The sequence below is a fragment of the Sorex fumeus genome, unplaced genomic scaffold (assembly GCF_029834395.1).
Source record: "Sorex fumeus unplaced genomic scaffold, SorFum_2.1 ptg000115l, whole genome shotgun sequence".
Taxonomy (NCBI): Eukaryota; Metazoa; Chordata; class Mammalia; order Eulipotyphla; family Soricidae; genus Sorex; species Sorex fumeus.
In genome coordinates this window covers 4,811,034-4,955,212 of record NW_026606172.1, presented here as the reverse complement: position 1 = coordinate 4,955,212, position 144,179 = coordinate 4,811,034, and the positions used below count along the sequence as shown (strand labels likewise).

General features: G+C 38.3%; 1 protein-coding gene across 1 annotated transcript; it reads left to right on the top strand.

Annotated features, from left to right (window-relative positions):
* The first annotated feature begins 53,685 nt into the window (after positions 1-53,685).
* Positions 53,686-140,728, top strand: HTR1F (5-hydroxytryptamine receptor 1F). The gene is made up of 2 exons (XM_056135459.1): positions 53,686-53,723; positions 137,986-140,728. The coding sequence occupies exon 2, from the start codon at positions 138,031-138,033 to the stop codon at positions 139,129-139,131; it is 1,101 nt and encodes a 366-aa protein (XP_055991434.1). The 5' UTR covers positions 53,686-53,723; positions 137,986-138,030; the 3' UTR covers positions 139,132-140,728.
* Positions 140,729-144,179: the final 3,451 nt, after the last annotated feature.

The following is a 144,179-nucleotide window of genomic DNA, read 5'->3' as shown; positions in this document are numbered from 1 at the left end:
TGTTACTCTATTTTTTAAACTTCTGCATGATCATTCTATCAAGCTTTATTTCAAACTTAAATTGCATTATAAATCGAACAACCTATAACTTAATCAAGACTGTATAAACATTCTTGAGCATAGCAGATGAACTAATTATTTTAAGTGAAAGTAATGTGTTATGTTTTTCCTAACTGATTTATAAAACTAAAAACATTATTTCCAATGAGTAAATTAACCCTTTGCTAATATTTAGTATTTACCTATAGTTCAATATTTTATTCATGCCTAAGATACTATAGTGTAAGTCACCTATGCTTTTCATGCACATATTGATTGTATTTCCTTTAAAGCATTAATTTGGATTTTCAAGATTCACATATTTTATTGGAAATCACTGTAAAGAATTCTAGGAACATATAAAGTTACATTTATGTGATCTTTTTGTATTTTTTACAGTCCTTCTAAATACATAACCTGTTTTATTTCCTCATGAACTTAATAAATAGGAATTAGTAGTGTGATGGGTACTTTATTTTGATGAGATGTTAGGAACAATTTTTATGGCCAGTGATCCTATTGTGTGTTTGCTGTTCTTAATCCCACAGTGCATAAAATTAAGTATGATGTTAACTTATTTTGTATTTAAAAGCTAGTTTGACATCTCACACCAATAGACACAGTATTCTGTAATTACCTAATCCCCAAATATTCATGAATTCCTTTCAGATATTGGTAATGCTAGTCCTGCTTCCATTCACAATGAAAAAAATACTACCCGTAAGAAGCAGATGACACCACTGTCCAAATGTGCTATAATTAAATTTATTTCCAGTTCTAATTGATTCTCTAATCAAATGTTTATTATAAAAGGTATCAAAATTGTGATTTTGTATGCATTTGTTAATGAAGCTAAAGGAATCTTTGCCTCTCAAAACTGTCTGTCCACTGTCCTCCCATTGTTCATCAATTTCCTCGAGAGGACCCAGTAATGTCTCCATTTTGAGACTTGTAAATACGTCACGTGTAGCGGGTAGCTTGCCAGGCTTTGCCACGCGGGTGAAATACTCTCGGTAGCTTGCCAGGCTCTCTGAGAGGGGTGGAGGAATCGAACTCGGCTCAGCCAGGCTGCCTGCGCGCAAGGCAAACACCCTGCCACTGTGCTATCGCTCTAACCCCCGCCTCTCAAAAAAAATTTTAAGATCTTCCTTCTTTTGACTTCTAAACTTGATGGTTTACTTTTGAAAGTGATTGGTTGCTGGTTGGTGAAATAGAATAGCCAACATTTATCTCTGTGCATAAGAGATAGGGTGTTACATGATGGTAAAATTTTCAAGAGAATAGAACAAAAATTATTTGTGTCATTCCTTTTGGTTTTTGATGAGGTACTGAAAGAAAAGAGGACATTAAATTACACCCTGATTCCTTCATTCACTCTCATAAGAGTAAAAGCAGGAGGGTGAGTGCATTGCATGCTGCTGACCCAGCTTGACTTGACTTGCCAGCCCAAGTCCTGGCACCCCATATGGTCCCCTGAGTCTTACCAGGAGTGATGACTGAGTAAAGAGCCATGAGTGAGTCCTGAGCATCACTGGGTGTGGCCTTAAAAATTAAAAAAAAAGAATCCATAGAAAGGCACATCATAATTTATGTTAATGTGACCATTAGTTCGTCATGTTGACACATAAATAACTTTTAATATTTTAATCACTGTCACTGTCACTGTTCTCCCATTGTTCATCGATTTGCTCGAGCGGGCCCAGCAATGTCTCCATTGTGGCAATTGTTACTGTGTTTGTCATATCGAATACGTCACAGGTAGGTTGCCAGGCTTTGCCATGAGGGCGAGATACTCTCGGTAGCTTGCCAGGCTCTCTGAGAGGGGCAGAGGAATCGAACTCGGGTCGCCCATGTTGGCTGTTTGCAAAGCAAATGCCCTACCCTCTGTGCTACAGCTCCAGCCCAATATTTTAATAACTTTTATAATATTAGTTATGGTACAAAGTTAGAAGGATCTGTTTAATAAATAAACTGTTTTTTGCCAAAGGGCCAAATAGATAGAAATGTTATGATTTGTAAAAAGATATTTTAAAATTTATATTAATTTATAATTCTCTGTGATATTTAGAGATTTCAGAGATCCCCAATCTCCTTTCTCTCCATTTCACCATAGTGCTCAGAGAGCCCTGGCAATTCCCAGCCTTCTAGGCCAGAATATTGAATACTAGGGATTAAGAATATGGTGCTACTTGGGCCTTGCATTATTGGGGACCACAAGGTTGCCAGGGATTAAATCTGTCCTCAGCCCTCCTGAATATTCTTTTATAGAGTTTTTCATTTATTTTCTCAGATCAACAATTCCTCAATATGATAAATTAACCATTTCTAAATTATAATGGATGACTAGTTCATAGAGAATAGGAATATGAATATTCAAATTCTAGGCCTTTTGCCTATATACAGTCTCCTCTGAAATGTGGGTTCCTTCTTAGGAACTGTAGGTGGTAGAACATTCACCTAGTTTCCCTCCAGCCATCTTTCCTTCTTTATCTACACTTGGGTGATCTCAATAATCCCCAGCCTAATAAACGTAATAACCTCTTTCTTGAGTCCTCCATGATCTCTAGATTTATTTGCCAAATGGCACTACAGTATCTTCCTTTGCTATGTATAACCATCTCCAAATGAATGTCTACTCAATCAGTATCTCTGTACTCCCTTTAGAGATCTCCCCAGATGTTCCCAGTTTTTCTTTTAACACTGTTAAATCTTTGGTTATTCAGAGAGTTAAAAAAAGGGTAATCATTCTCAATCCTTATTTTTGCCTCCCATTTCTTTTAATCCATTAGCGAGTCCTACTGGTTTGACTCTACTAAATCCCTTACCAAGCTGTACAAAGTGCTACATTAATGGATCTCTAGCAACTGTCTATGTAAAACATTCCATTCTGGGGGGTGGGGGGCAGAGCGCTAGTACAGCAAGTAGGGCATTTGTCTTGCCTATGGTTGACCTCGGTTTAATTCTTGGCACACCATATGCTTCCAAAGTCCTGCCAGAAAGTGATCCCCAATTTCAGAGACAAAAATAAGATCAGAGTACCTGCAGGTATGGCCAAAAAACCCAAATAAATAAAAATTTAAAAAATTTTAATTTCATTTTGTTATGCTTCATAACACATAACCTTCCTGAAACATATTTATTAATTTTAAATCTCCTCAAATAGGGATACACTTTTTATAAGTTTTATTTTTAAGTATTCAAATGCTGCCTTCTTAATATATACCCTCAGTAATACTGAGTAATGAATGAATTAAGAGCCATAGCATGAATCTCTGGGTAGAAGTAGGCCTAGAGTTGGTAGGAATCAGATTGATAGCTTCATACATCTATTAACATGCTGGATTAGGGCACATGGGCAGGCATGCTTTCATAAGCACATTCTTTACTTGTCAAAGACTTTCTTGACATTGTTTTTAAATATAGAAACAAAAAGAGTCATACTGACTCAAATAGATAATTCTTACTGTCTTTAATTTAAGGTATTTCAGTAAGGATAAAAGCTCTAAGGACAAAAGACAAGGTTTTCTGGTTTTGTTTTATACTGGTCCATCTCTAATCATTCTTCCCTACCTGTACTTTCGAATATCATTGGAACATATTTTATCTTTATTTCATAGTCAAAATGCTGTGCAGATTTTATATAATGATTATGAATGTAAAATCATTTCAAATTGTGTAATAACCAAAGCACATAAAACTATTCTCAATTTGTTTTTAACTTTTAAAAATGTCTTGTTTTTCTCTAAAACTTTTTTATGTTTTTTTTTTTTTGCCTTTTGGGTCACACCCAGCAATGCTCAGGGGTTACTCCTGCTTTGCACTCGGGAATTACTCCTGGCAGTGCTTGGGGGACCATATGGGATGCCGGGGATGGAACTCAGGTCAGCCGCATGCAAGGCAAACGACCTACCCGCTGTGCTATTGCTCCGGCCCTCTAAAACTTTTTTAGACAACAACCATAGTTGTTAAGTTTTCAGTATGATTTACATATATTTCATCAAAGATTGCTCAACTTTAGATCTTAAAATTGTACTTTGATATATTTAAATGGTTCTAAATTATAAACCTCCAAATTGTCCTGACCTAACTGATAATGTATTTTATAGTCCACTATAAGTTTTCTTTGCCTGGGCTTGCCTTAAATTATTACCAGGAGTTTATGAAATATGCTGCTATAAATCCTTAGTTTCTTTCCCCTGAAGGCATTTGAATAATAGCTACAGTATGCTTATTGTTTTTAGTTCCATCATTATCTAATAAGAGAGCCTAATATAAGGAGATCCAAGTCCCTTATTTGTTTGACAATGGTATATTCTTTTTTGACAATGGTATATTCTTTTATCCAGTCTCTTAAGCCAAAATAGTTATTTTTTAATACCTGACTCTCCTACATTTTATATATTCATTGGGTCATCATATTCTCTCAGTTCTACTTAAAAATACCTCTGCCGTCTACTCCTCCTTTATCAATACTGTGATCTTTTGAAAACTGATCCCATTGTAGCTTCACAGAGATACATTCACCTGGTTTCCAATTGCATTATCCTTTCTCCGTAAATCCCAAGAGATCTCAGAATAGTGTGCCAAAGCATCTCAAGAAATGTAGTATTGGATGATAGTCACAGTCACCTTGCTACTGAGCGTGCTCATACAGAGATGTTGCTTGAGTCAGGAGATTCTTTCTACACTAAGAGTTGCGATGCCATATGGGCAGGGATACAGATCTTGTCTCTGCTTTGTCACTGACATCAACTTGAGCAAGTTTATATCCTGGAAAGTTAACATATTTAATTTTGAGTTAATAACTTTAATAATTCACACTTCATAGGGTTGTTGTGAAAACTAAGCAAGAGCATATGAATTTTAAAAAAAAAGATATCTCTGGAGAAGTGTTGGTTTGGATACTTACCAAACTCTTGTTCTTTTTCTTGCATCCTCCTACCACTTGAAGGTACTTGCGTTTACCCAGAAAGCACTCTCAGAAACCCTGTGTGTTTTCTTTGTCTCTAGCAATAATATATTATGTAACCAAGACTTATTTATCAGGATAAAGGAATGTGAAAGATATTTTTTTTGTCTCGGGAAACCTGTTTCTTTCTGTGTTTCTACAGATTGTCCTTCTAGAGAGGCTGTTTCCTTTCATGCTGTTTTTTGCTCTAACAGTCACCAGTGTTTACCCATAGGTTATAAACAGCAACAATGCAGACTTAACCCCTCTACTCTTGCATACTTCTACAAACGCAGCTCTAGTTCTTTTTAGCTGCTTACATCTTTGTAAATTTTATGGTCCTTCCCTTTATTCCCTACAGAGCTAATTATCTCTAATTAGAACACCTTTCCCACCCGTATGTCTAATATATGTTTAATATTCTCAAATAACACTCATACAAAGCTTTACCAACCATTGCCTCATCTCATGAAGTCAGTTTTTCCAGCTTAGTTTTCCTGCTGCCTTTCAATATGTTTCTGTGCGTGCACATATTGTCATATTGACTGTATCTGCCCACTGTTTGTCTTAACTTCTATCACATAAACTCCTGGAATGGATAACAGTGTAACAGCACCTAGAATGTGCATATAGGTCCATAAAGTTCTTACTCTCATTATCTCTGATGCCCTGGGTAATTTAAAATGTTTCATTTTCCTAGATTTTCTTTACTAACTGTGCTTCCATTTGTATTCCATATGATAAACAAATGTGACTTTTATGGAAATGCTTGTTTTATGATTCTGAACAACAGATTTAGAACCTTGACAAAGACTTTAGTACGTATGCTTCTTTCATTTATGTTAACGTATTCTGCAGTTGAGATTTCAAAATGAATAAATTTTAAAGCTGTGTTGTTTTTGTTTTTGTTTTTCAAAAAAATACAGTGAATCCTTAGAGAAATTTATATTGTAACCACTTTATTTTTTAAAAAGTATGGGGCTGCAGCGATAGCAAAGTGGATAGGGCTTTTGCCTTGCACACGGCTGACCGGGATTCGATTCCCAGCATCCCATATGGTCCCCCGAGCACCGCCAGGAGTAATTCTTCAGTGAAGAGCCAGAAGTAACCCTTGTGCATCGGTGGATGTGACCCAAAAATTTTTAAAAAGTATTTAAAAAGCAGTGAATCATAATTTTAACAACTTTAAAATTAGTACATATATTCTTCCCAGATTCTTCCGAATTGATAACAAAAACCATGACCCTATGATGATATTCCTGAGAGAAACTCCTTATTGTAAAAGAATAGAAAGGCAAAGGAATCAGTGGTTTCTAGAAATAGTATCGCTCTTTTTTTTTATTTTGGCTTTTGGGGTCACGTCCGGCAGTGCTCAGGGGTTACTCCTGGTTCTGCACTCAGGAATTACTCCTGGTTCTGCACTCAGGAATTACTCCTGGCGGTGCTCATGGGGGTATCAAACCCTGGTCACTTGCCTACAAGACAAATGTCCTACCCACTGTACTATCGCTCCAGCCCCAATAATATTGCTAAAAATAGCCAAATGAGTCCAAAAGTGGCTCGTCATATTCAGATTGTTTATCTATCTCTCCTGCATAATAAACTACAATGTTGCCTTCCCCAGACTCTTTACCACTGAGATAACATCAAAGGGCATGTAAGCATCTAGCCAGTAAGTCCAATTCGTACTAGAAGGTTTAAAATTTTTTATAATTCTATCTGGAAATGTGGAGGATAATTGTATTGTCCATCCCACATTTTTTATGTGCTCACATTGTTTGTTTTATGTTGTGATCTTCTTATAAATTCCATTCTATTTTTTAAGAAAGTTCTTCAATAATCCTATATCTTTATTCCTCTGTACTCCTAAGACTGTGTAGGAAAATTTCCAAAAGCCACTTTGGAAAATAACTGACAAAGTGAGAGAGTTTATACATTTCACAGAACATGAACCAAGAGTGTCATTCAAGTTTGATTTGTAAAGTATTAAAAATATTACTCTCAGGCCTGGGAAAAGATAAGAATATTTTTAATCTCTTTTTATTATGTTAAAGGAAATGTTTTAATGAATTCAATTTAAGTATAAATATGACTCCTAATTATCATAACAAAAGAGAATGAAAAATTGAAATCTACAGGTAATCTAAAATTTTATTTAAAAGGTCATATTAAGCTTTTATTCCCAGCATGCTTCTTAACTTTATTTAGAGCCTATAATTAACTTGTATGCATTTAATAATTTTATTTGACACCCTCACTATAATGAAGGAACTTATCAGTCATCAAATGAAATAGTAAATAGAATAAGATCAAAAGCAGAAACCAAGGGACCTAAATCAGCCATAAAATTCATATCAAATCCTTCCAATTTTTAAACAAGGCATATATATATATATATGCTGAAAGACTGTCATATCAGAATCATACATAGGGCCTTGCACATGTAAGGCAGTACACTGCCCACAAATAAAGCACGTTTTTTACTTCTAGATTTTTCAAGAGCTTTTAATTGGCAAAAGGCTATCTGAGATATGGCTCCATATTGAAAAAGGAAATGATTTTTAACTTATTATGCAAAGTCAACATGAAAAACAAGAGAGAGAAGACAAAATTGGTCCTGATCCTTTTTTATTTCTGCCTCTTACATTGAAAAAGCTCATCCTGGGGGCTGGATCGATAGCACAGCGGGTAGGGCATTTGTCTTGCACCTGGCTGACCTGGGTTCGATTCCCAGCATCTCATATGGTCCCCTGAGCACTGCCAGGGATAATTCCTGAATGCAGACCAGGAGTAACTTCTGTGCATCACTGGGTGTGACCCCCCCCCAAAAAAGACAAAAAACAAAAAGAAAAAGCTCATCCCCCAATCAGCCAATATAATATAAACACAATAGCAACTACAACAAGCTTCCTTCATAGAACACTCTTACTTTACAATCTTTGTAATTAAAACATCAGGAAATGCTTTGAGTTACTTAATAATAATAATCACTAACTCCTAAAAAGTTTTTAATTTATATTATTCAAATCTAAGTGAGTTTCTTTATCTATATGATCATGCAGAATCTGAAATCTGGCATAAAAACTCCCAAAAGAGTATGCTGAATAAGTCTAAAGAAATGGTCACTTTCTTTAATAAGCTAGAACTCAAATCCTCCAAAGCTGGCACAGAAAGAAATGAGAATGCATATAGACTGCTATCCCTGGCAGTCCCATCCTGGGTTCTCTTATCTTTCGGGATTTCATGGTTGCATCTCTGTGCTCACACTGACTTGAGTGGAGCTGAGATGTGCTACATCAAGGCCTATCTGCTTACTTTCAATAAACCAAGCATGTAATTTCTACTGCTTGTTGTTTCTAATAAACCAGTCATTCATGCAAGGCAAAGTATTATTCTCATGGCATCATAGAGGGTCCTCTCTTTAAAAGAGAATTGCTTATTTAAATTGTTTGTAAAAGTGGTGAGGGCTTTGCTATTTAATCGAAGGTGTATGCAATGATTTTTTTTAATTAGGACACAATAAAAAAATTGATTTGGGGGCTGGAGCAATAGCACAGCAGGTAGGGAATTTGCCTTGCACGTGGTCGACCTTGGTTTGATTCCCAGCATCCCATATGGTTCCCCGAGCACTGCCAGGAGTAATTTCTGAGTGCAGAGCCAGGAGTAACCGCTGAACATCGCCAGTGTGACCAAAAAAATTTTTTTTTAAAAAGTTTGATTTATACATTTTGTGGGAAAAGGGGAATGACACTTTTATCAAAGAGAAACATTTTTATAGTCTAGAGGTCTTTTCATTTTAAAAGAAAAATTCTATCATGCCATAAATTCAAGTTTCCACAGCTCTGGCTGCTGTCCACTTCAGTTGAACCCAGGTGCTTTACCCTTTGTTTCCTTTATTTTTCTGATCATTTTCATTCACTCACTTCAGGAAGCGATCTTGACTCTTAGAGTGTTGAATAAACTTTATTTGAACATTAATTCCCTTAGCAAGACTCTTGCCCTTGTTTGTTTATGACTATGCTTACAGCATGCTAGGTAGTAAACTCTTCATGTTTTGTCCTGTTTTGCTGATTACTGTTGCCATTACCACTTTGACTTCATTAAGCATCTTAACATGGTGTCTTTAGAGTCATTCTCTGGGAGTTTACAGACCTGGTTCCTATTGGTAGACCATTCTGTGTTATTGCTTTCACTCATGAGTTTGGTAGGCATCTGCAAGGCTTCCCCATTGTTTGCTGTACTCCTTCTGTGCTGAGGGTGGATTTTTGAAGTTAGCTCTACTGGAGTCTCCGAGGAATTAGACTGGGTGTTACCTTTTTCTTTCCCTTCTCCAAGGGACAAGAGCTATAAGTATGTGTGATATGGCATGCAATGAGTAGAGCTTTCATATATGACTGCACGCTATAGAGTAAAAACAGTGTCAGTTATAGCACAATCTGGAAGGTTGAATGAGGAACCAGGTGCTCAGAGATACGAAGATGAGATGGAAGAGGTCGGGTATGGAGGCTCTGAAAGTGGATTTTTCATAACCGCAATAACTTTTGAAAACTTAAATGTGCTTAGTTGTCAAATTATCTCATGATTTCACAATTGGTATTTTTTAATAATTTTTATTACAGGCCAGAAATGTAGCTCAAGTTTTATAGAACATGCTTTGCATGAGTAAGGTCCTAGATTCAATCTTATTCACCATTATGACCCTAACTACCAGCACCACAGGGTGTTGTACACACCAAATAATAAAACAGTCACAAAAATATATATACACAACAATAACCGAAACTTCATTATTAAATAATTATTATTAAAATAAAATTATGGTGTTTGATGTTTATATGTGACATGTTTAAAATTCCTATTAAGAGTTATAAGAACAGATGGGCCAGAGTGATAGTACAATGGATAGGATATTTGTCTTGCATGCAGCCAACTCAGGTTCAATCTCCATCACCCCATATGGTAGTAGAGCTTCACAAAAGAGCCAGTAATAAACCCTGAGCACTGCTGGATGTGACCCAAAAACAAAAATAGAGTTCCAGGAACAGGAGCTGGAGTGATAGTACAGTGGGTTAGATGCTTGCCTAGCAAGCACAACATAGGTTCAATCCCCAGTACCCCATATGGCCCTGAAGTCTCACATAAGAGCCAGGAGTACATGCTGAGCACAGCTGAGTGTGGCCCCTAAACAAAATAAAACAAAAATGTTCCAGAAACATAAAAGCCTTTTTCAAAGGAAGACTAGAGATTATATTGACAAGATTCTGTTTATCTTGCTATTTTGTTCTCAAACTGGCGTACTAGGATTAAGTATCTTAAAATCACCATTTCCTTATCTGAAGGCTCTTCTTCAGATGTTACTGTTCGAATCAAAAACACCTTTTGTTCAGTTGTCAGAGAATAGCCACGTCTGAGAAAATTTTGCATCTTAAATTAGAAAATTTAAACTGAAAAGGTTAGCATTCAGTTTGTCTTCATTGTTCTTTATTCTGACCTTAAACTGCTTGGAAAATTACCATTGTTTCCACTGATGAACTTTGCTTCCTCTCAGACTTTTTAAATAATAGATATAGTGCAGTCTTTTGCCTTCTAAAGCGTCTAGAATGTTCCCAACTCGAATTAGGCAGGAGGGGCGGAGAGGGAGGATTAGAGGGGGGAGTCAGAGGAGGGAGCCTTAACTGTTTTCCATAAAGGCCATTTGTCAAGCTTCTCTTTGAGCCTGCTATATCAAAATAATCTAATTTATTTGCAAAAAAGCAAAAACACAACTTATTTCTTGGCCTCATTCCTGATGTATTAGATCAGAATCTCTGAGCTGGAAAACAATATTTCAATAATTGATTTAATCAGAGAATCCTGAACCCTAAGCACTTTTTTAAAAAGTCATATATGTACATATATATATGACTTTTACAAAAAAAAAATTCTGTTATCTGAGCAAAGTACTTACCTGCATTTTTTTTCACTTTTTATTGGACATGGCTTTTTATTAAAGAAAGCAAATATTCAGTAGTGTTAACTAGTAATGGGAATTGACTTTTCACTAATTGCACAGACCTTGACATTAATAGGTTTTATTTTATTTTTTTAATTTATCATAATGTAGAAAAAAGCCACAACTGTTGATTCTATTCTGGAATTAAAATTAATTAGATAACAAAATTCTAATATTAAAATCAATACCACCGTAGCACTCTCCTCCTGTTGTTCATCAATTTGCTCGAGCGGGCACCAGTAACATCTTACAACAAATTGTGAGACTTGTTGTTACTGTTTTTGGCATACCGAATACATCACGGGTAGCTTGCCAGGCTTTGCCATGCGGATGAGATACTCTTGGTAGCTTTCTGAGCTCTCCAAGAAGGGCAAAGGAATCAAACTTGGGTCGGCTGTGTGCAAGGCAAATGCCCTACCCGCTGTGCTATCACTCCAGCCCAAAATCAATAAGTATTAAAAAAAAATCAATTTGTGTGAAAATTATTATATCTAATTGGAGGGATTTTAAGTCCCTGTCTAAGAATTGATTAAGCAGTTTGTTGCTTTAGGAGTTGTCATGCGGCCTTGTACGTGGCCTCACAGTCCAGAGATGTCAGGATTTATGGTCTGGGCCAATGAGTCAATTTGGTAATGACTTTGAGGCTTCTGGACCTATGGAAGTTTGGAGAAAGATTACTCACCACAAATCTAAAAAAACAACAGATTTCTTAGCCTTGAGCACTGGGAACCTGAAATTATTTGCAGATTTGCATCTCTGCAGAGAATATTTGTGAAGTGGTAGAATTGGGTCATTGGTTTGGATACAGTGGTGGGATGTGGGTGTGTGGTTGCCAGAGTTGGGGTGGATGGGTATTTGGTCTATTCACATCCCAAGCATGACCCGGAGTTTTTCAGCTGTGAGGACCTATCATTTCATAAGTTTGAGCTTGAGAACATCTCCTGGGAGATTTAGTCAAGAATAAATCAGCAGAGCAGGGCCAGATCATAAGACAACATAGCAGCTGCTGTGTCTCTACTTGCACTAAAAAAAAAAAAAAAAGAATTTACATGTTAAATTCTGGTTAACCTTAACGGTAAATATATATATGGTTTATATATAATGGTTTATATATGTATATATGTGTATATGAATGTTTTAGGTATAGTTTACATATAAGCTATGTAGGTATTTTGTTCATTAAAACGATTGCTACTCAATGACTCTTTTGCAAACCACAACACCCAGAAGGAGAGAGAGAACGAAAGGGAATGCCCTGCCACAGAGGCAGGGTAGGATGGGGGGGATGGGGGGTGGGAGGAATTGTGGGCCCGGTGGTGGTGGAAAATGGGCACTGATGGAGGGATGGGTATTTGATCATTGTATAATTGAAATCCAAGCACAAAAATTTGTAAGTCTACAACTGTACCTCATGGTGTTTTACTAATAAATATTTAAAAAAATAAGTTCTTAGTAGGTTGAAAATCCTAACTGTTGCAAACTATCCAAGAGTCATATTCCTAATTGATTTCAAGACTTGTATTTCTGGAACTGAGGTAATATATTTGGATATAAGGTCTAAGTTGGGATTCCTCTTATCAAGAGATGCTCAGAGGTTACTTCTGACTCTCCACTCAGAAATCACTCCTAGTGGTGTTTGGGGGACCATATGGGATGTTGAGGATAGAACCCAGGTCAGCGACATGCAAGGCAATCCTCCTACCCAGTATACTATTGCTCCAGTCTGCACTGACAGTTTTATGCATAAAAACATACCACGTTTCACACTACATCTTCCTCCCAGTTGAACATTTCCCTCTACCATAGTTGTTGTCCACTCCCTGTCCTATTCTCCTGCCCTCTCCCCCACCCCCCCCCACCCCCACTCCACCAAGTGTCTAATTTCCTACAGAAGATCCATTCTCAAGTTCTTTGTTTCCGTTATCTTTGGGCATTGGTTATTCTACTATTTAGGCTTCAATACATAGAGAAAAACATAGGCAGAACTCTCCATGGCATTGAAGCTAAAGACATCTTCAAGGATGAGAGACCATTGACCAAGCGAAGGTAAATAAATGGGACTATGTTAAATTAAGAAGCTTCTGCACCTCAATGAAAACAGAGACCAGAAAACAAAGATAGCCCACAGACTGAGAGAAATTATTTGCCCACCACTCATCTGAGAATGGGTAAATATCAAAGTTATATAAGGAACTGGTGGAACTTTACAAGAAAAAACATCCCACACAATCAGAAAATAGAGAGATAAGATGAACAGAAATTCCTTCAGAGAAGAAATACAATGGCCAAACAGAATATGAAAAAATGCTCTTCATTACTAAGCATCGGGCAAATGCAAATCGAAACAATGAGATATCACCTCACATAACAGAGACTGGCACATATAAAAAAAAAGCCAGTGTTGGCTTTGATGCAGGGAAAAGGGGACTATCATCTGCTGCTAAGAGGATTGTCAACTAGTCCAGCTTTTCTGGAAAACAATATAGACATTCCTAGAAAAACTAGGAATTAAGCTTCCATTTGACCCGCAATTCCATTTTGTATAATATATCCCAAGTGCCCATAATCAAAATGGAAAAAAGACATTTGTACCCCTATGTTTGTTGCAGCATTCCACAATAGCTAAAATCTAAAAACAACCCAAGTGTTCAAAAATAGACGACTAGATATAGACACTATGGTACAATTCTAAAAACAACCCAAGTGTTCAAAAATAGATGTCTAGATATAGACACTATGGTACATATACACAATGGAATATTACTCAGTCATTAAAAATACAACCATTGAATTTACTGCTACATTGATGAATCTGGGAACTATCATTCTGAGTGAAGTTAGAGGAAGAAAGACTTACAAAGAATTATCTCTCATATGTGGGATATAGATGAAATGATGTTTCAACATTTTCTACGACTGCTTTGTACCACAGTGATAAAGTTGAGTAGTAACAGAAATTCTAAGTTAGGGGCCAGAGTGATAGCACAGGGGAGAGGACATTTGCCTTGCATGCAGCCGGCCTGGGTTCAATTCCCAGCATCCCATATGGCCCCCTGAGCACCGGCAGGTGTAATTCCTGAGTGCAGAGCCAGAAATAACCCCTGAGCATCACTGGGTGTGACCCAGTAAGTAAAAAACTTCAATCTAAGTTGAAAAGAGTGACTGTCAAAGATGAAAATATTTACTGTCAATAGATAGTAAAGGGGGTAAGGCTCTTCTGCCTTGCTTGCAGCAAAGCCCAGTTTGATCCCCAACAACACTTAACTCACCAGAGTACCACTAGGAGTTATCCTTCCTCAGACAGGTAGAATCAGAGACCCAGGACTAAGCCCTGAATAAAACAAGATGTAGTACATCCCCCAAACAAAAAAAAAAAGAAAAGAAAAAGGAGAAAGGGAAAGGAAAGATTACTGTGGGACTATGTAGAAAATTTACTGATTTCCTCATATAGACAGGTTGGTATCATGCCTACAGTGTCATGGAAAGTAAGTAATAGATACAGAATCAAAATCAGATATCTTGCCACAATTTAGGATTGAATTTAAGGGGTTATGCTAAAACAAATAACTAAGAGGAGAAAGGCAAATCTTGGTTGATCTCACTAGTATGAAGCATATAAATATACAATTCAGGGAAACAGATATGCGCAAGGAACACAAACCTCTAGAACAAAACTAGACACAGAACTGAGGACTACTAAGGGAGATTGGGGGGAGTTTAAAAAAAGGGAGACATAAGCCTATGGACTATGGTGAAGGGATATTGTCTTTCAGTTATTGTCATGGAATACTAAAAAGATTTATATTGTATACCAAAAACAAGTATTGAGTCTTATAAACTAATGTTACCTTAATTCAAATTTTTTTAATACAAATATATATTTTTGTAATTCAAGTGTTTTAAGTCCACATTCATTACCTTTTCCCTATACTATTCTGGCTAAAACATTCTTTTTCAATTCTATACTGTGCTCTCTTAATTTTAGTTCTTGGGTTTCTTTTCCGAGGAACAATTCTTCTCCAGTGTCGAAAACGGCATGGTGAGATTCGTGTCTTCTTGTCTCGGTCAGACCAATGATGTCGTACTTGATCATTCGCGCTTGTACCATCAGGTCCTCGATGGATGCATCTGATGCTAGCGTACGTGCATTGAAAGTACAGACGATCATTTTTGTCTTCCTTCGTTGTGGCAGCCTAGGTCGGCCTTGAGATTTTGTCGGCCTCTCCTTTCTCATCCTTCTCAGTGCTGCCATGTCGGTGAAGCCTTCAGGGTCAGGTGAATGAGACCAGTTGTAGTTACTGGTTTTGGCATATCGAATACACAGCGGATAGCTTGCCAGGCTCTTCCGTGCGGGCGGAATACTCTCGGTAGCTTGCCAGTCTTTCCGAGAGGTATAGAGGCTTTTGGGGTGACCTCTAATCACCCTTGTAGGTGTTACCATATTTGAACCCTATCAAATATGGTACGACAATTCCAGAAGACGGGTATTTAGTGTTTTATGATGTGTCGCGCGGCCGCTTGCGGCCGCGCGGGTCCGGAAAGCATCCTGGAGTGTGGCGACGGCTGGGTAGTGGAAGTAGTTGTTCACTCGAGTCATCCTGAATAGGATTGTCAGAACACTAGATGAAGGACAACCATGTGAGCAAGCAGGGTTCCGCAAAGGATTCAGCACCATCGACCATATCCACACGATAACCAAACTCATTGAGGTTTCTCAGGAGTTCAAGATGCCGCTCTGCTTAACATTCATTGATTTAAAGAAGGCCTTTGATTCTGTTGAGACGGAAGCGGTCATTGAAGCCCTAGCCAATCAGGGCATTCAAGCCCAATACATCAGGATCCTCCGTGAGCTGTATTGCGGATTCACTACCAGGATCTCACCATTCTACAAAGAAGTGATCGTTGATGTCAAGAGAGGGGTGCGGCAGGGTGATACCATTTCACCAAAACTCTTCAGTGCCACCCTCGAGAACATCATGCGACGACTGGAATGGGAAGGAATGGGAGTGAAGATAGATGGTCGGCAACTACACCACCTCTGCTTTGCTGATGACATTGTTTTAATAACACCAAACATCAGCCAAGCGGCACAAATGCTGGCCGACTTTGACCGTGAGTGTGGAAAGGTAGGACTACAGCTGAATCTTACGAAGACAATGTTTATGAGAAACAGCCTTGTTCCTGACACCCCATTCGCTCTCAATGGAACGACCATCTCCGAATGCAACAGCTATGTGTACCTAGGTCGAGAGGTCAACATGACAAATGACCTGGCACCCAAGCTGCACAGGAGGAAGAGAGCGGCTTGGAACGCCTTCAAGAACGTCGAAGAAATAGCTAAGAGGACGAAGAACCTCCGGCTCCGGACACATCTCTTTGATTCCACTGTTCTTCCTGCATTAACATATGCCTCAGAGACCTGGGCCCTACGCAAACAAGATGAGAACGCCATTCAGGTCTCCCAAAGAAGAATAGAAAGAGCTATGCTTGGAATATCACGTTTCACTCAAATGAGAGAACGAATCCGGAGTTCTGACATCCGTCGACGATCAAGGATCAGGGATGCTGTCTCATATGCCAAGGTGTCTAAAATCAGATGGGCTGGTCACGTAATGAGATTTAAAGACGACCGTTGGACTAGAGCTGTTACTGATTGGATTCCACGGGATGTCAAGAGACCGCGTGGCCGCCCACCTACCAGATGGTCAGACTTCTTTGTCAAGGTCATGAACGATCGGTTTGAGGCCCTCCATGTTCCCGGAGCGAAGAGATGCCATTGGGCTACACTAGCACGCGACAGGGACAAATGGAGACGTTACTGGCGCCCGCTCGAGCAAATCGACGACTAACGGGAAGTTAAGTGATTAAGTGATTAAGTGGGTTTCTTTTGTTTATCACTCAGGACTGGATTCCATTCTTTACTCAAGATTGGCTAGTACTGGAGTGATAGCACAGCGGGTGGGGCATTTGCCTTGCATGCAGTCGACCTGGGTTTGATTTCTCCGTTCCTCTCGGAGAGCCCAGCAAGCTACCGAGAGTATCCTGCCCACATGGAAGAGCCTGGCAAGCTCCCCGTGGCATATTCAACATGCCAAAAACAGTAACAAGTCTCACAATGGAGATGTCTCTGGTGCCCGCTCAAAAAAATCAATGAACAACAGGAGGACAGTGTTATTCAAGACTGGCTATGTTAGGAGCCAAGTACAGTGAAAAAAATGAAATTTTCAGATATTTACCAGGGACCCTGAGCACCGTCTTATGACACACAGGAACCCTCTGTGCCAGGGTGAGCTGGATTCAGAAATGAGCTAACTAGCCCCAGCCTAAGTGCATTGTAGCTATCATGAGCAGGGATGGCCATATCTACTTCTCCCATGCCAAAACACTTGGGGGGACACATGTCTGCACTGACTCTCCAGGGTGGAGGATTGTAGTGATTAAAGAACTGACAATTTGTTGGAGTGCAAAACTAAGGTACAAGTAGTGAAGGCTTGTACCTTATTGAGCCATAGTTTGGAGTACAAAACTAAGGTACAATGAAATGCTCTCAAGTTTCATTATCCACCAGATTTCAATCACAAACTATAAATTTGAAGACAAAAGTATCAAGAATTCTGAAGACAAAATGAATAAGAACTATATCTCATTAAACCTCAAGGTTAATTGGAATTTAACTAGGGCCTTTTTGATCCTATCCGTATAGTTCACAGATTCATAAAATCAGTCCTGACTTTGCTACATAATAGGATATGATGCCTTCACAAGTTAAAGAATTGGAGTTCCTGTTTAAATTTTATATGTAATTTGGTTAATTATTCACTGTATTACTGTCATTCCATTGTTCATCGACTTGCTCGAGCAGGCTCCAGTAACATCTCCATTCGTCCCAGCCCTGAGATTTTAGCAGCCTCTCCTTACTCATCTTTCCCAACGCTGCTGTATTGGAGATTCTTTCAGAGTCAGTGGAATGAGACCCTTTATTGTTATTGTTTTTGGCATATCAAATATACCATGGGTAGCTTGCCAAGCTCTGCCATGGTTAATGATTATTATCTCACAAATTTGGAAGTCCTACTAACTATACATGCACATCAATTAGCAATGCTCTTGACTAGTTTTTTCCAATTTGTGTACTTCTTTCTAAGATTAGATGAATAAGTCTATTCCTATCATAGGAGATTTAATCCTTCTTTATGCTAAAGTTGAAACCACATTTCTTCCTAACATGAACATGGATGATAACGTTTTTCACATACATTCTCCTACAAAGAGTGCCCACGTAGAGGTAAATTGAGCCATTTGTCAAAGCCATTTTGTGTCTTTGTGAAGGTCTTTCCTTGGACACATGTTAGCTAATCTGTACTGTCTTAGCTACACCTTGCAAAGCAAATGAGAAACATTCTCAAAATGCTTCTAGACCATTGAATTAATTGCAGTGTACCAGTGCAAAAATAGCCTCGATTGATTTTTTTGTAGTCACTCCAACACCTATCCTGTTTTTCCTGATTATTCACCAGGATTCTACCAGGGGAAAAATACATTTATCACCCTTACTAGTAGAAAACAGCACGCATTTTCATGTGACAATGTAGATACTGCCCACTTGGTGAGATGAATTCCTAATTGTTTGAAACTGTTCCACTTCTCTTGGATGTTTCTGTGATTCTCTGAAGCACCATTCACATCTTTGGGGAAAAGGAAACAATCCTATTCTGTTGCTACAAAAAACTAAGATGATAAATAAAGTGAATATATTGATAAAAATACCACTAGCAATATTATCTTACCTATTGATTTTTTTTAATAGGAAGGTCATTTCCTCTTTTGTTTCAGTTTTTTTTTGTGCTAAGAGTCATTCAGTTATGTGCCCTTATAAATGATAATCTGGAAAATTTTATTTATTTTTGATATTGAGCCACACTCAATTCTCATTTAGACAATAATTTTAGCATACCTAAGTAGTTTTTTATACTTATTTTTTTAATGTAGCATTCAACCAATGTTAAATGTAGGTTAAGCCACATAAATCCTTACTACTTTAAGTTAATTAGTTTGCAACTTATATTAAAGTAAAAATAAAGTAAAGGCCCTCCCGTTGATCATCGATTTGCTCGAGCGGGCCCAGTAACATCTCCATTGGAGACTTTGTTGTTACTGTGTCTGGCATATTGAATACTTCACGGGGAGCTTGCCAGCCTCTGCCGTGCGGGCGAGATACTCTCGGTAGCTTGCCGGGCTCTCCGAGAGGGGCGGAGGACTCGAACTCGGGTCGGCCATGTTGGCTGCGTGCAAGGCAAACGCCCTTCCGCTGTGCTATTGCTCCAGGCCTTAAAACAGAAGAAAACTTTTTTTTTTTTGCTTTTTGGGTCACACGGAGCAATACTCAGGGGTTACTCCTGAATCTGTCCTCAGGAATTACTCCTGGTGGTGCTCGGGGGAACATATGAGATACTGGGAATCAAAGCCAGGTCTGCTGCATGCAAGGCAAATGTCCTACCTGCTGTGCTATCGCTTCAACTCCCAAACAGAAAACTTGATGTAGCCTTTTTACAATATAAGACACAAAGGAAATGTTTAGGAGCCAATACATAAAAACTCATAAATTTCCCTTTTACTACTATAATCCTTTTCTCTCCTCTCATTCACACTTCCTACATCATTTGTCTGGTACACTTATTAGAATCAGTCTTTTTATTGTGATTCTTGCTTTCAAATTTTTAATTTGTTACTAAAATATGATATGCAGGGGAGGTAGTTGAACAAAAAAGATCTTTTTAATTTTATGAAAGTCAGAATTCAAGACTTCAAATTTGGATTTAGTTTTTATCTCTAATCACTTCACTTAATCACGTAACTTCCCATTAGTCGTCGATTTGCTCGAGCGGGTGCCAGTAACGTCTCCATTTGTCCCTGTGGCATGCTAGTGTAGCCCAATGGCATCTGTTCGCTCCTGGAACATGAAGGGCCTCAAATGGATCGTTCATGATCTTTTTTTTTTTATAATTTATTTATTTATTGAATCACTGTGGGAAAAGTTAGAGAGCTTTCGGGTTTAGGTCTCAGTCATGTAAATATCAAACACATTTCCCTTTACCAATACTTATTTTTAACCCCGAACCCCAATAGACCCCCACCTCCCACCCCTCCCAATTCTTGTGAGGCAGATGGTAAAGGTAAGGTAAGGTAAAGGCCCTCCCGTTAATCATCGATTTGCTCGAGCGGGCCCAGTAACGTCTCCATTGGAGACTTTGTTGTTACTGTGTCTGGCATATCGAATACTCTCGGTAGCTTGCCGGGCTCTCTGAGAGGGGCGGAGGAATCGAACTCGGGTCGGCCATGTTGGCCGCTTGTAAGGCAAACGCCCTACCCGCTGGCAGATGAGTTCTAGTTAATACTCTATCTACTTTGACTAGATAGATTGTTTCGATAGAAGATGCACAATTATTGTTTAGAGTTTACGACCCACCCCCCACAATCAGACATGCTGAAACAGCGTTGTGAAATGATTTGCTTTCTACAACTTGGTTTAAGAATAAAATGATGTCGCGCGGCCGCTATCGCGGCCGCGCAGTTTTGAATTTCTGCTATTTTACTTATTGACCCTGGAAGAATTTCTATTAAAAGTTAGCTAGTTAAGAGATTGGTTTCTGTGCCCTGGAGTCGTGGCTGTGCCAGAGAGCCGCTCGTGGGGGGCAGCTGGCGACCTCGGTGGGGCGTGGGGGACGGCCCACAAAGCTCCCCTTCCCATGAGGTCCCTGCCGCTCCCGCCAACCCCGGCTCAAACCTGCTGTCCACAAGGCTCCCGTGCGGCCACCATCTTTCTTTCCAGAGAGGAGCGGGCAGGCCGGTCAACACCCTTTCCCCTCTGGGCAGGCTTGGTGGCGCGGTTTAACACATAGTCCATTTGCTTTTCTGCTCCAAGCGGCTGGTTCTCTGTGCTAAGTCCTTGTGCCTCCGGGGCCGTGGCCGATCGTTCATGATCTTGATGAAGAAGTCTGACCACCTGGTAGGTGGGCAGCCACGCGGTCTTTTGACATCCCGTGGAATCCAGTCGGTAACAGCTGTAGTCCAGCAGTCATCTTTAAATCTCATTACGTGACCAGCCCATCTGATTTTCGACACCTTGGCAAATGAGACAGCGTCCATGATCCTTGATTGTCAACGGATGTCAGAACTCCGGATTCTTTCTCTCACTTGAGTGAAACGTGATATTCCAAGCATAGCTCTTTCTATTCTTCTTTGGGAGACCTGAATAGCGTTCTCATCTTGTTTGCGTAGGGCTCAGGTCTCTGAGGCATATGTTAATGCAGGAAGAACAGTGGAATCAAAGAGATGTGCCCGGAGCCGGAGGTTCTTCGTCCTCTTAGCTATTTCTTCGACGTTCTTGAAGGCGTTCCAAGCCGCTCTCTTCCTCCTGCGCAGCTTGGGTACCAGGTCATTTGTCATGTTGACCTCTCGACTAGGTACACATAGCTGTTGCATTCGGAGATGGTCGTTCCGTTGAGAGCGAATGGGGCGTCAGGAACAAGGCTGTTTCTCATAAACATTGTCTTCGTAAGATTCAGCTGTAGTCCTACCTTTCCACACTCACGGTCAAAGTCGGCCAGCATTTGTGCCGCTTGGCTGATGTTTGGTGTTATTAAAACAATGTCATCAGCAAAGCGGAGGTGGTGTAGTTGCCGACCATCTATCTTCACTCCCATTCCTTCCCATTCCAGTCGTTGCATGATGTTCTCGAGGGTGGCACTGAAGAGTTTCGGTGAAATGGTATCACCCTGCCGCACCCCTCTCTTGACATCAACGATCACTTCTTTGTAGAATGGTGAGATCCTGGTAGTGAATCCGCAATACAGCTCACGGAGGATCCTGATGTATTGGGCTTAAATGCCCTGATTGGCTAGGACTTCAATGACCGCTTCCGTCTCAACAGAATCAAAGGCCTTCTTTAAATCAATGAACGTTAAACAGAGCGGCATCTTGAACTCCCGAGAAACCTCAATGAGCTTGGTTATCGTGTGGATATGGTCGATGGTGCTGAATCCTTTGCGGAACCCGGCTTGCTCGCATGGTTGTCCTTCATCTAGTGTTCTGCCAATCCTATTTAGGATGACTCGAGTGAACAACTTGTAGATGACAGACAATAGGCAGATCGGGCGATAGTTGCCAATGTCATGGGTGTCTCCCTTCTTGAACAGTAGTACGGTCCTGCTGGTTTTCCATTGGGACGGAACCTTGCATTCAGACAGGTAGCGAGTGAAGAGCCGAGCCAGTGTATTGATGAGTACTGACGGCAGGTTCTTCAGGTGTTCGGGTCTGACCTTGTCTGGGCCAGGTGCTGTTTATTTCTTTACCGATGAAATGGTGTGTCGGATTTCGGAAGGGAGAACATTGGGAACGACATATCCATCCTGTGGAATTTGGTATGTCGGCAAGTGGACATGGCTATCTAAGAGATTTGAGTAGAAGTCATGGATAATCTTCTCCATTACCATTCTGGAGGATGTGATGGATCCATCAGGATGTCGGAGGGCAGTCATCTTGGTCTTGTAGTTGGCGAAGGACAGGCGGGCATTACGAATACTTTTCCCGACTTCTGCCGCATCTACCAGTACTTCTGCTCTTCTCTCTTTGAAGTCTTCCTTGATCGCATCTCTGCACTGCTTTGCAAGCTCGGACGTTAGCTTGCGGTTGCCTGAGGCATGCACCAAACCACGCTGGCGAATTAGCTCAGATTTTTCGAAGATAGGCGATTTTTTGTGGCTATCTCTCTCTCGGCATTCCTCGTACATTCATGGAGGTGCTGAACCAGTCGATCGTATTCCTCATCAATGTTGTCAACAATGGCATCTTCCCATGTTGCCGCAATAGTACCAAAGAGTTCCCAGTTGGTGGTCATTCTGGGAGTTCTCTTTTTGAACTTTGCAGCCCTTTCTCCCCGCTATGTGAAGTAGAATTTTGCATGAAGGAGGCGGTGGTCTGATCCCGTATTATTATCATATTATCTCTAATATGTGACAGTATATCTTAAAAAATCTATCATAAATTTAAAATTAAATTCATGAGCAAAAGTTTTAAGAGTTTAAAATATCTTGCTTGTTTGAAATAAAAATTATACATTTTATTAGTATTTGATTTTTTAATTTTTATTAGTGAAATGGCGCCAGGGGGCCAGTTGGTGGGTGTGACCCCCGCCTACTGGAATTTGGAGGATCTGGGTGGAGGATGCTCGGCCCAAATCCGAGTAGGCTTGGAGGCTTGGAGACCTCTGCCCCGGAACCCGCGTGACTTTGTCCCTCTGCCAGTACCTTCATGTGTGCGGAGAGTGGTCTCAGCATGGTGGTGGCTGGTCCTGGAGGTCTTTGGCTGCTGGAGCCCTGGTCGGGGCTGGGAGGAAAGCTCAACCCGCTCCCCTCCAAGGGGCCCCGGTAGTGAGGACAGTCAGGCGATTAACAGGATGATTTGTTATTGTGATTAGTGAAACAGAATGAGGTACAGTTATAGACTTACAAATTTTTGTGCTTGAGTTTCAATTATACAATAATCAAGTACCCATCCCTCCACCAGTACCCGTTCTCCACCACCAATGATGCCAGTATCCCTCTCACATCCCCATCCCCCCATCCCACCCCACTTCTGTGGCAGGGCATTCCCTTTTGTCCTCTCTCTCCTTTTGAGTGCTGTGGTTTGCAAAAGAGAAATTGAGTGGCAATCATGTTCGGTCTATAGTCTACTTTTCAGCATGTATTTCATCCTGGGAGGATCCTCCTAACATCCTTTACTCAGTGCTCCCTTCTCAGTCTGAGCTGCCTTTTCCTCTAACATGTGTGGCTGGCCTCCAAGCCATGGAGTGAACCTCCTGGTACTGATCTCGGCTATTCTTGGGTATTAATCTCCTATTTTGTTACTTTATGTTTCCCAGATGAATGCAATCTTTCTATGTCTATCCCTCTCTTTCTGACTCATTTCAATTAGCATGATACTTTTTATATTGTACCACTTGTATGTAAATTTCATGGCTTCCTCTTTTCAAACAGCTATAAACACTCCATTGTGTAGATGTACCAAAATTTCTGTAACCAGTCATCTGTTCTCAGGTACTCGGGTTTTTTCCAGATTTTGGCTATTGTAGTGCAGCAATGAACATAGAAGTGAGGATATCATTTCGACTGTACTTTTTTGCCACTCTGGGTCATATTCCCAGGATTGGTATTGCTGGGTCAACTGGGAGCTCAATTTCTAATTTTTTGAGAATCGTCCGTACTGTTTTTCCAAAAGGGCTGAACCAGTTGGCATTCCCACTAGCAGTGAAGGAGGGTGCCTTTCTCGCAACATCTGCGCCAACACCAGTTGCTTTTGTCATTTTGGATGTGGGCCAGTCTCTGTGGTGTGAGATGATTTCTCATTGTTGTTTTGATCTCCATCTCCCTGATGATTAGAGATGTAGAGCATTTTCTCATATGCCTTTTTGCCATTCAGATTTCTTCTTTGTTTCTGTTCATTTTATCGCCTCATTTTTTGATGTGGTTGAATGTTTTCTTCTTGTGGAGTTGAACCAGTACTTTGTATATCCTTAGCAGCTGTTTTAAATATTTAGCTGTTCCTTCATTAGTTGCATATACATTTAAGAGTATGATTTCTTCCTGTCGTACATATTCCTTGATAAATAGAAAATGGCCTTTGCTGTCCCTTCTAATCTTTTTCGACCTGAAATGTATGCTATCATATACTACTGTAGCCATCCCAGCTTTTTTGAGGTAGCTGTTTACTTGCAGAATTGTTTTCCATCCTTTAACTTTGAGTATGTGTTTGCTCGGATTGTTCAGATCAGGTTTTTCTAGGCAGCAGAATGTTGTGTTCTGTCTCTGAATCTATTTTGCCACTCTGTGTCTCTTAATTGGTGAATTTAGACTGTTGACGCTGAGAGAGATTATTGTTTTGGGGTTTTGTGTCATTTTTCTGTAAGGGTCTGTTGTGCTTGTAGGGTTTGTCTTGTCTTATAGTAGCCCCTTTAGCCCTTCTCTTAGGTTTGGTTTTGAGTCTATGAAGTTCCTGAGCTGCTGTTTATCTAAATAATAGTGTACCGTTCCTTCGAGTTTGAGTGAGAGTTTAACTGGATAGAGTATTCTTGGTGAAGCATTCATTTCAGTGAGTTTTTTCACTATATCCCACCATTGCTTTTGGGCTTGGAGAGTTTTCTCTGATAGTTCTTCTGTGAATCTAAGGTGTGCTCCTTTGTATGTGATTTCCTTCTTTGGCCTTTTTGCTTGCAGTATTGTGTCTCTATTGGCAGCATCCATCATTCTAACTATGATATGTCTTGGGGTGTTTTTGTTAGGTCTCTTTTAGCTGTTACTCTTTGGGCTCCTTGAATCTGAATGGCTGCATTGTCAAGTTCTGGGAACTTTTCAGCAATGATTTGTTTAACTGTGGCTTTTTCATTGGGATTGTTTCCCTGAGCTTCTGGTACTCCAATGATTCTAATGTTGTTCTTCATGGAATCATCTCCTAGGACCTTGATTCACTCTCGAGGTATTTTGAGGTCTCTTTCCATGGTTTGTTGTTGCCTGTTGGCTTGGTGCAGCTGTTCTTCCAGCTCACTGATTCTGTCTTCAGCTGTGACCATTCTACTCTTGAAGGCACAGACTGAGTTTTTTTTATTTCATCTACGGAATCTTTTATTCGTGACTTTTCTGTACATAGCTTTTCAGTTTCTGCTCTCATTTCTTCCCATAATTTATCGGTTATTTCTTTCATGTCCTCCTTTAATTTACTGGATATCTGTCTCACTGTTTTATTGAATTCATTGAACATCTTCATTACTTCATATCTGAATTCTTTCTCAAGAGATGTCCCTTAGGTGAGTAGCACCAACTGAGGCTTCTGGACTCTTTTCATCATCCTCCCCTTGTGGTGGGGATTTGCATTGTTTCATCATGTTGGTGTGGAGGTATGGAGACTGAGATGTTACATGAAATTGCTGGGTATGGTAAACTCCCCAAGGCTCAAAATTAGGCCACGCCCACTTCTACACCGGCCACGCCCACTTCTGATGATGCCACGCCCCCTACAGGTACCTGGTGTGTGTGTGGGGGGGGGAGGAGTGCGTACAACCTGAGGGAGGAAAAAGACTTGGCACAGTGTTGGGGATGAACAGGAACAGGCTCAGGGATGGTGAGCATCCCAGAGTCCTAGATGATGCCTGGGGTGTGTACGCAGAGAAACCCAACTCCCAAGTTGAGCACTGACTGACCTGGGAGAGGAACTGGAAATTATTTTTAGGCATAAAAGTAGTTCCATCAATATATTCGCAAAGAGTAGCAAAGAGTACAGAGATACCATGTACTCATCATCCTATAGAATTAATAGTTATATTCTAATAGCTATAAAACTATATAAAATCGAGAATTAGCTTTAGCAAAATGTGCTTTTATATTTCTATGCCATTTTATCTAATATGTAGTTTTACATAACTATCATCACAAACAATATGCAGAACTACTTCCTCAAAGGTCTCATCAATGTAATATCTACTTCATTACACTCCCAAATCTGGCCTCTTCCTATTCTCCATCTCCATAATTTTATCATTTTGAAAGATAAACAAACAGAATTAATAGTATGTAAATTTTGATTTTTTTCAAAGTTGTAATAATTGGCTTTGTTCACTCAGCATAATACCCTTGAGGTATCTGCAATTTGTTGTGTATATATCAATACTTTGTTCCTTTTCACTGCTATGATTGCTTTTTTGCTGCTTTGTAGATGAAGAATTTTACAGTTGAGTTGTTACAGTATCACTCAATAGTGGTCTCAAAGGAAAAACGATGTAACTTTACACACACTGTATGGAAATAATAGGTGAGAAAATGAAGCATAATTGAAATAACTCTACTTTCTTAAAAATCTAACAATCTATTTGATGGAAAAATTCAGAAAGAATCTAATTTGTGACTAATGTAGAATGCGTGGCTTGCTGCATTCTATAGTCTGAGTATATCTGAAAGCTTTTATTGAAAACCTTACTTCCCTAGATTTACCTTAGTCCCTGAAATGCCCACCATTAATCAATTCTTTCAATCATACCTACAATTATAATTTTCATAACTTTCAATTGTATTCCATATCTGCATAGACATAGAGAAACTAAAATATTGATCCATTATTCAATTAATTTTAATAGCAAATAATAAAGATGAAAGAATTAAGTAATGTGATCTGCGGTAGACTGATGACTAGTCTAAAGAAAATGAATTCTTTTCATACTAATTTGAAGGGATATTTCTATGGAATTTTTGGTTTTGTTTTCCATGAAATAGAACTAAAATATTTCTCATCTTTTGATTATTTCCCAAGAAGTGCTGGGCATACCTCAGCCTAAGTCATAATTTTTTCTTTCTTCTTAAAATAGAAACTGAGGAAGAACTGTTAATCTCTGATCCCCATTTGTTAATAGGATTGTATGTTTTTTTCTTGTAAATTTCTACCAGTGCTTTAAATATCTTGGACATTAACCCTTTATCTGATGAATGGCTGGTAAATAGTTTCTTCCAGTCTGTGGGGTGTCTTTGTATTTTGGTCACCATTTCCTTTGATATACAGAAGCATCTTGATTTAATGCAGTTGTTTAGAGATCTTTACCTCCACTTGCTTAGCCAATAGTGTTATATTATTAAAGTTGCTTCTGTCTTCATTGTCATGGAGAGTTCCATCTATGTTTTCTTCAGTGTGTCTTGTGGATTCAAATCTGATATCAAGATCTTTAAAACATTTTAACCTGACTTTTGTGCATGCAGTAGAAAGAGGTCTGAGTTCACTTTTTTGAATATTCATTGAGCTCAGAGATACAATGGTACAGACTGCCAAGAAAACACAAGAAAGTGTGAGAAAGATTGAATCAAAAGGAAATAAGTGAAATAAAAGACTCAATAGAAGGTCTTGGTACCAAAGTAATGCTGCTGCAGACAAAATCAGTGAGCATCAAGATGAAAGGAATAATACCTCTAGACAACAGTAGAAGATGGGGAAAAGCCTGAAATAAGTGAATCTCAAATGAGGACTTTGGAACAAATTCAAGATGAGCATAAAAATTACCAGGATCCTGGAGGGCCAGGAAGACAAGCCGGATGAAGAAGCAAATAATGTCAAAGACATCATTACTGAGAAGTTTACAGATCTGATGAGTGCATGCATTCACATCCAAGAGGCTCCAAGTGTACCAGCTAAGAGTCCTAAATAAAAAGACAAGACACCTCCTTATCAAAATGACAAAAACCTTAGATAGACATAGAATGTTGAAAACATCAAGATCAATGGAGGAAATAACATACAAAGAAGCATCCCTAAAATTTACATCATTTATCAAATGAGGCCCTCCAGGCCAAAAGACAATAATGGAATATAGTTTTGTTTTCTTTTGTTTTTGTTTTTTGGATAACACCCAGTGTTGTTCAGGGGTTACTCCTGGCTCTGCACTCAGGAATTGCTCCTGGAGGTGCTCAGGGGACCATATGGGATGGTGGGGATAGAACCTGGGTCTCACATGTAAGGTCAATGCCCTACCGCCTATACTATTGCCCAGAATATAATTTTTTTAAATTAAAAAAAAACTCAATGAAGCAAATGCCTCACCAATACCCTACGCAGCCAGACTATTCAGATTTGAAGAAATAATACAGACTTTAAAGGATAAACAACAACTCAGGAGATTCATAGACTTGAAACTAACTGAAAGAAGGACTGCAGGGGCTTCTTTAAGACAAGACAAACCCTGGGACTGGAGCCATAGTACAACAGGTAGGGCACTTGCTTTTCATGCAGCTAACTTAGGTTTAATCCTCAGCATCCCATACTGTCATCCAAGCACTGCCAAGAATGATTCCTGAGTGCGAAGCCGGGAGTAACCCCTGAGCTGTGGCGCACACACACACACACACACACACACACACACACACACACACAAACACACACACACAAGATAAATGCTACTTCTACAGAAAGATGGCACAAAACTCTATGACAATAATTTCATTCAATGTCAGTGGGCATTTGTAAATGCACCAATTAAGAGACACAGAGTGGCATAATGGATTAGAAAATTGAATCCATACTTCTACCACCTACAAGAACATATATAAACACTAAGAGCAAAAATAGACTCAAGGTCAAAGATTGGAAAACAATCACTTAATCACTTAATCACTTAACTTCCTGTTAGTCGTTGATTTGCTCCAGCGGGCGCCAGTAACGTCTCCATTTGTCCCTGTCGCATGCTAGTGTAGCCCAATGGCATCTGTTCGCTCCCGGAACATGAAGGGCCTCAAACCGATCATTCATGATCTTGACGAAGAAGTCTGACCATCTGGTAGGTGAGCGGCCACGCAGTCTCTTGACATCCCGTGGAATCCAATCAGTAACAGCTCTAGTCCAGCGGTCGTCTTTAAATCTCATTACGTGACCAGCCCATCTGATTTTCGACACCTTGGCAAATGAGACAGCGTCCCTGATCCTGTTCAAGGAAACAACTCCCTCATAAAGGCTAAGGATAGACACACTTTTGTCAGAAAACATAGATGTCAGGCTTTAAGAAAGTCATGCTCTTCATCCCCAACAATGTACCAGTCTTCTTCCCCTCCCAGGTTAGTTTATCTGCCAGTATTCTTACCCGGACTTGCCTTTCTCTGTGCAAGCGCCCCAGGCGTCCTCTAAGACCCTGGGACAAAAGCAGCCCTGAGCCTGTACCACTTCCTCTTCATCCCAAAGCTGTGCCTGTCTTCTTCCCCCCCCACCCCACCCCACCCCCGCATTAACCCCCCACCAGGTTCCCTTGGGGTGTGGCCTCTTCACAGGTGGGTGTGGCTTCTGCAAAAGTGGGCATGGTCTAAATCCAGGCTGGTAGCCACTCACGCGACCGCAGGTAGTTTACTCATACCAAGAAATCTACAGTGACATCACAGTTCCCATACCTACACAGCACCATAAAGAAACATCACAAATCCTCACCACGAGGAGAGGACAATGAAAAAAGTCCAGAAGCCTCAGTAGGTGCTACTCACCTAAGGAATCTCTCTTGAGAAAGAATTCAAATATGAAGTCATGAAGATGTTCAATGAACTCAACAAAACAATCAAACAGATCCAGTAATTGAAGGAAGACATGAAACAAACAATGGATTGGAAAATTGAGAAAATCCAGGAAGAAATGAGAGCAGAAACTGGAAAGCTACACACAGAAATGTCAAGAAAAAAAGATTCTGTAGGTGAAATAAAAAACTCAGTCTGTACCCTCAACAGTAGAATGACCACAGCTAAAGACAGAAACAGTAAGCTGGAAGATCAGCTTTACCAAGCCAACAGGCAACAACAAACCATGGAAAGAGACCTCAAAATACCTCGAGAGAGAATCAGAGTCCTAGGAGATGATTCCAAAAAGAACAACATTAGAATCATTGGAGTACCAGAAGCTCAGGGAAACATTCCCAGTGAAAAAGCCACAGTTAAACAAATCATTGCTGAAAAGTTCCCAGAGCTTGACAATGTAGCCATTCAGATTCAAGGAGCCCAAAGGGTGCCAGCTAAAAGAGACCCTAACAAAAACACCCCAAGACATATCATAGTTAGAATGGTGGATGTCACCGATAGAGACACAATACTGCAAGCAGCAAGGTCAAAGAACGAAATCACACACAAAGGAGCACCCCTTAGATTCACAGCAGACCTATCAGAGAAAAACTCTCCAAGCCCAAAGGCAATGGTGGGATATAGTGAAACTCATTGAAATGAATGCTTCACCAAGAATACTCTATCCTGCTAAACTCTCACTCAAACTCAAAGGAACAGTACACTATTATCTAGATAAACAGCAGCTCAGGAACTTCATAGACTCAAAACCAAACCTAAAAGAAGGGCTAAAGGGGCAACCATAACACAAGACAAACCCTACAAGCACAACAGACCCTTACAGAAAAATGACACAAAACCCCATGACAATAATCTCTCTTGACATCAATGAAGAGACACAGAGTGGCAAAATGGATTCAGAGACAGAACACAACATTCTACTGCCTACAAGAAACTCATCTCAACAGTCAGAGCAAACACAGACATAAAGTTAAAGGATGGAAAACAATCCTGCAAGCAAGAAGCTCACTCAACAAAGCTGGGGTGGCCATACTAGTATCTGACAACATAAATTTCAGGTTGAAAAAGATTAGAAGGAACAGCAAAGGCCAATTATTATATATCAAGGGATACATACAACTGGAAGAAATCACACTCTTAAATATATATGCACCTAATGAGGGAATAGCTAAATATTTAAAACAACTGCTAACAGATTTTAAGGAGGACATTGCTAGCAACACAATAATAGCTGGAAACTTCAACATTGCCTTGTCACCTCTGGATAGATAAATAAGAACAAAACTCAGCAAGGAAAATTGGCTTTGAAAGAAGAAATAGAAGAGAAGGGTTTATAGACCTATACAGGGCTTTACACCCCAAAAAGAAAGAATACACATTTCTCTCCAGTGCACACAGAACATTTTCCAAAATAGACCATGTGCTAGGACACAAAACATACCTCAATAGAATTGGGAAGATAGAAATAGTATCAATCATCTTTTCAGACCACGATGCACTGAGAATATAAGTGAATCACACACAGACATGGAGAACCAAATCAAACACCTGGAAATTAAACAACTCAATGTTGAACAACGGTGGGTCAGGAAGGAAGTCAAGGACAAAATCAAAAGATACTTGGAAACAAATGAGAATGAAGACACAAGCTACCAGAACCTACGGGATGCCGGTAAAGATGTGTTAAGGGGAAAATTTATAACTCTACAAGCATTTCTCAGGAAGGAAGAAAGGGTCCACATAAACAACTTGACTTCAAAACTCAAGATCTTTGAAATGGATCAAAAACAAAGAGCCCAAATCAGGCAGAGGGAAAGAAATCAAAAAACTTGGAGCAGAAATCAATGACATGAAAACCAAAAAAAAAAACCAATCTGAAAGATCAATGAAACCAAGAGCTGGTTCTTCAAGTAAACAAGATAGATAAACCACTAGCAACACTCACAAAGAAACAGAGAGAGAGAACCCTAATAAACCTAATCAGAAATGAGAAGGAGGATATCACAACAGAAACTAAAGAAATTCAAAAGATCATCAGAGACTACTTTGAAAGTCTGTATGCCACAAAAGAAGAGAATCTAGAAGAAGTGGATAAATTCCTGGATTACTATAATCTCCCAAAGCTGAATCAAGAAGATATAGAGTACTTGAGTAGAACTATTAACATCAAGGAAATTGAAACTGTAATCAAAAGTCTTCCCAAAAACAAAAGCCCAGGTTCAGATGGATTCACTAGAGAATTTTTCCAAACATTTAAAGAGGACCTATTGCCAGTTCTTCTCAAGCTTTTCCAGGAAGTTGAAGAAACAGATACTCTTCCAAACAGTTCCTATGAAGCCCATATCTCTCTAATATCAAAAGGAAACAAAGACACCACAAGAAAAGAAAACTACAGGCCAATATCCCTGAGTAACACAGATGCAAAGATTCTCAACAAAATATTAGCAAATACAATTCAACAACCCATCAAAAAGATCATACACCATGACCAACTGGGATTTATCCCAGGGATGCAAGGATGGTTTAACATTCGGAAATCAATCAACATAATCCATCATATCAACAAAAGAAAAGATAAAAACCTTATGATCATATCAATAGATGCAGAGAAAGCAATTGAGAAGACCCAGTACCCGATTATGATGAAAACCCTCGCCAAAATGAGGATAGAGGGGACTTTCCTCAACATAGTTAAAGCCATCTACCACAAGCCTACTGAAAGCATCATCCTCAATGGGGAAAAGCTGAGAGCCTTCCCCCTAAGATCAGGGAAGAGACAAGGATGCCCACTCTCTCCACTGCTGTTCAATAAAGTACTGGAAGTACTTGCAATAGCGATTAGGCAAGAAAAAGATATTAAGGGAATCTAGGTAGGAAAGGAAGAAATCAAGCTCTCACTATTCGCAGATGATATGATAGTATACTTAGAGAACCCTAAAACCTCTACCAAGAAACTCCTAGAAACAATAGGCTTGTATAGTAATGTTGCAGGCTATAAAATCAATACCCAAAAGTCCATGGCTTTCCTATATGCAAATAGTAAGAGAGAAGAAAGTGACATGAATAAAAAAAATTCCGTTCACAATTGTGCCCCAGAAAATCAAATACCTAGGAATCAGCTTAACTAAGGAAGTTAAGGACCTGTACAAAAAAAACTACATAACGCTCCTTGAGGAAATGAAAGAGGACTCGAGGGAAATGGAAAGATATCCCGTGCTCCTGGATCGGGAGAATTAACATTGTCAAAATGGCAATACTTTCCAAAGCATTGTACAAATTCAATGCAATCCCTAAAAGGATATCCATGACATTCTTCAAAGAAATGGAGCAAGCACTCCTGGGATTTATATGGAACAATAAGCCCCCACGAATAGCTAAAACAATTCTTGGGGAAAAGAAAATCGGAGGAATCAACCTCCCTAGCTTCAAACTCTACTGCAAAGCAGTAATAATTAAAACAGCATGGTACTGGAACAAAGGCAGAGCTACAGACTAATGCAACAGGGTTGAATATACTGACATCTCCCCCCAAGCATATAATCATCTAATGTTTGATAAGGGGGCATGAAATGTGAAGTGGAGCAAGGAAAGCTTCTTTAACAAATTGTGCTGGCAAAACTGGATGGCTACATGCAAAAAAGTGGGCTCAGATCTCTGCCTAAAGCCATGTACAAAAGTAAGATCAAAATGGATTAAAGATCTCAACATCAGACCAGAATCCATAAGGTACATTGAAGACAAAGTTGGCAAAACCCTCCATGACATTGAAGCTAATGGGGAACAGGCCAAGGCACGAAACCTTTTCCCACCTGGGGTTGCCCAGCGCCAGTAACCTACTGCAGGGACTGGACGCATTTTTGCCAAAAGCCATTGGGTTTTGAGATTTGTTTCTGAGTCTCTGGGAACATGGTTTTTAAGCAGTTTGATCAGGAACCAGAGTGGTCATGCCTCCAAGTATATAACTGAGCCAGAGGTGGTTTGTGGGTGTGTCTCCCACATACCTAACTTTTGGCCATTTACTTTCTTGGTAAACTTTGCCCCAAGTTTTTGGGGTCTGGCCAAAGGCACAGCAGCAATTTTGGGGTATCTGAAAGTCTGAAGGTGCCATCAGGCTGCTGATGCAATCACCTCACAGGTACAGATTGACTTGCTGGTGGCACCATACCCCCTATATGGACATATTTTATTTTATTATTATTGTTATTATTATTTTGCTTTTTGGGTCACACCTGGCGATGCATAGGGGTTATTCCTGGCTCATACACTCAGAAATTACTCCTGGCAGTGCTTGGGGGACCATATGGTATGCTGGGAATCGAACCCCGATCAGCCACGTGCAAGGTAAACGCCCTACCCGCTTTGCTATCACTCCAGCCCCAAGGACATATTTTATTATTATTTTTTTAATTTTCCTTTCACTTAATTCTATAAATATTCAGGTGTTTTATTTCTGTTCCCATATAGGAAAGCTATCAAAATCTACTATGTAATTTATGGGATTTACTTCTTAAAATACGGTGTTCAATTTATTTGATTTTACTTTCATTGGTTAATATTTTCAAAAACCATAAAAATTAACACAAAATCATGGTATACCAGAGTCCTCCCGTTGTTCATTGATTTGCTCGAGTGGGCCCAGTAATGTCTCCATTGTGACGCTTGTTACTGTGTTTGGCATATCAAATACGTCACGGGGAGCTTGCCAGGCTTTGCCATGCGGGCGAGATACTCTCGGTAGCTTGCCGGGCTCTCTGAGAGGGGTGGAGGAATCGAACTCAGGTCGGCCATTTTGACTGGGTGCAAGGCAAAGGCCTTATCCGCTGTGCTATCATTCCAGCCCTGCGCAATGGATAACACTTAGAATAGATAATAAAAATTATTTCCTAATATTGGAACAAGTCTTATTGTGTATCTGATCTGTCACTGTCCTCCTGTTTTTCATCGATTTGCTTGAGAGGGCCCACTAATGTCTCCAGTGTGAGACTTTGTTATTACTGTGTTTGGCATATCGAATACATCACGGGTAGCTTGCCAGGCTCTGCCATGCGGGCGAGATACTCTCGGTAGCGTGCCGGGCTCTCTGAGAGGGGTGGAGGAATCAAACTCAGGTCGGCCATGTTGGCCACTTGTAAGGCAAACGCCCTACCACTGTGCTATCGCTCCAAGCCCCGTGTATCTGAAAATAATGTTATTTTATTATTACTTTCCCCTTCGTTTTCCTGACTAATAATGAGTTTCATTACGTTTTTATGTTTTACTGGTCTTTGGATTTTCTCTAGTGTGAGCAGATGATCTATAGTTTTCCTATTCTGTGCTGTGATTTTCTTGTATTGTTGTATCTCTCAGCTTCAGGAATTTTTAGTTTATTGCATCCTATAATCTACCATTCTCATTAAAATTTCTCTATTATACCATTTCTCCATATTTTGGTTTTTTAGCTTTTGCACTTGTGTTCTTATTTAAGAAGTTTCTCCCATCCTTGATCTATGCAATGTTTACATCTTTTGGGGGGGAGGGGGAAGTGAGCACATCTGGCATAAACACTCAAGACTAAACACTAAGTAAACTCTCAGGGTTACTCTTGGCTCTGCACTCAGGAATTACTCCAAACAGTACTCAGAAATATCATTGACATCAACATTTGTTTTTTCTAGTTATATATTTTTAATTTAGTTTATGCTTTTTTATATGTTAGTGTTCTGATATTTTATTCATTTCTAATAGAAAAGCATGCTATGAAATATTATTCAGAATCATTTGTAATAATAATTATGGTATCACGGTCCTCCCGTTGTTCATCGATTTGCTCCAGTGGGTCCAGTAACGTCTCCATCATGAGACTTGTTACTGCGTTTGGCATATCGGATATGTCACGGGGAGCTTGCCAGGCTCTGCCATGCGGGCGAGATACTCTCAGTAGCTTGCCGGGCTCTCCGACAGGGGCAGAGGAATCGAACTCGAGTTGGCCATGTTGGCTGCGTGCAAGGCAAACACCCTACCACTGTGCTATCGCTCCAGCCCGATTATGGTATAGTCTATCAAATTGGTATATATAGATACATATAGGTATACTTGGTTAATATATAATTTGTATAATAACCTGGTGTCTATATAATTCAAGCATGAATTTACTGATAAAATTTTATGTTAATAATTTCATTTTGGACACACAAAAATATAGTGACGCAAAAATTTGGTATGATTATATCTAATAATTTTAAATTCAGAGAAGTCAGCAATTATTAGTTTCTGTCTTTTCCTTTCTTAGTTTCTGTAAATAACACTCTATCTTGCATCTAAAATAAATTTTATACCCTTTCTTTTGAAAAACAAAAACAAAAAACAAAACAAAAAATAAAAACAGTACTCAAGGGCCATATGAGATACCGGAGATTGAAACTGATCGGCCGCTTGCAAGGCAAACGTCCTACCTACTGTACTATTGCATCTGCCTCTCACTTCTAGAATTGTTATTTTTAGACGCTGAACAGTACCTAAGACAAATCCTTGACTTATATTGCAAAGCACAGAATACCAACTAATGGAAAAGGAGAAGATTTAACAGGTAGATTGTAGGTAACATAAGGATAATGCTGGGTGGTCATGTGGTTGATGGGCTATAGTAATGTTTTACAAGCATAAACTTTAACAGTATTGGAACCTCATTGTCCAAATTAAAAGTAAGTAAATCATAAAATAAAATTGCTATCACTAGCCCATTGGTATTTATTTTAAATATCTTGTGAAGTAGGGCTTTTAACTTAGTTTCATCCTGAAATAATATCCATGTTCATTAAATAAGCTAGATTCCCCCTCGTTGATAGTCCAAATTAATATACATTAGTGCCCCCTTCTTAGTAGTTAGTGTTACGATGATGACTATGGTTCAGATGTACTTGGTTGTGGTGCTTATCAATACTTTTACTTGTATTTGTTGAGGGTCACATTCATTTAGTTGTAGTGTTCACGTACATCCCTATTGAACCGATCTCTGGTTTTGCTGGGATCCTCATATACCAAGGTGGGGCCACACATTGGTGGGAAAGGTACTTGGCACAACTCATATACTTTAATTTCAGTGCGTATGTCCTGAGTATGCCAGACTGACTGTTTCTGACTGTGCCAGAGACTTCTCACTGTTGCAGTGACCTCCCGGGACCACAGACGCCAGAACCTCTGAGATCATATGTGGCACATGTGGTTGCCAAATGGGACCGAGATCCTGGCCTTATATGCTTTCATGGCAAACTCTTAGTTATCCCCAGGGTATATCATTCATTAAAAGTATGCATGCTCTTTAAACAGTTTTAAAATGTTATTCTATATAGATCTCTTTACATTCTTGTATACAATTATATAGTATATTTTATTACGTTATTATTGATGTAAAATTAGTCTCCAAGATTATAAATTTTTTAGGCACAATATCACTACACCAAATTGATTAACCATCAGTATCAGTATCAGTTTCCCTCCACCAGGGTCCTTATTGCTCTATATTTAATGTAAACTATTTGCTAAAGCAGATTTCCTCTTAGCAATCTTTTTTTCATATTCACCTGGCGATTCTTAGACATTTATTATTTTTTAATAAATCTATGCTTATTTTAGGAGTTTGAAACAGCAGGAAACTGAGCCCCACTGTGATTCTAACTGCAGCTTCCTTCCTCAAAAACATTGCATTTTATTGTTCATGACTTTATGTTTTTCAGTAAAGCTTTACAGTTTTTCCATAGTTTGACATGTTAATAACATTTTAATGCCCGCCTTTTTATGCAGAGATGGGGGTGGGAGGAACTCTTGGCAACTCTCAAAACTTACTTTTGGTTCTGCACTCAAGGATCACTCTGAGGGAGACCAGGAGGATCATATGTGGTGCAGGTCCAACGCAGCTCAGCGGAGTGAGTGCATGGCAAGCTTTGCATCCACTGTATTATCTCTCCAACCCCGCCTACCTTTAGCATGCTATTAAAACATAGCATGCTATTGAAACATAGCTGCCAATCATCTTATGGTTTAATTAATTCCCTTTATAACTTTAGTGCCCTTTAAAGTCATTGTTAAAGCACAGACTTAACAATACTGAAAACATGATATGGTAACTGCAGCCACTGAACTTTAAACTTCGAAGTGTGCCTGATAAAGTGGTGGGGTGGTGGAGAGCAGCAAGAGGGGACATAGGAACACTGGTGGAGGGAAGTTGACGCTGGTGGTGGGATTGGAGTTAAAATATTATATGCCTAATTTGTCAACTACTTTTTAAATAATGGTTCTATAACTACATAAAAATTTAAAATAAAATTTTAAAATTAAGTCAGCTTGAATTTCTTTTCATTTATTCTGAATTTTGTCTATTTTCATATTGATCTAATAACTGAGTTTGCTAGAAATAATTTTCTCTTAGATTTAAACTCATATTCCAAAATGTTCCAGCGTGTATTGTTTCCTAATGATTCTTGCATCCCACAAATACTCTACCTTTAGGACTTCTTTTTTGTTCTTTTGTCCTTTTTTTTGCATATATGTTATGAGTTTTGTCTCCTTTTTTGTTATTTAGACTTATAAGAATCAGAGTCAACATCTGTGAGATATAAAAAAAATAGTGTGAGATTAATTTCCAAGTTCAAGTGAAAAAAGTACAGGAGGACTGCTCAGTGACCAGAAATTTGCCACAAGTATGTGGGGGACAAAAGGCAATTAGAATAGAGAAGGGACCAGTATGACAATAATAGAAATAATCACTCTGGACAAGAACTGAGTGTTCAAAATAGGTAAAGGATATACCTTTCAGTATTTGTATTGCAAACCATAAAGCCCAAAAAGAAGGGGGGGAGAGAGAAGGAAAGAGGGAGAGAGAGAGAAAGAGAGAGAGAGAGAGAGAGAGAGAGAGAGAGAGAGAGAGAGAGAGAGAGAGAGAGAAGTGCCTGCCAGAGAGGCAAACAGAGGTTGGGAGGATAGGAGGAATACTGGGGATATTGGTGGTGGCAAATGTACACAGGTGAAGGAATGGGTGTTGGAACATTATATAACTAAGACTCAATCACAAACATCCTTGTAACTGTGTATCTCACTGTGATTCAATATTAAAAAATTATATAAATAAATAATAAAATAAAAATTGTCAGTCAAGATTTATTTTTAATTTCAAAAAACTTTGCTTTAAATTAGTTTAAGTTTTTATCTTTATTAATTCTTATTTTTCAACTGTTTAATGTATTCGATATGCCAAACACAGTAACAACAATTCTCACAATGGAGACGTTACTGGGCCCACTCGAGCAAATCGATGAACAATGGGAGGACAGTGCTACAGTGCTAATAAAAACTAAATATAACATCTATCATATTCATTTCTTGTATTTATTATATAATAATCTTTAATAATTAGGGCAACATGACTATGTCTTTTTTTATTATTTCTCTTACTATCTTGATTTTCTTTTTGGTGTGAATGATTAAACTTTTCATGATTTTCTTTCTTAAAATGTTCATGCCAGTTTTGATTTCCTTTTCATCTAAGAATGATCATAGCAACATTATTTTTTGCAACAACACTAAAGACATTCATAATGACCTATAATAAATAAATAGATAAAAAAATTCTGATACCTCTGTGTCACGGAATACTATTCACCAATGAGATAAACAAAATGTGGGGGTGGGAATTAGATATAGGAGGGTCAGTAAATATATGTGCAGTGTCTGTATGTTCCACCAATTTCGGGTTAATTTGGGGGTTTTTTGCTTGTATTTTTTGTTTATTTGTTCTGGGGCCACACTTGGTGATGCTCAGGGTTAACTCCTTGCTTTCTGCTCAGTGATCACTCCTAGCAGTGCTCAAGGGCCATTTACTGTGCTGGGGATATAACTGGGGTCAGCTACATGCAAGGCAAGTGTAATCTCTACAGCCATCCACTCCAATTTGTTTTGAACCTAAAGTTGTTCTAAAACATATTCTTAAATGAAATACATATAAATAAATAGATTTCTTAATTATTTTGAAGTTTAAAGTACCCAAAGGATTACCCTTGTATAACATAAATTTGATGTTTCTACGGCACACACACACACACACACACACACACGCACACACACACACATAAAAGTTGCTTACAAAAAGTTTCTTCCAATATTACCAAGGAACACAGCTTCTAATCAGTGGTCAACACATATTAAATTAGAAAGGTTAAATTAGAAAAATCATGCAAAATATGAAGCGAACTCCTAAATTTATGTCACTGCAAGTATGTTCAATGAAACAAGTATAATATTACAAAAACAGTGTTGTCTGTGTCCTACCTCTAAAAATTAAATCTACAAGTTATAAAACCATTCTTATAACATTCAGTTGTTATATCCTCACTTGAAATGTTCATCCTCCAAGACTCTTAGAACAGTCTTTGGGGCATTATTAATTAAAATGGCGTGCATCCATTTTCATTGCTTCTGGCATTACCTTCATGGAGTTAGTATGTGTTATTATTTTATTTCTTCATTCAAATCAGTGTTTTATGTTTTTCTTTCTTCTTTTATGTTATGTTTTACCTAGCACTGTTTTGTGAAGCCAAGAAATCATTTTATCATGTTAACTTTTGTTACTTGAAGACCACAACGAGGCAGAAAAAAGTGGGAGAAAATTGTCTCTCAGTTTTCAGAACTACAACTTGTCAAATATTTTTATATTTCACCAGATAAAAATTTTTTAAATAGAGAAAATTCTAGGTGAACCTGTCTGGTTCTAGTAGGAAATTAATACACATAATGCATCACCATAATTTATCATCAATATGTAGACTATAATGAAATAAGTAATATAAAATGTATAAGTTACTGTTTTAAAAATAACCTCTCCCCTTAAAACTAGCCAAACTAGCTCTTCGCCCCTCTCGAAGAGCCCGACAAGCTACCAAGAGTATTTCCGCCTTCACGGTAGCCTGGCAAGCTACCGATGAGGTATTTGATATGCCGAACACAGTAACAAGTCTCACAATGGAGATGTTACTGGGCCCACTGGAGCAAATCGATGAACAATGGGAGGACAGTGGTACAAAACTCTTCCAAAAAAATAAGTGATTTTTGATCCAAAGTAAAGAAACAAAGGAAACATGATTTTGAAGAAAATATTTTAATATCTTTTAACTGTCAATGATCATCACAAAGATGTGTTCTGTAAAATCCTTGAAATTTGTACTTAAAACAAAATATCTTTATTTCCAGACGTCAGAATCATTTAACTCCAATAGATCTAAACTGTTATCAATTTTTCACAATTTATTCCATCATCATTGGAATAGTATTTCTTCGGGTTCTGTCACAAGCAGTTTTATTTTTTTTTCTTGGTATATTTTTGCATTGATTGTGATGAATGTTGTTTATGAGAACTGACTCAGGCCAAGTAAGCAAGACAAGGCAATATAAAGCCACTTTTTCTTCCTGCAGGAGCAGGACTGGAGCAATAGAACAGCAGTAGGGTGTTTGCCTAGCGCCTGGCCAAGCCGGGTTCGATTCCTCCACCCCTCTTGGAGAGCCTGGCAAGCTACCGAGAGTATCTTGCCCACATGGCAAAGCTGTTATGGGGCCTGCTCGAGCAAAATGATGAGCAACGGGAGGACAGTGCTACAGGGAGCAGGGTGGACAAGAGGGACTGAATGGAATAAAAAGTGCAACCTAGTTGGTTAAGATAAGGAACATTTTAAAAATGAGGTGATTATAATTTGCCCATGCACAATGCTTTTACAAGTCTAAGGTGGTCATATTTCACAGAGGGTAGGGTGTTTGCCTTGCATGCATCTAACCCAGGTTTGATTCCTCCATCCCTCTCGGAGAGCCCTACAAGCTGCAGAGAGTATCCCTCCTGCATGGCAGAGCATGGCAAGCTCTCCGTGGCATATTCAATATGCCAAAAATAGTAACAAGTCTCACAATGGAGATGTTACTGGTGCCTGCTTGAGCAAATCGATGAACAACAGGAGGACAGTGCAGTGCAGTGCAGTGCTTGTCAAAATTCCCAAATATGTTTCTCAAGTGTCAGACAGTTTTCTAAATCCCAGATTCTCATACCTAATGGGAACTCCATATCCTGACTTTAATTTATCTCAAAGACATTCCAAACTCAGTTTGTCAAATAGAACCCATACTCATTCTTCTCGCGTATGTCCTAGAACATTGCTAATGAATGGTTTTATGTTCCCTCTTTTTAATGCTGTAATTTTGAAATTATTGTTTGACTCCAAATGCTCCATGTCAACCAAGGATGTGCCAGTCCTAAATATTTTGTAAATCTATTAATTTCCCTTAAATCTTATTTCACCCTTTACTGGTCTACCACTATATATGCCTTGTATTTTATTAATTTGGGGAAAGTTTTGGGCCATACCCAGCAGTTATTAAGGAGCTACACCTGGGTGAACTGCATGTAAGGCAAGCACCTTAACCATTCTGTTCTCCTTTGCTCCCCTGTGACTTTTTCTTTGTCCTGAAAAGCATCAAACTGTCCCTTTCCCAGCCATTTTACTCTTGCAAATAGAGGAGCACTTTAAAATTGAAACCTTTGAGTTCAACAAAAATTTAGTGTATTTCCATGTTTTTCCCATTGTACCTCAGATCTGGGGGCCACTGTGTTCTCTCCTAAACCTCACTCAGAACTACCACATTTGTTCCAAGTAATTTTGTATTTAGCTTATCTGATTTACTCCATTTGGATTTCATTCAGGTTGCTCTTACTTTTTACCTCTGTCCAGATAAATTGATGGTTCAAGACTGGGGTTGAAGAGAGAGTATAGGGGATAAGGTGCTTGTCATGCACGTGGCTGGCCCTGGATCTAGACTAGCCACCACATGTAATCCTCCAAGAATTGCCAAGAGTGATACTTGAGCACACAGCAAGGAGGAAGCCCTGAGGAAAGCCAAGGTGCCCCACTTACAAAACTAAAAAGAACTCTCCTCTTTCTTTATTTCTTGCATAATCAATTTTGCAAGTAAATTACATGCTTTAATTTACAATTTTGCAAGTAAATGACAAGTAAATACATAAATCACTTCTATCTAGTGATTCCTTGTGTCACTGGTTCACTTTTAGCGCCAAAATAATCTTATATGTAGTTGATTAGATTATTGTATCTTTAACCTCATATGTTAAATTATCAAATATTTATGTACATTATAGTACCTAACGTATAGCTAGATGCTATTTGTTTAACAGTTTTCATTGGTTAGGAAACCACTTGAAGGTGGATTGCATAGCTTTATATTTCAGTACCCTCAACAAGGTTTGCTCATTAGGAGGTACTTGATATTTGTGAAGTCAAATGTTATACAACCTCCCAATGGAAGAACATTGAATAATCTGTAACTGGGATGGTATATGCATTTATATAACCTGTGCCTTGGAGCAACTCGGCATGCTGCTTGCAGTTCTCGGTGAATTAAAAACAAATAACAACTGAAGATGTGACATCCAGTGTAGTGAGCTCGAGAGAGCACAGAATTGCTGAGCAGAGAATGTTTCTTGTTTCTCTGCTTGCCTCTTCCTGCCTGTTTACATGTACACACTACTGAGCTTTAACTTCTTTAATTCAGTTTAGATTTTGTTCACATGAAGGCAAAATAAGTGTTTTCTTGTGAGTCAGATGATATCAAACCTTCCTAATAAAACTGAAAAAACAGTTTACTTTTTGTATTTTCATCTAGAGATCAAAATCATGAATATTTTAACAACTCGGCTTCATAAAGTCGATAGATAAACCAAATATGAAAACAACCAAAGAGAAATGCAAACATTTAATTTTACTAAAAATGTAATTCTAAAGGATGCAATCTTTCATTATGAAAAGGATGTATTTGATGCTGAAGATAAGTTAGCAAATTCAAAATGTATAGCTTGGCTTAAAAATGGAATCACAGTAATCTGAGTTTATTATCATAAATTAATAACATTGTAGATAACATAGTTTCACATTTTAAAAATGAAGACATTTTATGAAAAAATAATTATAGAATCAACTCTTGACCTAATTGAAACCAAAAACTTTACTTTTTAACTTAATGTACCAATAGATTAGTGCAAAGCTACTTCTATAATATGTGAATACAGGAGTACCATTGAAAAACTGGGTGACAGTTTTTGTTAGTATTTGAGGCATAACATGCATTGAGTTGTGATATTTGGAGAGGATTAGTTTGTTTTAGGGTTTCTTTTTTATTTTTCTTGGTTCTGGTGAGGGAAGCTGGAGGTGTTTTTAGGCCATACTCAGCAGTTTTCAGGGCTACTCTAGTCTCTTTGTTCAGAAATGACTCCGGGAGGACCATATATAGTGTCAGGGATAAAACTGGGATCAGTTGCATCCAAGGCGCACACCTTACCTGCTGTATTATCTTTCTGACGTCATGTTAGGAGTTCTTTTGCTCTTCATTCTCTGAGAAAAAAATGACATTAATAATATCTGTGCTTGGATATACCTCCTGCCTTGGCATTTGCCTATATGCCCTTCTATCAATTTCCTGAATTTGAAACCTGCCACGGTCATGTAACCCTGAGTTGCTTTGGAAAACTAACCTATAGATTGAACTTTATACTAAACTTTATACTGACATCACGAATGATTTAATGAATACATAGAATGAGATGTGAATTGCTAAGATTCATGATTAAAATTAGAACATGATAGTGACTATCTCAATCATAGTTCAGCATATGTTTGCATTTTTAAGAACATAGCATAATAATTCGTTGATTGCCTCGAGCAGGCCCCAGTAACGTCTTCTTTGTCCTAGCCCTGAGATTTTTTAAAATGTGCCATATTCAAGGCTCTTTCAGGGTTAGGAGAATGAGACCCATCATTGTTACTGGTATTTGGTATATTGGGTACGCCACGGGGAGTTTCCCAGACTCTGCCGTGTGGGCAGGTTACATTCAGTAGCCTGCCAATTTGTCCAAAGTAAGAATGCGATAATAAGATGTCTTCGGCTGGTGGAGCCCTGGTTGGGGCGGGAAGGGAAACTCAACCCGCTCTCCTCCTGGTTGGGGTTGGAAGGGAAACTCAACCCACTCCCCTCCAAGGGGCCCCGGCAAGGACAGCCAGGCGCGGGGGGCAGGAGACTGTGCTTTTCTCTTCCGGGAGCTGGGTTTTATAGTCTCTGGGTCTTGGCCGTTGATGGGATTACACGGCGCCAGGGGGCCAGTTGGTGGGTGTGACCCCCGCCTACTGGAATTTGGAGGATCTGGGTGGAGGATGCTCAGCCCCGATCCAAGTAGGCTTGGAGATCTCAGTCCCAGGATCCACATGCCTTTGTTCCTCTGCCGGTACCTTCATGCGTGTGGAGAGTGGTCTCAGCATGGTGGTGGCTGGTTCTGGAGGTCTTCAGCTGCCAGAGCCCTGGTTGTGGCGGGGAGGGAAACTCAACCCGTTCCCCTCCAAGGGGCCCTGGCGAGGACAGCCAGGCATGGGGACAGGAGACTCTGCATAATAATTGCAAAATTTTAGTGTGATACTCAGAAACATCCTAAATTCATAACAGTGTGTGTGAAGTGTCAAATAAGTAAGTAAAAAATGCCAGAGTAATTTACTTTGATTTACATATAAAATGCCTTCATTATTCCAAGCCATAGTTGTTCTAAACATCATTATTAAGAAATATCATTCACAAAAATTAAGAGGTTCTTTCTTTTGCTTGTAGACAAAAAGAAATAAGAAAGTATCTCCACCAGTTTTACTAGAAATTATGTTAATTTATTGTGATGAATATTTTTATTCTTCTTTCCACTGTGAATACTAACTCTATTTTGAATGAATCCTAAATAATTAAGTTTTGAAATAGTCTCAAATGTTCAGATGACGTTTTTTGCCTCCTGTAAATTACTTTTTATATATTTTGTTAAAAAAAATTAAAATTATTTCCTTTTCACAGCCTAAATTTTTGTGAATATAGCAAAAATTATTATTACTTTTAACTTAAATAGCTACACAAGCTATTTTCTGTCTTTGTTAGGAATAGCAATATTCTGCTATTGTATTAGATAAAAATTTCTCTTGCTAGAATGTAAGACCATAAATCTCATAAATATTTTTATAAGCACAAAAATGGATTTTTTTCATTGAACTGTTAAAAATAGATGGCTTCTTTCTTTCCATAGCTCTTCTAGTTACATAAATTTGTGTTTTCCCAACTCTTTTTATGTTAATCTATGTTTTTTTAACATGTATCTGTTTGAATTTTTAGCTTAGTGCTCTAGGTATTAATTTCTTTTTATTTTACTCACTAGAAATTACAAAATTATGAGTGGATTTTATGAATACATATTTCAGCACAAATCCTTTACCAGTGTCCACTTCCTTCCACCAATGCCCACCCCCACCCCTTGTTTGGGAATTAACACATTCTCATGAGTTAATGGACCACTGGACATAAAATCCCAATTCTGTGTAACCATGTAGGTTCATTTACTCCCCCCAACATTTATATTATTCATTTGTATTACATTAATATTTGACAACCCCATAATTTAATGTTTCATTATTTAAGCAATTATTTTTTACTTATTATGGGCTGGAGCAATAGCACAGAGGGTAGGGCGTCTGCCTTGCACGCAGCCAACATGGCCGACCCGAGTTCGATTCCTCCGCCCCTCTCGGAGAGCCCGGCAAGCTACCGAGAGTATTCGATATGCCAGACACAGTAACAACAAAGTCTCCAATGGAGACGTTACTGGGCCCGCTCGAGCAAATCGATGATCAACGGGAGGGCCTTTACTTTACTTTACTTTACTTATGGTTTGGGTAATATGGTTACCATCATAGCAATAAAGTTTCTAGTAGCACTGTAGCACTGTAGCACTGTCCTCCCATTATTCATCAATTTGCTCAAGCAGGCACCAGTAACGTCTCCATTGTGAGACTTGTTATTACTGTTTTTTGCATATCAAACATGCCATGGGGAGCTTGCCAGGCTCTTGCCATGTGGGCCGGATACTCTTGGTAGCTTGCGCTCCTAGAGGGACAGAGGAATCAAACTCAGGTCGGCCGCATGCAAGGCAAACGCCTTACCTGCTGTACTGTTGCTCCAGCCTAGTACTGATGTACAAAGTTTCTTTATACCACTAACACCAATTAACTGTCTACCATTGTTCTTATATCACCTCTGCTCCAATCTTTCATCACTCCATATCATTCATTAATAAATTCTGTAATCCAAGGCCAAGGATTTATCATTGTTTAATACTTTCTATTTCCTTGTTTGGCCTCTCTGTATTCTACAGATCAGTGACATCATCTAGTATTTGGTTGTTGTCCCTCTGGTTAATTTCACTTAATTCTAATTTCGTCCACACTGCAAGGTTTTATCTTTCCTCACAGCTGCATAGTAATCCATTGGGTATATATCCAATCATATGTCATTGAACATTTGGGTTATTTCTATATCCTGGCTATTGTACATAGCTCTGTAAGTGACCATATTTGTGTATATATACTTTGGAATGTTTTTGTGTTCACCGTGGAGGTGATATAAGATATGATATCAAAAAAGCTGACAACAACAATTGTTCTTGAAGATGTGGTGAATATGGAGTCCTCATTCTCTGTTGGTTATCTAGTTCACTATTTATGGAAATAGAAGTCTTTTTGATATATGCCCATTTTGCTGGTGTGAGACAATATCTCATTGTTCTAGCTTGCATTTCCCTGATAGATAATAAGTGACAATAAATACTTTTATATGCTTACTAGATATCGTTATGTCTTCTAGAAGTGACAGTTCTTGTCTCCCCATTTTTGATGGATCATTTGGTTTGTTGCTGAGATGTGAGAGATTTTTTGAATATTCGATAGAGCCTTTTATCTGATGTATAGTGTACAAATACTTTCTCTCCTCCAATATTTTGTCTCTTTTAATTTTGTTTAAGTTTCTTTTGTCACGTGAAAGCTTTAATTTGATATAGTGCCATTTGCTTTTGTCATCTTTTTTGAATAAATTAAGAGAAGAATGAACATTGATGTAAGTACATTATTCTTCCCGAAGATTCAAGTTTCTATCAGTTATCTCTTGCCATCATCTGCCAGAAGATTGTCCCTTACCATCTTTTCTATACTATAGGTCTATTTGTAATAAATGCCTTTGGTTTCCTAACATCAGAAACTGTCTTTTTCCATTTATGTTTAAAATATTTTCAATGTACATGGAGTTTAACAGATAGGTAACCAGTTCCAGGAAGATTTGAAACCCAACCAGGCAAACCCCATTTGTTTTCAACGGCTCTGTGATTTGATGCGCCACCCTCTGAAATTAGGCTTCCAGGCTCGGAATAAATCCCTCCTTTTAATGAATGACAGTGTATGTTTACTTCTAAGTCATTTATCATTCTGTCCTGCCTATGCAATTTGGCGAGTTCAGCAGCCTTTCTTCTTCTATTCTCGGCTCCATTTTTTTTTTCACTCAAACAAGCACTGTTTCTGCTGATGAAAAAAATTCCAGTTTCTCAAGGATCTCCCATATATTTTGCACAAATACATTTCATGAGACAAGATACTCTGCCTCTTTTTCCTTGAAGGTAGATCATTAAAGATGATCTACCTTCTTTCCTTTTTAATTGTCTTAGATTAAAAGTATGCAATAAAAATATTATTTTCCATACCTAAGGTGACATTTTTTTCACTACCTTATTTTAGTTTTCCTGAGGTTGCTGAGGAAATCTGAGCCACACACTTAATCTTTTCTAAGAGACTTCTATGTGAATGAGTTTTGTGACCTTTCTACCTTCCAGAAATATTAACACAAGGTTGTTCAATCAAATTCTTGGTTATTTGGGATGTTTGTCCCCTTCCTCAATGGTGACTCTTCATTTTATTGTCTGTTGTAACAAGAAAGACTAAGCCTGCCCCTTGTCATCACATCATATTCTTTTTTCTACCATTGTATTCTTCTCTCCTGTTTTACTCTAAAAGAAAAAAGAAACCAGAACAAGTTTCAGTTTTGCTTGGAAATTTCAGCATTACATGAGTTCATTAGTTTTAACTGTTATTTTCCAAATAACTGAAATCACAAGTTGGTTAAGTTATCTGTTATTATACTCCCCTTTCTTCCAGGTCCTAATAATACATTTTCTAGTTCCTTCTATGACCTCTCCTGCAAGAACATTAACATTACTTTTTAATAAAAATATGCATAAAGTAATCTAGAACTCCCCTATAATGTTCCTCACAATTTTTCTCAATTCTGTGCTCAATCCCAAGGTCTCTTCCATATTTAAGGTATTTGTTACAATAGCATTCCATTTCCATTACCAAGATTATCTGTATTAGATTCCTGTTTTTTGTAATAGATTACACAAATCTGGTGGGTTAAACAATTTTACAGTTCTTATTTTACAGTTCTCAGCATCAGGTGGGTTAAACAATTTTACAGTGAACTTATTTTACAGTTCTCAGCATCAGTGTGTGTTTTCAAAAGGTCGGCAGCGCTCTATCTCTCTTGCCGCATGCATTCGGTGGTCTCAGGCCTCTTCCCCGACCACGGGGAGGTTGATGGCAATGGGCAGGTGAAGGAAGGAAACGAGGGCCAGGCTGGTTGGTATCAATTGTAGTTTATTCCAATCTCCACTCTCTTTCTGCTTCTCTCTCTGGAGCCCAAGCCCCCTTCGATCTTACAGTCTTAGTTTATATAGCAATCACGTAGGTTGGTGACACAAAGGTGAGTTGAACATTCAACAAAGAGAGGCAAGACCACTCCTCCAGAGTTTAACTCAAGTATAAAATCTCATTTAAAGAGATTACTCCAGATTACTAGGAGATCCGCTCAAGGGAGGGATCCCAACAAAGGTGTGCTCTTTCTTCAGCTAGTAATCCACTTAAATAGTTGTAGTAAATCTACTTCTAATGTTTCTAGCAATGTCATTCTGTATGAGCACAGTAAGAGATATAAATTTACAGTTTGGTTCTTCCTAAGGACATCTCACTATCTATTCCACAGTCCTCATACCAGGTTAGTCTTCCTAACTCCAGCAGGCTCCTGGTCTTCTTGTTACTTTTGGATCATGACAGCATTTGTACATGATCATGCCCTCAACTCATAGTTGAGTATTGTGGCGCTTTGGCCTGGTCCATTTCGATGCCAGGGTAGCTCACAGCTTGCCTTGGGTCAATTCAGTCCCTCGTTGGGCCCCTGCTTTTGGGGTGCTAGGAACTAAGGGCAACTGAGTCAAGAAAGCACATGCCCAGGAGTAAATATTATCTGGAGTCAATCAACTCCCAAATTACAAAAGCGTAATATTAACTGTCTTTCTGTGTCCATACAGAAAGGACATTGCTTTAAGGTAAACTATGTAAAAGACATAACTTACAAGTTCAGTGTCCTTAGAAGGATCTGATCTTACAAGCTAACAAAATCTTAAGTAAAAAGTAAAAAAGTAAAGGCCCTCCCGTTGATCGTCGATTTGCTCGAGCGGGCCCAGTAACGTCTCCATTGGAGACTTTGTTGTTACTGTGTCTGGCATATTGAATACTCTCGGTAGCTTGCCGGGCTCTCCGAGAGGGGCGGAGGAATCGAACTCGGGTCGGCCATGTTGGCCGCTTGTAAGGCAAATGCCCTACAGCTGTGCTATCGCTCCAGCCCTAACAAAATCTTATTAGGTGGAAAACTTGATTAATGGGTTGGGGAGGAGAGCACAGAGAAGAGTTTACAGATAAACACAGAGGAATGGGAATGACTCGGGAGCACTGTGATGGGTGTAACCCCATAAACCTAAGCTCCCTGTGGCAAGGGAGAAAGGACAAACCAATGTTATCCTACACATCAGAATCAGAAATGCTAAAACAGAGTGCTAAAACAAAGATGTTAGCAAGATTACATTCTTTTCTGGAAATCTTTCAAAGCAGAATGTTTTTTGTTCTCTACCTATTGCCCCGAAACTACCAAAATTTTTTGACTCAGGGCCACTTCCCTTGTTCAAAGCCAGTAATGGCTATTCTAGTCTTTCTTGAGTTGTATGAATTTGAAGCTGACATTTCTGCTTCCCTCCTGAACACTTTTGGAGTCTATTGTTACATTGGACCCATCTATAAAATCCAGAAATTTTCTCAAGATCAGTAACTAGCAACCTACCTACTTCCTAGACACCCACTTTGGCATATAACTTAAATTTCGGGTTTTCAAAGACTGTGACAAAGCTATCTCTGGGAGGTCATTATTCAGCTTCTCATAGCCAGTTCAAACTACAGACTATCTTCCTTGCAATAACAGCAGCCCAAATATCAATTTCATTCTTTAATTTTTGTTGTGCTGCCAAAGAATATTCCCCAAGTATACATTATTCATCTCAAAGGCTACTTAGGGTTTTATCTATAAAATATAAGATTCTACCCTCTCTTAAACATTTTTTTAATTTCTATACTCTTGTAGGATATTAATAGTAGTTGATCCAAATTCTATCCCCAAACTTTTCAAACCAATAGCATTGTGGATTTTCTACCATATTTAGCTGTTCTACTTGTCAGTTGAAAATTTATCTATATTGAAAGTTCACTTTAGTAGGTCCCTAACCATCAACATTTTTATTTCCAGTATCTGTCTGCTTTAGTACACTGTGAGGTATCTTCAAAGTTTTAATTTTCCTTGATCTATAAAATATAATTATTTTCTCCTCTGAGGGTTATGAAGTCTAAGTGTTAGTCTGGGATTTCTAACTTTACCAGATGCTTGATATTTATTTTTCAACATGTTGATGACCTGATATTGTTGTGTTCATGTATTATATTCCAATAGAACTTTTAGCTTGCAACTTCGTCACAAATAATGACTCTAATTCTTCAGACCTAATAAATTATCTCATGCTATATAATACTTTAGGAAGATATTTTCATTAAAAAACAATATTTTTTAAAAAACAATATTTATAGTGAGAAAATCAATAATGACAAGAATACGCTGAATTTTTTTCAAAGTAAACATGCCATGGTAAGCATCCATCATGACATGGTAATCATCAGAGTACCCATAAGGAAATAGAGTATTATAAGTTGCACTGGCAAACAGCTTACATTATCTTTCAGTCACTATAAGCCTTCTCCTGTAAAGGTAATAATTATACTGGTTCTATTACCAATAAGTTTTCCTGTCTTAGAACCTCATACAAATGTATCACAGTTATACAAGAATTTTCTATGTAACTGGATTCTTTCACCAAAAACTAAACTTCAGAAAAATCAACCATATTGTTCACAGGTAGAAGATACTGATGTATTAGTATTATGTATAATCCATTTGCTTGAGAAAATACATATTTTATCTTTTCTAATTTTGCTGGTTGGTTGGATTATTTCCAAACTGGTGCAGTGCTATGATAAAGTTATGAATATTTCCATTTATGGTTTTTAGTTCTGACATATACAAATTCCAATTGTTCATATGTCTTGAGACTGATAGTTTACCAAGAAGTTGATATTAATCATTAATAGTAAAAGAGTTTTATATGCCTCACATTCTTGCCAAGACTTAGTGATTTTTAGATGTGTAATAAAAAAAATAATTAAATTTGCTATCCTTACTTTCTTAAATCTGACATTTTCTCTTTATTGAGAAGAAAATAATTTTAATATCTTTGATAAATCAGTAATCTAGTGTCTTGAAAAAGTATTAAATAATTTTCACTGTTTCTTACTGGACATTCTAAATGAAAATCTCAAGTGAAAAATTTTTTTCTTTTTTTTAAATTGGATCACTATGAGATACACAGTTACAAAGTTGTTAATGATCTAGTCTCAGTCATAAAATGTCCAAATACCCATCCTTTTTACCAGTGTATGTTTCCCACCACCAATGTCTGCAGTTTTTCTCCCTTCACTCTCCCAACTCCTTCTTCTTTCTTTCTTTCTTTCCTTCTGGGCAGGTTTGCAGTACAGATACTGACAGGTTATCATATTTATCTGTTTAGCTTCTCTCAGCTCTCAGATCTCTTCCAGAGTGATCATTTCCAGCTATCATTGTCATAATAGTCACTTCTCTGTCTTAACTGCCTTCCCTCTATACTTCCACTTGTAGCGAGCTTCCATTCATGGACCAGTCCTAAACAGAACATTTCTTTTAGCTTGGATTCAGAGCCTTATTGGAAGGAAACTTTTCAAGGCAATTGATTTGATTTTATTTATTAAAATAATTGTGAGATTAATTATTATTATTAATTATTAATAATAAATTGGGCTGAGCGATAGCACAGCGGTAGGCCATTTGCCTTACAAGCGGCCAACATGGCCAACCCAAGTTCGATTCCTCCGCCCCTCTTGGAGAGCCCGGCAAGCTACTGAGAGTATTTCACCTGCACAGCAGAGCCTGGCAAGCTCCCCATTACGTTTTCGATATGCCAAACACAGTAACAACAAGTCTCATGATGGAGACGTTACTGGGCCCGCTCGAGAAAATCAATGAACAATGGGAGGACTGTGATCCTGTGATTAAAATAATACTTATATTAATACTTTATATTAAACATTAAATGGTATGTTAAAATATTTGTTCTCTCTGCTCAGGGCATCACCCGATTTTACCTGATTATATATGAGCTTCACATTATAAGGAAACTTAGGAGAGGAACCTGACCTAAGAGCAGCACCTCAAAAACAAGGTATGTGCTGGTTTCACTATGTTTTCTACTTTGTTTCATGTACTGAATATTTATATATATGTATTTATAAATATATGTATATATTTTATATATTTAACATATTACATAAACAAATGTGTTTTAATATATTGTTTCCATATTATATATTTTATATATAATTACGTATGCATATATATATACTAAAAGCTTATAGTACTTTTCCTGTAAAATATGTGATGAATTTCTCAAAGATATTAACTAAAGATCTCAAACTAGTGATTTTCAAAGTGTGGAGAAATTGTTTTGGTTAGGATTTGTTTTAAGGATGTGTATAGCAGTGTGTGTGTGTGTGTGTGTGTGTGTGTGTGTGTGTGTGTATTATTGAGGTGAAAGGAACCATCATACCATTTTTCTGTAAAGGATATTAACCAAACTTGAAGTGAAAAATAAATGTTTATAGATAACTATTGTTGCAACCATGGGCTGGAGCTATAGCACAGCCGGTAGGTATTTGCCTTGCACTCTGCCAACATGGCCGACCCAAGTACCATTCCTCCGCCCCTCTCGGAGAGCCCAGCAAGCTACCGAGAGTATCTCGCCTGCACAGCAAAGCCTAGCAAGCTCCCCATGAGGAATTCAATATGCCAAACACAGTAACAAGTCTCACAATATTACTGGGCCTGCTGGAGCAAATCGATGAACAACAGGAGGACAGTGACAGTGACATTGTTGCAACCTTATTGTTGCAAGAAGTTGAACTGATTTTTAAGAAATGTTTTTATATGAAATAAAAATAATACTATCTTGTAACATGTCAGAGTGCCTTTTTAAATACCATGTCACAGGAAGTCCAAGTTCATTTCATCTGAGCCATGTTTATCTCTTTACATTCTCTCAGCTCTCAGACCTCGTCTAGAGTGATCATTTCCAATTACCATTGTCAGAGTGGTCACTTCTCTATCCTAACTGCCTTCCCTCTACACTTCCACTTGTAGCAAGCTTCGAGAGTCAGGAAACAACCCACAGGACTCCACATGTGGGCCAGGCACTGTAGCCCTCCAAGTATCTCCCAGGCATCCAGAACTTTTTTTTTTCTTGCCTAAGTCTTTCATTTAAGACTTACTTTAAAATTTTGTCCTTTTTCACAAAGTGGTAACATTCATACTCTTTCTGGTTTTTTAATTAGTTTGCTTTAAAGCCACATAAATTATGTTCTCATTTTACATTTCCTCTCTGATATTTCTTAAGGCATTATTAACATTTTTTTCTATCTCCTTTTATCCTACAAATTTAATTGATCACATCAAATCATCAGAGAAAGTATGAACAGTTTCTGGTTCCTTAGAAAGGTGACTTTGTGGTCATGATGGTGTTTATTTAGAGATTTCTGGCATATTTTAGAAATCAGTACTTCTTTAACCTCTTTTTATTTTTTTTTATTTTTTTATTATGAAATAAATAGGTTTTCTCAGATTCACACTTAAAATCATTTTTTAAAAATACAAATATGTGTTTCTTGCCCTGCCGAGACCACAAGTTGCCCCCCACAAGCGGCTCTTCCACACGACCATGGCCCCAGAGGTACACAGACCTAATTTGGAACCCAGTGGCTTTGGGCAGAGATGTGAATGGACTATGCATTAAGCTATGGTGCCGTGCTCCCCCGGGAGGGAAAGGGTGTCTGTCTCTTCTGCCTTCCTCCATGCCCCCCCCCCCGTGGCATGTATGTTGGCAGCTGCCTCAGAGCTTATTGGACAGCCAGGTATGAGCCAGCGGTAACAGGGCAACTGTGGCCTCATGGGATGGGGGGCAGAAACGGCACATCCTTCTTGCCCTGCCGAGACCATGAGTTCCCTCCCACGAGCGGCTCGCCAGCATGGCCATGGCCCCAGAGGCATACAAACCAATCTCGGAACTATGTGACTTTTGGCAGAAATCCCTCCAGACTTAATTAGTAAAATATCAGAAATCCAAAATAAAAACATCATAAGGTCTTCATAACCAGCAATAGAAAACAAATTATTCCACGGTGCCTTTTCAGCAGGTTTGATTGTTGGGAGAAAATTCGAGACAATAATGGTGCATCTTTTGTCAAAATCATGAATACAATCCAAGTAGAGAGTTAAGTGGAAATCATCTACCTCACAGGCATGGGGAGGGGTCGTATGGGGAATATATTGGGGTTTTGGTGGTGGAAAATATGCACTGGTGAAGGGATGGGTGTTTGATCATTGTATGACCAAGACTTTAACCTGAAAGCTTCATAACTGTTCTCACAATGATTCAATAAATAAATTTTTAAAAAATACAAATATGTAATCAGATAAGCAGTAATACTTCTTTTGTAATATTTCCCTTTCTGATATACGGGCTTGCAATGTGATTTTCTATTATGTGTGGTATAGAGTGAATTTTACTAAAGAATCTATTTAGAAAATGAGAACCAAGTCTCAAAACAGTTACTCAAACAGAGAGATAAATGCCAATGTTCATTGCAGTGCTATTTACAAAAATCAAGAAATGAAAACATTCCAAATCTCCAATGACAGATGAATGAATAGAAAATACATGTCTTGTACATAAATACGGAAGCACTGCTCAGTTAAAATAAAACAAGAAATCTTGTGTTTTACTATAAGATGGATAGAATTTGGGAGTGTCATGCTTAGTGAAATATATGGCTTAGGAGAAAGCCATATACCAAATGAACTAACTCAAATATGATTTTAGAAGGAAACAAAGCAAGGGAATAGATAGGCTAAACTGAAAACAAACCCTTGGACTCCAGGCGCAGAACAGGAGGAAGTGGTGGGAGTCTCATCAGGAAGGTTTCTGTGGTCCTCTTCTGGGGAGAGATGGGGAATGATAATAGCACATTGGTGGTGGGTATGTTGCAATAAAATTATACACATAAGACAGAAACATTGGGGCTGGAGCGATAGCACATGGGTAGGGCATTTGCCTTAAACACGGCCAATCCGGTTTCTATTACCAGCATCCCATATGGTCCCCTGAGCACTGCCAGGAGTAATTCCTGAGTACAGAGCCAGGAGTAACCCCTGTGCATCGCTGGGTGTGACCCAGAAAGAAAAGAAAAAAAGACAGAAACATTGACACTCTGGTAAAAATATTGTGTCCTGGTAGATTGCTCCATAGCTGGAAGCCTGCCTCATGAGCAAAGAGGAGAAGGAAGCTGGAATAAAAAAGGGATCACTAAGAAAATTATGACTTGAGGAAATGGTTGGGATGGGAAATGTGTGCAGAAAGTTGATAAAGAACCAAACATAATAAACTCTCAGTGTCTGTATTACAAACCGTAATGCCCAAAAGTAGAGAGAGAGTGGGGGGAATATTGTCTGTCATGGAGGCAGGGGGAGGGTGAAAATGGGGGGGGGGGGGATACAGGGTATATTAGTAGTGGGGAATGTGCACTGGTGGAGAGATGGGTGTTTGATCATTGTGTGATTGTAACCCAAACATGAAAGCTTGTAACTATCTCACGTTGGTTCAATAAAATTTTAAAAAAAAGAAAGAAAAATACTGACTTTCAAGTCAATATATATATATATTCTTCATAAAATAGTAATAAACATGAAAACATACTGGAAACAATGAGAAAAATAATATGGATTGCTCCTTTAATTTTTATTTTTGGAATAAATTTTGAATTGAGCCAAATAAAAAGCCAAGGAGAAAAAATATTGTGCCCCCCAAGTAAATAAATAAACAGCATCTCAGAAAAAAAATGTTGAAATTTTGCTGTTAAAGAAAATGGGAGGTACAAGAAGTTGGTACAAGGGTAAGGGCATATGTCTTGTGTACACATCATCAGGTTCCATCTCTGACACCAAATGACATCTTGAACATCACTGAGCATGATACTGGAGGCTCCCACACACTGCTGGGGCGTTACTGTAGCCTCTAGCATTGAGCAGCCATCCCAGTTGTCCAAGAATCACTGAGAGGAGCTCCCTGAGACTCCTACATACCTTGGAACAGCCACCTCCACCATCATGACCAAGAAAAGCAATGGAGAATAAATTAAATTTCTAAGACATGTGTGGATAAGAGCATAAGACCAGGGTCAAGGAAATAGTTCACAGAACTGAAGTATGAAGCTGACATGTGCCAGACCTAGAGTTTTGTCCCTGCACAACAGGCCCCCTGGAAAATCACCAGCTATAGTTCTGCATCACTGAACTTGAGTAGCACCGTATCACTGTGCCTAAGTACTGAACCATCAGGCCCAATCAACCAAGCTGAGCATCAATGGAAGCAGCTCCCTGCTGCCTTGAGCATGTTTTGAGAGTCTCCTTCTGAAAACAGAGTATAGCACAAGTCTTGGCATTATATTTTTTAAATTTTGCTTATCCTTACTGACATTTTATTATTATGGTTATATTTTTATGAAAAATGTGATCTATCTAAATTACCAAAAAATAGCATATCTTCAATGAAAAAAATAATAAAATATACTTTAGGAACTGAACTGTCTTTGTTGATGCATAAATAAGCAAGTAACTGAATAGGTATTTTTAAAGATTAAGTAATTGGAATATAGGGGAAGACAGAGATAGAAAATATGGGACATTTTTGCTAACTGTAAAAGATTAGACTTTCTCACACAGAGGTTTTGCTCTGAAAATATTAAATTTAAATATATATGAAATTCGTACAACTTTAGTTCATCCGTGACCCAGACCATAGGTTATCAAATCACTTCTAAGTAGATTTTGCATAAGGGATCAGAGAGATATTTTAAGAGTAGAGTGCTTCCTTGCACCTGGACATCCCCGGTTTTGTCCTTGGCACCACATATGACCCCAAGCAACAACCAGGAGTGATCTCTGAACACAGTTAGAAGTAAGCCATCAGCACTGCTGGGTGTATCCCCAAAACAAAAGTAAACAAGAACAATCTATTTTGTATAGCAAAATCCAGTTTGTTAATACTATGAAGCAGTATGAATTCTGTTATTTTTTTCTTATTTCAGTATAAATATATAATTAATAGCCAAATAAACTTGGTACATAGAGATAGCTATATGTAGATATAACTATTTTAAGTAGTTAGTAGAAAATTAATTTTTATTTATGGTATTTAAACATGCATAGGGAAATATGCAGAACATTTTATAATCATATATGTTATAAATCTTAAGTGTGTATATATTCCAATGATTCCCATTACAAATCAAGAAATATTAATGACTTTTCATCATCAACTTAAACTCCATTAAAAACAAATATATTTTACTTATTAAGCCTGGAAGTATTTCAGCCTAGAGTCAGATAATTATGAAATTGGTTTCTGTGGCTCTGGAGCCATGGCCATGCCGGAGAGAGACTTCCTTTTCAGCAGGTCTGATTTTGGGGTGTAAATTCAATAATGGTGCATCTTTTGTCAAAAACAATGAATCTAATCAAAGTAGATAGAGTGTTAACTAGAATTCATCTGCCTCACAGGCATTGGGAGGGGTGGGTGGGGGGTATATTGGGGATCTTGGTGGTGAAAAATAAGTACTGGTGAAGTGAAATGTGTTTGATGATTACATGACCGAGACTTAAACCTGAAAGCTTTGTAACTTTTCCCACAGTGATTCAAAAAATAAATTAGTTAATTAAATTAATTTAAAAAAACAAATATATATTCTGCAACATATTTTAATGCATTCAGCATGTCAGACTCATATAGAATATAACTTTCCTCTTCTTAGCTGCAAAAGTGAGAGGCATAAACATAAACTATATTAAAAATAAATAATGTTGGTCACACTCAAGGCTTCTATTTCCAGAATGGCAAGAAAGTAAGGTTCTTATTTTTTTATATTCACAGTATAATGATCTATACTTTTATCTACTATTGATATTTACAGTGATGTTATGAAGCTATTGGTAACAGAATTTCCTGCATATAGCATTTCTAACTCCAAATTTACCAGCAGTTTTAGAATCCCTTCACCAATGACCCCAAAATCCCTCCCTCTCCCCACCCCACTTTCGCAAAAATCATTTTTTAAATTTATCTTTTATAGTCTGGATCAGGGGCTGGAGCGATAGCACAGCGGGTAAAGTGTTTGCCTTGCACGCAGCCAACACGGCCAACCCAAGTTCGATTCCTCCGCCCCTCTTGGAGAGCCTGGCAAGCTACTAAGAGTATCTCACCCGCACGGCAAAGCCTGGCAAGCTCCTCGTGACGTATTCGATATGCCAAAAACAGTAACAACAAGTCTCACAATTTGTTGTGAGATGTTACTGGTGCCTGCTCGAGCAAATCGATGAACAACAGAAGGACAGTCTGGATCACATGCTTACAATTGTGTTGACTCCTCTTTTTATGATCTATGAGGTTACCTCACTTCCATAGCATCACGCTTAAGTTATTGCCAGCCTACCTCCTCTTTCTTTTCCTTGCCCGACTCCTCTCCTTGGTTCTCATTTGTGTAGTCCAGGATCACGTGCTTGGCATCACGCAATGCCTTCCGTTTTCTTGTTTTATTAGACACAAAGGTTCTTTAAGGGAGCCTTTCTCCCATATGCACTGTACTCTGAACAAATAACACGGCCACAAAAAGTCAACAAACTGATTGCTCTGAGTGGGTCAAAGGCATGCAGATCCCTGCAGGAAAGATCACATTTAGAGGACGATGCCAAAAGAGTTTTGGTTTCCTGAAATCAGTCCAAAAGAAAGAGAGAACTGGATCTGAACATTAAAATTGGCAAGCTTTGTGCTTCAGCTGTTGAGAATGTAAAGAATATTTCCCTATCCCATCGTTCCTCAAACAGCCTATGGAAGAAAGCTAATTCTTAAATCAAAATCTTCCTCTAGGTTTACAAATTCATTGACATTGACTCAGAGAACAAGTTCACAGGGTTTTTTTTATTGCTCTGTTGCCCAGCAGTCTGCAACCTGCCTTTTCAAAAATACGTTCCCACCTTCTTTTCCTATATAAACTTGTGATCAGGCCGGCAAAATAGTTCCCTAGAACTTGAGTCTTCCAACCAGCAGACATGTTGCTAGGAGAGCTCATTCCCTACGTACTACCTCGTCTCTTCTTTGATTGGCCCCTGAAGCATGAAAGGAGCTAGTGTTTTTCTTCAGGGTTACATTTCTACTATTATGGGTCCATGGGCAGATTATGATCTTACATAAAGAAAAAAATGACCTACTCACAAGAAATAAATAATCAATAAAAACCAATTCCAACATGAGCCAGATCCTACAATTATCAGGGAAAGGACTTTAAGAAACAGTGATACTTTTACACGCATCTAAAAAACCAGAATAAAAATTTGCAGCACAAATATGGAAAATGTAGTTAAATTTCCACATGGAAAACTTAGCACCGTAGCACTGTACCACTGTCCTCCCATTGTTCATCTATTTGCTCAAGCAGCCACCAGTATCATCTCACAACAAATTGTGAGACTTGTTGTTACTGTTTTTGGCATATCGAATATGCCACGGGCAGCTTGCCAGGCTCTGCTGTGTGAACGAGATACTCTTGGTAGCTTGCCAGGCTCTCTGAGAGGGGCAGAGGAATCGAACCCAGGTCAACCGCGTGCAAGGCAAGTGTCCTTCCTTCTGTGCTATGAAAAAAAGGTTTATAATTGATAATGATTATAAATGTAAAACTCACTAGGTAGAAGTAAATGTATTTAAAGATAGTTCAGTAAATGATTATACTCAGTTTAAAGACAAGGGGAAAGAAAGTTAAAAAAGCACAAACAGGTTTTCAAGAACCTGGAGGGGAAAAAACAACCAAAAGAAGATTAATTAGTGTTTATTTGGAGACCCAGAGGAGAGGAAAGAAGATATGACGAATACTCTCTCAAGTTTGGAAAAGTACATTTATCTACAAATTCCCCAAGATCAACCAACTGCAGGAAAGACAAATACAAAAGAAATATGCCTGAAAGCATTATACAAACTCCTAAAATAAAGAAAACCTTGCAAACAACCAGAAAAAAAAAGCATCTCATATTTAGGAAAATAATGACTGAAATCCACCTACTTCTTTATTGTAAACTAAGAAAGTCAGAAGGCAATGTATATGCGTTTGGAGGATCATAGATGGTGGGTTTGGGGCTGTTGCTCGAGCGGGCCCAGTAACGTCTCCATTGGAGACTTTGTTGTTACTGTGTTTGGCATATCGAATACTCTCGGTAGCTTGCCGTGCTCTCCGAGAGGGGCGGAGGAATCGAACTCGGGTCGGCCATGTTGGTCGCTTGTAAGACGAACGCCCTACCCGCTGTGCTATCGCTCCAGCAATGTAAATAAAATATTACATGGGGAAAAGGAAGAAAATGATCTTTCTGAGATGATGTTAAGAGAAGACATTAACACAGAGAGTTCTCATTAGTTGTTTTCCATCACCCTTAGGTCGGGTTCCAGTGTATGTGGTTGCATATTCTCAAAGAGGAAAAATTTACATTAATCATTAAAGGACCAGAAATATGACTTAGTGGTCATTTCCATGCCATGCACACAGAAACTGATCCCCAGCACTGAAAAATAAATAAGATCATCAATTTTTAAATGAAAATTGAAAGTATAATTAAGTAACAAAGCACTTATTTTTGATGGACGTATGGCAATTTTCAACATTTTTGACTGAAGAAGAAAATCCATATTTTGAAATCCATTATCTTTGAAGCAGAAACCATTCTAGATTTAGAGAAATTCAAATTATGGGATAACAATAAGTTATCATAAGTTTGGTTAAGTGATTGTTTTGACCTTTGTCTTTACAACTACTGTGATCAATCTGGTCTCTTCAGGTACTCCTGGCTACAGAGCTGGAATTTGGACAATTGGGGGCCAATGTTTTCACAGCTGAAAGGGATGGATTCTTTATTTGTCTGACTCAAAAAAAACAAAAACCTATGAAGTCACCTTCTCTCTGACCAAGTTGTATTCCAACATCCTGGGGGTAAAAATAAATGTACAGGCGCAATTCTATTTCCAATGAAATTTTTCTTTCAGTACAGGAGGGGAAAATATGATCAGAAAAGAGAATTTGTAGCCAGCAAACATGCTACTAGAATTGCCAAAACCTGTTTTCAAGCCTAAAGGAAACATTTTTAAATATAAATGCTTGGCATGGGAGATGATGAGAACTATATGGAGAAAAAAAAAGATGTTTTCTTTATCTTAAATTAAAAAGTGCATAACCACTTGAAAATTTGAAACAAAATTTTTATACATTTGAGGTTATAATGCAAATATAATATGTGCAACAATTACAGCTATCAAATTCTTGGTTAACAGATGGGAAATTTTAAAAACATTTTAAAAACTTCAAGGGCTTGAGCGATAGCACAGTGGTAGGGCGTTCGCCTTACAAGCGGCCAACATGGCTGACCCGAGTTCAATTCCTCCGCCCCTCTCGGAGAGCCCGGCAAGCTACCGAGAGTATTTGATATGCCAGACACAGTAACAACAAAGTCTCCAATGGAGACGTTACTGGGCCCGCTCGAGCAAATCGACGATCAAAGGGAGGGCCTTTACCTTTACCTTTACCAAGATGATAGGCTTAAATATAAATATAAATACATATATATGTATATAATGGCTATATTAATGGCCTGAACAGTCTGATTAAAGATAAAAATTTCCACAGTAGTAAAAACAACACACAAATGAATTCTATTTATAAGACATCATTTAATTATTAAACAAAGGTTGTTAAAAGTAAATGGATAGTAAAAGATCTACCATGTACATAATTGGAAATCTGCTACACTTATGAATCCAGTAATACCTTTTCATTATCATATGTACCTTGGTGGTTCCTAAATGTAGTCTATGAGTGTAGTAGGTAACACGATCTAGGTTTTGCCATTATCATACGGACTTAACCACCTAACAATACATTTCTCTATGGTTAGGTTACACATGACTATATTAATACCAAATAAAATAGGTTTCAAGATGAAAGATTACTAGGTTGGGGAAATAATTCAAAGGGCTAGAGTCAAATGCTTTGCATGCCGAAACCTGGGATTGGTTCTCAGTTACTGCTGGATCACTCAAGCACTCATAGTTGTGGCTCTTCACCAAATTATTTTTAATTAAACATTACTACCTGAGACAAAGAATATTTCATAATGAGAAAAAAGATCAGATCTGATCAGGATCAGAAACACACCAATAATGAAGAGAGCATTAGGATGCAGGAAGCAAATATTGACAAGACTAAAGGTAGAAATAATTTTACAATATTTGTAGACATTAACACTCTTAGTTAACTCCTAAACCAAATTAGACCAGAGAAAAAAATCAGTTGAGGCAGAGGTGATCAATAAATTTGACTTCATAATGTACTTATTATTGTGCATGATTATAAGATATACACATTTTATTCTCAGATCTCTGATATGCAGTTAAACAGAAAATATGTGTGGCGATCCCAAAAGAAGTACCTGGTTCAATAAGCATTGGGGAAAAGATTTGACAGGGCACTTCTCAAGAGATGATGACTGATAAATTAACATATAAAAAAAATTTCAACATTGGGTCAAAGAGATACCACTGGGATAAGATGCATGTCTGGCATATGACTGACCCATATGCAGGTTTGATGCCTGGCACCACCTGGTTTCCTGAATATTTTGAGATGTATTTTTGGAAGCTCCTGAACATGGCCAGGGTAGCCTGGAGTGACACCTGGCATTACAGAGCCCAAGCAGCACCACATCCTTGGCACTCACATTGGGTGAATTGGCCAAGATTCTGGGAAGAGCCTACAGAACACCACTTGGGAGTCTCCTCCTAAGAAAAGTTGACATCTATAGTATTTTTTAAATGCAATTTAAATCCTCACAGAGATAATAGCTGCTTACTACAATTGCTGAAATTAACCAGTTTATAACACCAAGTGCTGCAGGGCACTTAGAGGAACAATTTCTCGATGTTAGTGGTGAGAATATAAAATGAAAAAATTTTGGAAAATTGTTTCATGGTTTCTTAAAATATTAAAAATACACCTGCCACACTACATAAACATTCTACTAAATATTTAATCCAAAATAATGCACAGTCTTGTACATCAATATTCAGACCTGGTTTTGTTTTTTTGTTTGTTTGTTTGTATTTTTTTTTTTGGTCATACCCAGCAATGCATAGGGATTGGTTACACTTGGCTCATGCACTCAGGAATTACTCCTGGTGGTGCTCCGTCCTGGGGAACCATATGGAATGCTGGGAATCAAACCCAGGTCTGCCACATGCAAGGCAAATGCCCTATCTACTGTGCTATCGATCCATCCCCCAGACTTGTTTCATTTTTAGAGCCAATTGGAGAACAGTTTAAATGGCATCAGTCAGTAAATTGATAAACAAGATCAAGGAGAGTCATTCAGTTAACTACTACTCAATAATAAAAAGGCAAAGGTATAAGCTGGCAGTGACAGGGCAACTGCAGTCTCATGGGAAGGGGGTGGTACCAGCTCGTCCTTCATGCCCTTCCGAGGTCACGAGTTGCCCTCCACGAGGAGCTCTCCAGCACAGCCATAACACCAGATGCACAAAAACCAATCTCATAATTATCTGGCTCTTTGCAGAAATCCAAAATCGCGGCTGTGTGACCTTATATGATTCTCATAACCAGCTATAGGAAACAAAGTATTTCACCAATGCCTTTTCAGAAATTCTGATTGTTGGGGGGCGGGGATTCTAAACAATAATGGTGCATCTTTTGTCAAAATAATGAATGTAATCTATGTAGAGAAGAGTTAAGTGGAAATCATCTGCCTCACAGGAATTGGGAGGAGTGGGAGGGGGTATATTGGGGTTCTTGGTGGTGAAAAATGAGTACTGGTGAGGGGAGAGGTCATTGTATGACGAAAGCTTAGTAACTTTTCCTACAGTGATTCAATAAATAAATATAGGAAGAAAAAAACAAATAAATAAAATTATGGGAAAAAAAGGAAGGTGGAGTTCATGCCCAATTCAATCAGCTAATCAGTGGCTGAATAAATAGCAGTACTCCTACACAAAAAAAATAAAATAAAATAAAAAGGCAAGACTGCTGATGCACTTAACATGGATGAATGTCAGAATCACTGTACTTCATGTAAGAGCCAGGCGTGAGAAGTTCATGTTATCTGATTATATATTGTATTAAGAAATGTAACCTAAACACCTCCAAAGTAGTGGGTGCATAGAGGAGGAGAAAGTGATAGAGAACTCACTTCTGGGTTTCAGAGCCAAGAGAATGGTGAACTATAAAGGAGAATGAGAAAATATTTACATTTTGATTGCAAATTTAGTTTTAAAGCACTCAGGAACAAATTGCTTAATGAAGGACTGTATTTTGAGAAATGCCCGATTAGGTCATTATTGTTGTATGAACACAGTAGCCATGGATTTTTGGGGGTCAGGGATGGAGGAGAGCCTCCCAAACAACGCTCAGATGTTCCCAGGTTAAGTCTGTCAGTTGGGTCAAATAGCTCAGTGCTAGAATTTGCAGGTTATCAGTGGAAACTATATGCCAGAAGTGACAGTTAACAAAAATAAAAGATGGTATCAAGCAAAAGGAATGTGACAATATCAAGAGATGTAGTCAACAGATGCAGTAGACTACTGCAATATCACTGGATGATGGTACTGTGAGGATTACCATTCTCTATGCAGTCTGTTCATGGAAACTGTCAAGCAGTGCATGTCTGGCTATGACTGTCAAAATGTTTCAGGAGAGTCATCATCAGAAAAATTAATGTCAAAAACTTGATTGAATTCAAATCAGTCTCTTCTGATGACTGGGTATCTGACAAGGACTGAAATATTTATTTTTAAGAAGCTGGATTTTACTGATTTTTTGATGATAATAAACTCTTTCTGAATAGTTCTACAATTTCTTCATTGGTATCTAAAATTTGCAATAATTAAAATGGAAAATAACTTTAGCTTCATAGTAAACCTGAGAAGTACATTTTTCTAGCCCCAATGTATGTATGGCAGCCCTGGAGGTGATTTGCACCCTGGACAAAGCAGGAAGTAGAAGTGCATCAGCATATGACGGGGTACCAGGGAAAGCATCCTACACATGGAGATCAGATGATCTGCAAAACCATCAGACCAAGTGCAGCACCCCTCATTAGGACTGTTGGAAGCAATAAAGGCATAGCTAGAAACTGGAGAAATAGTGTGGAGGTTAAAGCAAATACCTTGTATGGGACTGATCCCAATTTGATCCCTGGTGCCCCTGAGTACCACAGAGTACAAACCTGGATGCTCCCGAGCATTGCTCAGGGCAGGGGAACTTGTACCATAGGGGTCAAGGGACCTGATTGGACTTGGTCCATAGGGACCAAGCATCATGAGCATCCTTGGGCTCTTATTTCAAATGGTAACTTTCATGGCTAAGAATAGTTGGAGGGGCCCCTGGGTCTCCTGAGCATCACTGGGGAGATTATTTATATATAAATAATAAAATGTCACTGTCACCGTCCTCCTGTTGTTCATCAATTTGCTCAAGCGGGCTCCAGTAACGTGTCCATTGTGAGACTTGTTGTTACTGTTTTTGCCATATCAAATACATCACTAGTAGCTTGCCAGGCTCTGTGCGCGGGATACTCTCAGTAGCTTGTCGGGCTCTCCGAGAGGGGCAGAGGTATAGAACCCATGTTGGCCATGAGCAAGGCAAGCACCCTACCCGCTGTGCTATTGCTCCAGCCCCTCGAGCAATAAAATAAATAAAATTAAAATAAAAAGTGGAACATAAAAAATGTATGTATATGTGTATATATACATAAATATGCATTGAGGAGTATCTCTGCATGTTTATGGAGAGAGAGAGAAAGCAAATGAAGAACAAAGTTAGTAATTGGCAAATACGTATTTTCATTTTCTGTCCTTTTAATTTTCCTCCTCCAGTTCTGATCTTTTCAGAATAAAGTAGATAAAAATTCACTATCCTCCCGTTGTTCATCGATTTGCTGAGCGGGCCCAGTAACATTGTGAAACTTGTTACTGTGTTTGGCATATTCAATACGTCACGGGTAGCTTGCCAGGCTTTGCCGTGCAGGCAAGATACTTTCGGTAGCTTGCCGGGCTCTCCGAGAGGGGCAGAGGAATCGAACTTGGGTCGGCCATGTTGGCTGCATGCAAGGCAAACACCCTACCCGAAATTAATGAGACTTATTAACTGGCTATTCTATAAGAATTTCATAATTTAGGAAATGGCAGTAAGTAATGCTGGGCACATATTTTGCACAGTATTTAGTTAGAAGCATGAACTTTCTAAGTACATTAGGATGAGAAAATAAACACTGAGATAAAAGATATGAACTTTATAACTGTCAAAAATCTATAAATTCTTATATCAATTCTAATTATTGAACTGTTTTTAGGAATACAGAAAATAATGAGCAAATAACTAATGATTTGAGGTGAGCGTCTGCTGTTTATTCCCATGGTGTGGGGGGGAGGTGGAGAAGGGGTGTTTGACTGGTTTGTTTTTATTTGGGGACCACTCCCAGCCGTGCTCAGAACTTACTCCTAACTCTGCTATCAGGATCACTCCTGCTGGGGTTTTAGGGACCATATGTGGTTGTGGGGGTCAAATCCTGGTAGACCATGTGCAAGGCATGTGCCTGGCCCAATTTTTTCCTGACTCTTTACTAACAATATAACTTCCTTTAAGTGCAGTGTCCTTTATACAGAGTGGGGAAAATAAAGTTGCTTGTCTAAAGAATATTGTAAAAATTAAATGAAATAATGAGTTTTAAATATTTGGCACATTGCCTAGTACAAAATAAGCACATAAGAGCTGTTAGCATCTGTAATTACTATTATTTTAAGAGGAACTTAAGGGGATATATTCAAAAACTATGAAGAACTAAATAAATTTATATTACAAAATAAATACATATTTTTGTTTTACCATCTGCCACTCTCCAGTTATAATGGAAGACTATTTTATTTTTAGATTTTAGATTGCTACAAGACTTTGAGAGTTCTAAAATAAAAAGATTTAATTTTATCAGTTTAAGTCAAAAGAATTTATTTTCTCCCTCCTCAAATTAGCACAAGATTTCTGACTGAGACTTTAAATTTAAAAAAGCTTTTATATCTAGGTTTGATATACTACAATGAAAACATTAGGCTGATAAAATGTCCTTCAAAACAAGGCTGTCCTGTTTGATGATCTAGATTACAGCAAAATTATTATTTTCTTGTTTCCTTTAAATAAGCCCATGTTTGATCATTTGACATTTCCCATCTGATTATTTAATAACTGGACACCCATTGTGCTCAGTGATTGCCAGCCTGCTGAGTCTAACAAGTGAAATTCTGACATGAAAATGAGATTAATAATTCAAATGTGATTTAGACATCATTATCTTTGAATTTCTATCACAAGCTTTTGACCAGAAATCTCAACTGAAGATATAATTTGTATTTCATTGAAGTATAAAAATATTTTTAAATTCTATTATAATTATTTATAAATGTTTTCCTGGTATCAAATTGTGGAAAGACTGCCACAACAAAAACCTTCTTATGATTTTAATGTAAGTTTAGAACCTGTGCTATGTATGATGGCTACCTTGCATGTAGCTTATGTTCTGAACTTCTCAGCACAGACCCAGATAATATGTTGTTATCATCAATAACACCTCCACAGTGAGTGTGAAACCTGCCTTCCATGGATTAAAAGTTTGCTCTTTGTGACTTGACATCTCAAGGATGCAAAACTAATCCAAATGATATTCAGTACACAAGGTCCTTGAGTAATCCCATTTGTTTCAATGTCATTTTATCATAAGGTTGGTGAGAAAAAAAAAGAATAATCACTGATTCCACTGAATAAGATGAAGTTTTTTGAAGACCTGCTTTGTTACATGTTTATCAACAACAAGTGAGACTCATTGTACCTTAACACACTTAAATGAAATTTACTCCCATTTTAAAATAATACTTTGAAACAATCTCCAGAATATACCAGAGCTATAATTGTTTAAAACTTTGAAGTTTTTTTATTATTAAACTTGATTCACCTTCTCTAAGCAATTCTTTAAGAAACAAAAAAACAGAATTTTTTCAAGTTTACAGAGTTTAGTGAATCATTGGAAGAGAACAGACATATATTCCTTACAGTATAATTTCAAACAAGATGTATATATTACTATCCCTTCCAGGAGGTGAAGTTTAACCTCCTCCCCCTTTTTTTCTTTGACCATGACCTAGACTTGGAATAGAACATTGAAATGAAAAATAATAGACACACATTGAGAAACCTGGCAGAACCAAGTGACCTTAACCAAATGACCAAGATTAATATCACCAGTATTGTCACATGTACAATAGCATGTACCTTCTGACAGAATAGAGTGAGGACAGCATTTATCATTTTCTAAATTAGTCCAAAATCAAATTTAATTTTTGGAGGTTGACTCCCATGCCGTGCTCAGGTGAACTGTGGTGTTCCATCTTGAAGTGCTCAGCTAGTCCATGAGAAGGTGTGAGGAGGTGGTGCTGTGTGGGGAATTACACAGTCAACCCCACTGTTGTTCAAGAGTGCCTCCATTTCTGCACCAGCAGTGTTGAAGGAACCATGTGGCTCTAGGGAATAAATCCGGGTGTGCTGCATGCCAGTAATGTGACTTAACTTATGTATCATCTCTCTGGTCCTCTAAAGTTTTGTTGTTGTTTTTTCCAATTGAACCACTGTGAAATACAGTTACAAAACTTTCATGATGGGATTCGTCATACAATGTTCCAACTCCCATTCCTCCACCAAGGTACATTTCCCACCACCAAACATCCAACCCCATCAAAAAAAATAAGGAGAAAAGAAACATAAATGGCCCTTGCTGTTGCTGTAGAGTTTGTGTGGGTGCGGCTGCCAGGGCTTTGGCAGGGCCAGTACTCAGCCCACTCACCTCCCAATGGAGTTTTCAGCTTCGGAGGTTTTAAGCTGCTTGGCATACATCTCCTCAGAGATTTTGTTAGAATTGGTAGAGGCCAGTGAGCTAACAGCGGCAGCTGTTGGGACGTGGGCCTAAAACACCAATTTTCTAAATTTAGCAAATGTATTATATTCTATATCTTCTTGATACTGATATAGAAATAGTTCCATTGTTAATGGAGGATTATTTCATCGCTGTAAAATCAGTAATGCCAATTAGACCAAATTTAGGGTGTTGGGAAGCAGAGATACCAGCATATGCGAATACAGGTTTATCTTTTAGAATAGCTTAATACCCTCTTTGAAAGTTAATATGAGGAAATGAAGTTGTTGAGTCTGGGTTTTGTTTGTTTGTTTATTTATTCATGCTTTAGGGTTATGAGTTCATGTTTTCTCAAAGTATCTATTACCATTACAAATTCACAAAGATACCACAAATCCACAAATTGAACTCCCTCTTCCCTCTGCTTCTGATAACCACAAGTCTTCAGTTTAAGTCCACAAGTTTGTTACCTCTGTTCTTGCACTTTATGTCTATATCCCACCAGAAAGATTATCCAGTATTTGTTTTTCTCCTTCTGACTTACTAACCAACAGCTACTTCCTTTGTCCTTTCTTATAAAAATGGAACATTCATGTTTTTCTTTTCTTGCAAAATACTTTTAAATGTTTGAATAAAATTGATTGTAGTAACCCTATACACGATGAAAATTATCTCCATGCTGACTTAGTTTTCAAGCCTTCTTTATGTTTCGATTTATTACCTGTCAAATTCTTTATTATTTAAATTTACCTATTTTGCTGCTATTTACCTATTACCTAATTTGCTGCTTCTCAATCATTACCATCCACATACCTATTTTTCAAGGAAGAATGCCCATTAAATTACTTACTATAGTCTTTAATTTGTTCTTATGCAGTTACATCAAAGTCTTTATTCTCCTCATTAACAGAATTTATCTCATAAAATTTTTAATTTAGTTATCAATTCTATGATTGTCATTATTTGTACTTAATCTTTCTCTGACCATTATATAATGTCAGAGGTTGGAAAAAAACAGAATTTACAGCAAGCTTGTGTTCCCATTGAATTGACAACAAAATATTTGTACTCTGGGCTAGTCATACACTTATAAACTAAAATCGAAGCACTAGTTATAATGACCTGCGAGAAGCAGAGAAAGTGGTATTAATAGGGACATTCATAATGGTCCAGGTCTTCATAAAAAAAACACCGAAAAAAATGACAAATAGATATCACTTATCTGTGGTATTTAGAGTAAATGAATGAGGAAATGTAATGGCTTAAGGGGGGATGCCTACATTTCCCCCTTGGGCCCCAAGTATAGGGAGGAGAAGGAAAGAACTAGAGTAAAGGTGAAGTAGAGAATAGAGGAGAAGCAACCAGGCAGGGCTAAGGGGATTCAGCACATTGGTGGTGCTAAGGAATGATAGAGCTAAATATCCAAACCAAAGAGTCTATGACACTATGTCACAAGACACGAACTTTAATAACCAGATATAAAATATGTCTATCAATACGAAAGCCTGGGTTGGGGTGAAGAGCAAGTAAGAGAGGAAACCTGTGGACACTGGTGGAGGGAAGTTGACACTTGGTGTGAGAATCAATGATGGAACATTGTATGTCAAAAACCCAACTATCAATAACTTTGTTACTCACACTGCTTTAATAAAATAAAATTTAGAAAAAAAGTACCAGATGGAAACTATTTTTAAAAAATCACAAATAAGCAATTTAACTTTGCTGATGAAATAACTACAAAAAATAAATAAATACACTCAAGTATTCATAAAATAAAGAAAAGAAGGAAATAATAAAAACCAGAGCAGAAATAAATTAATATCAAGCCAACTACTTCTCTTGAAAGATAAATTTAATAAAACTTGAGCTATATTCATGAAGAGAGAAAACCATAATAAATAAAATAAGATGGAAGAGGAAACATTAGAACAGATGCCATAGGAATATAAAAGATTATAAGTGGCTACTCGGATTAACTATATACTAACGAATTCAATTATCTAGACTAAAGTTCCCAAAACATTTGACTGACTGCTCCATTTTCAGAAAAATAAAATTGCCCAGCACATACCTGAAAATCTACCTTTCTCTAAAAGAACAGTTAGAGAACAGCCCCCATGGACACCCGGGATACTGCTACCTCAAGTATAATTTGGGTACCCCAGAAAGACGATTTTGCCCATTTTAGGAAAGAATGATCTAGAAGAAATGGCTATATATTTAGGTAACTACATCCTCCACAACTGAAGTAAGAAGAAACAGCTTATTAGGTCAATCTACACATATCGGGATCAACCTATCCAGTTAAGGGAATTGAAACAGTCATCAAAAACTCACCCAAGGGGGTTGGAGCAATAGCACAGTGGGTAGGGCATTTGCCTTGCATGCGGCCAACCCAGGTTCGATTCCCAGCATCCCATATGGTCCCCCGAGCACTGCCAGGAGTGATTCCTGAGTGCATGAGCCAGAAAGCAAAAAAAAAAAAAAAAAAAGTTCTAGATCAGATGACTTAACAGATAATTTAATTTATCAAATTTCAAAAACTTAAGATATTTTCCATAGATCCTTCAAAAATTGAATGGCAAAAAAATAATTAACAGACAAAACAAATTAAATTAAAAAAAAAACCACTGGACTTTGATATAAAACTAAGGTAGCCCAAGGGGAAGAGGGGAGTGTAGAAATAGTGGGAGTGTAAATATGAAAGAACACACATGCTTTTTAGCATGTGATAGTCAGTCATGCCAAACAGCTGTTTTTTCAGTCTTTGGGGGGTCTTTGTTTTTGTCTGATTTACTTTGTGGACTCCAACTACCTTTTTTAACTAATGGACAGGGCCAAGAGATAGTTAAGAGATCTGGAGTGCCGGCCTGGTATGCAGAGGGCACTGCCAATGCAGCACACCTAGGAAAGCATTGTTCTTTGTATACCTGGATCCCCCACCATCACAGGAGAACCCATCTTCCAAGGAAAATGATCTATGGAAAGTGGTGGGAGAATATTAATGCTTTGGCTGTAGCTTGTTTTACCTGTACTGCTAAATCAAGTATGTAAACTCTTGTCAGTCACTGTCACCTTAATAAAGAAAAATTGTAGAAAATAGTATAGAAAATGATTTCCAAATACTTACTGAACATAATATTCTTTTTTTTTTTAATTTTTATTAGTGAAACACCATGAGGTACAGTTGTAGACTTAGAAATTTTTGTGCTTGGGTTTCAGTTATACAATGATCAAATACCCCTCCCTCCACTAGTGCCCATTCTCCAACACCTCTAATCCCAGTATCCCTCCCATACTCTATCCTCCCATCCCACCCTGCCTCTGTGGCAGGGCACTCCCTTTTGTTCTCTCTCTCCTTTTGGGTGCTGTGGTTTGCAAAAGAGGCATTGAGTGGCAATCATGTTCGGTCTGTCATCTACTTTCAAGCATGCATCTTTCATCCTGAGCGGATCTTCTCAATACCTTTTATTTGATGCTCCCTTCTCTATCTGAGCTGCCTTTACCCCTAGGGTATGCAGCTGGCTTGATATGACCTAAATTGAATTGCTCATGAAACTGTATTTCTTTTGGCCACTTTGAAATCAAACCAGTTAAGTTGTTTGATAATCTTAAAGCAAAATCTTTAACTCTTGGGATTGACTTATCAAGCATATAAAAATATAATAAAAGCATCTTTGACTTTTACCAAATTGAAGTATATAGAAGACAGGAACTTAATTCAACTAAGTGGTCTCCGATCCTCTTCTGCTCCTCATTGTTTATGTCATCTATATTTGACACAGTCAGTGGGCACATCTCTAATCTATGAAGTTGTTTTTAACTCTGTGTTTAAATTTCCTAAAGCAAAGTTAAGACTTTGTTTGATTTTTGTATATTTCAAACAGTTTATTAAAATTTGATCCAAGTAAGATATGGGTTAATAATACTAGCACCAATAAAAGAGAGGTGTGAGGGGAAGGAGCTGGAGGGAGAAACATTGGCAGGTGGTATGATGAGTAAGTGAATTAGAGAAATAATGAATTGAAGCCCTTCCAAGAGATATATTTCCCAGAAGAATGCTTTAATGTCACCTGTATCACTAAATTATAAGTACTTTAAAAAATAGAATGGGAAAGAGAAACTGTTGTGAATCATTTTTTTCTACTTTGGAAAATGACATTGCTAGGGAAATACAGATGGTACTGTAGGTCTCTAAATTCAGCTTTCTTCTAGCACTGCTCAGCTAGTACGTTTGATCATTTGTTGGTGTTTTATCCCAGAGCTATAAATGGGTTTAATCTATCGAACTCCAATGCTAATGACCACTGAAACAGTCTGCATTCTCTTGAACTGTAGGAAGGGACCTAGATTCAGAGAAAAGTCTGTTGTCTGGCATTTTGTATGATTGCCTCATAATTCCAGGCACTGTACTAAAAATCATTGTTATGGTGTTGCCCAAGACAAACCATTTCTGGGGCTGGAGCAATAGTACAGTGGGTAGGGCGGTTGCCTTGCACAGCAGACCCAAGTTCAGTCCCCAGCATCCCATATGGTCCCCCAAGCACCACCAAGAGTAACTCCTGAAGAGCAGAGCCAGGAGTAACCCCTGAGCATAGCTGGGTGTGACCCCAAAAAGCAAAAAAAAAAAGAGAGAGAGAGAAAGAGACAGATCATTTCTTACATTTGTATTGAAATCAATTAACTGAAAGAACATTAAATAATTTAACTGTAAAAGTATATCTACCTACCTTAAAGTTTTGTGCTTTGTAAATGACATTTTAAAACTCTTTTGGCAACAAAAATGCAACTTTAATATGTAATCTGTTCTCCACTGTCTGTTTCACATTTATTTTGGAATATATGATTGTAGAAACAGTTCGTTCTTCTGAAAGAGATCAGTAAAGAGGTTTGATTTTTCCATAAAATTTACAACATTTTTGTCTAAATTAGATTGTCTACACTGATTCAAAATACTGGTAGATGTCTAATGTTATTTTAATTAAACAATGGATTTGGGTTATGTCTTTAGATTTCAGATTTCTTATTTCTATACTAAATATAAATGAATACTGACTATGTTGAATTTTAATCAAAATTATTAAGCTTTCAGCTCTGTTATACAGAGCATTCTTACATCAATGCTGCAGAAATTGATGTAAGCTGATGTCAAAGCTTTCAAATGAAAAAAGCAAATAAATTCTCTGAAATTTAAGTGAAATTTCAGCTTTGAGAATATCTTATTATAATATTAAATATTTTTCTTCAAGTTTTTTTCATTCTGAAAATAACATTATATCTTTAAATCATTGAATAAACAGATTGGTGGCATTGGTATAAAATTATGAATACTATGGGAATATATAACTAAAAATTAAAAGTCTCCTCTAATCCGTATTCACAGAAATAGCTAATCAGTCCCATTTGGGCCAGAACTCAAGATATTTATTCATTCAGAGAAGTTGTTTGGGGCCACACCTCATGATGCTTAGGGCCTAATTCTGGCTTGGGATCTACACCAGGAGATGCTTGGGGAACCATTTGTTTGGGAGTAGGGAACGAACCCAAGGCATGAACTCCATCCTTTGAGCTTTCTTCCTGGACTATCAAGCTATTTATTTTTATTTTTAAAAACACAGATAACATGTCAGTGTAGCTTAGGCAGAAGGACTTAGTTTAGTTTAAAAATGAAAAACTAAAGGTCACTTCAGTTTTTATTTATTGACAGAACATTGGTTTAAAATGTCTAAATGTTTATGCGTTGTGGGTAAAATGTTACCGTACCACATTTACGACTAAAATGCAAATATCTCTCCACCACAATCTGTAGGACCCTATTAGACCACTCCCATCTGCCCCCCTCCCCAATTTATAACCTCAGTTTTGCCATTAGCCTATGAATTTAGGCATTGTCTAGTCTCTTTGTATTGTTTCTTTATATTAATTCATCACTATGATCATCTATATTTCTCTATCTTCACACTTATTTGGCTTACCATGATATCCTCCAATTCCATCTATGTTCAGCAGAAGGCAGAATTTTATCCTCTTTATAGCTGACTAGTATTCCGTTCTGTACCACAAGTTCTTTGTCCACTCATCTTTTCTTGGGGAAATGGATCATTTCCAGAAAAGGTAAATAGCACTTCAGTGAGCATAGGTGAGTATATATCTCATTCAATTAGTATGTTTGTGTTCTTTGGATAGATGCCTAGGAGGAGAATGACTAAATTATATGCTAGTTTAGCTTTTATATTTTTTAACTCTCCATATTGTTTCCCACGGAGACTAACTAAACCAGTTTGCATTGATACCAAGAGTGAATGATGGTTTTTAGTTATTTGAAAACCTGATTAAGTTCTTTCTTAAAACAAAATACTTTTTTATTATGTATATTTTTCATGCCTGCTAAATATGCTTTAGTCTCTTTATCAGAAGACTATTTAGTTCTCTCATGGTTTTAAAATTGGAACATGATTTTGATGTAAGGAATAAAAAAAATCACAGCTCTTAATAGGCACCTGGAAGTAAGCACTGCTATTAAATTTTTGTGACAGTACTAATTTTTTTTACCTTCTATGACCTCCTTTTAACATTATGAATTTTTCTTTTTTTCTCAAACTTAACTTAAGTAACACAAGTAAGCATTGCCCTTTGTAGTGTTATCCAAGGCCAGTGGTGTTTTTTTAGTTTCTTTTAAAGCAATATATTTTCTCATTCTCAGGGACAAAGGGAGAAATGCCCTAAGCATGCTTATGTTGTCAACATTATTAAAATGTCAAGGATATTTAGATTCACTTTCCTTGGACTACAGCAAATACTACCATAATTCTCTCATGAATACAATGTTTTTAATTTGCACATTTATCTGGTATTTGTATATAAGTCTGTATATTTCTTTACTTTTTTTACTCCAGTAAAGTGGAAAACAGCTGAAACAAATTAATTCTCAAAGGGCCTGCTAGCATATTTATAAAACTTAAAGTTCTTATAAAGAAGGTAATAATTGCTTTACAACTTTATAGGTAATACATTTTAATTTAAATAGCCTATCACAGATAATAGATGAAGGATTCATGTACCAGGGCTGGGGTGTAGCTAGCTCTGCCATGAATCCAATACCATGTTTCTCCAGCACCACCAAGAGCAATCCCAGAGCACTAAACCAGGAGTAGCAGTTCCCATCCTCTACTAGGTACTGCCCAAGTACCCTCATTCCTGCCAAAAATAAAAAAATAAATAAAAATAACTTTACCGAGAGTATCTCACTTGCATAGCAAAGCCTGGCAAGCTCCCTTGACGTATTCGATATTCTGAACACAGTAACAACAAGTCTCACGATGGAGACATTACTGGGCCCATTCGAGCAAATTGATGAACAACGGGAGGACAGTGCTACAGTGCTACAGTGCTACCAAGAAAACCTTTCTGTATCATTTTTATATGCATGAAATTCATCATGCATATAAAAATGGAATTTTCAAATGGAAAAAGCAAATGGAATTTTCTCTTCACATATGTCCCACACATTTTTGCTGAAAGGTTGGAAAAAATCAAAGTGAATGATTTTGTTGTGGGGTACTTTAAATGGAGATGTGTAGTATCAAGGGGAAAAAGGAAGAAAGAAAATAAGCAGCAGTGTAAATAGCAAAGTCAGGAAAAGTCTAATTGAGAGGTTGCCACTTGAACAAAGACAATAGAAAGGAAGCAATAGAAATTAAGCCATGCAGAAAGAAAGAACTTTTAAGGCCAAAGAATCAGAGTGCATTTCTTGACTCCCTTCCAGAAATAGCAAGGATTTTGTGTAGCTGGAACTGACTGAGAATGAGACTTATCAGTGATAATGGTGAGCAAAACTGGCAGTCCGGGTTTTGTTTTTGCTTAGTGCCGGTTTCATCTTTTGTTCAAATGAGATAGCATCATTGAAGGACTTCATGAATGGACGGACTGATCTCTCGTCATTTCAGGGGGTTCATTTTGCTGGACTAACCAGGGTGGCAAGAATGAAGTGGAGGAAATAAAAATATAAAAGTAATCTGAATAAAGAGACAATGGATGAATCTTAGAGGGAAATATTTTTACAAATACGTACATATGTATTTATATATATATATATATATATATATATATATATATATATGAGCGATAGCACAGCGGTATAGCATTTGCCTTGAGCTCAGCCAACCCAGCCGAGGCAGGTTCAATTCCTCCACCCCTCTCGGAGAGCCTGGCAAGCTACGGAGAGTATCTCGCCTACCCGGCAGAGCCTGGCAAGCTACCCGTGACATATTCAATATGCCAAACACAGTAACAAGTCTCACGATGGAGACGTTACTGGGCCCGCTCGAGCAAATCGATGAACAATGGGAGGACAGTGTTTGTTTGTTTGTATACACACACACACACACACACACACACACACACGACAACCTTTAATAACGTTAGTAATCTCATATAGAAGGGTTTAATGGCCCCTGGGTGAAATACAACAATATTCTCACTCTTTCCTCTAAGGAAACTTTTTTGTAGCATTTTCAGGGGGTTTTCATAAGCAACAATACAAATTAAATTATTTCGGTTCTGCTATGGGGCAGGGGTTAGGATTCAGGATGGAAACATTCGAAATATGGTGGTGGGAAGGTGTAATGGTGGTGGGATTGGTGTTCAAATATTAAATGTAATCAAATATTGTGAACTACTTTATGAAATAAAAAAATAATTCGAAAAAAAGACAATGAATGTATGGACAGGAATGATTATAAAGAAGGGAATGAGATCTGTTTTTTTTTAATATATTTGGATATATATAGAACAGATGGCATTTGCTAATTGATTACATTTGGGGCGAAAACACAGGCAAGCAGTTTTTTGTAAAGGCCCTCAAGAGTATTGTCCTAAGAAGTTGGAAAAATAAAGTCACCACTAACCTAGAAATGGAAGACTGCATGAGAAGCAGGTTTGCAGAAATGGAACAGGAAATTGGCTTTGGACATGGTAAACTTGAAATGTCGATTAGAGTCTGAAGAGAATTCTTGAGTGCTTATGTGTATGGGATGCCAGGAAAAGGTCTTGAGATTTAAAAACAAATGGAACTTATATACATAAAGAGTAAAGGTTAAAAGTCATCAAGAAAGTGATTATACACAAATTAAGAAAGCCGTTTGAGAGGAGCCTGCATAATCACAATGGCCATGCATAAGCCTTGCATTTCTGAGCCCCTGGGTTTAAAAACAGCATGCAACTAAATAAATAAACTAGAAAAACAGCCAAGAACTGACTCTGAAACATACATTTCGGCTGACCAGAGGATAACATCAAGTATGACTTTTCAAAGCAGCAGTTTATTTACAAGAGCATAGTTGCAGCCAAAGTGCACTTATATTGGCAATTTTTTTTTTAAAGATTCTACTGTTTTGCTTGGTTTTTATGTGCCATTATTATATAAATTTGGCAGGATACTTGCCCTAACCATCAATACCTCAGAATGTGACTATATTTAAAAAGAGGTTTTTTTTAAATTGATAGCAAAGGTAAGATGATGTCTTGTGGGTATATCCTAGTTTAATATGGTGGCTCTCCTTAGATGCAAACAAATGTAGGAGAGAGAGGCACAGAGAGACATCAGAGGAAGAGGAATTTCCAAGTCAAGGAGAGAGACATCAAAACCATTCTGATACCCTAACCTTAGATTTTTAGCCTTTAGAAATACAGAAAAATTCATTTCCGCTGTTCAAACTACCCATCATCCCATTGTGATAGCAGCCCTAACAATGCAACTAATGCAAAATTTTAAGACTCAATAGGGCTGGAAATTTTTCATAAGCTCTCAAGGGACTTTCTTCTAGCTCCACCTGTGATATGGAAAACTAAATCAAACCACTATTTAAATAATTACGTGTTCAATGTGATTTTATATATATATATGTGTATGTATAGGTGTGTGTCTCAAAAAAAGAGAGAGAAATTCCACCTTACATTAATCATTAAACTGTCTTTTCTAATTTTACCGAAACTGAAACCTGGCCTTTTCTCAACTGTTTCTTGATTTTTAGACATACATATTTTCTTTGTTCACCTGAACATATAGTTGGTTGGCAATAACAAAACAAATGTGTAATCTGTACAAGGAAATGAGTGCTATAGAAATAAGTTGGAAAAGTTTGTTTTCTGTATTTTTTTTTACAGAAAAAGTCTGTTTTCTATAGACTTTATTATCTATTATGGAATATTTTGATGAATTTCTTCCAAAGAGTGTAATTACTGTTTTTCTCTCTTTCATGCAAGTAGGAAATCAATGTAATTTCAGTCAAGAATGACCTACAGGATCTTTCCTACTTTAAAGATTTATTTAGCAAAAAAAGGAAACTGTCACTCCATTCAGCCCTCTGTGAAATAGGCACAAGATGAAATTTTTTTTAACTTTCAAATAAAGTCCTTTTTTAAAAAACGAAACCATGGTATATGTGGACGAATATTTGGATGATAAACCACAGAGAAACACAGAACTTTAATACCTGTGGATAATAATATCAGTTCTGGAAGGAGAATGAGGACTATGCTGGGCTGTGATACCAGAGGAAATTCTGTAATAGTTGGCAGGGTCCTATTTCTTAACATGGATGATGGTTACAACTATGTCCATCTTAAAATAGGTTTTTGTGTTTTATTTTATGTATAATCTCCGGGATGCTAGGGGAAGCCCCAGCAGCGGCTCTCACTCTCGCCACCCGCCAGATGAAGGAGGAAAGGAGGAAAGGAGGGCCAAGCCGGTTGATGATCAGTTGCGTTTATTCCATTCTCCCCATGCGCCTGTTTCAGTCTCACTAAGCTCCCCATTCTAGTCTCACACTGCTCCTCATCACTGTCTCCTCCTGTCTCTCCCGCTCATCTCTCCGAGCTCTATCTCACAGTTTGGACTCTCTCTTTTCACGCACCTTCTCCTGCATTCTTCCCCTACATTCTTCTCCCTCTGTCCCCCTTGCTAGTCTCTCCGAGCTCCATCTTTCTGCCCTGCTCTCTCTCTCCTCTCTCTCCAACAACTCTCTGTATTGGGGGGTAGTCACCACACCCCGACAGCAGCAATATCAACATGAGAATGCCCTTTCTTTGTTCACTGGCAAAATACCACTTAAGGTGTTTTACTTCTTTCCTTAGTCCAATAACTAAATTTCCATCTTAATTCTACTTCTTGTCTTTTTTTTATGTTTAACTGGAAACTTGTTTTATTAAAAAATATATTTAATATTAATGCAACTTCAATGCAGGTATGATAGATAATACTCAATAAAGTATTATGTACTGGATATAGCGGATTTAGGAAGTAACAGTCCTTCTAGATGCTGGCCCCTCAGGTCTCCATTAGTTACCCCAGTAGCGAAGTGTAAACACCCTTTTAACAAATAAAAGAGGCCTTAGGGCAGTTGGATTAAAGAGTGTGGTGGAGCAAGGAAAGTGCTCTTTCATGACACACTCATGCTTTTGACTTCTTAACACTAGTTATTTTGTATGGACACAGTAAGAGATACATTGAGCTTGTAGGGCGACTCTCGGGGATATCTTGCCACAGACTTAGGCTACAGTGCTCAGGCTGGATTAATCATTCCTATCCCTAGCAGGGTTATTGCTTTTTGGATCATCACAGCATTTGTTCATGACCATGCTCTTGACTTATAGATAAGTATTATGGTACTTTGGCCAGGCCCATTTCAATACTAGGGTAGCACATAGCTCACAGCTTGCCCTGGGTCGATCCAGTCCCTTGTTGGGACCCTGCTTTTGGGATGAGCAACTGAGGCTTAGGTCAAATGAATAGATGTCCCAGAGGTAATATTATCTGGAGTCAATTAGCTCCCATATTACAAAAGCATAGCATTAACTGACTTTTTGTGCCCATACAAAAAGGACATTGCTCTGAATTAACTATGCAAAGGCCTTAAGGAGAAGAGAAAAACAATATTTACAAGGCAACAGAGCACAAAGAAAGAAGTTACAAATAAATGCAGAGAATGGAGCACTGTGACGGGAGTAACCCAATAAACCTAATCTCCCTTTGGCAAGGCAATGAAAAGACAAACCAATGTTATCCTACAACTTTACAATGAAAGGAAAATTAAAAAGAAAATAATAATTATGTGATCTCAAATTCTCCCAACATATGATGAAGGGGGAAGGTGCCAAAGATAAAAAATTTCATAGTATATAAAAACAGCAACCTATATTATGTTTGGGTGAATCATCTTCAACTTCTGGGTGTTTATATAAATATCAGTGAAAAAAATATGTTTTAGTCTCCTAAAAAAATTATAGAAAGGCATTGAAAATGTATCTCTATACGTTAAGAAAATATATTTGGGGTAAATTTTATTCCTATTTCAAAAACTGTATCAATTTAGGTTATTTGGACTAATCAGTAATCAGTGATAATTAACAACTACGGATTTATTGATTGTTTAATGATATCTAAATTATATTAATAGTATAACTAATACTTAGGTTGATGAATAAACCTAATTATTTTAGGCATATGATGTTTTCATGTTGTCATTTATATTTATCTCAAATTTTAAAAGCAAGGGCTAGAGCAATAGCGCAACGGTAGGGCGTTTGCCTTGCACGCAGGCAATATGGCCGACCCAAGTTCGATTCCTCTGCCCCTCTCGGAGAGCCCGGCAAGCTACTGAGAGTATCTCGCCCGCACGGCAGAGCCTGGCAAGCTACCCGTAGCGTATTCAATATGCCTAACACAGTAACAACAAGGTCTCCAATGGAGACGTTACTGTGCCTGCTCGAGCAAAACGATGAACAATGGGAGGACCGTGACCGTGACTTTAAAAGCAACGGAAAGTATCTGTATCTTTCATTTAGATTGCCATAAAATCCCAAACTAGAGGTAAATGTAAGTTTCTCAAATACTAAAGTTAATTCAATTTGGTAACCAATTTTCTTATTTAGAAGATTTTTATCTGAGAAATCTTAGCTTAAATCTTGTTAATTCATATTTATTGATTTTATAATTTATTTCCAACATATCATTCTATGAAAAGGCATATTCTATTTGTTGATTATTATTGCTTTTACCAACTTTTATGAGATAATAAAAATTACAGATATGTGAGACTTGCAGGTGTTTCTCTGTTTCGATATCAGCCTGGGTATTTTGTAAAAAGCAATCATATTCAGAGGACTTGAAATAATAACAAGTGAAAATGTCAATACTTTGCCAAAGTTCTTTTCTTATTCAATTTTGAAATAAAAATAGTTTTCTGTTGACAGTCTACTGATAATATTGCTTTGTTTGATGAACTAAACTGTTATAGATTTAATTACCAGGAAAGCAGAGCCTGGCAAGCTCACCGTGACGTATTCAATATGCCAAAAACAGTAAAAAGTCTCACAATTTGTTGTGAGATGTTACTGGTGCCCACTCGAGCGCATCAATGAATAATGGGAAGACCGTGCTACAGTGCTACCAGGAAAGAAGAGCTAATGACAGTTTTTATCAAATGGCTTGGACACAACAAAAAAGCTATAAAATTTAAATGTGTTATCATAGTAAAGAAATAATAAGTTGCTTAAAACAATACTGAGTTTGGAAGGTGCTATTAAGCGAGAACAATTGATCAGATGTTACAAAGATTAAAAATAACCATAGTGAGACAGTGCATGGGTTTACTGTACTTGTGCCAATCTCAGTTTGATCCCCGATAATATATATAGTATCCCGGGATCTGCCAGAAGTAATTCTGGCAACAGCTGAGTGGGGCCCAAAAGCAACAATAACAAAGCAAAAGTAAAAAGATGTACAGTCCACTTACATTACAAATTTGTGCCATATCTACCATGACAAAAGATGTGCAAGAAAATAAGAGTAAGGTATAAATTAAGCAAATCAAAGACAATATAATAAAACACTGAAGCACAAAAATTAAGCAGAGATAAATTATAATGTGGTTTCTGAATCAGGAGGAATTTTCCTAGGATACATGTAATAGAAGAAATAACAAATTAATGGAGAGGTTTGAGCAGCTTGGTAGAATGTGAGACAGTAGCCATGTACATCAAAACCATAAATGTTGACACTATCATAAACACGTTAGCTAAACTATAATAATTATAAAATATGAAATTTAGTTTTTTAAAAGCAGTATTGATAAGATTTTTAAACTAAAATAGTGAGTGTCAATGGACTGATTTCATATTAGAATATAAATTATTATAAGTTTCTGGAAGCAATTTAAATGTGTATTAGTACTTGATCTTTTGTTTTGGGCTTTGTGTGTATGTGTTGTTGTGTTTTTTTGTAGTTGGTTTGGATTTACACCTGTTGACTTGCTGTAAGCAATAGAGGCTGTTCATGCTCTGTGCTCAGAAGTCCCTCCGGCTAGTGCTAAGAGAACTATATGCAGTACACTTGATCAGTTCTATTGCTTTTATTTTTAAGTTGTGTTTCTAACCTTTGAACTTCAGTTTCCATTTCAAGTCATCTGTCCTAAAGAAATAATAAAAATTGGGAAAAAACATTTTTCAAATGTAATAAAATTATATTTGATGATTTATAATTAAAATATAATAAAAAGTAATAAAATAAAATAAAATAAAGGCCCTCCCGTTGATCGTCGATTTGCTCGAGCAGGCCCAGTAACGTCTCCATTGGAGACTTTGTTGTTACTGTGTCTGGCATATCGAATACTCTCGGTAGCTTGCCGGGCTCTCCGAGAGGGGCGGAGGAATCGAACTCGGGTTGGCCATGTTGGCCGCTTGTAAGGCGAACGCCCTACCCGCTGTGCTATAAAATATAATAAAATTAAATATTATTATTAATTAATAATTTGTTGAAATGTTATCACCCTGCCGTACCCCTCTTTTTTTTTACTTTTTTAAAAATTTTATTTCATAAAGTTGTTCACAGTAATTTATTGCATTCAATATTTCAACACTAATCCCACCACCATTGCACTTTCCCTCCAACATTATTTTGAATTTTCTCACAACCACTAAAGCCTGCAGATACTAAGTAATTTATTTTGTATTGCTTGTTATGGATAGTATAGGGTGGTGAGTGGCTGCAAAAGCGACCACATGCTCCTGGATATCCAAAACAGCTAGGACACTGGATGTGCGGGGAGATGGGAAGGGACGGCCCATACCCACCTCCATGTGGCCTGGAGTTTTCAGTCACTGGTCCCACGTGCCTGGGTTTTTCATCTGGAGGTTTGTGGACACTGGGGTTCATTTGGAGTAGGCAGAAAGAGAATGCTTGCTCCATCTGAGGTGCTGTGAAATCAGTTCAGCAAGGAGTACAGAGTCATCTCTGTGGTGAGCTGCCATCTTAAATGTTAATTTACTTACCACTGATTTTTTTTCTAACCTTTTATTGGAGCATAGGTGATATTATCAAGAAGATTGTTGGAGAGGTATTTGCAGATTGATCAAAACCACAATGAGATATCATTTCAAACCACAGAGATTGGCTCATATCCACAAGAACAAACGCAACCAGTGTTGGCGCAGATGTGGTGAGAAAGGGATCCTCCTTCACTGCTGGTGAAAATGCCGACGGGTTCAGCCCTTTTGGAAAACAATATGGACGATTCTCAAAAAAATTAGAAATTGAGCTCCCGTTTGATCCAGCAATACCATTCCTGGGAATTTATCCCAGAGAGGAAAAAAAGTATAGTCGTAGTGGCATCTGCAATTGTTTGTTCATTGCAGCACTCTTTACAATAGCCAGAATCTGGAAAAAACCTGAGTGCCCGAGAACAGATGACTGGTTAAAGAAACTTTGGTACATTTACACTATGGAATACTATGGAGCTGTTAGAAAAGATGAAGTCACGAAATTTACATACAAGTGGTACTACATGGAAAGTATCATATTAAGCGAAATGACTCAGAAAGAAAGGGATAGACATAGAAAGATTGCATTCATCTGGGGAACATAAAGTAACAAAATAGGAGACTAACACCCAAGAATGGCCAAGATTAGTACCAGGAATTTTACTCCATGGCTTGGAGGCCAACCACACATGCTAGGGGAAAAGGGAGCTCAGATAGAGAAGGGAACACCAAATAAAGGGTGTTGGGAGGATCCTTCCAGGATGGGAGAAGCATGCTGAAAGTAGACTATAGACCAAACATGATTGTCACCCATTGCCTCTTTTGCAAACCACAACACCCAATAAGAGAGAGAGAACAAAAGGGAATGCCCTGCCACAGAGGCAGAATGGGGTGGGTGGATAGGGTGTGGGAGGGATACTGGGATCCGTGGTGGTGGGAAATGGGCACTGGTGGAGGGATGAGTATTTGATTATTTTATAATTGAAAACCAAGCACAAAAATTTGTAAATCTGCAACTGTACCTCATGATGTCTCACTAATAAAAAAAAAAGAGAGAGATTTGCAGATTAATGAGAATTATTTACTTTGGGGTGTTGGTCGGTTGGTGTGGGAAGAGAATGGGACTCCCAAGCAGTGCTAAGGAGAAACACGTGGACCACTTCGGGTGATACTTGACCTGACTGTAGGGGGGATGGAAGTTTAGTGCTCAAGTCCAGTAGCTCTGGGAGCATTCCAGTGGTTCTCAGGGGAACTGGAACTACCCCTAGCAGTGCTTGGCAGGCAATGTGGTCCTGGGAATTGAACATGAGGCTTATCACATACACACATGCACCCTAGCCTTTGAACTATCTGCCCATCCCTACATTTATTTATTTATTTATTTATTTATTTATTTTTGAAAGAGTACTGCTATTTTATTCAGCCACTGATTAGCTAGCTAATTGAATTGGGCATAGACTCCACCTCAATTTTTTTTATTATTTTTTCTTTTTATATTTATTTATTGAATCACTGTGGGAAAAGTTACTAAGCTTTCAGGTTTAAGTCTCGGGCATACAATGATCAAACACCTTTCCCTTCACCAGTACTCATTTTTCACCACCAAGAACCCCAGTATTACCCCCCCACCCCTCCAAATGCCTGTGAGGCAGATAATTTCCACTTAACTCTTCTCTACATTGATTACATTCATTATTTTGACAAAGACTGCACCATTATTGTTTAGAATTTCCCCCCCCCAAACAATCAGAATTGCTGAAAAGGCATTGTGAAATATTTTGTTTTCTATAGCTGGTTATGAGAATCATATAATGTCATGCGGCCATGATTTTGGATTTCTGCAAAGAGCCAGATAATTACTAGATTGGTTTTCTGTGTGTCTGGTGTTATGGACGTGCCGGAGAGCCACTCGTGGGGGGCAACTCTTGAACTTAGTAGGACGTGAAGGAGGTGCCGGTACCCCCTTCCCATGAGACTGCAGTTGCCCCGTCAACGCTGGCTCATACCTGGCTTTCCTATAAGCTCTGAGGTGACAGCCACCTTGCTGCCGGGGGGAGGAGGGGGGGAAGGCGGAAGGGAGCAACACCTTTTCCCTCCTGGGGAGGCATGGTGCCGTAGTTTAGTGCATGGTCCACTCACTTTTCTTCTGAAAGCTGCTGGGCTCTGGACTAAGTCCTTTGGCCTCTGGAGCCATGGCCATGCCAGAGAGCCGCTTGTGGGGGGCAACTCATGACCTCAGTAGGGCGTGAAGGATGAGCTGGTACCGTCCCCCTTCCCATGAGACTGCAGTTGCCCCTTCACCGCCGGTTCATACCAGGCTTTCCAATATGCTCTGAGGTGGCGGCCACCTTGCTGCCAGGGGAGGAAAAGGCGGAAGGGAGCAACACCCTTTCCCTCCTGGGGAGGCATGGTGCCATAGTTTAACACATGGTCTATTCACTTTTCTGCTGCAAGCTTCCGGGCTCTGGATTAAGTCCTTTTGCCTGTGGAGCCATGGCCGTGCCAGAGAGCCACTCATGGGGGGCAACTCGTTACCTTGGTAGGGCGTGAAGGACGAGCCGATACTGCCCCCACTTCCCATGAGTCTGCAGTTTCCCCATCACCGCCGGCTCATACCTGGCTTTCCAATAAACTCTGAGCCGGCGGCCACCTTGTATGCAGTGGCAGCGACTGGGTAGTGGAGGTAGTGGAGGTAGAGGAGGTCTGCTGATGAGGTATTTATCTGGTACCAGTACAGTGGGTCTTCTGTGTGTAATCCCTGGGTCGCTAGAGGTTGGTGGAAGCAGACAGGGCAGGATAGGGTGGGTCTTCTGGTTTTAATCCCTTGGTCACTGGAGATTGGTGGGAGCAGGCAGAGGATCTCTGTTCCTGGGTCCGTTGAGCCTGGAGTCCAAGGTCACAGAGTTCCATTTACCTGGTTCTGTGGGGCGTCACTCATGCGTGAGTCTTGGCCAAATGACATGTGAAAAACTTATAACGTCTAAGAAATGTAGTAATACGAATCATTAGAATCCTTTTATTTTACAGTCTACCTGGAATCGATGTTATAATTCTGTAACTGATTGTGAATTGATTTTTACATGTTAAGCAATTTTTTCCTGTTGTACACAGAAATTAGTGCTTAATAGTTTAATTGGCATCAGAAGACCTATTACAAATTAAAATCTCAAGACAATTAGCATTTACCACAATTTCATTCTCAACCTGTGAGTGTTCTGTACTTGAATTAATTCAAAGTGATAGTTATTGATTGCTATACAAAATCTCTAAATGAAAAATAAATGATAGGTACAAGAGGAGAAGAGAGTGTTCCTTTGAGAAAATCTTTAATAGCTGTCATACAATACCTAAACTCTCATTTGTTATTATGTAATGCAGGAACAAAGATTTAACTGACATGTATTTGACAGGAAGTTACACTACATTGAGCATATTAGATTAAAATATAAATTTGTTGTTAATTTTCTCTAATTGTGATAATAGTATTGCAGCTACATAGGAAAATGTTGTCACAGAATGGGAGATGAAACAAGACATATGACAGAAATATTTAGATTCAGGTTATATAAACATGAATGCAGAGAGATAATAGGATACACAGCCAGCTAGAGTTGGATTCCCAACACTCCATAAAGTCCAGCCCAGGAGTGATCCCTGAACCTAGAGTCAGGGATAAGTCTTGAGCATCGCCAGCTCTGTGCCCCAGCTTCCACCAAAAACTAGCAATAACCCCCAAACCCAGAATGTATAAATAGCAATGTAACAGTAACAGAATAAATGAGAGTTACAATTGGAGAAGCATATTGACCTAACTCATACTGAGAGCTTCTCATTCTTCCAGCAACGTTTGCCAAGTCTTAGCAAATACTGATGCTGCTCCACTGTAATGCCTTTCGTCGCCATTTCTGTAAGCCAAGTACGTATCAGCCCTAGAAGTCCCCGGGAGAACTGACCCTGAACTCCCAGAGCTGCTTTGTCCTCTGTGCTGTCAGAAAAAAAAAAACAGTGTTCATGTCCACATACCTCAAAGTAAAAGATCAGTGACTAACTGGTGTGTGGATATGACTAAAGTTCCTGTACCTCTATTAAGACAATTTTGAAGTCAACTCTGTGGAATTTTCATCTCTTCCTGAGGACACTTGCAGGTTTCTCCCAGAATAACTAGCCCTACAGCCTCACAGTTGCCAACACATACATCTTCATAACAGGACCTATTTCTGAGAAAATCTAATATAGAATAAAATACTTTGCAGCATGTCATTTTTGTTTATCTTCACCTCAACCCAGAGGAAAGTCAAGCCACATAGCTCAACGACAAAGTTGAATTGAAAATTCAGGATGTATATGTTTAATGACATGCTCTTAACTCTTAGTTCCCAAAAGTGGACCCAACCATCAGAGAAGCACAATGTGAGGCATACTGACAAGGCACCAAAACTGCACACATGAAAAAAAGAGAGTGTGTGGGTGTCCCATGATCTCCATTCTCAGCATCCCTCCCCTCCCCATCAGGCTCCATCACTAGTTGGGTAGTCTACCTGACTGTTGCTTGAATGAGAACTTCACTTAGTCTCTCCTCTTTAAATCATTCCACCAGGGGTGAGAATTAACCTATTATCACTAAATAAGTTCTGATGCTAGCATTAATAAGTTCTGATTACCCCACTACCATCGGACCAGCAATAGCACAATGGTAGGGTGTTTGCCTTGCACGCAGCTGGTCTGGCCGACCTGTTTTCGATTCCTCCGTCCCTCTTGGAGAGCCCGGCAAGCTACTGAGAGTATCTCGCCCGCACAGCAAAGCCTGGCAAGCTACCCATGACGTATACAATATGCCAAACACAGTAACAACAAGTCTCACGATGGAGATGTTACTGGACCCGCTCAAGTGAATCGATGAACAACAAGAGGACAGTGCTACAGTGCACTAAATAATTTTCATTACATCCAGTTGCTTCACTCAGTCAAAACCCTCATCCCAGAACTGAAAATTCAGAACTTTAAAATTTCTAACTACATCAAAACATTGTTAAAAACATGTATTTCAGTTAAAATTTAGGGTTATAGGATTAGAAGCAAACTATTTCGGGGTCCTATTTATTCTCTATTTTTGAAATATATACTAAAATCACAAAAGTGTAAGATATTTCATTGGATATCACCATGCTAGAAATTGGATAAAGGGTTACAAATTTTTTAAATAGACAAAAAATTACTGTTTTTGAGAAGCTTAGTTTTAATTTTTGTCTGTTTTTCAGTGTTTTCTGTTCCCCATACACACCAAATCTTCAAAAAGTATGATTTCCATACAATGAAAAATTACAAGGAATTTAAGTGTACATTCAATATCTAAATCTAAAGTTTCTCTCCTCTGTTAAAACATTTTTTAAAACAGATGCAAAGATAGTAAGCCATTTGCTGTGCATGTAAACGACGAACATTGGATCCTCAACATCCTGTATAGCCACCGAGCTCCACCAAGAGTGATTCCTGCTCACAGAGCCTGAAGCAAGCCAAACACCAAACAAAAAAAGAAACTCTTCGAAATAGAAAATTAATCAAATGAAATCTAACTATTCACAAGACAATATATGCTTTACTTTGAAAGATTAAAAATTTCTATCTTTGGTTCACAATCGGAGTCTCCATACTTGCTTAAATTTCAGCTTTGACTTCTTTTTCAGTTATTATCCAGTCTTTGATTCTATAGAGACTATAATAATAATTGTAATAATATATTATAGGGACTATAATAATAATTTTCTTTTTAATCAACTTCTAAATTAGAAAAAAGTAATTTTGCTCTCTGGAAAGAAAGATGGCGGCCACACGGGAGCCTTGTGGACAGCAGGTTTGAGCCGGGGGTGGGAGCGGCAGGGACCTCATGGGAAGGGGGTCGTTCTGGGCTGTCCTTCACACCTGACCGAGGTCACCAGCTGCCCCCCACGAGCAGCTCTCCGACACGGCCACGACTCCAGAGCACAGAAACCAATCTCTTAACTATCTAACTTTTAATAGAAATTCTTCCAGGGTTAATAAGTAAAATAGCAGAAATCCAAAACCGCGCGGCCACTATTGTGGCCGCGTGACATCATTTTATTCTTAAACCAAGTTGTAGAAAGCAAATCATTTCACAACGCTGTTTCAGCATGTCTGATTGGGGGGGGGTCGTAAACTCTAAACAATAATTATGCATCTTCTATCGAAACAATGTATCTAGTCAAAGTAGATAGAGTATTAACTAGAACTCATCTGCCTCACAGGAATTGGGAGGGGTGGGAGGTGGGCTTCTATTGGGGTTCGCGGTTAAAAATAAGTATTGGTAAAGGGAAATGTGTTTGATATTTACACGACTGAGACCTAAACCCGAAAGCTCTGTAACTTTTCCCACAGTGATTCAATAAAGAAATAAATTACTAAAAAAAAGTAATTTTTCTATCAGTGAGAGAGTGATGACAAACTGAAGACCAAAAAAATCTGTGACTGATATTTCTGACCACAGTGTTGCAAAACATCTAAAAGATAAAAAATTATAAAAATTAAAGAAATAGAGTCCACTTCAAAGCCTTAAACACATGATTAATTTTGATTTTAATATAAAATTTTGGAACATAAAAACTAAAATAAATTTTGCCTAAAGTTCAGAGCTGCCTATACTCAATAAATTTATTTTACAACAATTCAGGACAAAGAAATACCAAAATGCATTTGTTTATGGTCACTGATTTTATCTTAAATAAAAATTCATTTTATCTAAAAGGAAAATTTATTTCTTTCCCCTAATCTTTGGTCTCCATAGTTTTGTAATAAAATTATCTTTAATAATCAAGAAAATAATACTTCTAGAAAATATAAAGCTCAATAACTTACTTTTTTAAAGGCTATGGCATCTTAATTTATTCACATTTGAAGGGATTCTGATATATATCAGTTCATACAAAACTAAGTAAATGTTTGCATTTACATAATATTTGGTTAGTAAAGACATGCAACTTGAATATCTTGAATATTAGCACGAGTAGTATATAAAAGATAATATTTGATCTTGCATAATGAATATTCTATTCTATGCCTCTCCAAAAATACTTTACCCAGTGAGACTCTCATTCATAATAGAAGTAACAACACACAGTTTCACAGACAAACAACAGCTCAGGAACTTCATAGACTCAAAACCATGGTTACAAGAACAACTAAATGGGCTACTTTAAGGCAAGACAGGCCCCTCAAATACACCAAATTTCAACAGAACAATGGGACAAAATTCCATAACAATAATCTCTCTCAATGTCAATGGGCTAAAAGCACCAATTAAAAGACATAGAGTGGCAGGATGGATTAGAAAATTAAACCCAACATTCTGCTGCCTGCAAGAAACACATCTCAATAGTCAAAGCAAACACAGACTCAGAGTCAAAGGCTGGAAAACAATCCTACAGGCAAACAGCACCCATAAAAAAGCTGGGGTAGCCATCCCAATATCAGACCACATCGATTTCAGAGTGAAGAAGGTCATAAGAGACAGTGAAGGCCATTTCTTATTGATCAAAGGATCTGTACAACAGGAAGAACTTACAATAATAAATGTATATGCACCTAATAAGAGACCAGCAAAGTACTTCAAACAACTACTCATAGATTTGGAAAAAGACATCAATAGCAACACAATACTAGTGGGAGACTTCAACACCGCTTTGTCACCTCTTGATAGATCAACCAGACTCAAGCTTAGTAAGGACATACTTCATCTGAGGGAAACAATGGAAGAAAGGGACTTAGTAGATATATACAGGACACTTCATCCACAAAAAGCTGAATACACATTCTTCTCAAGTATACATGGAACATTCTCCAAGATAGACCACATGCTGAGCCACAAAACATGCCTCCGTAAAATTAAGAAGATAAAGATTGTATCAACAATCTTCTCAGACCATAATGCGCTGAAATTAGAAGTAAATCACACACAAAAACAGAAAACTAAATCAAACACCTGGAAATTAAACAGTGTGCTATTGAACAACGAGTGGCTTAGACAAGAAATTAAAGAGGAAATCAAAAGATTCCTAGAAACAAATGAAAATGAGAACACGAGTTACCAAAACTTATGGGACACAGCAAAAGCTGTGTTAAGAGGAAAGTTTATAGCTCTACAAGCATTCCTCAGGAAGGAGGAGCTAGCACACATAAGTAACCTAACCTCACAGCTTAAGAGCTTGGAGAAGGACCAAAAAAAGGAGCACAACACGAACAGGAGAAAGGAAATAATAAAACTAAGAGCAGAGATTAATGAGATGGAAACCCAAAAAACAGTCAGAAAGATCAATGAAACCAAGAGCTGGTTCTTCGAGAAAATCAGCAAGATTGATAAGCCTCTAGCAAAACTCACAAGGAAAGGGAGAGAGAAAACCCTAATAAACCGAATCAGAAATGAAAAGGGGGTCATTACAACAGAAACTACAGAAATTCAAAGAATCCTCAGGGAATACTTTGAGAAGCTTTATGCCACGGAACATCAAAACCTCGAGGAAATGGATAAATTCCTAGACTCCTACAGACTCCCAAGGCTGAACCAAGAAGACCTGGAATACCTGAACAGACCTATCACCATCAAGGAAATTGAAATGGTAATAAAGTCTCCCCAAGCACAAAAGTCCTGGCCCGGATGGATTCACTAGTGAATTCTTCCAAATCTTTAAAGAGGACTTACTCCCAATCCTCTTTAAGCTTTTCCACGAAATTGAAATATCAAAAACACTTCCGAACAGTTTCTACGAAGCAAATATCACACTGATAACAAAAGCAGACAGAGATACTACAAAGAAAGAGAATTATAGACCGATATCCCTGATGAACACAGATGCAAAGATCCTCAACAAACTACTAGCAAATAGAATCCAACTACTCATCAAAAAGATCATACACCATGACCAAGTAGGATTCATCCCAGGGATGCAAGGATGGTTTAACATTCGGAAACCAATCAACATAATCCATCATATCAACAAAGTAAAGTAAGTAAAGTAAAGTAAAGGCCCTCCCGTTGATCGTCGATTTGCTCGAGCGGGCCCAGTAACGTCTCCATTGGAGACTTTGTTGTTACTGTGTCTGGCATATCGAATACTCTCGGTAGCTTGCCGGGCTCTCCGAGAGGGGCGGAGGAATCGAACTCGGGTCGGCCATGTTGGCTGCGTGCAAGGCAGACGCCCTACCCGCTGTGCTACCGCTCCAGCCCTATATCAACAAAAGAAAAGATAAAAAGCTTATGATTATATCAACAGATGCAGAGAAAGCATTTGACAAGATCTAGCACCCCTTTATGATGAAAACCCTAGCCAAAATGGGTATAGAGGGGACTTTCCTCAACATAATTAAAGCCATCTACCACAAGCCTACAGCAAGCATCATCCTCAATGGGGAAAAACTGAGAGCCTTCCCTCTAAGATCAGGGACGAGACAAGGATGCCCACTATCTCCACTGCTGTTCAAGATAGTACTGGATGTACTTGCAATAGCTATTAGGCAAGAAAAAGATATTAAGGGCATTCAGGTAGGAAAGAAGAAATCAAGCTCTCACTATTTGCAGATGATATGATACTATACTTGGAGAACCCTAAAACCTCTACCACAAAACTCCTAGAAACAATAGACTTGTATAGTAAAGTTGCAGGCTATAAAATCAATACCCAAAAGTCCATGGCTTTCCTATACGCAAACAGTGAGAGAAAAGAAAGCAACATGAAAAAAACAATCCCGTTCACAAAGAAAATCAAGTACCTAGGAATCAGCTTAACTAAGGAAGTAAAGGACTTGTACAAAGAAAACTACAAAACGCTACTTCAAGAAATAAAAGAGGACATGAGGAAATGGAAAGATGTCCCCTGTTCATGGGTCGGGAGACTTAACATTGTCAAAATGGCAATACTACCGAAAGCATTGTATAAATTCAATGCAATTCCTATGAGGATACCCATGACATTCTTCAAAGAAAGGAAGCAAACACTCCTGAAATTTATATGGAACAATAAGCCCCCACGAATAGCTAAAGCAATTCTTGGGGAAAAGAAAATGGGAGGAATCAACCTCCCTAACTTCAAACTCTACTACAAAGGAGTAATAATTAAAACAGCATGGTACTGGAACAAAGGCAGAACTGCAGACCAGTGGAATAGGGTTGAATACACTGACATCTCTCCTCAATCATATGATCATCTAATCTTTGATAAAGGTGCAAGTAATGTGAAGTGGAGTAAAGAAAGCCTCTTTAACGAAGTGTGCTGGCAGAACTGGATGGCTACATGCAAAAAAAGTGGGCTCAGAACTCTGCCTAACACCATGTACAAAAGTAAGATCAAAATGGATTAAAGACCTCAACATCAGACCAGAAACCATAAGGTACATTGAAGCAAAACCCTCCATGACATTGAAGCTAATGGTATCTTCAAAGATGCCACACCACTGCCTGAGCAAGTGAAAACAGAGATAGATAAATGGGACTATCTTAAACTAAGAAGTTTCTGCACCTCCAAAGAAACAGTGACCAAAATACAAAGACAGTCTACAGAATGGGAAAGGATATTCGCCAAATACACATCTGACAAGGGGTTGATATCAAGGATATACAAAATACTGGTTGAACTCCACTAGAAGAAAACATCCAATCCCATCAAAAATGGGGCAATGAAATGAACAGAAACTTTCTCAAAGAAGAAATCCAAATGGCAAAAAAGCACATGAGAAAATGCTCTACATCATTAATCAGGGAGATGCAGATCAAAACCACAATGAGATACCATCTCACACCTCAGAGACTGGCCCACATCCAAAAGAACAAAGGCAACTGATGCTGGCGCAGATGTGGCTAGAAAGGGACACTCCTTCACTGTTGGTGGGAATGTCGACTGGTTCAGCCCTTCTGGAAAACAGTATGGATGATGCTCAAAAAATTAGAAATTGAGCTCCCATTTGACCCAGCAATACCACTCCTGCAAATATATCCCACAGAGGCAAAAATGTATAGTCGAAATGACATCTGCACTTGTTTGTTCATTGCAGCACTCTTTACAATAGCGAGAAACTGGAAGAAACCTGAATGCCCAAGAACAGATGACTGGTTAAAGAAACTTTGGTACATCTACAGAATGGAGTACTATGTAACTGTTAGAAAAGATGAAGTCATGAAATTTATATACAAGTGGTACAACATGGAAAGTATCATGCTAAGTGAAATGAGTCAGAAAGAGAGGGATAGACATAGAAAGATTGCATTCATTTGGGGAATATAAAGTTACAAAATATGAGATTAATATCCAAGAATAGCTGAGATCAGCACCAGGAGGATTACTCCATAGCTTAGAGGCCAGCCAGGCATTCTAGAGGAAAGGGCAGCTCAGATAGAGAAGGGAGCACCAAATAAAGGATGTTTGGAGGATCCTCCCAGGAGGGGAGGTGCATGTTGAAAGTAGACTATGGACTGTACATGTTTCCCACTCAAAGCCTCTTTTGCAAACCATAATACCCAAAAGGAGAGAGAAAACACAAGGGATCGCCCTGCCACAGAGGCAGGGTGGGATGGTAGGAATGGGGGTGGGAGGGAAATTATCCATGGTGGTGGAAAATGGGCACTGGTGGAGGGATGGGTATTTGATCATTGTATAATCGAAACCCAAGCACAAAAAATTGTAAATCTACAACTGTACCTCATGGTGTTTCACTGATAATAATTTAAAAAAAAAATCTTTCACGAGGGAAAAAAACAAAAAAGAAAGTAAAGGGCCAAAAGTTAGGTATGTGGGAGACACACCCACAAACCACCTCCGGCTCAGCTATATAATTGGAGGCATGGCCTCTCTGGTTCCTGATCGAACTGCTTAATGGCCATGATCCTAGAGACTCAGATATGAATCTCGGAACCCAAAGGCTTTTGGCAGAAATGTGTACTGTTTCTGCAGTAGGTTACTGGCGTTGGGCCATTCCAGGAGGGAATAGGTTTCATGCCTTGGCCTGTTCCCCCTGGCGGCCTGGTGACCACCATCCTCCAGAGGCCACTGGACAGTCAGGTTTGTGCCTGCAGTGACGAGACACATGGGGCCTTACCACATGGGAATGGAACCGACTCTTTCTCCCCATCCCAAAAAGACCCAGAGTTGCCGCCTACAAATGGCCTCTCTGACTCCTGATCAAGCTGATTAATAGCCATGATACCGGAGACTCAGAAACAAATCTTGAAACCCAGCGGTTTTTTGGCAGAAATGCATCTGGACTACATACAAGGTGGCCGCCGGCTCAGAGCTTATTGGAAAGCCAGGTATGAACTGGCAGTGACGGGGCAACTGCAGTCTCATGGGAAGGAGGGCGATACCGGCTCGTCCTTCACGCCCTACCGAGGTCATGAGTTGCCCCCCCACAAGCGGCTCTCTGGCATGACCATGGCTCCACAGGCAAAAGGACTTAATCCAGAAGTCAGCAGCTTGCGGCAGAAAAGTGAATGGACCATGCGTTAAACTACAGCACCAAGTATCCCCAGGAGGGAAAGGGTGTTGCTCCCTTCCACCTTCCCCCCACCCCCCACCCCCCGCAGCAAGGTAGCCGCCACCTCAGAGCTTATTGGAAAGCCAGGTATGAATCGGCGGTGAAGGGGCAACTGCAGTCTCATGGGAAGGGAGACGGTACCGGCTTGTCTTTCACGCCTTACCGAGGTCACAGGTTGCCCCCCACAAGTGGCTCTCTGGCATGGCCATGGCTCCAGAGGCCAAAGGACTTAGTCCAGAGCCCAGCTGCTTCCAGAAGAAAAGTGAATGGACCGTGCGTTAAACTATGGCACCATGCCTCCCCAGGAGGGAAAGGGTGTTGCTCCCTTCCGCCTTTATCCCCCCTGGCAGCAAGGTGGCCACCGCCTCAGAGCTTATAGGAAAACCAGATATGAGCCGGAGGTGAAGGGGCAACTGCAGTCTCATGCAAAGGGGGCAGTACCGGCACGTCCTTCACGTCCTACCGAGGTCATGAGTTACCCCCCACGAGCGGCTTTTCTGCACGGCCGTAACACTGGACACACTGAAAACCAATCTAGTAATTATCTGACTCTTTGCAGAAATCCAAAATCGTGGCCACATGACATTATATGGTTCTCATAACAAGCTATTGAAAACAAAATATTTCACAATGCCTTTTCAGCAATTCTGATTGTTTGGGGTGAAATTCTAAACAATAATGGTGCATCTTTTGTCGAAATAATGAATGTAATCAATGTAGAGAAGAGTTAAGTAGAAATCATCTGCCTCACAGGCATTTGGAGGGGTGGTAGGGCGGGTAATACTGGGGTTCTTGGTGGTGAAAAATGAGTACTGGTGAAGGGAAAGGTGTTTGATCATTGTGTGACCGAGACTTAAACCTGAAAGCTTAGTAACTTTTCCCACAGTGATTTAATAAATAAATATAAAAAGATAAATAAATAAATAAATAAATAAATAAAAAAGAATGAAAATAAGAAAATAGAAAATGAAAGCACGTTCCGTTTATGGATCAAGAGGAGTAACATTGTCAAGATAGCAATAGTTCCCAAAGCATTATACAGATTCAGTACAGCGGTAGGGCGTTTGCCTTGCATGCAGCCAACATGGCTGACCCGAGTTCGATTCCTCCGCCCCTCTCGGAGAGCCTGACAAGCTACCGAGAGTATCTCGCCCGCACGGCAGAGCCTGGCAAGCTCCCCGTGACGTATTCGATATGCCAAACACAGTAACAACAAATTCTCCAATGGAGTTGTTACTGGGCCCCCTCGAGCAAATTGATGAACATCGGGAGGACCCTATAAAAATACCCATGAAATTTTTTAAAAGTTATATCATATATTTCTTAAATTCATATGGAATAAAGACTCCCCTCATCCCAATATCCTAGGGGAAACGAAGTTGGAAAGCGTCACTCTCCCTAACCTCAAACTATACTACAAAGCTGCAGTAACTAAAATAGCATGGTACTGGTATAAAGACAGACTCCCAAATTAGTGGAATAGAATTGAAAATAAAATTGAAATTGACAGATCTTCAAATATATGTAGAATAAAGCACTGTAGAATAAAACACCGTAGCACTGTCGTCCCGTTGTTCATCGATTTCCTCGAGCGGGCACCAGTAACCTCTCCATTTGTGATGCTTGTTATTACTGTTTTTGGCATATTGAATACGTCATGGGTCTCTTGCCAGGCTCTGCCCTGCGGGCAGGATACTCTCGGTAGCTTGCCGGGCCCTCCGAGAGGGATGAAGGAATCAAACCATGGTCTGCTGCATGCAAGGCAAATGCCCTACCCACTGTGCTATTGCTCCAGCCTGTGGAGAATAAAAGAGCAGAAAATATGAAGTGGAGCAAGAAAAACCTCTTCAATAAAATGATGTTGGGAAAACTGGTCAGTCACATGCAAAAAAATAAAATGAGCTCGGACCCATTTCTAACACCATGCACAAAAGTCAAATCGAATGTGTGAGTATTGAAGCAAGTTCTGTTGAGCACCACAACATAACATGTTTCTCATCTCAGAGTGTGGCCTCCCACAAGCTGTTATTTACAAGCACTAGAACCAAAGGAGTTCAAACATTAGCTGGCACCATGGCCAAATATACAAGCACCACAAAGAGATGCGCCACTCCCACCAAGCTTGACACCTTAAAATGCATGAACACCACAGCCAGGCAGGGATGCCAGCCTGGTCAAAGCTACATCATCAACAACAACGAAGAGAAGGGAAAGAAAAGAAAGAAGAAAATTTTCAGCCTCAAACTGCACTTTTCCCTTTTGTTTTCCTTTTTGTTGTTGTTGTTGTTATTTGGTCATGTCCAGGAATGTTCAGGTCTTACTCCTGGCTCTCCACCAGGGATCACTGTGGTGGGCTCAAAGGACCATAAGTAGTGTCGGAGGGCCATAAGTAGTGTCAGGGATTGAATCTAGGTAAGCCACAGGCAAGGGAAATACCCTACCCACTGTACTATCTTTCTGACTCCAGACTATATCTTTCCAGAACAAATCTAATGAAATCTTCTTTTGCTTAAATGTACATTTTAGAAAAAGCTAATTAATATCCACAATTAAGGAAGAATTGGAAAAGTTTTAAATTATATTGAAAAGATTTGCTAAGTCACTTTGGAGCTTCTGAAAGCATTAGTATGAGAAAGACAAACAAGAGGTAGAAAAAGTGCTGTTAGTGAAAAAGCTTTAAGACATGGCTATGGGGATATGTCATGCTGTTTTGATAATGTGATTTTCTTAGTGAATAATTAAATCTACATTGGTATGTGATGTGAGACCACTATGGCTTGGGAAGATTATGAGTTTTACAGATGAAACAGAAATGACTCAGTAACCTAACTAATGAAATAAATGTATGTTTCTACCAGAGTACCCCAATTGAATATAAATATCATTTAAGTAGGAAAATATACCAAGTTTCAACTTGTCTATGTTTCACCTGAAAAAATATTTTTAATTCAACATCTGTTTTAAAAATTGAGTTTGTTAAATTTTAAAAAAAAGAATTCCTTTACTTTTTAATAGAAACGTTTGTATGTTCAGTTTCTTCTCATAATGCCCTAAAGAAGAGAGAGAGAGAGAGAGAGAGAGAGAGAGAGAGAGAGAGAGAGAAAGAGAGAGAAGAGAGTGAAGAATGAAGAAAAGCGCCTTCCATAGATAGAGGTGGGGTTACAGGAGAAAAACTAGGGAGATTGGTGGTAGGAAATGTACACACTAGTGAAGGGACGGGTGTTGGAACATTATATGACTGAAACCAATCATGAACAACTTTATAACTGTGTATCTCATTGTGATTCAATAATTTTTTAAAGTGACTCTTAACCTGATTACATATTAGAATCACGTAGGAAGTTTTTATAAATCCCTGTGCCATACTTCAGATCAATCAAATCCAAATACTGAAACTGATACATAAGCATCAATTATTTTTTAGTCTTCAGATGACTTCCCAGTGACAGACAGTATATTCAGAACATCTGTCTTTTCACTATTTGGTGTGCTTTCATGTACCCCAGTGAGCGGCTACACATCTGCAATTTGGAAAACACTGTAGATAAATCATGAAAAGATATGGTCACTGTAACCAAAAATAGTAATTGTCCAGAAAATTAATAAAGGAAAGAATCAGAAAAGAATCACTGCTGCTTTAAATTGGTAACTTTTTATTTTTATAATTTGTTTTTGTTAAGTGATGCCCAGGGACTACTTCTGACTTGGTGTCAGGGATTGTTCTTGTGTTAGGCCCGGGACTATGAGTTCCCAAGCGGTGAGATGGAGAGAGACACTAACTCGATAATGCAAAAGCAGTAGGAGTTTTATTCCAGTATACTGGGGTCAGCTATCTCACCCACAGAGCATTCTCTTGATAGCAACCCCGACTTCAGGCAGCAAGCAGTTTATATAAAGGGTTTGATTACGTAAGCAGTACATGCCTTATTGTTTCAGAAAGAAATCTTACTTAGTTACAAAACAAAGGTGTTTTGGCAACTGTCTAGGGTAACAGTGGTCAGGGAATAGTTAAACAATAGTTTTCACTAGCAGTTTATGGTTACATATACTACACATTCTTTTAGGATTAACAAAAGACAATTACTGGGGCATTTTGGCTAGGGCATAGTGATTGAGCCCACTTGCTCGACCCAGGAACTTTCCCAGATGGGTTCAGGTTGGCTTGTTACACATTTTCATTGCTGGGAAACTAAAACGGTTTTAGTAAGGTAAGGGAACCTGAGGCCTAGCTGATTTTGCTGATTTCTGCAGAGAGGCGTCAGTTTTACCCTTATCCTTGATGGTTCTCAGGAATATAGTGATAATTCTCAAATCTAGGTAGTTCAAGGGATAACAGGAACCAAAGAAATTGACTGCAGCAGACTGTTCTGACTAGAGAAAGATGACATTCCATTTGTGCCAACCTAACTGAAAGTGTACAATAAATCAAAGCATAAGAATTTTCTGTACTTCTCATCTATAAAAGATACGGTATGATATTTTATTTTCAGGATATTATGAAAATCATACAAACAAGCCATTAGGTATCTTCAGTGATTTCTCATATCTCAACAAATGTTAAACTAAACTTATTTTCAATTTTCCTTTTCTTAGATACCTATGCCTCCCCTATTCACTGTCATTTTTAATTGAGTTTGTTCCATTTAAATTAAGCTATCAGTTATCAGAGTGTGTTATTTAAACTCTCCCCCCGTTGGGTTGGAGTATTAGCTTGAGAGTTCGAGCTCATGCTTTGCATACAAAGGCCTAAATTCAGTCTCCTGAGCACCACCAAGAGTGTCACCTGAGCACAGAGCCTGGGAAATCCTTAAACAACAACAAAATGCAAAAAAAAAAGAAAAAAAATTGAAAAAATTGCTGTCTGTTGATGCAGCCAACTGATACTGTGACCATTTGGTTTCTGATGACTGTTTTTGGTGACCGGAAATGAGATAAAATTGAGCTAGAATCTTTTTTAGATTTATCAAACAATTATTCTTAGAACTCTTTAACATTTGAGATACTGCACACAATGAAAAATCATAGTCAAAAATTTTAGGAGAAAATAGTGCCCTGTGTTCCCTCTTATAGATGCCCAATGAAAATATGCATACTGACATTTTAAAGAAGTTCTTTAGTTTTGCTTTGTTTGGGGGTCATACCCAGAGGTTCTCAGGTGTTACTCCTGGCTCTGCTTTCAGGAATCACTCCTGCTAGACTTGGGGGACCATATGGAATGCCAGGGATCAAACCTGGGTTGACTGTGTGTAAGGCAACTGCTATACCTGATGTACTATCTCTCGGCCCCTTAGAGAAGTTCTGCTGAACTATATCTTTAATATAGAATGTCTTAATTTTATTTGACATCACCTTTCTTCAATCATTAACAGCTTTAGCGTGTCAAAAACAATGAACTTAGGGAGAATTATTGCTGATTAATGTTACTGATTATTAATCCTAAGTCCCTAAGTCAAAAAAACAAATTTTTGTTTTAGGGCCACACCTGACTGTGTTCAGGACTTACTCTTGACTCTGTGCTCTGAGGTCCCTCCCAGAGGTGCTCAAGAGAACATACGCATTGCAGGGAATGGAACAAAAGTTAGCTGCATACAAGGCAAGCATCTTACATCTTGTACTGTTCCTCTGGACCCCAAAACAAATTGTTACTTTCCTTTCTTGATATTGGAAGAAAATTTATCCCTAGTCAACTCTGATCAAGAGAGGAATCTAAAAGGTATGGAGGAGTTTATTAAGTATATTTTGAGATGAAACATAAACTCAAAATTTAGAGATGAAAATGTCATCAAGATTATGACTATTTGCTGTACAGTTGGATTTTTTTAATCATTTTAATGTATTAGATGAAAACATAGTTCTTAATATCTTACCCAGCAGGACTTCTCTGCATGGCAAAAATTATGCAACAAAAATTCACTGTTTTCTAATTTTTTATTTTAAAAATAAGAAATAAAGATTATATTATACTATGATAGTATAATAAAGATTATACTATTTTCAATAGAATGTCTATGGTATCTAATGAGGAACATCAGAAATGCAAAATATAACTGATATTTTGATTTCTTGTAAGTATAATTTAAAGATAACCAAAATTAAATTATTTCCAAGTGTTTTTTAAGCAAAGATAGCCATGCCACCAAATATTCTTTGGTTTATAAATTAACCTATAAAACTTGCATAAATAAATATATTAGACCGACCGCATATTTTATATTTTACTTTCTTCATAAATTATTTTGTGGGAGGTGGAAGGAAGGTTTAGTTGGTTTCCTTTTGGGAGGCTACTCTCAGAACAGTGTTTGGTGGAAAATTAAATTTAAAATAATAATAATATAGCTACAAAATGTAACTTGTGGACCATATTACTCTTTAAAGCATCCTCATTTTCCTGTCTTTGAGAGTTAATTATTTAGTGACCAGAAGAATAGTACAGTAGATAGGGCATTTACCTAGCATGTAGCAGATCTGGATTCTATTCTCTGCATCCTTATGGTTCCCCAAGCACCACCAGGAGTAATAACTGGGTGTACAGCCAGGAGTAACTCCTGAGCATCATGCAGTGTGGCCCAAAAGCAAAATAAACAAACAAAAAAGGAGTTAGTTACTTAATGAATAAGTCATATTTTGCATAAGAACATTTGTATTTACTTCAAACAATCAGAATGTATTTTTTAGAAGCAATGTGTGACTAAAATTTGATAAAAATTGGAATAACAATAGACAAATATATAATATTTGGGGAACGGGGAGTGTTGAGTTATGTGAAAGTTTCATGCCACAATTAGTTATAGAAACATTTTTTATTTTACTAAAATATTTGCCAGAAAGAAGCTGCCATGTTGTCCCAATGTATCTAATTACCTAACTTGAAGAACTGAGGTCTAAAATGACCATCACTAAATCTTATTTGTCATTAAAGAGCCACTTGCTGTATACTATGTATATCATGAAGACATTAAACTACCTCCTTTTACAAGGAGAAATATTGGATCTTCTCACTAATCTGTGATATACAAAATAACCTGTCAAGGAAATGAAAGGTATCAAAGATGGACAAAACAACATGTTACAACCAACAAAAGCAGAGAGTATTGTCATGGTTGTGGAGAAAAGGGACCTTTATTCACTGCTGGTAGAATGTTGACTGATTCAATCATTTTGGAAAACAATATAGACACTTCTCAAAAGACTAGGAAATGAGATTCCGTATGACCCAACAATTCTATTTGACATCTACTCCAAGGACTCAAAAACTCTCTTCATAACAGACATTTGCACTCCTAGGTTCATTATAGCATCATTAACAATAGCCAGAATCTAGAATATATATATATGTGTGTGTGTGTGTGTGTGTGTGTGTGTGTGTATACACACATATATACAAGAATACTACTCAGATTTAATAAAACATGAAATTATGCAATTTGCTGCTATAGGGATTGATCTGGAATGTCTCATGCTGAGTGAACTTAGTTGAAAGGAGAAAGACAGACACAGAATGATCTCTCTCATATGTGGGATATAGAGAAGTAAAGTAGGGGAGTAATGGTGGAGGGAAGTGGAAACTCCAGTGGAGGGAGTGGTGTTGGATTATATTATGCATAGCACAGCGGTAGGGCATTTGCCTTGCGCGCAGCCTGCCCGGTCAAGCCGGGTTCGATTCCTCTGCCCCTCTCGGAGAGCCTGGCAAGCAACTGAAAGTATTCAATATGCCAAACACAGTAACAAGAAGTCTCACAATGGAGACGTTACTGGGCCCGCTTGAGGAACCCCTGTTATTATCAACATTTAAACCACAATACCTAAAATTAAAGTCTACATTATAAAATAAAGATGGGCAAAGCATTATGTCTAGAATATAGAAACCAAAATGCCAACAAAGGAGATCAAAAGAGGGATGAAACAAGAAAAGGAGATCTGGAGGGCCCAGAGCCAGGGGCAGAGAGGCAAAGTACCTATAAATCACTACGCACAACAGTACTGAAAGGATGGGGCCCAAATTCAATAATTAAATTTAAAAATGCTTCTGTCCATTATTCAACTTGGGGAGTAGGAGGAAACAAGAGTTTTTATGGAGGCCTGGGGTCATAGAATTGGAGTTGGGAACATTATATATCTGAAACCCTGCTTTTTTTTTTTCTTTTTGGGTCACACCTGGCAATGACAGGGGTTACTACTGGCTCTGCACTCAGGAATAATTCCTGGCGGTGCTCAGGGGACCATATGGGATGCTGGGAATCGAACTTGGGTCGACTGCGTGCAAGGCAAACATGCCCTACCACTGTGCTATCACTCCAGCCCCCTATAAATAACTTTTTAAATCACAATATCCAAGTAAAAAAAAATGAAAAACTCCTCCCTTTCTCTACAAAGCTTCAATACCCCTATAAACATTCTGTCAGCCTCAAAATATCACCAACAGCATTTTTTCTTGGATTTTACAATTCAGTTCTAAGTTTTAGGATTCTTCAAACTCCCTAGACTTGATGGAATTTGCAAGAAAACCTTTACTATTGTGTCAACTGAAAAATAATAAGAGTATAATATAATCAAGAAAGGGGATCTTGCTCTGGGTCCACAGTCAATGCCTGAGTGGATACCACTGGGACAGAAGTTTGGTGGGGCTAGAGTGATAGCACAGTGGGTATGGCATTTGCCTTGCACGTGGCCCAACCCAGGTTTGATTCCCAGCATCCCATATGGTCCCCCAAGCATCGCCAGGAGTAATTCCTGAGTGCATGAACCAGGAGTAATCCCTATGCATTTCTGGGTGTGACCCAAAAAGAAAAAAAAAATGGGAAAGTTTAAATGCTTTGGGAGGGGAGTAGCCTGAACTGGGTTTGTTTCTTTGTTGTTATTGTTGTTGTTGTTGTTGTTAATTTTTATTAGTTAAACACCATGAGGTACAGTTGTAGACTTACAAATTTTTGTGCTTGGGTTTCAGTTATACAATGATCCAGTACCCATCCCTCCACCAGTTTGTTTCTTTGAACCCTTTTGGATTGGTTAAACTTACTTGACTAATTCTTTAGATTTATTTACATTTCTTTGTTATTAGATGAATTTATTTCACAATTGGTTGACAGAAGTCTTCAGATAGAAATTTGCAATTTGTGAAAATCAGCAGATGATCTTCATAGTTGCTTTTAAAGGGGAAATGGAATTGCTAAATCAATCTGTACCTAAAACTCACTCCAAGTCTCACTGTGGCAGTTAAAGATTTGAGGCGGGGGGGGGGCTACACCCAGCTGTGCACAGGGCTTACTTCTGGTTCTGCATCTGCACTCAGGCTCCGGGGACCAACCCTTTGGGGTGCTGCAGATCAAACCTGAGTCCACTACAAAGCAAGGCTTTCCCCACTCTACCACCTTTCTGGCCTTGACAAGATAGAATTTCATCAAAGTAGGTCCCACACTGGCACCTCAGAGCTTAGATCATAACTTTTTCTCTGGTATATATTATCAAAAACTATCTAGCCCTGTGTTTCCAACTGAACTCAAACCTTTTTAAAGCAGGCTCTAATTGATTCTTATTTTCTATATCCCTAGAGCATTGAATTTCACACTTGCTAGGAGCTCATCAAGCATTCACAGCTTCATACCAATAGATAAGCATACATTTTTACTCTGCTAAGCACCAGGATTCTTCTTCAGTTTGAGTCAGTTTTCTGCATTTTCCTTTTACTCTTTGCAACAAGGCACAAGAACATAAACCAATTTCTTTTTCCCCAACACCCACATAAGAGATTCTTCCCTTAAAATTGATTGCACAGTGGGGCATGGTTATCACAGTTCTCTACCTACTTAATTCTCCTACTTAAAGATTTAGATTAACTCCTTAAACACGATGGAAGGAGGGAGGGCGGACAAAAAGACTGGCACTATAAAAAGCCGTTTAATTAGAGTAATTTCCCCTGGGACAGCCTTGATACAGTCTTACAGACACAAAGTGACCTAGAAAGGATGCATTAACCACATTTCAAAGAGATCAAGGCAACATCTGTAACCATTACTCAGAATATCATGACCTCAGGCACTCATCTGATCTGGTTTTGTCCCTGATTTGGAAGAATGCCATTGAGTATGACCTCTCTTAGGGAACATCTAATGGCAAAAATGCATTAAAATTGTCCACGAATATTAGAATCTAAAAATCAGTTTTGGAGCCAGAGTGATAGTTCAACCGGTAAGGCACTTGCCTTGCATGATAGAACCCATTTGACCTGGGTTCTATCCCCAGAACGAAATATAGTCCCCCAAGCACCACCAAAGATAATCCCTGACCACAGAGTCGAAAATAAGCCCTCAGCACTGCCTGGTATGGCCCAAAAATTAAAGGAAAGAAATGCACTTTCTTACTGTAAATCTTCTCATCTTCAACTAACTACACATTAAATTTAACTTATTTATTATAAGTATCCAATTTTATTTCTTTTCCCTGACTATAAACAACACTAGCAGTAAATATCAATATGGCATGACCCATAGTTATTCAAGACTATTTAAAATTTATATTTAGGTTACATATGTTGGAACCAACACACCCCTCCCTTGAAATTCCTTCTCCCCACCACACTTCTTGCCATAGCTCTTGACTACCCTTCCCTAATAACATCTATGATGATTTTCACTTACTGTAAAATCAATTGCAAAGGTCAAAGAGATACTTGTTTAACTGCATAATGAAACAGGCACTTTAGTAGAAAGGTTCTTGTACAGTAGGAACCAAGACTTTTTTTTAAAATGTGGTTGGAAGAGGTGGGTACACTGGTGATGGGTGTAGTACTGGAATTGTGAGCATAAAAAACCATTATTAACAGTATTGTAAATCACAGAATCTCAATCAAAAGAAATATAAAAAAAAAAATGCAGATATAAATGCCACCTGAATCTATTAAACAAAGACATTGATCTCTCTTTGTTTTCTTTCCTTCTTTCAGTAGCAGGAAATGGTCCAGCTTCCTTTCCTCAATATCCTGTTCCTTCCCTAACACCACCTTGCATGAGTCTGTGCAATTTAAATTTTATCAAGGTACTATAAAATCTATGAAATTATTCATAGTGGAGTTTCAGACATGTTCCAGCACTAATTCCACCACCAGTGTCAACTTCCCTTCACCAGAGTCTACGGGTTCCCTCCCACTCATTACTTTTATGCAGGTTTGATGACATTTCTTTTATTGTAAACAATCACATCCTTCAGAAATGTAGATTAATTTAATTAATAATATACTTATTTAACAAACGTTTTAAGACTCTAAATTACTGAGATCCATTTTTGTGCAAGTAAGTCTGGTGTAATAAATGATGTTTTAAAAAAGATGTCCCGAAGGGTGCTTAGTAGAAATTTTCTATCACTTTTTTGCATTACTTGTTTACCTTTGCAACTATATTATAAAAGTAACTAAAGAAAATTTCATTATAAAAAAGATTGTCAAATATTGAGATAGGATAATTTGGTCAAGGTAGCTTTGGGTAGAGGATATCATTTCATTCTGTACCTTCCATACAAACAAAAACCCTTTTAATCATGCACTGACTTCTTTTTTTCCTTTCCTTTTCTTTTTTTTTTTTTTTGGTTTTGGGGTCACACATGAAGGGCTCAGGGAATGATATGGGGTGTTGCAGATCCAATCCAGGTAGGCTGCATGCAAGGCAAATCTCTACCTGCTGTACTATTGTTCCAGCCCCCATCATACATTGTCCTCTTAAAGTCAACAGTGCATTCCAAGGATACTAAACAATAATGTCACATTTAGGAGAATAACTGTTTCGAAATATATATAAAGAGACTGCTAAACAAACACAACCTTAACAAAAATGTCCAGGATTATACCATCAAAACAAAAATTAAATGGTGTATGCAATGCAAAATTTAGCCAGAAGAGCATTAGTGAAGAAAACCCATGTGCCTATGAACTGTTCTTCAAGTAACTCCAAAATGTTATTGACTAAGACTGTATCTATATAGGTTAAAACCGTGTCAGTCAAAATTGCTAATACTGCACCCTTTCCCCAAGTTAAACTTTGGTATATCACTTCAGATATACTTTTGATTTCTCTACTAAAATTCTCCTTAAATATCTCTGTTGGTGGGCCAGGGATACGGCATGGCTGCAAAGTGCATGCCCTACATACACAGGACATCGGTTCCATTCCCAACATTGAATATCTATCACTGTCACTGTCCTCCCGTTGTTCATCAATTTGCTTGAGCGGGCCCAGTAACGTCTCCATTGTGACAATTGTTACTATTTTTGGCATATAGAATACATCACAGGTAGTTTGCCAGGCTTTGCCATGTGGGCAAGATACTCTCGGTAGCTTGCCGGACTCTCCAAGAGGGGCCGAGGAATTGAACTCGGGTCGGCCATGTTGGCCGCTTGCAAGGCAAATGTCCTACCAGCTGTGCTGTCGCTCCAGCCCATACATATATATGGGAACTTTTTATTATATCCCTCTCCTATACATACTTCCCCTATAATAGGACACCAAGAGAAATATCAAAAAACCAAGAAAATTGTTAAATTAATTTCTTAATTATTCCTACTTTTGTGAGCTTTTTCCATCCAAAGAAGGAAGTTAATGGCTAAATATGGTGTTTTATTTTAATCTCATGATAAATATCATCTTTGATTTTTTTTAAAAAAATGGTCTGTCTCATGGACACTTCTGACCAAAAAAAAAAAAAACCAGGTTAAGTTTATCATACAGCTTATAGCCTTAAACTCATTTAGTTTCCTAAGATGTTCCTATGTTATTATGAACAGTCCATTCTAATAGAATACAATCAGAATACAAACAAACTTTGTTTTAGATAAGCTATATTGCATTTCAGATCTGTAGAAATAAGGGTGCATGTGAAGTAAGCAATGACAGGCATGGACAGGGTCTGGTGAACAAGAGTGAGTGTGTTTCCGTCTCATCACCCAAGCCCTACAGACAATGCAGAGATACCAGAAATAAAAGAAAAGGTCACTTTTCTACACTACCCAATTACCTAGTTTCCTTTGCTCTTAACTCTTTTCATCCTTCTTTCAGCTCTGTCTGAAAACAGTCTCTGCATCTGAAATGCTGCCTTATATTCTCTGACCACTTAAAATCTCAATATCATACTAGATTGGTTTTCCTGCTCTCATAGTACCCCATGCACTTTACTCTTATATAACACTTAATGCAGTCCATGAGAATTGTTCCTTTTATTATCTTCTCTATACTCTAACTGAAATTTTATTCTAAAGGCAAAGGCCAAAGTTTTTTTAATCAAAATTGTCTTACCAGAATAGAACCCTGCATCTAGGAGGCATGTCACAAAATGCTTGTAAAATTATTTATTGAAAATTCACATATTGAATATTTCTCTTGGCACTGAGGTCACTGCATTGAACCACAAAGTATAGATTCTTGATGTTCTGAATCTTACATTCTAGTGGGGGAGTACACAAAATGCAAATAAAAATATTTAAGAATGTCAGATAATGACAGCTACTATAAAGAAACAATACAATTATATACTAGTGTCCAAAACTTTAATAAGGAAAAGAACCAGTTCTTTAAGGGAAGACATTCCAAGCAGAGGAAATAACAAGTGTAATGGCCTTATTTGGTGTGTGTGTGTGTGTGTGTGTGTGTGTGTGTGTGTGTGTGTGTGTTTGTGTGTGTGTGTGTAAGGGGCAAGTGGATTTTACCTTGGAGCAAAGCTAAGAGACCTCTATGGCTGTAAGAATTGTGAGCATATCAGAATGATAATCAAAAGACTGGAAAGAATATTTTTATGTATCTCTTTGAAAGACCTGATTAAGAATCTTGATTTTATTCTAAGAGCAATGAGAAATTATTGAAGAATTTTGAAGAGCAAGATAATCATCTAGTCATGTTTTTAAGGTACATTTTACTAAGAATATTAAAAACTCAACTTTAATAGTTACAAGTCATGCCATATAACATGTCATAAAAATTTAAAAATGCTAATTTTTAAAGATGCCCTAAAAAAGTGGAAAACTACCGTACAATTTAACAAAGCATGCAGAAATGAACCATGCTCTGTTTGGAACTGAGAAAGGAGAGGGAACCAAGTTTTTTATCTCTTAGGACATTACTATCTCAGGTTTAATCACTGTCACTGTCACTGAACTCCTGTTGTTCACCAATTTGCTCGAGCGAACCCAGTAACATTGTTACTGTGTTTGTCATATCGAATACATCACAGGTAGCTTGCCAGGCTTTTCCATGAGAGCGAGATACTCTCATTAGCTTGCCAGGATCTCTGAGAGGGGCAAAGAAATCAAACTCAGGTCGGCCAGGTCAGCTGCGTGCAAGGCAAACGCCCTATCCACTATCACTATTGCTATCGCTCCAGCCCCTCAGGATTAACACAATATTGAAATTAAGGAGAACAGGGGTCAGAAAGGATACGAGGATAATTTTGGGATCACAGTAACCATTTAATAGGAGTTTACTCCCTTTTCTGTAAGGAAAAATTCTGTAAGGAGATGACTTTTGGTTGGTACTTCTCCCTCATCTCAAATTGAGAAGCTTCATGGAGAATGTCTGGAGAGCATGTGTGATTTCTGAAGAATGGCGGGAAATGGGCAACATATACCTCAAAGAGTTCAAGTTTGATAGATCATTGCCAGCCAGTACTTCACTGCTAACCCACCAGAAGAGACAGCTTTAATGCCACCTTCCTCCTGTCCTCTATATGTGTTTCTCACCCTTTTGCCAACCATTCTCATTTTCCAAACTTTTTTCCTTTCTGTGACCTCCCACATCTTATTTATTGCCCTTCTGGTAATATGTCTTTATCCTCCATTTATGCAGTTTACCTGTGGTCTTTTAAGAATATCATGGGGCCCACATAGTCCCTGATTGAGAAACACTGCTCTACATTATTATTATTTATCAACCCAAATATCATCCAGACTACAAAGCCAAAAACTCAACTAATGGTCTTTAAAAAAATTAACTTTAGTTTTTATTTAACTATTTCTGGTTGAGGCCATATCTGGTAATCCTTAGAGATTGATCCTGGCTCCATGCTCAAGATTTATTCCTGGTTGTGTTCTATGGACTGTATAGTTTGCTAGGATTGGAACCCATGTCAGCTGCATGCAAGATATGCCCTATGTGCTGTACTATCACTCTGGCCCCACAACTAATGACCTACTTTCCCAAATAAATGTCCTAGTGACCTACATCTCCATTAATGCCTGTCTGATATTTCATAGTAGTGCTCCCATTTTTCTCTATCACATCACTATCCTGGTTCACATTCTGATTTAAAAAAAAAAGAAGGAAATTTCTGTCAAGTTGGTAAAACAATGAATAAATACCTATTCAGCAAATATTTATTGAGCTCCTATTATACATCAGGAGTTGTACATATTGTGAACTCATTGTTTTTGGAACTTGAAATGTGTAAATATCCCTGCGCTCAAGTCAGTTACATCCTAGTGGGTAGAGATAGATTCTAAAAAATTTTCTGAGACAACTGCCACCATTTTGACTCACTTATGAGCTCTGCTCTCCAGGTCCATGACTAAATCTCTAAAGAGATGGAAGCCAAACCATTACTATAAATGTATATACTGGTTTCTGGCTGAAATCTCTGGGGCACCCTCAGAAGGGAAGGCAGGCTGAACTCCCATACTGCCTACGCCCTGCAACCACACCCACAAACCACAGCTGCTGCTGCAACAGCCCAGTTCTACTTTGTGGTGAATAATCTCTTCAGAGATACCAAACCATGAAAATTCCAGGTACACATCAGTTTTCAGGGTGAGAACTCTGGAGTCTTCTCTGAGTGAGGGCATGCATACTCCTTGACCCCCACCTCCAAACTTCTGGAAGCCACACACACACTTCCCATAGCTGCCGTGTCAACTCATGGACCAGTCTAGAGGTTCTGAAGTCCTGAACCATATGGCCATATGCACAGCCATGACACATCCAGATTCCACAATACCGATATTCCAGTAAGAGCACACCAATTTACATGGAAAAGCAATATAGCAACCAACTAAAGTCAACAAACAAAAACAATAACAGAGAAGGCTCAGGTAGCAATGAACACCATAGCTAGCTGTCAGACAAGAACTAAATGACCCAATGATGAGGTAGAAAATTTTCCTTTACTGAAATTTTTTGTTAATTCTATTAATCTTTCAGTTGTAACAAGAAATATAAAATAAATTTCTGTATGCCTCCTAAGGGGACAGGCTTGAGGGGTAGTTGGGAAGATGGAGAGGGAAGAATATTCGCCTGGTGGGATTGTTGTTGGAACATGGAAAGTAGGCAACAACAATTGCATTATGAACTTTGTAATGAAAAACAAGAATTTTTTTAAACTTTAGATGAAAAAAGTGTAGAACAGAAAAGAGTTTAAGTACCAAGAAAAGAAGAAAATTAAAACTGAATAAGAATGTGGAGGAAGGCAAAACACACACACACACACACACACACACACACACACACACAGAATGGAGGAAGAGGGACAATGACGGCTTGAACACTATTAAGTGGAGTAGTAAGACTTTGAACAAATATTCTAGGTGTTCGATAGAGTTAACAAACTAAATTATTATCTCAGGTAAGAGTATTTGAAGCAAGTTTCTCTAAAAAGTAACTAGAACAGTTTTTTGATAATGTATCAGAACTCTGGGTGGTTGATGAAGAGAAGAATTGTTAAGCTCTATTCTCAATGCTCATGATTCAGTGTCAATAAAGAGGGCAAGAATCTTTATTTATCTAAGTTTCAAGTTAATGCTAGCTCTGCTGGTTCAGGAACTGTACTTTGAAGACTCATTGACTCATATTGATGAAAGGCACCAAGATGGAAATATGCAGATATATTTAATGGTTTTTCTTGAATAAGAGCCATTCAGGGGAGAGCTATCTGGGGCCACTGTGAAAAAATTTTACTCTGGAGACTTCCCTCTGAAGATAATAAAGTATGCATCAGAAAAACTCAGACTAAAGTAAAGTTTTTATGACTAACCAGAGAAGGTAGGAGTTTTACCTTAAATTCTCATTATATTTTCCTTGATGAACTAAATTCACCCATTCTTCTAAGACATTGTTTCTTTCATTTGCAACCCATACTTATTTCCAAATTAGTGTCTTTATTTACTATTTATCAATAGCTACTTTTCTAACATCTACCCCCTGGCCACCATGTACTTCTTCCACAGCAACATATAATCATCTGATAGTTCTTAGATTTTTCACCGAAAAACTGCACTGTAATAAAAATTGATGACTTTCAACAATACATGGAGTTCTTTTTCTGCCTTTTATCATTCTCCCTTCCTACTCTCATTGCAACTGTGCAGAATATTCATCTTACCCTTCATGATCTCTACCTCCTCCCCCTCAACAGATGACACAATCTCTGACTCAAAGAGAAAATAGAGTTTATGACACATTAAAACCCCCAAATTCCTGCCACTTTCTGTCCCCCCTGCTCAGCAGAGATGCATTCTCACAGATTCACTAGTTACAAATCTATTCCTTCATTTATCTCCTCCTGAGCACAGATAAGAACACATAAAAAAGTGGCTAAGAGAGTGTTTAACAAAATTTAATGTACTCAATAAGCTTGTTTGTTTAGCTTTAATTTTATTCTTTTTCTGAAAAACAGGTAGCAATGTGTAAGGATTATAAATTTTAAGTGTTATCCAAGCCCTCTTTAACTACACATTTTTATTCCTTGTTTACAATCACAGTTAACATTTCTTGTATATCCCTCTAGAGATATCTTCTGTACAGAGCAGCACATATAACCATTTTTTATGTTGCAAGAATAGTAATATATTTTACAAATGTTTTGTGCTCTTATCTTTTATTTGCAAGTGTGTTTTGAAGAGCTGGAGAGAAAGTTTATTAAGTAACATGGACATGCACTGCCTTTCGCATGATCAACCCTGATTCAGTTCCCAGCACCACAAATAGTACCCAGAGTACATGGCCAGGTATAGACCACCTAAAAACTGAAACAAACAAATAAATAGAGTTTTATAAATTTTTTAAATTAGAATATGCATCACTTTCTTATTCATATTAAATATGCACAATAACTACATGTGCTGATATACACAAATTTCTTACACATGGAATATTTTTAAAGAAAAGATATTTTGTGTACAAATATTCTGTATACAAAGAGCATGTAAAACACTTATTTATGTTGCACAAATAGTGATATACTATACATATTTTTGCATTCTTATTTGTATTTTTAAGTATGTTATTAAAAATAGAATCACTTACCAAAGATTACTGGATGTGGTTTCCCTGAAGTTGGACCAAGTTATCTCAACAATGTGTAATAATTGGTGTTTTTTTCTTACTCTTAAATAAGGGTGTTTTTCACTCATTCATTTACTTATTTTTTTTTTTTGGAGCACACCTAGTGTTGCTGAGGGAAATTTCTGATTCTGTTCTTGGTAATTCCCTCAAACTTAAAAACTGGTTCTTTTCTACCTCCTCCTATTTTATCCCTTGGCTGAATGAAAAGTCGTTTGGGGACTAAAGAGATGGAGCAGAGCAATGGTGCTTGCCATGTTTCCAGAAGACCCTGATTTGAATCCCCACCACCACTTGAGGTCTCTTGTAGCACTGCAAAGAGGTTATTCCTGAGTACAGAGGCAGGAATTGCCCTAAGCACCAGTAGCTGTGGTCACAAAACTTCGTCCCCCAAACAAACATCTTTGTCTTTTTACATCAGCTATTTAATAGTCTATCATGGTCTTTAATCTATATATCCTGCTTCATATTTCTGTGTATATGTTATATATACACTCTCATGCCCACTACATTGCTTACAAAATCTTTATTGGTTGGTGCTCAGAATTTAGGAAACAAATTAAGAGGTTCAACCCTTGTGTTCTCCAACATATTGTCATTCTGTTCTGCTGATAGGTCAAATTTGTTCTGTATCAACTAGCTAGACAGAAATTATCATCATTTTACCATATTAATTCTTAAATATCTTAAGGGGGAGGAATTCTAATCCAGGCTCACTGGGGCCAAGGGGTGAGGTGGTAAAAATTATTTACTGAAAGGGAAATATGGTTTAGGTGAGAGCAAAACAAGTTTAGTAGGAAAAAAATGCACTCCCCAGAACGACACAGTGGAGGCCTCCAAAGAGAAAGGGCCATTTAGACAGTCTGAGGTGTCTTTTATTGTGTGTCTCTTGGGATGCTTAGGGAGTTTCTGCTTTCTATAAATTACTTAATTTATAGAATTATAAAGTGGGTGATCAGGAGATATGTAGTCAATTCTGGGAAGGTGAGTGAATTTTATGTAAAATGTTTCGGACCAATCATGAGAAGGGAGTGAGATGTATAAAGGTAAACTGAGCCAACCCTGGATATAGCATGGCTGGTCCAGTTCTAGAAATTTTATAGCAGAATTAAGTTACAAGAAGACATTTAGAATCTCCTGGACACAGCTGACTATGTTAGCAGAGGCAGCACTGCTGATTGTGCCAGCAGGGACCATCTCCACCTGTGTCTCAGACTTTCGATATGGGACTAAAACTAGGCACCTTTTAAGGGAGTTTATGCTACACCACTTAAATATCAACACACATTTCATGTTTCTTTAAAATATTTAACTAAACTGGTATAAATTCTGACTATATTTAAATAGTGTCAATCCATCTGCACTTGTTTTTTCATTGCAGCACTCTTTACAATAGCCAGAAACTGGAAGAAACCTGAATGCCCAAGAACAGATGACTGGTTAAAGAAACTTTGGTACATCTACACAATGGAGTACTATGTAGCTCTTAGAAAAGATGAAGTCATGAAATTTACATACAAGTGGTACAACATGGAAAGTATCATGCTAAGCGAAATGAGTCAGAAAGAGAGGGATAGACATAGAAAGATTGCATTCATCTGGGGGATATAAAGTAACAAAATATGAGATTAATACCCAAGAATAGCTGAGATCAGCACCAGGAGGATTACTCCATAGCTTAGTGGCCAGTCGGGCATTCTAGAGGAAAGGGCAGCTCAGATAGAGAAGGGAACACCAAATAAAGGGTGTTTGGAGGACCCTCCCAGGAGGGGAGATGCATGTCGAAAGTGGACTATGGACTGAACATGTTTGCCACTCAATGCCTCTTTTGCAGACCACAACACCCAAAAGGAGAGCGAGAACACAGGGGATTGCCCTGCCACAGAGGCAGGGGGGGATGGGGGATGGGGGTGGGAGGGATATTATCCATGGTGGTGGAAAATGGGCACTGGTGGAGGGATGGGTATCTGATCATTGTATAATCGAAACCCAAGCACAAAAAATTGTAAATATACAACTGTACCTCATGGTGTTTCACTAATAAAAAAATTAAATAAAAATAAATAGTGTCAATCTAGAAATAGTGATAACCACCACTATAGTGGCAAAAGTAAAAGAAGGGCAGAAATTACTGAAATTATTTGAGTGAAAATGTATTTTTAAGTTATTAAAAGTCACTCCTTAAATCTTACATAAGATAAAACTATTTGTAGCTGTTATAATATCCTCAAAGGGAAAAAATGCTAAGTCAAAGCATCTTGTTAGGAGTACCCTTTTCCTGTTGTTCAGATAGACAGATGCCCCATAATTAACTTGAGACTTAATCTCAAGATGTTACTCTCTCAACCACATTCTGTGCTTCTATTTGAATCTTGACATTCTAGGATAAATTTCTGCTTAAAACAGAGGACAATGGAGATACTAAACTTAATAACATTAACTAAACCCAACCGTTAAAAAAATAATAGAAAGATACACTCTTATTTAAAATCATGGCCATTTGTGAACCAGCGAGATAGTAGATCCAGTAGAACACATACTGATTTGAATTCTATCCTATCTCCAGCATCTCATATAGCCCCTAGGTGTAATTTCTGAGTACAGAGCCAGGAGTAACCCTTTTGCATCACCAGGTGTGGCCCAAAAACAAACAAAATAATTTTTAAAAAATCGTGCCTACTATATACAATAAAACCAGTATATGTTTAGACAATACATATGTCAGTCAATCTCTGCCTATCTTATCCAAGTTTAAAAGGTAAATTTTTCTTCATATTTTAGCAAATAGCCTTGGTTGACTAGCAGAAGGAAGACCAGATTGTACTTAAGCAGAGCCCCAGATCTTGGCTGTATAACATCTGCTTTGTGTTCAGCGCTTAATATTCTGTAATATCATCATTCATTGAACTTGAAAAATCAACTCCCTGATATCAACCAACAGCAAGTAAGCCTTCACATTATGTTGCTAGAGTTCTGCTTTGTAGGGAAGTTTGACCAAGTCAATGATGTCCAGTAAAAGTCAATATTAATCATTTGTTTTATTTATAATAATCAGTTAATCAGTTTGTACTAATTAAATCTAGAAAATGTGAAGATGTTCTTTAAATAGCTGAACTAAGGCTTATAGAGATAGCTTAATGAATAAGGGAAGTCTTTGAATTCCATAGGCCCACATTTGTTTGTGGTCACTGCAATGTGCCCTGAGCCACAGGGAGAAATTCCCAAGTAGAGAGTCAGGAGTAGCTTCTGAGCACCACAATGTGGATTCTAAAAGCAAACAAACAGGAGCTGGAGCAATAGCACAGCAGGTAGGGCATTTACCTTGCACACGGCTGACCCAGGTTCGATTCCCAGCATCCCATATGATCCCCTGAGCACTGTCAGGAGTGCAGAGTTGAGGAGGAACCACTGTGCATAGCCAGGTGTGACCCAAAAAGAAAAAAAAAGCAAACAAACAAAGAGTTTAACTAAAGAGGTCAATCAACGGTTATAAGGTTATAGTCCAGAAAATGATCATTCAGGGTTTAATGAAAATATTGGCAATCGATATTTTAAAAAGCTAGGAAGAAAAGCAGGAGAGTCAGGTTTTAATTAATTCCAGTTGCAACCTAAGTCAAAGAAAAGATACTGAAGTACTTCAAGTATTTCAGTGTGAAGCCCCAAAAGCTTGCTTGAGAGCTATTATAATCCTTCTACCTGAGAGAACTGTCCCCCAAAGTACACAGCAGCTGCTGTCAGCATCTGCCCACACCACTGGCCAAACCACCAATAATGATAAAGTGCCTCCTCCTCCTCTGCCTCTCAAATCTTATGAGAGTTTCAGGCTATTTAGAGAAGATTCTTTAAATTAAAGTTAATGCCTTAACTTTAGAAAGAAGATTGTGAGCTGAAAGTGATACTAAATTGGTAACAAACCATCCAGTATAATCATCCGTATCAACTCAACATCAGTGCAGCATTTGCTTTGGAACCAGGTGGTATATAATGATTGAAACAAAAAGGTGAGAAGACTTTTAAGAAAACAAATTTTCTCTCAGTAGCAACAGAAAGATAAAACTATGCTGGAGATTCTTTAATGAGTGCAGCCATATTTTGTAGTAGCAAAATAATTTGTAGTCCTTAGTACTTAGGAAATTAGCACAGCAGGTAAGGCGTTTGCCTTGCACACAGCCAATCCAGGTCCGATTCCTCCGCCCCTCTTAGAGAGCCCGGCAAGATACCAAGAGTATCTCACCCACACAGCAAAGCCTGGCAAGATACTCATGACGTATTCGATACACCAAAAACAATAAGAACAAGTCTCACAATTTGTTGTGAGACATTACTGGTGCCCGCTCGAACAAATCAGTGAACAATGGGAGGACAGTGCTACAGTGCTACAGATAAACTTGCAGACTGATCTTCAATATTTCTCTGCAGAATGATTAGATTGTATATAATAAGCTATAAAAAGGGTAGAATTAAAGTTTGTAATCAATGGATTAGAGAAGTACCTCAAATGGCAGAGGACATGCTTAATGATGACCAGAATTTGATATTTGGCAGTATAGAGATGTGGTATATCTATATGTCAGAGTCATGGGACTGAAAGAATGAGCTCTAAACTACAGCAACCAAACTTTAACATGTGCCAGGCAGATGGGAAATGGAGGGAACCTGGGGACACTGGTGAAGGAAAGCTGACACTGGTAATGGAAGTTATGTAGAAATTTTGTATTTCTGAAGGCCAACTTTAAATAACTTTATAAATCACGATGCCTCAATAAATTTGTACAACAAGTAGGACAATTGCCTTGCATGCAGTTGATCTAGGTTTGATCTCAAAACCACATCTCCAAGCTCTGCCAAGAGTGATCCATGAATACAGATCCAGGAGTAAGCCCTGAGCACCACTGGGTGTAGCCCAAAACCCAAAAAATTTAAAAGGTGATTTAAAGCAACATTTAGAAGAAATATATTAATTGGGAATTGTAAATAACAAAATCTTTCCATATCATAAACCTACCCAGATACCAAAAGGTCATTAAAGTAGTAAAAAAAAATGGCTTCATGGTAAGAACAGATCAAAGTTAAGAGGTTACTTAGTAGAACCCTTCACAGATAATAGAAAATGAGTTTCTAAGAATTTTAGGTTGCCTTTCCCTAGAATTAATAAAGGTAAAGGCCCTCCCGTTGTTCATCAATTTGCTCGAGCGGGCCCAGTAACGTCTCCATTGGAGACTTTGTTGTTACTGTGTTTGGCATATCGAATACGTCATGGGGGGGCTTGCCAGGCTCTGCCGTGCAGGCGAGATACTCTCGTTAGCTTGCCGGGCTCTCCGAGAGGGGCGGAGAGTTAATAGTTTATGCAAAATTTCCCTTGGAGGAGGGAAAGTGTGTCATTTGAGGCACATGGTGACTCCTAAAAATATTTAAAGGGAAACACAAAATATTTGATAGAATTACCTTTAGTTGAACTAAAAGAGATGAAGTTCTTTCCCTTTGAACAAGATGAGTTTAAGATGAAAATAATTTCTATTCAGGCAGGAAGTAAGGTGAGAAATCCACTTAGCTGCAAATCCAGACCATTTCTCATAGGGGAAAAAAAGGACCTTTCTAAGAGCAGAATCAAGAACTCAAAAGGAACGTCAAGAGGGACAGAGTGGAGTAGGAAATCAGATTGGGGACCATAAGAGCACCTGATGCAGGTACATTTCTAACCCTAGATAGAGGACTCCGACCACATTTGTCTAAGTGCATATTAAGAGTGAATTTCAGATCAGTGGTCACTATTTGTCTCATTTTTTGAAAGGGCATAGTTTTATGCTGACCTTGACACAATTATACTAAGGATCAGCAACAGATAACTTGTCCCTTTACCTCATGGATCACTGAAGCAAAGAATGCTACATTTTCTAAGAGCTTTAGCTGAGCTTGTCCAGCTACAAAATGTGAGATTTTGGTCTTTGAATCTAGTGCCATGATTTGGACTTGTTTGGAGTTGCCAGAAGAGAGAATAAATCTATTTTTATAATGAGAGAAAGGAGAATCTTTGTAGCTGGCAGAAAAATTAATGAAAATATAATCAAAGCATGATATGAAGAGATTGGATTGATATCCAAAACCAAGAAAGCAACTGAGTTGACTGATATCAGCTGCATAGATCAAGAACCAGAATTCAAGAAGTCAATAGACAAAGGAATCAATTTTAATAAATAGAGATTTAAAAACAGAGAAAAGAAAATTCATGCAAGGAAATGTACATTGTGTATGTGTGTTCATACCTGTTAACTTCTGACATTGTATAGTCTTTGTGGTGACTCATATCCCTCTCTGTAAGCAAGTCTCCACTGTTCCAAAGAAGTTAGATCAATTCTTAACATTTTCTGACCTTAGATTTGTAATCACTCCCTAAATTTAGAACTCTACGATCATGGGCACTAAAGTTAACTGCAATCTTTCTTTTCGTCTTTGTACAGATCCTTTTATTACACATGATCCTTAACCTCATAAAGACCTTAAATTACTCAATCCTGTCTTCTCTTTTCCCTGAAACTAGTATTGATCCAGTATCACCACCAAAATCTTTTTTTTTTTGCCATTCACTTAAGTTTGCATCTCAACCCTCAGCTCAAATCTGAATCAATTTGATATTCTTTTTCTCTGGGATATAATTCCTAATTTTGGAGCACTTATAGGAGTTAGTAATACCTACACCATTTTTATTCCAATGACCTTTAAAGATTCAAATTTCAGCTACTTCCTTGAGTAGTCTGTAATGTTTTTGCCTATATCTTAGGTCTTATCCTTACAGCAGTAGCATCACTCTCCTTAAGCCTTATCAGTCCTCTTGCACACCTCAGTCCACCAAAAGTAGATCCTATCCTTTTGCCAACTTTTAAAATTATTTTTAAGACTTATGATTGCCTATTAGATAAGAACCTAGTGTACTTATCATAGTGTGACAGCCCCTCCATTGCCTTCCTAGTTTACTTTTATCCCTCACTTCTAACCTGGTCTAAAGTGCCTTTACAGTGTCCATATTGGACTACTTACTTCACATGCCTGAAAGCATCTTGCATTTCTATGCCTCTGTTTTTATTCATACTTTTGTTTCTCCTAGAAATACTTATACTGTTTCAGCATGCTATGAAACATCCTGCTTCCTCAACAGTATTTCTTGGACACTTTATATGTATTATATTCATCCATAATGCTTTTGTTGCTTTGTACTATTGTATTATATATTTGAATGTATTTCATTACCATGTTGGTTTATTAAAGACCAAGGCAACTTGTTCCTTTCCTATTTGGTTAAATTCAAAGGTAGCTTTGCTACTTTCTTTGGTATCTTTCTACAACTAAAAGATTAATCAGCAAATACATAGTGTAGTATTTAAATAAATGAAAGAGTAAGTAGCTTTTAAAGTAAATAAATGTAATTTGTTTTAAAGTAAATAAATGTAATTTGTAATAAATGGATTTGGTTAAATTCAAAGGTAGCTTTGCTACTTTATTTGGTGTTTTTCTACAACTAAAGGATTAATCAGCAAATACATAGTGTAGTATTTAAATAAATGAAAGAGTAAGTAGCTTTTAAAGAGACTAAAGTAAAACAGTTCAAATGAAGAGCTTACAAAGTAAAAAAATAACTTTAAATGAAATAAAGCTATATAATAAGAGCTAAAGGTAAGTTTGTTTTTAAATGTTTTAAAAATCCTAAAAATACATTCTTGCTGACATAGTTTACACATTAAGATCTGATCACTATCTTAAACATGCCCAGCAAAAGTTAAACAGTGGAACTCATTGAATAATCTCATGATCATTTGAACCCACTATTTACTCAATAACATAATCTTTATTGTATTCAGAAAGTATTTACTTTATCGAGCTTATGGGAACAGTTATTAATCTCTCAAAGTTAGAAAAATAGCAATTAAGTAAATCACTTTTTCCACCCATCATTTAAATGGTAAATGGTAAAGGCCCTCCCGTTGATCGTCGATTTGCTCGAGCGGGCCCAGTAACGTCTCCATTGGAGACTTTGTTGTTACTGTGTTTGGCATATCGAATACTCTCGGTAACTTGCCGGGCTCTCCAAGAGGGGCGGAGGAATCGAACTCAGGTCGGCCATGTTGGCCACTTGTAAGGCGAACACCCTACCCGCTGTGCTATCGCTCCAGCCCATCATTTATTATGTTTTACTGTTAAAAAATAATTTCTATCCCCCAGCTTTCTTATAAGAGTAATATAATAACTATATCTTCCTCATAAACTATATATGTGAATTAAATGAGCTAAAACATATAAACAAGTATTAGCACAAATCCTAAATTCTCAGAAAATATTTATTATTAAAATAATTATTATTATTATTACAACCAACTTATACGTTCTCATGTGGTCTTGGTAAATTTTGTTCCTATATTCTTACAGACGATCCTTTTTGTATTCCTTCGTTGTGGCAGCCTAGTTTGGCCTTGAGATTTTATCGTCTGTACTTTCAATGCACGTACGCTAGCATCACATGCATCCGTCAAGGACCTGATGGTACAAGCACGAAAGATCAAGTACGACATCATTGGTCTGACCAAGACAAGAAGGCACCAATCTCATCATGCCATTTTCGACACTGGAGAAGAATTGTTGCTCGGAACATGCGATAAAAGAGGTGTCAGAGGCGTCGGTGTCCTTGTCAACACAAACTTGACCACGAGCATTGATTCATTCAAAAGCCTAACAACCCGAATCAGACTTTACATTTGAATAGATGTGGCTCACTGCTGGCAGTTTCTATCTTCGTTGTCTACGCACCAACATCTAATTATGATGAAGGAGAAACTGAGAAGTTCTACATGGAGCTGGAGAAGTTCTATAAAGAAGACCACGCCTTCTACAAGATCATTGTGGGTGATTTTAATGCCAAGATAGGACCGAGAAGATCAGCTGAAGAGCTTCACATCGGGACCCAGGGCCTAGAATGGAACGAACAGGGTGAGAGACTGTCTGAGTTCATCATGTCGACCAAGACCATTCATGGTAACTCACAGTTCCAGAAGGCAGAATCTAAACGATGGACATGCGAGTCTCCCGGTGGACGATTCCACAACGAAATAGACCACATCATATTCAATCGACGGTTTTGCCCGACCGATGTCGCTGTTGTCCCAAAATTTCGAACGGGATCAGACCACCGTCTCCTTCGTGCAAAATTCTACTTCACAGAGCAGGGAGAAAGGGCTGCAAAGTTCAAAAAGAGAACTCCCAGAATGACCACCAACTGGGAACTCTTTGGTACTATTGCGGCAACATGGGAAGATGCCATTGTTGACAACATTGACGAGGAATACGATCGACTGGTTCAGCACCTCCAAGATTCTGTGAGAAACGCCAAGAGAGAGATAGCCACAAAAAGACACCTTTCTTAGAAAACTCTTGAGCTTATTCGCCAACGTGGTTTGCCGCATGCCTCAGGCAACCGCAAGCGACCGTCCGAGCTCGCAAAGCAGTGCAGAGATGCGATGAAAGAAGACCTCAAAGAGAGAAGAGCAGAAGTGCTGGCAGATGTGGCAGAAGTGGGGAAAAGTATTCGTAATGCCCACCTGTCCTTTGCCAACTACAAGACCAAGATGACTGCCCTCTGACGTCCTGAGGATCTATCACATCTTCCAGAATGCCAATGGAGAAGATTATCCATGAATTCTACTCAAATCTCTTCAATAGCCATGTCCACTTGCCGACATACCAAATTCCACAGGATGGATATGTTGTTCCCAATGTTCTCCCTTCTGAAATCTGACACGCCATTTTGTCAGTAAAGAAAAGAAAAGCACCTGGCCCAGACAAGGTCAGACCTGAACACCTGAAGAACCTGCCATCAGTACTCATCAAAATACTGGCTCGGCTCTTCACATGCTACCTGTCTGAATGCAAGTTTCCGTCCCAATGGAAAACCAGCTGGACTGTACTACTTTACAAGAAGGGAGACATCCATGATATTGGCAACTATCACCCGATCTGCCTATTGTCTGTCATCTACAAGTTGTTCACTCAAGTCATCCTGAATAGGATTGGCAGAACACTAAATGAAGGACAACCATGAGACCAAGCCAGGTTCCGCAAAGGATTCAGCACCATCTACCATATCCACACGATAACCAAGTTCATTGAGGTTTCTCGGGAGTTCAAGATGCCGCTCTGTCTAACGTTCATTGATTTAAAGAAGGCCTTTGATTCTGTTGAGATGGTAGTGGTCATTGAAGCCCTAGCCAATCAGGGCATTCAAGCTCAATACATCAAGATCCTCCGTGAGCTGTATTACAGATTCACTACCAGCATCTCACCATTCTACAAAAAAGTAATAATCCATGTCAAGAGAGGGGTTTGGCAGGGCGATACCATTTCACCGAAACTCTTCAGTGCCACCCTCGAGAACATCATGCGATGACTGAAATGGGAAGGAATGAGTGAAGATAGATGGTCGGCACCTATACCACCTCCACTTTGATGATGACATTGTTTTAATAACACCAAACATTAAGCCAAGTGGCAGAAATTCTGGCCAATTTTGACCGTGAGTGTGGAAAGGTCGGACTACAGTTGAATCTTATGAAGACAATGTTTATGAGAAACAGTCTCGTTCCTGATGCTCCATTCGCTCTCAACGGAACAACCATCTCCGAATGCAACAGCTATGTGTACCTAGGTCGAGAAGTCAACATGACAAATGACCTGGCATCCGAGCTGTGCAGGAGGAAGAGAGCGGCTTGGAACGCCTTCAAGAGCTTTGAAGAAATAGCTAAGAGGACGAAGAACCTTTGGCTCTGGGCACATCTCTTTGATTCCACTGTTCTTCCTGCATTAACATACACCTCAGAGACCTGGACCCTACACAAACAGATGAGAATTCTATTCGTGTCTCCCAAAGAGAAATTGAAAGAACTATGCTTGGAATATCACGTTTCACTCAAATGAGAGAAAGAATCTGGAGTTCTGACCTCCGTCGATAATCAAGAATCAGGGACACTGTCTCGTTTGCTAAGGTGTCAAAAATCAGATGGGCTGGTCACGTAATAAGATTTAAAGACGACCACTGGACTAGAGCTGTTACCGACTGGATTCCACGGGATGTCAAAAGACCGCGTGGCCGCCCACCTACCAGATGGTCAGACTTCTTCATCAAGATTATGAACGATCTGTTTGAGTGTCTTCGTGTTCCTAGAGTGAACAGACGCCATTGGGCTACACTAGCACGTGACAGGGACAAATGGAGATGTTACTGGTGCCCGCTCAAGCAAATCAATGATTAACGGGAAGTCACGTGATCAAGTGATTCTTACAACTATACAATTTTATTAAAACTATGTCTAAACCCCTCCCCCAGTTATTTACAATATAAACTATGTCCCTTACACCTGAATGAGATAAATATAACTAGACATTAAGAAGCACCAGATACCTAAATATGAACCAAAACACTGAATAATCAGGTAAAAACTGCATCCCATGGCTAGAACGACAAATTGACGACTATCTATGCTAATTGAAAGCTGGGTGGGCTGGAGAGATAGTACAGTCCTTCAGTACTTGCTTTATATACACAATATAGCAAGGTTTGATCTCCTACACCACATGTTCTGCCCAATCCCCATTAGGAATGTGTCCTGTGCTCAGAACCAGTTGTAAGCTTTTATAACCACCAGTGTGGCCCAAATACCACATATACATACACACACACACACACACACACACACACACACACATACACACACACACACACACAGAATTTTTTCCCTCTAGAAAGAAGACTGCACATAATTGATGGGGTTAAAGGCTCTACTAAAAACAAAAGACTAATCATGTTTATTTCCCTGTGGAGACATTCAAAGTACAGAATAAAACTATGTTCTAAGAGTAGGACTGCAGTTTATGACCAATAACTTGAGCTGTTACTAACACTAAAAGAACTCACAGTCTAAATTTAAGATATACAAGTGTATAAAAGAAACTGCTTAGGGACCAGGTCCTAATTAATGAAGGCAGAGAGTTTGTTGAAATTTTAATTGTATGTGTCAAAGAAAATAAGAAAAAAAAAAGAAATCCAATGTGATTAACTACATTTATTTTCACAACTTTACGTATAAAAATTGGTCTTCTAGGTTTAATAATAGGAAGATTTCTTGAAAACTACAATAGAAGATATTTGACCCAGTAGCAATTTCCCTTAGCATTAAGTACAATTTCACTGTGCCTAATTTAAATGCTACAGTGTGATGCTTAGAGCAATCAGTTGAATTATCAAATAATTCACCTTCTAATTTTAATTTGATTCATTTTCCTACAAAATTAATTTTATTATGAAAACCCACATAACTATTTCCAAAACAGTTTCTCTTGTTTAATATTCTATTCAAATGTAATTTCAGGATTATCTCTTGAAGAGGCTTTTATCCCGAAACTGTTTATCAAGCAAATTAAATTGAAAAGCTATTTTGCTTATAATATGGAAAATGTCAGCACTTTTAAATCAATGCACATAAAACTAAATAAACACTGTTGCAAAGAAATTACCCAATTAAAATAATGTGCAGTTTCAGGGCCTAAGCAATAGCACGAGTAAGGTACTACTTGCCTTGCATGCAGCCAACCTGGATTCTATCCACCACATATGGTCTTCCAAGCCCATAAGGAGTGATCCCTAAATACAGAGCCAGTAATAAGCCCTGAGAACTACTGGATGTGGTTCAAAACAAACAAAAAGAAAACTGGAAAGATAGTATAATGAGTAAGGTGCTTGCCTTGCAGTTGCTGATCACGGTTCAATCCCTGGCATCCCATATGGTCCCCTAGCACGGCCAACAATGATCCCTGCATGCAGAGCTAAGAATATGTCCTGGTCACAGGCAGTTGTGCCACAAATAAATAAATAAATAAATAAATAAGAAAATGTGCATTTTCTATTGACTAAGCAGCATAGATTTTAGGGTGGAGAATAGGTGGAAATTAAAAGGAAGTGAAATTAATCCACAATGTTTCTTATTTGCCTAATTGGCTTTTAAGTGAGCATTCACCTGAAATCATTGACATCTCCCCAAAACATGTTTCTAGGAAATACTGCTAAAGACTGTGAAGTCTAGATATCATAGATATCATAGAGTTTCATAGCAGTTCTGATGGAACCAATAGGCACACCATTACATCTCAGATCCTGTGTTTCAATTTTAAATTTTGAAATATGCTCATAGAAGTATAACTCTCAAATCAGCCTGAAAGAGCTGAAAATTATTTGGAGCAAGGAGAGTTAATAATCCTAGAGCAGGAGACCAAGAGCAGCAGAAAGATGGCAATAATAATAGTTAAAGGAAGATCAAAAGAAATAATGGCTATTTGAGAAATTGGAAAAATTAATTACAAATGTCATAAAGAAAGATACAAAGAAGCTGAACACCAGAAATATCTCAGCTTCTCTCGAGATGAACTCACAGATGCTAAAGTAGTGAAAGGATAAGACAGCTGAGGAACAAACATCTTGGTGTCTGGTGACTGGACAAACAGCAACAGCATCACATGCAAACTCCATGGAAATGCAGAATTGAAGCCTCAACCCTAATCTATTCAGTCTCCAGAGAGTGGAGCCCAAAAATTCTGTGGGCAAAAAATGAGACTATGGCACATCCTTCCCACCCCACCAAGACTACAAATTGCCCCTCACAAGTGGCTCTCCAGCACGGCCATGGCCCCAGAGGCACACAAACCTAATTTGGAACCCAGCAGCTTTTGGCAGAAATGTGAACGGACTATGCAGTAAGCTACAGCACCATGCCCTCCCCAGGGAGTGAAAGGGTGTCTGTCTCTTCTGCCTTCCCTCCCCCACCCCCCGGAGGCACAGCAGCCGCAGCCTCAGAGCTTATTGGACAGCCAGGTATGAGCCAGCGGTGACGGGCAACTGTGGTCTCATGGGATGGGGGTGGAACAGGCACGTCCTTCCCACCCGCCAAGACCACGAGTTGCCCCCTCCCCCCACAAGCAGCTCTCCAGCACAGCCATGGCCCCAGAGGCACACAAACCAATCTCAAAACTATGCGGCTTCTGGCAGAAATCCCCCAGACTTAATTAGTAAAATATCAGAAATCCAGACATCATACTATCTTCATAACCAGCAATAGAAAACAAATTATTTCACGATGACTTTTCAGCAAGTTTGATTGTTGGGGGGAAATTCCAAGTAATAATGATGCACCTTTTGTCAAAATAATGAATGTAATCAAATTATAGAGAGTTAAGTGGAAATCATCTGTGTAACAGGCATGGAGAGGCATGGGATGGGGGTATATTGGGGTTTTTGGTGGTGGAAAACATGCACTGATGAAGGGATGGGTGTTTGATCGTTGTATGACTGAGACTTAAATCTGAAAGCTTTGTAACTGTTCTCATGGTGATCCAATAAATGAAAATAATAATAATAATTCATGACTTCTACTCAGATCTCTTCGATAACCATGTCCACCTGCCCACATACCAAATTCCGCAGGATGGATATGTCATTCCCAACCTTTTCCCTTCAGAAATCCGACACGCCATTTCATAGGTAAAGAAGCAAACAGAACCTGGCCCAGACAAGGTCAGACCCAAACACCTGAAGAATCTGCAATTAGTACTCATCAATATACTGGCTCGGCTCTTTACACGCTACCTGTCTGAATGCAAGGTTCCGTCCCAATGGAAAACCAGTAGGACTGTACTACTGTACAAGAAGGGAGACATCCACAACATTGGCAACTATCGCCCAATCTGCCTGTTGTCTGTCATCTACAAGCTGTTCACTCGAGTCATCCTAAATAGGATAGGCAGAACAGTAGATGAAGGACAACCATACGAGCAAGCTGAGTTCCAAAAAGGATTCAGCATGATCAACCATATCCATACAATAAACAAGCTCATTGAGGTTTCTCGGGAGTTCAAGATGCCGTTCTGTCTAACATTCATTGATTTGAAGAATACCTTTGATTCTGTTGAGACTGAAGCAGTCATCGAAGGCCTAGCCAAACAGGGCATTCAAACTCAATACATCAGGATCCTCTGTGAGCTGAATTACAGATTCACTTCCAGGATCTCACCATTCTACTAAGAAGTGATCATCAACGTAAAGAGAGGGATTCAGCAAGGTGACACCATTTCACTGAAACTGTTCAGTGGCACCCTTGAGAATGTCATACGATGACTGAAATGGGAAGGAATGGGAGCGAAGATAAACAGTTGGCAAATACACCACCTCTGCTTCGCTGATGACATCATTCTAATAACACCAAACATTAGCCAAGCAGCACAAATGCTAGCCAACTTCGACAGTGAGTACAGAAAGGTCGAACTATAGCTGAATCTCACAAAGACAATGTTTATGAGAAATGGTCTCGTTCCTGACGTTCCATTCACTCTCAACAGAACGAACATCTCCGAATGCAACAGTTATGTGCAGCTAGGTTGAGAAGTCAACATGATAAATGACCTGGCACCTGAGTTGCGCAGGAGGAGGAGAGAGGCTTGGAACACCTTCAAGAGCCCTGGAGAGGGGATATGGTGCCACCAGCAGGTCAATCTGTACCAGAGAGGCGAGTGCATCAGGAGACTGATGGCACCTTCGGACTTCCAGATACTCCAAAATTGCTGTTGTGCCTTTGTCCAGATCCCAAAACTTGGGCAGTTTACCAAGAAAGTAAACGACCAAAAGTTAGGTATGTGGGAGACACACCCGTAAACCACCTCTGGTTCAGCTATATAACTGGAGGCATGCCCTCCATGATACCTGAACAAACTGCTTGACGGCCATGATCCTGGAGACTCAGAGATAAGTCTCAAAACCCAACGGCTTTTGGCAGAAATGTGTCCAGTCCCTGCAGTGGGCTGCAGGTGGAGCCAGGTGGGAATAGGTTTCGTGCCTTGGCCTGTTCCCCCTGGTGGCCCAGTGGACACCATCCTCCAGAGGCCACTGGACAGTCAGGTTTGGGCCCACAGTGAGGAGACGCAGGATGGGGGTGGAGCCAGCCCTTTCCTCCCCATCCCATCGAGACCCCGAGTTGCCACCCATGAATGGCATGACTGGCTCCTGATCAAGCTGCTTAACGACCATGATCCCAGAGACTCAGAAACAAATCTCGAAACACAACGGCTTTTGGCAGAAATGCATACAGACCTTGCAGTAGGTTACTGTCACCGGGTCACCCCAGGGGGGGAAGTGTGCTGTCCTCTACCTGCTTCCCCTTGGTGGCTAAGTGGCTGCCATTCACCAAAGGCCACTGGACAGTCAGGACTGGGCCTCGTTGACAAGATTTGCGGGGCCTCACGGGATGGTGTGGAGCCGGCCCTTTCCCTCCCACCCCAACGAGACCCCGAGTTGCCACCAACAAAAGGCCTCTCTGGCTCCTGATCAAGCTGTTTAATGGCCATGATCCCAGAGACTCAGAAATAAATCTTGAAACCCAGCAGCTTTGGCAGAAATACGTCCAGTCCCTGAAGTAGGTTACTGGTGCTGGGCCACCCCAGTTGGGAAAGGGTGCTGTCCCTCCACCTGCTCCCTCTTGGCAGCCCTGTGGCCATCATCCTCCAGAGGCCACTGGAAAGTCAGGTTTGGGCCGCAGTGACGAGACACGTGGGGCCTCACAGGATGGGAGTGGAGCCAACCCTTTCCTCCCTGTCCCCGTGCGACTCTGAATTGCCATCCACTAACAGCCTCTCTGACTCATGATCAAGCTGCTTAATGAACATGATCCCAGAGACTCAGAAACAAATCTCAGAACCCAGCAGGTTATGGCAGAAATCCCTCCAGATTTGGTGGTGGTGGTGGTCCTCCCATTATTCATCGATTTGCTCAAGCAAGCCCAATAACGTCTCTATCGTGAGACTTGTTGTTACTGTGTTTGGCATATTGAATACATCACAAGTAGCTTGCCAGGCTTTGCCGTGTGGGCAAGATACTCTCTGTAGCTTGCCAGGCTCTCCGAGAGGGGCAAAGGAATCGAACCGGGCTTGGCCCTCCAGATTTAATTGTTAAAATTTTGGAATTTCAAAATCTCGCAGCCACTACTACAGCCACGCAACATCATATGTTATTCATATGCAGCAATAGAAAACAAATTGTCTACTATTGCCTTTTCAGCAGATCTGAGTGTTGGGGTAAAATCCCAAATAATATGGTGGGTCTGGTGTCAAAATATTGAATGTAATCAAAGTAGAGAGAAATGTGGAAATCATCTGTCCCACAGGTAGAGGGAAGGTGTGGGACGGGGTATATTGGGGTTTTGGGGGGTGCAGAATGGGCACTGGTGAAGGTACGGGTATTTCATTGTATGACCAAGACTTAAACCCGAAAGATTTGTAACTGCTTTCATGATGATCCAATAAATAAAATTATAAAAAATAGAAAAAATAGAAAAAAAAGATCATTGAAGAAATAGCTAAGAGGACAAAGAACCTCCAACTCCAGGCACATCTCTTCAATTCCACTGTTCTTTCTGCATTAACATACACCTAAGAGACCTGGGCCCTACAAAAACAGGATGAGAATGCTATTGTGGTCTCCCAAAGAGGAATCAAAAGAGCTATGCTTGGAGTATCATGCATCACTCAAGTGAGAGAAAGAATCCAGTATTCTGACCTCCGTTGACAATTGAGAATCAGGGATGCTGTCTCATTTGCCAAGGCATCGAAAATCAGATGGGCTGGACACATAATGCAATTTGGAAATGACCGCTAGCCTAGAGCCATTACCAACTGTATTCCAAGGGACGTCAAAAGATTGCATGACTGCCCACCTATGAGATAGTCAGACTTCTTTGTCAAAACCCTGAATGAACGGTTTGAGGCTCTTTGTGTTCCTGGAGCAAGCAGACTCCAATGTGCTGCATTAGCACGCAACAGGGATGAATGGAGACGTTACTGGCTCACGCTCAAACAAATCGATGGGTAACGGGATGTCAAGTAATCAAGTGATCAAATGATCAAGTGAATAATAAAAAATTTTTTAAAAGTTAAAAAAAAGAAATAAGGCCAAAAACTGTTTCAACAAACACTCCTAATAGTTCTATAACAAACTAACTTTGAGAACCTCTAGTTTTAAATTTCTATGTACACTCTAGCTTCTAAATTTACAATGAATAAGTACTGATAAAAATAATGTATGTATACAGTCCTTTTTATGTTGTACATAAGATATTTATTCATTTTCTGGGTACTCAATATTCACATGTTTTTCTTCCTCTCAATTCACAGGAGCAAACCTTCGCACCTGATTTAAATGAATGCAAGAATATGATAATTGAATTCAATCTCTTTTTTCTTTGGTTTGAGGCCCACACATGGCAGTGACCGAGGGCTACTTCTGGATAACTCCTAGAAGTGCTGAGGGCACTTTATGTGTATGCCAGGGGAAAAACTATGCCCCCTGAATGCAAAGCATGCACTTATTCCATTGAGCTATTTCTCCAGCTCTGGATTTTGTATTGATAATCAAGACATATGAACAATTTGTAATATGCTATACTTTGCTTCATAGAAACCACTTCTTATAAAAAAATACCAATTATTTGGGTCAAAACTGTAACTTGTCATATAAGCTCATGAATGGTCATGATCCAGAAACTCACAAATAAACCTTGGAAGAGAGCAACAAATGCAGAGATGCCTCCAGACCCCAAAGTCACCATCTGGTTAAAAAATTAATTCTGGCTGTATCACCCTATTTAAAATTTTAGAATTCCTGGAACAATGTCTCATACTCTAAACCAATGATGGACCAAGAGTAACATACCACATTTAATGAGGTTTAAAGTAGAAGGCAGTCAATATTGATTAAAAAAAAAATATATATATATATACATATGGGTATATATATACATATGGGTATATATATATATACACATATATACATCAGCACACAAAGCTCCACCTGTAGAAATATATTAGTAATCTCTAGTAATCTCTTACACATGGGTTTAATGGCTCCAGACTGAAATACTACAATCTTCGCACACTTTCCTCTAAGAAATTTCTTTAGCAAGTTATTCATAAGTGATACAAAATAAATTATTTAGGTTCATCTTTGGGGCCAGGCTTTGGTGGGGATGGAAATATTTGAAATATGGTAGTGGGAAGGCGTAATGGTGAGATTGGGATTGAAATATTGAATGTAATAAATTACTGTGAACAACATTAAAAAAATGTGGCTAGTGGGACCAGAGTAATAATAGAGCAATTAGGGTAATTTGCTTTGCACTTAGCTCACCCAGGTTCAATCTCTGGCATCCTCTATAGTGCCCCAAGCACCACCAGGAGTGATTCCTGAGTGCAGAGGTAGGAATAAACCCTGGGCACTGCTGGGTGTAGCCAAAAAAAGAGGGAGGGGGAGGGTGGAGCATGTGGCTTATTGGTAGAGCTCCCACATTGCATTCATGAGGTCCTATGTTGGATCACTAGTGCCACAGAATTCATATGTGTGGGGGCGGAGCAATGACACAGAGAGTAGGGCGTTTTCCTTGCACGCAGCCAACCCGGGTGTGATCCTCGACATCCCATATGGTACCCCAAGCACCGCCAGGAGTAATTCCTGAGCGCAAGAACCAAGAGTAACCCCTGAGCATTGCTGGGTGTGACCCAAAAAGCAAAAAAAAAAAAATTCATATGTGTGTGTGTGTGTGTGTGTGTAAAGAGGACACTGACATATATAAGTATTTTAAAATACTCCTTTATCAAGTTCAATAAATGAACCATATTCTATTTAAAGCAAAAATAATTTAGGGTAAATGGAAATACAATAATAGTTATAATTAAGAATAGGTTTCAGTTTTCTATCTTCTTAAGATCTAGGTAACTGATAACAAGTAAAGGGACACATTCCATCTTGGAACTGCCTGCAGCCCAACTCAGGCTGTGTAGTTCCTCCATAAGCCTCTCTCCTATGTTTGGAGAAATTTAGTTTTTCTTTCTTTGGGTCTTTTTTTTTTGTATTTTCTTTTCTCTCCCTTTTAATAAAATGTATTTACTAAAATGATTAATAAATGAAAGAAGAAAATAATTCTTTTTTTTTTTCGCTTTTTTTTTTGGGTCACAACCCGCGATGCTCAGGGATTACTCCTGGCTCATGCACTCAGGAGTTACTCCTGGCGGTGCTCAGGGGACCATATGGGATGCTGGGAATCAAACCTGTGTCGGCCATGTTGGCTGCATGCAAGGCAAACACCCTACCCGCTGTGCTATCGCTTCAGCCCCAATAATTCTTATTTAATGCTTCAATTATACTTATTTACTTATAAATAGCCAATTGCATGCATTGAAAGTCCATTTTTAGAGGGTCTTTTAGAAGCAAGGTAATATGGTCATTGCAATGGCAACTTGTAGAGAAGAATAATCTCATTTTAGGTGAGTGCACTTATGAGCTCTGCTTATTGGGTAGTTCTCCTTGTCTAAGCAGTTTATTTGGTTACGTATGTCACCAAAATGTGCAGTATTTTATGGCTATTTCACTTCAACTAATTTTATTTTATCATTCTAAATGAAATGAACTACTTGTATCCACGAAGACTACTAAACTCTCTGACATTTTCCAATTTCATAAAATGATTATGAAATGCTGAAGAAATACTAAAAATGCTTTATTTCTGTTATTTTCCCTTTTATAACTTTTATATCCTGACGCAAAGGACATTAAAATTTCCTTTAATCTTTGCTAACCTAATGATAAAGTTCTCAATGCAACTTTGAATAAAGTTAAAAACTGTTTATTATTTTGAATGCTTTCTTTAATGTAATATTTTCCTATATTACATTACATAATGCACAAATACATATTAAATACCATATCCTTTGAAAGTTTTTCTGCTGTACACAAAGAGAAAAACAACAAGAATTAATTTAGTCTCCACATGCAATTCTGTCATGGTAGATATTTTACTTAGTAATAGATTAGTTTACTCATAAGTAGTATTTTATTTGAACCATATTTTAAGAAATGGTTTTAAAAGTTTTATGTGTTTCTCTTCCTATTCTGCCTTGAATTAATGAAAAGAAAAAGGAAATCATCAATCTTCATTTTTTAATCCACAATATATCCATGTAAAACAAATATATACTTTTGAAAATTATTCAAAAGAGAGAAAAATAATTTTCTTGAAGCCTTCTCTGAACTGTTTTTCTCCTTTGTTACAGGTATTTTGTTGTTCAGCTAGATTAATCTTTTGAAAACAAAAAAAAATGGATTTCTTAAACTCCTCTGACCAAAATTTAACCTCAGAAGAATTGTTAAATGGCATGCCATCCAAAATTTTGGTGTCTCTCACTCTCTCCGGACTGGCCCTGATGACTACAACTATCAACTCTCTCGTGATTGCTGCAATTATTGTGACCCGAAAGTTACACCACCCAGCCAACTATTTAATTTGCTCCCTTGCAGTTACAGATTTTCTTGTCGCTGTCCTGGTGATGCCTTTCAGCATTGTTTATATTGTGAGAGAGAGCTGGATTATGGGGCAAGTGGTCTGTGACATTTGGCTGAGCGTTGATATTACATGCTGCACATGCTCCATCTTGCATCTCTCTGCTATAGCTCTGGATCGATACCGAGCCATCACAGATGCTGTTGAGTATGCCAGGAAAAGGACTCCCAAGCATGCTGGCATTATGATTACGATTGTCTGGATTATCTCTATTTTTATCTCTATGCCTCCTCTAATCTGGAGGCATCAAAGAATTAATCGAGATGATGAATGTATCATCAAACATGACCACATTGTTTCCACAATTTACTCAACATTTGGGGCTTTTTACATACCATTAACGTTGATTTTGATCCTCTACTACAAAATATATAAAGCAGCAAAGACGTTATACCACAAGAGGCAGGCAAGTAGAATCGTCAAGGAGGAGCTGAACGGCCAAATCCTTTTAGAAAGTGGTGAGAAGAACACTAGACTGGTCTCGACACCCTACTTGCTAGAAAAGTCTTTATCTGATCCATCAACAGACTTTGATAAAATCCAAAGCACAATAAGAAATCCCAGGTCTGAATTAAAGTATGAGAAATCTTGGAGAAGGCAAAAGATCTCGGGCACAAGAGAGCGCAAAGCAGCTACTACCCTAGGACTAATCTTGGGCGCATTTGTAATATGTTGGCTTCCCTTTTTTGTGAAAGAATTGGTTGTTAATATCTGTGAAAAGTGTAAAATTTCTGAAGAAATGTCAAATTTTTTGACATGGCTTGGTTATCTTAATTCCCTTATAAATCCGCTGATCTATACAATCTTTAATGAAGACTTCAAGAAAGCATTTCAAAAACTTGTGCGATGCCAATGTTAGATTAAAGGAGTCTCATTATAAAAAAAGATTTTCTGAAGTGAAGAATAAATAAATGCTAAATAATAAAAAATTGAAACATTGACAAGGAAATAAATCACTAAAATGATAAGAAGATGATTTACATTCTATAGCAACATAAAGGCAATTTACTGATTTAAACAGTTTGACTTAATCATTCTAGAGTGCACAAAATTAGAAAAAAACATGCTTAGAATAATATTTTGTCTATAAAATATTTTGTCTATGCAATATTTTTGTTCTTAAAATGCTAACTAAACTACATATTGATATGTATATACATATATAAAATTATTATTAACAGAATTTTATAGCTTGTCTCACAATTACAGACTTTTCAATGAACAACATACCTCCATAAGTAAATTGTATATATATATGATCATTTTGTTCATTATACAATTCTGGTTTCTTTTTTATAGAAAAGATATCATTTACTCAAAGCACATATTTCTCCTAGATAAATACTACTATTCCATTTCCATCTTACCCTGAGCAAAAGAAGGAAGGAGAAGATAAAGAGAAATCTTATTTGATACAATGGAAAAAATGTAAAAGTCAAAGAATATACTGTCATTAGATAGTGAAGAGTAATCATACAGAAAGATACTTAAAAATAATTTTAGATACTGAACTTGTGCATATTTAACATATTTTTGTCTAATATCAGTTTCCAAAACAATTTTTTCTTACTCATCTATTATCAACATTTGAAATCTGTCTTAGCAGAGGTTTTCTAATTATATCATGTATATTTCAGATTCAATTTGAAGGTACTAAGTACCCTAGATTACTCACTCTAGTAATCATACTTCTAATGACTTTTAAAATTATAAAATAAAAAATATAAGAAGTATTTATTTCTGATTATTTGAGTAAGTTCAGTTTTTAACCAAAATGTTATAATGTTCAGTTCAACAGCTTCATATCTTGAATTGAAACAGCATTTACTTTTTGATGAAGAAAATGGGATAGGTTCTCTGGAACTTTGCATTGACCTCCCTAGTAAAGGTTCTTTACAGATAGATAGATAGATAGATAGATAGATAGATAGATAGATAATAGATAGATAGATAGATCTTTCAGTCATTCCAGTAATCTGTGGAGCCAAAGCAATTCCATAGTTTCTAACCATACTTATATAAGCAATGAAAACAACAGAATCTTGCTGCTAAGGTTTTATTTCATTTGAATTGGCAAAGTCATAGAACACATTTCAGAAGGTCTATCCTCAACCAAGATCACTTGAAAAATGATACATTTATTTTTCTGTTAAATATATACCTTTAGGTATATTCTTAACACAAGTTTGCATCCCTAAATGATGAGATACACTCTAAGAAATGTGTTGTTATATGATTTCATCATTGTATTAGTGTCATACAATGCAGTTGCCTAAGCCTAGGTGGCGGAACATTACATATAAGAACCAATAATATTAGATCTATCAATATGTGGCACATGACTGTATTTTTTCCTGGTGAGGTGCTTAAGATTATATCTCATTAATGTTTTATATGAGAGTGTTCACAATATAACAGATATTTATAAAGTTCTTATTTTATATGAGGTATTAAGATGTACTAGGTAAAAAATAGAGAAAATTTAATAGTACAGTCTATTCCATTCATATGTATACAATCTAAATATGAAACTGAAAATGAGCACTATAATGAAAAATGGAAACAAAGATCTGGAATGTAGATGATAAAGTTATGGGGATTTTCATAAGAAAAAATCACATTGAGAAATATAAAGAATGTATTGAAAATAGATATTAAATTAATGGCATTTAGACAAGAGAGAAGTAGAGCATTTTCCAGGTAATGACATCAAAATTTCAGACTTTAGTTCCAGGGACGTATTTCAGCAGTAGAGCATTACTTTTCACGTGTGAGGCCCTAGATTCAATAACTAGCACTGCAAAAAAACAGAAGCTAAAACCGTTCCAATTTCACCCTTAAAGCATTCGCTGAATGCATTCATAAAATAACAATGAGTTTGACAGCTATTCAGAGCAATAGGAGAAGAGATGAAGAGAAATAACCAATTTAAATAATGATTGCTGTTAGAAAACAAATCAATAAACCAGTCAATGGGTGACTGAAGTTCTGAAATTGATTCTGGCATTGGGAATGTAATGGAAGAAATAGATGAAAGATACTGTGGATATGGAATCTAAGGTAGAAGCAAAGACTTTAATAAAGAGGCAAAAAGGGAGAGATGACTCACTTAGATAACTTGTCCTCAAATGACACAAGGAACTCAAGATAAGAACTTACTGGTGAAAGGTAACTTCTGTTTTGGGTGCTTTAAGGACATAAAGACAACTTGGAATCATAGACACTACTAATAACAATCCAACCTACGTAAGATTAACAAAGATTCATCTAAAGCTCCAATTACCTCATTGTTTCCTCTAGTTTATTCTTCTATCACCCTTTGACTAAGTTGATATTCCAAAAACTGTTCTTTTCTATCATTCACTGCTTATTTTTCTTTCTCCTTTTTAACAAAATATAATTCTGTGGGTAATCATTCTTCAATAAACTTAAAATAATTTGTTTATTTACTCACACCCACTTCAAAAATGTATGTGTTTATATTGGCAAATTCTAAGAGATTCAGATTGTAAACCCAATAGAGCAAATTCAAGCAGAGTGACTCATCCAAATACATATACTACCCTTCTATTCCGAAGCACAAATATTGGAAAAATAGTACTCAAGTCACAAGGAAGCCAATATTTCTTTAGAACTTCTAGCAGAATCAAGTTTTTTTAGTACATAAAGCATTTTTTGTACATAAAGCATTTTTAATCCAAAGAGGCTCAAGCATATTATAGTAATCATCACTTCTTCTGTGTTTCCACATACTAAAAGTACAAATCATACCATCCCTCATGAACTAAATGAATGATTTTCTTTATTATCTTTGATTGTGTGTGATCTAGGGATTAATATCTATAATTAATACTTTTTTAAAAATTTATGAAGAACAGGTTACATATCACAGTGATATACTACTTCCCTGAACATGTAGGAATGCTATAATGAAATAAATGTCTTTCTTTCTGTTGTTGTTTTTGTTTTTGAGCCATACCTAACTATGCTCAGGACTTAAGCCTGGCTCTGCACTCAGGAATCACTACTGGAGTGCTTAGGGATGCCGAGGATGGAACCTGGCTTGACCATCATGGCAAATGCCCTGTCTCCTGTACTATCTCTCCAGCCTCAGGAAGAAATTTTCAGTGAACATTTTCCTAGTACTGAAAACTGAGAATTTTTTCAGAAATACAATTTAATATCTATAACAAATGTAGCAATACAATGTATTTAATTGATGCAGTTGAGTGAAAATATATAAACATCATATGAAACGGTTCAATGTTAGATAAAGTTACGTTCCTGCTACAATATTTTTTAAATTTTATTTATTGAATCACAGTGAGATACACAGTTACAAGGTTGTTCATGATTGGGTTTCAGTCATATAATGTTTCAATACCCATCACTGCACCAGTGTACATTTCCTAGCACCAGTATTCCCAGTTTTTCTCTTGCCCTTTCACCCCTTGCCTGTTCTCTGTCTCTATCTACCTGTTTGTCTGTCTGTCTCTCTCTCTTTCTCTCTTCTTTCTCCTTTTGGGCAAGATTATTTGTAATACGGATACTGAAAGATTATCATGTATATCCCTTTACCTATTTTCAATACTCAGTTCTTGTCCAGAGTGAGCATTTCTATTGATTACTGTCATACTGGTCCCTTCTCTATCCTAACTACCCTTTCACACACACACACACACACACACACACACACACACACACACACACACACACACACACACTTGTGGCAACTTCCAACCACTGACTCATCCTCCTGACCCCCCTGTTTTTCCTAGCCTTGGATATTAGTCTCAATATTGTTTTTTATTATCCCACAAATGATTGCAGTCTTTCTATATCTGTCCTTCTCCTTCTGGCACAATTCACTTAGCAAGATACTATCCATGTCCATCCATTTATTACTGCTGCAATTTTAAATGCATCTACACCAGAAAGTTTTATCTTTGCTCAAATTCTAAATATTTTTGAATAGGAAATATATGAAAGGTAGGACAAAGCATGAAATACACATAAAAAAATCAAGCAACTGGGGCCAGAATGATAGTGTGAGTAAGGCACTTGCCTTATACACGGCTGGCCCAAGTTCAATTCCCAGGACCTTATAGTGTCCCCCAAGGTCACAATAAGTGATCCGTGAGCATAGAACCAGGACTTAAACCCTAAGCACAACTGTGGCCCAAAAAATGTTTTAAAAACCAAGCTACCAAATAATAAATTTAATCCAATACTTTTATATTCAGTATAGCAATGTACAAATCATGTTTGAGAATTTACTTTTATTAATGAATTATGGGTTTTGTTATTATAGTTTTGGTAAGAATCTGGATTGCCTACTTACTACTTTTTTTGTCTTGTTTCAAAACAGACCCTCTGGATAAAGTCAGTAACATTAGCAGGTAATCCAGGTATTGGGTGCCCATCTTTGCATTGGACACCCTTTCATTTTGGATCCTCAAAACCAACTTTACTTCCTCTTCTTATAAACTTAATTATCTCCACCCTACCTTCTACTCTAAAGTAAAAACAAAAACATCCTTGCAAGTGAAGAAAAGCTTCTTTGTGTCTTATTTTCAAATTCTTCTCTGTATCAATTACATAAATTCTCGATTTTTAATTCCTTTAGTAGAGCACAATCTCCATAGTTTCAGGCTAAATCTTAAACTTCTCCCATCTGTATACAAGAATTTTGTGTCAAAAAGAGATAGAAGGGGCTGGAGAGATAGCACAGCAGATAGGGCAATTGCCTTGCACGCGGCTGACCCAGGTTCGATTCCCAGCATCCCACTGGTCCCCTGAGCACTGCCAGGAGTAACTCCTGAGTGCAGAGCCAGGAGTAACCCCTGTGCATTGCTGGGTGTGACCCTCCCCTAAAAAAAAAAAAAGGACATGGAAAATCACTGAGAT

What these genes read in the sequence shown, in the direction of transcription:
- HTR1F (XM_056135459.1), top strand. Translation starts at nt 138,031, where the DNA reads ATGGATTTCTTAAACTCCTCTGACCAAAATTTAACCTCAGAAGAATTG.